The sequence below is a fragment of the Chiroxiphia lanceolata genome, assembly GCF_009829145.1.
Source record: "Chiroxiphia lanceolata isolate bChiLan1 chromosome W unlocalized genomic scaffold, bChiLan1.pri scaffold_60_arrow_ctg1, whole genome shotgun sequence".
NCBI classification, from domain to species: Eukaryota; Metazoa; Chordata; class Aves; order Passeriformes; family Pipridae; genus Chiroxiphia; species Chiroxiphia lanceolata.
Window position 1 is genome coordinate 1 of NW_022476506.1, and position 115,316 is coordinate 115,316.

General features: G+C 53.0%; 5 protein-coding genes and 3 long non-coding RNA genes across 11 annotated transcripts; 2 read left to right on the forward strand and 6 right to left on the reverse strand.

Annotated features, from left to right (window-relative positions):
• Positions 1 to 551: 551 nt before the first annotated feature.
• Positions 552 to 9,340, reverse strand: EMC10 (ER membrane protein complex subunit 10; the record flags this gene model as incomplete). Its single annotated transcript, XM_032677226.1, has 5 exons — positions 9,216 to 9,340; positions 5,701 to 5,758; positions 4,032 to 4,144; positions 2,669 to 2,773; positions 552 to 790 (listed from the first exon to the last, which is right to left on the reverse strand). Coding segments are annotated over exons 1-5 (626 nt in total), but the record flags the coding sequence as incomplete, so codon positions are not given.
• A 6,256-nt stretch (positions 9,341 to 15,596) lies between these two features.
• LOC116781578 (fas-binding factor 1 homolog) lies at positions 15,597 to 32,848 on the reverse strand. The gene is made up of 20 exons (XM_032677232.1): positions 32,548 to 32,848; positions 32,028 to 32,111; positions 31,792 to 31,833; positions 31,400 to 31,460; positions 31,034 to 31,094; positions 30,467 to 30,581; positions 29,569 to 29,656; positions 28,576 to 28,694; positions 28,149 to 28,236; positions 25,719 to 27,501; positions 24,568 to 24,683; positions 23,649 to 23,875; positions 22,108 to 22,214; positions 21,906 to 22,028; positions 20,537 to 20,689; positions 18,417 to 18,593; positions 17,112 to 17,249; positions 16,612 to 16,777; positions 16,297 to 16,439; positions 15,597 to 15,758 (listed from the first exon to the last, which is right to left on the reverse strand). The coding sequence occupies exons 1-20, from the start codon at positions 32,555 to 32,557 to the stop codon at positions 15,699 to 15,701; spliced, it is 3,861 nt and encodes a 1,286-aa protein (XP_032533123.1). The 5' UTR covers positions 32,558 to 32,848; the 3' UTR covers positions 15,597 to 15,698.
• Positions 32,849 to 34,101: 1,253 nt separating this feature from the next.
• On the reverse strand, positions 34,102 to 37,509 carry UBL5 (ubiquitin like 5). 2 transcript variants are annotated; one of them, XR_004354907.1, is made up of 6 exons: positions 37,438 to 37,508; positions 35,971 to 36,036; positions 35,762 to 35,845; positions 34,954 to 34,991; positions 34,316 to 34,440; positions 34,102 to 34,237 (listed from the first exon to the last, which is right to left on the reverse strand). XR_004354907.1 is itself a non-coding variant. In XM_032677224.1 (5 exons), the coding sequence occupies exons 2-5, from the start codon at positions 36,024 to 36,026 to the stop codon at positions 34,397 to 34,399; spliced, it is 222 nt and encodes a 73-aa protein (XP_032533115.1). In that variant the 5' UTR covers positions 36,027 to 36,036; positions 37,438 to 37,509; the 3' UTR covers positions 34,340 to 34,396. The 2 variants fall into 2 exon arrangements, 1 of the variants encoding a protein (XP_032533115.1); XM_032677224.1 differs by lacking the exon at positions 34,102 to 34,237 and having other exon boundaries at positions 34,340 to 34,440; positions 37,438 to 37,509.
• A 60-nt stretch (positions 37,510 to 37,569) lies between these two features.
• On the forward strand, positions 37,570 to 47,670 carry LOC116781575. Of its 3 annotated transcripts, XR_004354910.1 has the most exons (3): positions 37,709 to 37,741; positions 40,972 to 41,101; positions 47,454 to 47,670. It is a non-coding gene; the product is annotated as an uncharacterized LOC116781575 (long non-coding RNA). The 3 variants fall into 3 exon arrangements; XR_004354909.1 differs by lacking the exon at positions 40,972 to 41,101 and having other exon boundaries at positions 37,570 to 37,741; XR_004354908.1 differs by lacking the exon at positions 37,709 to 37,741 and having other exon boundaries at positions 40,873 to 41,101.
• LOC116781574 (spermatogenesis-associated protein 16-like) lies at positions 41,658 to 60,200 on the reverse strand. The gene is made up of 13 exons (XM_032677230.1): positions 59,928 to 60,200; positions 58,958 to 59,038; positions 57,472 to 57,885; positions 55,597 to 55,742; positions 52,693 to 52,782; positions 52,210 to 52,294; positions 51,306 to 51,453; positions 50,809 to 50,951; positions 50,468 to 50,578; positions 47,638 to 47,802; positions 45,296 to 45,373; positions 42,904 to 43,087; positions 41,658 to 41,794 (listed from the first exon to the last, which is right to left on the reverse strand). The coding sequence occupies exons 1-13, from the start codon at positions 59,940 to 59,942 to the stop codon at positions 41,673 to 41,675; spliced, it is 1,782 nt and encodes a 593-aa protein (XP_032533121.1). The 5' UTR covers positions 59,943 to 60,200; the 3' UTR covers positions 41,658 to 41,672.
• On the forward strand, positions 59,986 to 62,837 carry LOC116781576. Its single transcript, XR_004354911.1, has 3 exons — positions 59,986 to 60,151; positions 60,348 to 60,437; positions 62,518 to 62,837. It is a non-coding gene; the product is annotated as an uncharacterized LOC116781576 (long non-coding RNA).
• LOC116781577 lies at positions 61,589 to 77,591 on the reverse strand. The gene is made up of 3 exons (XR_004354912.1): positions 77,357 to 77,591; positions 62,502 to 62,718; positions 61,589 to 61,751 (listed from the first exon to the last, which is right to left on the reverse strand). It is a non-coding gene; the product is annotated as an uncharacterized LOC116781577 (long non-coding RNA).
• An 18,960-nt stretch (positions 77,592 to 96,551) lies between these two features.
• LOC116781573 (olfactory receptor 14J1-like) lies at positions 96,552 to 97,562 on the reverse strand. Its single transcript, XM_032677229.1, has one exon. It carries the CDS (start codon positions 97,545 to 97,547, stop codon positions 96,714 to 96,716), a length of 834 nt encoding a protein of 277 aa, XP_032533120.1. The 5' UTR covers positions 97,548 to 97,562; the 3' UTR covers positions 96,552 to 96,713.
• Between the last annotated feature and the right edge of the window lie 17,754 nt (positions 97,563 to 115,316).

Genomic DNA, 115,316 nt, shown 5'->3' on the forward strand with positions numbered 1-115,316 from the left:
TCCACTGTCCCCGTGTCACCCACGTGGTCACAGGCAGGGGCTGTCTCAGGGTCACCAAGGTGTTGAAGAGCTCCAGGTCCCTGTGTCCCCCCCTGTCCCCCTGTCCCTGTGTCCCCCCCATGTCCCCCCGTGTCCCCCTGTCCCTGTGTCCCCCCATGTCCTCCTGTCCCTGTGTCCCCCCATGTTCCCGTGCCCCCCCCGTGTCCCCCCATGTCCCCCCCTGTCCCCGTGTCACCCCCGTGGCCACAGGCAGGGGTTGTCTCAGGGCCACCGAGGTGTTGAAGAGCTCCATGTCCCTGTGTCACCCTGTGTCCCCTCATGTCCTCTCATGTCCCCATGTCCCCCCATATCCCCCTATGTCCCCGTGTCCCTGTGTCCCCCCCATGTCCCCCCACGTCCCCGTGTCCCCCCATGTCCCCCTGTGTCCCCCCCCGTCCCCCTGTCCCCCCGTCCCTGTGTCCCCCCATGTCCCCCTGTCCCTGTGTCCCCCCATGTCCCCCCGTGTCCCCCCCATCCCTGTGTCCCCCCATGTCCCCCTGTCCCCCTGTCCCCGTGTCCCCCCCATGTCCCCCTGTCCCCATGTCCCCCCCCGTCCCCGTGTCACCCACGTGGCCGCGGGCAGGGGCTGTCTCAGGGCCACCGAGGTGTTGAAGAGCTCCAGCTCCGCGTCCTCCACCTCTGTCCCCCGGCAGGTCCCCGGCAGTGCCACCACCCCCAGGGCCACCACGTTCCCGGCCACGTCCACGTGCAGGGTCAGCTGGTCCGACAGGCGCGACTCCAGCAGGGCACACTGGGGACAGGGACACAGTGACATGGTGACACTGGGGACAGGGACACGGTGACACGGGGGACATGGGGACACTGGGGACAGGGACACGGTGACATGGAGACACTGGGGACACTGGGGACAGGGACACAGTGACATGGAGACACTGGGGACAGGGACACGGTGACATGGTGACACTGGGGACACTGGGGACAGGGACACGGTGACACGGGGGACATGGGGACACTGGGGACAGGGACACGGTGACATGGTGACACTGGGGACACTGGGGACAGGGACACAGTGACACGGGGGACATGGGCACACTGGGGACAGGGACATGGTGACATGGAGACATGGGGACACAGGGCACACTGGGGACAGGGACACGGTGACATGAGGGACATGGGAACACAGGGCACACTGGGGACAGGGACACGGTGACACAGGGTACACTGGGGACAGGGACATGGTGACATGGGGGACACGGGACACAGGGCACACTGGGGACAGGGACACGGTGACACGGGGGACACAGGGCACAGTGGGGACAGGGACACGGTGACACAGGGACACAGGGCACACTGGGGACAGGTACATGGGGACACAGGGCACATTGGGGACAGGGACATGGTGACACAGGGTACACTGGGGACAGGGACACGGTGACACAGGGACACAGGGCACACTGGGGACAGGTACATGGGGACACAGGGCACATTGGGGACAGGGACATGGTGACACAGGGTACACTGGGGACAGGGACATGGTGACATGGGGACACAGTGACACAGGGGACATGGGGACACAGGGCACAATGGGGACAGGGACACGGTGACACGGGGACACAGGGACAGGGGACACAGGGACAGGGGACACAGGGGACACCGGGACAGGGGACACGGTGACATGGGGGACATGGGGACAGGGGACACAGGGACATGGGGACAGGGGACACAGGGCACACTGAGGACAGGGACACAGTGACACGGGGGACATGGGGACACTGGGGACAGGGACATGGTGACATGGGGGACATGGGGACAGTGGGGACAGGGACACGGTGACATGGTGACACAGGGCACACTGGGGACAGGGACATGGTGACACAGGGCACACTGGGGACAGGGACATGGTGACACAGGGCACACAGGGACATGGTGACACAGGGGACATGGGGACACAGGGCACAATGGGGACAGGGACACGGTGACACGGGGACACAGGGGACACCGGGACAGGGGACACGGTGACATGGGGGACATGGGGACAGGGGACACAGGGACATGGGGACAGGGGACACAGGGCACACTGAGGACAGGGACATGGTGACATGGGGGACAGGGGACACAGGGACACGGTGACATGGGGGACAGGGACACAGGGACACAGTGACATGGTGACACAGGGCACACTGGGGACAGGGGACACGGTGACACGGGGGACACGGGGACAGGAGACACAGGGACATGGGGGACACCGGGACAGGGGACACAGGGGATACTGGGGACAGGGACACGGTGACACGAGGGACATGGGGGGACATGAGGGGACATGGGATGATGGGCACAAAGGCCACAGGGACATGGGGGGGGCATGGGATGATGGGGGGACACAGAGGGACGGGGGGGACACAGGGTGACAGGGGGCACTGAGGGGACACAGGGGGGGATATGGGGGTGACAGGGGGCACTGAGGGGACACAGGGCGGACACGGGGTGACAGGGGGCACTGAGGGGACACAGGGGGGGACACGGGGTGACAGGGGGCACTGAGGGGACACAGGGCGGACACGGGGTGACAGGGGGCACTGAGGGGACACAGGGGGGGACACGGGGTGACAGGGGGCACTGAGGGGACTCAGGGGGCCCGGGGGGGGTCCCGGGTGTCCCCCCCACTCACCGCCCGCACGAAGGACGTGACGAAGCCAGGCCCCTCCTCCTCGCCGGGGGCCGGGGGCCTGCGGGGCACTCGCACACGGTACAGCCCATCCCGGGCTGCCACCTCCTGGGGACAGGGACAGTGTCACAGTGTCACCCCAAACCCACACACAGTACAGCCCGTCCCGGGCTGCCACCTCCTGGGGACAGGGACAGTGTCACAGTGTCACAGTGTCAGGCACAGGGACACCCCAAACCCGCACATGGTACAGCCCGTCCCGGGCTGCCACCTCCTGGGGACAGGCATAGTGTCACAATGTCACCCACAGTGTCACCCACAGGGACACACACAGTGTCACAGTGTCACATACAGTGTCACAGAGTCACCCACAGGGACACACACAGTGTCACAGTGTCACACACAGTGTCACCCACAGGGACACCCCAAACCCGCACGTGGTACAGCCCATCCCGGGTCGTCACCTCCTGGGGACAGGGACAGTGTCACCCACAGTGTCACACCTGGTGTCACCCTCACTGTCACACAGTGTCACACACAGTGTCACCCCCGATGTCACACACAGTGTCACACACACAGTGTCACCCCCAGTGCCACACCCAGTGTCACACCCAGTGTCACACCCAGTGCCACACCCGGTGTCACCCCCAGTGTCATCCCCAGTGTCACACCCAGTGTCACACCCAGTGTCACACCCGGTGTCACCCCCAGTGTCATCCCCAGTGTCACACCCAGTGCCACATCTGGTGTCACACCCAGTGCCACACCCGGTGTCACCCCCAGTGTCACCCCCAGTGTCACACACAGTGTCACACACAGTGTCACACCCAGTGCCACACCCGGTGTCACCCCCAGTGTCACACACAGTGCCACACAGTGTCACACACAGTGTCACACACAGTGCCACACAGTGTCACACACAGTGTCACCCTCAGTGTCACCCCCAGTGCCACCCCCAGTGCCACCCTTGGTGTCACATACAGTGCCACCCTCACTGTCACCCCCAGTGTCACCCAGCATCACACACAGTTTCACCCCCAGTGTCACCCCCAGTGGCACCCAGCATCACACATATGACACAGTGTCACCCCCAGTGCCACCCCCAGTGTCACACACAGTGTCAGCCCCGGTGTCACACACAGTGTCACCCCCAGTGTCACCCCCAGCATCACACACAGCGTCACACACAGTGTCACACACACAGTGTCACCCCCAGCATCACACACAGTGTCACCCCCAGTGTCACCCCTGGCATCACACACAGTGTCACACACACAGCGTCACCCCTGGCATCACACACAGTGCCACCCCCAGTGTCACCCGGTGTCACCCCAGTGTCACCCCAGTGCCCCCCCATCCCCCTCACCCTGAGCCGGGCTCTGTCCTCGTCCCCGAGGGGTTTCTGTGCCAGGGCCAGCGCGGGCTCGGGGCCGGGGCTCAGTGACAGGGTCCCCCTGCGCCGGAACCGCGGGGTGTCATCTGTGGGGACACGGCATTGGGGACAGCCCTGTCACCACGGCCCCACTGCCACCCCTGTCCCAGTGTCACCCAGGGACCCCCTGCCGGGGCATCATCTGTGGGGACACGGCATTGGGGACACCCCTGTCACCACAGTCACACTGCCACTTCTGTCCCAGTGTCACCCAGGGTCCCCCTGTGCCGGAACCGCGGGGCGTCATCTGTGGGGACACGGCATTGGGGACACCCCTGTCACCACGGCCCCACTGCCACCCCTGTCCCAGTGTCACCCAGTGTCCCCCTGCACCGGAACCGTGGGGTGTCATCTGTGGGGACATGGCACTGGGGACACCCCTGTCACCCCATCCCACTGCCACCCCCAGACCAGTGCCCTCAGTGCCACCCCCATGTCCCCAGTGTCGCCCCCCCCATCCCCAGTGTCCCCTCACCCAGCCTGAAGGAGTGCTCAGTGTCCCCCCCATGTCCCCCATGTCCCCAGTGTCCCCAATGTCCCCTCACCCAGCTCAAAGGAGTGCTCAGTGTCCCCCCCAGTGTCCCCAGTGTCCCCCCATGTCCCCAATGTCCCCAATGTCCCCCTGTCCCCTCACCCAGCTCGAAGGAGTGCACAGTGTCCCTCCCATGTCCCCAATGTCCCCCTGTCCCCTCACCCAGCTTGGAGTGCTCAGTGTCCCCCCCAGTGTCCCCAGTGTCTCCCCATGTCCCCAATGTCCCCAGTGTCCCCCTGTCCCCTCACCCAGCTCGAAGGAGTGCACAGTGTCCCTCCCATGTCCCCAATGTCCCCAGTGTCCCCAATGTCCCCTCACCCAGCTTGAAGGAGTGCTCCAGTGTCCCCCCATGTCCCCAATGTCCCCAGTGTCCCTCTCATGTCCTCAGTGTCCCCAGTGTCCCCTGTCCCCTCACCCAGCTGAAAGGAGTGCTCAGTGTCCCCCCATGTCCCCAGTATCCCCAGTGTCCCCTGTCCCCTCACCCAGCTCAAAGGAGTGCTCCAGTGTCCCCCCAATGTCCCCAGTGTCCCCCTGTCCCCTCACCCAGCTCGAAGGAGTGCTCAGTGTCCCTCCATGTCCCCAATGTCCCCAGTGTCCCCAATGTCCCCAGTGTCCCCCGATGTCCCCAGTGTCCCCTCACCCAGTTCGAAGGAGTGCTCCAGTGTCCCCCCATGTCCCCAGTGTCCCTCCCATGTCCCCAATGTCCCCCCATGTCCCCAGTGTCCCTCCATGTCCCCAGTGTCCCTCCATGTCCCCAATGTCCCTCCCATGTCCCCAATGTCCCTCCCATGTCCCCAATGTCCCCCCATGTCCCCAGTGTCCCCAGTGTCCCTCCACGTCCCCAGTGTCCCTCCCATGTCCCCAGTGTCTCCAGTGTCCCCAATGTCCCCTCACCCAGCTCGAAGGAGTGCTCCAGTGTCCCTCCATGTCCCCAATGTCCCTCCCATGTACCCAATGTCCCCAATGTCCCCAGTGTCCCCAGTGTCCCCCTGTCCCCTCACCCAGCTCAAAGGAGTGCTCAGTGTCCCTCCCATGTCCCCAGTGGCCCCAATGTCCCCAGTGTCCCCTCACCCAGCTCGAAGGAGTGCTCCAGGCTCAGGCTCACCCGGCAGCTCTCGCTGTCACCAGGCTGGGGGGACACAAGGAGGGGACACAAGGGGGTGACACCGGGATGGGGACATCGTCCCCTCATTAATATTAATGAGCCGGTGACCACACCCATGAATATTAACGTAGACCCAGGGCAGCGACACCGACCCTCCCTCATCAATATTAATGAGATAGTGATTATCATCACCTAATAAACAGGCTTTTGAATATTAATGAGATGCAACAGATTCTGCCCCATCTGTGATGACCCAGTTGTGAATATTAATGAGTTGGCACTAATTAATACACCTGTAGGGTGTGCATCTCATTAATATTAATGAGCACAACAGAACAGTACTCAGTCCTCATGAATATTAATGACAGCATGGCAGGTAGGACCGCCTCTCATTAATATTAATGAGTCATTGCTCCAATCCCTTCTGCCTATTAAGGACCTAAAGCATTCATTAATATTAATGTACTAATCAATGCAATAATTAATAACAGTAATAACGCCTCATTAATATTAATGAGTCATTGCTCCAACCCCTTTTGCCTATGAAGGACAAGAAGTATTCATTAATATTTATATAATAATCAAAGTAATAATTATTAACAGCAATAATCTCTCATTAATATTAATGAGTTACTGCTCCAACCCCCCCTTATGGCTATTAAGGCAGTAAAGCATTCATTAATATTGCTATAATAATAATAATAATAATAATAATAATAATAATAATAATAATAATAATCCCTCATTAATATTAATGAGGCACCACTGCAGAGCCCCAGCTCCCAAATGAATATTAACAATCTGACATTAGTTTAAACCACCCCTCATCAATAATAATGTATAAACGATTAATATTAATAATAATTAATAATATTATTAACAACTAAAAAGACTATCAACAATTGATAAGGACGGATCCTCATTAATAATAATGAGATCACTGCACTGACTGCCCCGCCCCCTCATGAATATTGATGAGAACAAACGAGTCACCTCCCCCCCCCCCCCCGGGGGTCCCAAGGGGTGACTGGGGGGTCTCAGAGGGTCTTGGGGATGATTGGGGGGGTCCCAGGAGGGACAGGGGGGGCCCTGGCGGTGACTGAGGGGGTCTCCAGGGTTTACTGGGGGGTCCCAGGGGTGACTGAGGGGGTACTGGGATGACAAGGAGGAGTTCTGGGGGTGACTGGGGGGGTCCCGAGGGATGACTGGGGGGTCTCAGAGGGTCTTGAGGATGATTGGGGGGGGTCCAGAGGGGACTGGGGGAGCCCAGGGGGGCCCTGAGGGTGACTGGGGGGGCCCTGGGGGTGACTGAGGGAGTCTCCAGGGTTTACTGGGGGGTCCCAGGGGGGACTGGGGGGTCCCTGGGATGACAAGGAGGAGTTCTGGGGGTGACTGGGGGGGTCTCAGGGGTGACTGGGGGTACTGGGATGACCAGGAGGAGTTCTGGGGGTGACTGGGGGGGTCTCAGGGGTGACTGGGGGTTCTGGGATGACCAGGAGGAGTTCTGGGGGGGACTGGGGGGTCCCGAGGGGTGACTGGGGGGTCCTGGGATGACCAGGAGTTCTGGGGGTGACTGGGGGGTCTCAGGTGTGACTGGGGGGTCCTGGGATGACCAGGAGGAGTTCTGGGAGGGACTGGGGGGTCTCAGGGGTGACTGGGGGGTCCCTGGGATGACAAGGAGGAGTTCTGGGGGGACTGGAGGGTCCCAAGGGGTGACTGGGGGTCCCTGGGACGACCGGGAGGAGTTCTGGGAGGGACTGGGGGGCCCTGGGGATGACAGGGAGGGGTTCCAGGGGTGACTGGGGGTACTGGGATGACCAGGAGGAGTTGCAGGGGGGGACTGGGGGGTCTCAGGGGTGACTGGGGGGTCCCTGGGATGACAAGGAGGAGTTCTGGGAGGGACTGGGGGGTCTCAGGGGTGACTGGGGGGGGGTTCCCTGGGATGACCGGAAGGAGTTCCAGAGGTGACTGGGGGTACTGGGATGACCAGGAGGAGTTGCAGGGGGGGACTGGGGGGGTCCCAGGGGTGACTGGGGGGCCCTGGGGATGACAGGGAGGAGTTCCAGAGGGGAAGTGGGGGGGGTCTCAGGGGTGACTGGGGGGTCCCTGGGATGACCGGGAGGAGTTCCAGGGGGGACTGGGGGGGGGTCCCGGGGATGACTGAGAGGAGTTCCAGGGGATACTGGGGGGGTCTCAGGGGTGACTGGCAGGTACTGGGATGACAAGGAGGAGTTCTGGGGGTGACTGGAGGGTCCCAGGGGTGATTGGAGGGGGTCCCTGGGACGACAGGGAGGAGTTCTGGGGGTGACTGGGGGGTCTCAGAGGTGACTGGGGGCTCCCGGGGATGACTGAGAGGAGTTCCAGGGGATACTGGGGGGTCCCAAGGGGTGACTGGGGGGGTCCCTGGGATGACCGGGAGGAGTTCCAGGGGGGACTGGGGGGGGGTCTCAGGGGTGACTGGGGGTACTGGGATGACCAGGAGGAGTTGCAGTGGGGGACTGGGGGGTCCCGAGGGGTGACTGGGGGGTCCTGGGACGACTGGGAGGAGTTCTGGGAGGGACTGGGGGGTCCCAGGGGTGACTGGGGGGCCCTGAGGATGACAAGGAGGAGTTCCAGGGGGACTGGGGGGTCCCAGGGGTGACTGGGGGGTCCTGGGATGACAAGGAGGAGTTCTGGGAGGGAATGGGGGGTCCCAGGGGTGACTGGGGGGGTTCCAGGGATGACCGGGAGGAGTTCTGGGGGTGACTGGGGGGGTCTCGGGGGTGACTGGGGGGCCCTGGGGATGACTGGGAGGAGTTCCGGGGGTGACTGGGGGGTCCCAGGGGTGACTAGAGGGGTACTGGGATGACCAGGAAGAGTTCCAGGGGGGACTGGGGGGGGTCTCAGAGGTGACTGGGGGTACTGGGATGACCGGGAGGAGTTCTGGGGGTGACTGGAGGGTCTCAGTGGTGACTGGGGGGGTACTGGGATGACCAGGAGTTCTGGGGGTGACTGGAGGGGGTCTCAGGGGTGACTGGGGGGTCCTGGGGATGACAGGGAGGAGTTCCAGGGGGGACTGGGGGGGTCTCGGGGGTGACTGGGGGGTCCTGGGGATGACCGGGAGGAGTTCCGAGAGGGACTGGAGGGTCCCAGGGGGGACTGGTGGTACTGGGATGACAAGGAGGAGTTCCGGGGATACTGGGGGGTCCTGAGGGGTGACTGGGGGGTCTCGGAGGGTCTTGAGGATGATGGAGGGGGAGTCCCGGGGGTGACCGGGGGCGTCCCGGGGGTTACTGGGGAGGTCCAGGAGGTGACTTGGGGGGTCCTGGCGGTGCCGGGGGGGGCCGCAGGGGTGACTGAGGGGGGGTCCCGGGTGGTCCAGGGGGAGACTGGGGGGGGAGAGGGGGCACTGTCCGGCCTGGGGGTCCCTGGGCTGGGGGAGACCCGCACTGGCCCCTCCCCTGGCAGCCCCCCCGGTCCCAGAACCCCCCCCCGTGCTCACCCTGCTCCCGGGGCCGGTGCCGGGGCCTCCCCGGCAGGTCCCGCCGCCCCCTCCCAGCGCCGCCCCCGCCACGAGCAGCGTCAGCAGCGGGACCCTCAGCGCGGCCGCCATCTTGGGCCGCGGGGCACGGCGGGAACGGGGCGGGGCCACCGCGGGAACGAGGCGAGAATGGGGCGGGGCAGTGAGGGGAATGGGGCGGGGTCAACGGGGGGCGGGGCCACGGGGTAATGGAGCTGTCTTGCATGGAATGGGGCGGGGCCAGGGCCGGGGGGCGGAGCTACGGCGAAATGGGGAGGGAGGGGGCGTGGCTACACAAAGGGTAGGGGCGGGCTGGGAAGGGGCGGGGCCACGGGAAAGGTCGGGGGAGGGGCCAGAGCGAAGGGGCGGGGCTACCCGCTGAATAGGCGTGGCTACGCGAAGAGGGCGTGGCCATCGCGGGTCTCCCCGCTCTCCCCCCGCCTCTCCCCCTCCTCCCATCGCAGGGACCCCCAGGACGGAGCCCCGAGGGCTGTGTGACACCGCAAACACGAGGGGCTGTGCAGCCCCGAGGGCTGTGTGACACCGCAAACACGAGGGGCTGTGCAGCACCGAGGGCTGTGTGACACCGCAAACACGAGGGGCTGTGCAGCACCGAGGGCTGTGTGACACCGCAAACACGAGGGGCTGTGCAGCACCGAGGGCTGTGTGACACCGCAAACACGAGGGGCTGTGCAGCACCGAGGGCTGTGCACTGAGGGTTGTGCACCGAGGGTTGTGCAGCACTGGGGGTTGTGCACCGAGGGCTGTGCACCGAGGGTTGTGCACTGAGGGTTCTGCACTGAGGTTGTGCACTGAGGGCTGTGTGACACCGCAAGCACGAGGGGCTGTGCAGCACCGAGGGTTGTGCACTGAGGGTTGTGCAGCACCAAGGGCTGTGTGACGCCGAGGGTTGTGCACTGAGGGCTGTGCACCGAGGGTTGTGCAGCACCGAGGGTTGTGCACTGAGGGCTGTGTGACACCGCAAGCACGAGGGGCTGTGCAGCACCGAGGGCTGTGCACTGAGGGTTGCGCACTGAGGGTTGTGCAGCACTGGGGGTTGTGCAGCACTGAGGGCTGTGCACCGAGGGTTGTACAGCACCGAGGGCTGTGCACCAAGGGTTGTGCACTGAGGGTTGTGTGACACCGCAAGCACGAGGGGCTGTGCAGCACTGAGGGTTGTACACTGAGGGTTGTGCACCGAGGGTTGTGCAGCACCGAGGGCTGTGCACTGAGGGTTGTGCACTAAGGGCTGTGCACTGAGGGCTGTGCACTGAGGACTGTGCACTGAGGGTTGTGCAGCACCCAGGAAGCACCGACTGTGCACCGCAGGTGGTTTGTGCGGCGGGAGGAGGATGCGCAGCCCCATCCTGCCCCTGCACCAGATCCGAGCAGCCCCGAGCACCCCGGGCTGTGCCCTCGGGATGTGCTGACTGTGCCCCACAGGTTGTACCCTCGGGATGAGCTGACTGTGCCCCACAGGTTGTGCCCTCGGGATGTGCTGACTGTGCCCCACAGGTTGTGCCCTCGGGATGTGCTGACTGTGCCCCACAGGTTGTGCCCTGGGATGTTCTGACTGTGCCCCACAGGTTGTGCCCCAGGGATGTGCTGACTGTGCCCCACAGGTTGTGCCCCCATGGGTGTGCTGACTGTGCCCCACAGGTTGTGCCCTGGGATGTTCTGACTGTGTCCCACAGGTTGTGCCCTTGGGATGTTCTGACTGTGCCCCACAGGTTGTGCCCTTGGGATGTTCTGACTGTGTCCCACAGGTTGTGCCCTTGGGATGTTCTGACTGTGTCCCACAGGTTGTGCCCCCAGGGGTGTGCTGACTGTGCCCCACAGGTTGTGCCCTTGGGATGTTCTGACTGTGCCCCACAGGTTGTGCCCCCGGGATGTGCAGACTGTGCCCCACAGGTTGTGCCCCTGGGATGAGCTGACTGTGCCCCACAGGTTGTGCCCCCAGGGGTGTGCTGACTGTGCCCCACAGGTTGTGCCCCCGGGATGAGCTGACTGTGCCCCACAGGTTGTGCCCCCGGGATGTGCAGCCCCATCCACCCCCATCAACCCCTACAGAGCCCCCACTGCCCCCTCGTCCCCTACAAAGTCCCCTTGTCCCCCATGATGTCCCCATGGCCCCATCAGCCCCTATGGAGGCCCCCACTACCCCTCTGTCCCCTAAAAAGTCCCCTTGTCCCCTATGGTGTCCCCATGACCTCTATGGTGCCCCCATGACCTCTATGATGCCCCCATGTCCCCTGTGGTGTCCCCGTGTCCCCATCATCCCTTATGGAGCCCCCCATTACCCCTCTGTCCCCTAAAAAGTCCCCTTGTCCCCTGGGGTGTCCCCATGACCTCTATGATGCCCCCATGTCCCCTGTGGTGTCCCCGTGTCCCCATCATCCCTTATGGAGCCCCCCATTACCCCTCTGTCCCCTAAAAAGTCCCCTTGTCCCCTGGGGTGTCCCCATGACCTCTATGGTGTCCCCATGTCCCCTATGGTGTCCCCTTGTCCCCTATGGTGTCCCCATGACCACTATGGTGTCCCATGTTCTCTATGGTGTCCCCCTGTCCTCTGTGGTGTCCCTATGTCCCCTACGGTGTCCCCATGACCTCTATGGTGTCCCCATGACCCCATCATCCCTTATGGAGCCCCCCACTACCCCTCTGTCCCCTACAAAGTCCCGATGTCCTCTAGGATGTCCCCTTGTCCTCCCTGGTGTTCCCATGTTCCCTATGGTGTCCCCATGACCTCTATGGTGTTCCCATGTCCCCTGGGATGTCCCCATGTCCCCTATGGTGTGCCCTTGTCCTCTATGGTGTCCCCTTGTCCTCCCTGGTGTCCCCATGTCCCCTATGGTGTCCCCTTGTCCTCTATGGTGTTCCCTTGTCCTCCCTGGTGTCCCCATGTCCCCTATGGTGTGCCCTTGTCCTCTATGGTGTCCCCATGTCCTCTGTGGTGTCCCCATGTCCCCTATGGTGTCCCCATGACCTCTGTGGTATCCCCATGACCTCTATGGTGTTCCCATGTCCCCTGGGGTGTCCCCATGTCCCCTTGTGGGGTGTGCCCTTGTCCTCTATGGTGTCCCCTTGTCCTCCCTGGTGTCCCCATGTCCCCTATGGTGTTCCCTTGTCCTCTATGGTGTCCCCACGACCTCCACAGTGTCCCCACATCCCCTGGGGTGTCCCCATGACCCCATCATCCCTTATGGAGCCCCCCACTACCCCTCTGTCCCCTACAAAGTCCCGATGTCCTCTAGGATGTCCCCTTGTCCTCCCTGGTGTCCCCATGTCCCCCCTGGTGTCCCCATGTCCCCTATGGTGTCCCCATGATCTCTGTGGTGTCCCCATGACCTCTATGGTGTTCCCATATCCCCTGGGGTGTCCCCATGACCTCTATGGTGTCCCCATGTCCCCTATGGTGTGCCCTTGTCCTCTATGGTGTCCCCTTGTCCTCCCTGGTGTCCCCATGTCCCCTATGGTGTTCCCTTGTCCTCTATGGTGCCCCCATGACCTCTATGGTGTCCCTATGTCCCCTATGGTGTCCCCTTGTCCCCTATGGTGTCCCTATGACCACTATGGTGTCCCATGTCCCCTGGGGTGTCCCCATGTCCCCTGTGGTGTCCCCATGACCTCTATGGTGTCCCATGTCCCCTGGGGTGTCCCCATGCCCCCTATGGTGTCCCCTTGTCCTCCCTGGTGTCCCCATGTCCCCTATGGTGTCCTCCTGTCCCCTATGGTGTCCCCATGACCTCTATGGTGTCCCCATGTCCCCTGTGGTGTCCCCGTGTCCCCATCATCCCTTATGGAGCCCCCCACTACCCCTCTGTCCCCTAAAAAGTCCCCTTGTCCCCTGCGGTGTCCCCATGACCTCTACAGTGTCCCCATGACCACTATGGTGTCCCATGTCCTCTATGGTGTCCCCCTGTCCTCTGTGGTGTCCCCATGACCTCTGTGTTGTCCCCATGTCCCCATCATCCCTTATGGAGCCCCCCACTACCCCTCTGTCCCCTAAAAAGTCCCCTTGACCCCTGGGGTGTCCCCATGACCTCTACAGTGTCCCCATGCCCCCTATGGTGTCCCCATGACCACTATGGTGTCCCATGTCCCCTGGGGTGTCCCCATGTCCCCTGTGGTGTCCCCATGTCCCCTGTGGTGTCCCCTTGTCCTCTATGGTGTCCCCATGTCCCCTATGGTGTTCCCTTGTCCTCCCTGGTGTCCCCTTGTCCTCCCTGGTGTCCCCATGTCCCCTATGGTGTTCCCTTGTCCTCTATGGTGTCCCCACGACCTCCACAGTGTCCCCACATCCCCTGGGGTGTCCCCATGACCCCATCATCCCTTATGGAGCCCCCCCCCAACCCCCTTGTCCCCTACAAAGTCCCCCCAACCCCGACGATGACCCCACCCCACCGGTGTCCCCTCCTGTGTCCCCTAGAATGTCCCCACAACCCCCCCCCCCACGTGTCCCCCTCCCCCCCCTCCGGGGAAATCCCGAGCCGGGCTCTCAGAAAGGACTTTTTTAACCAAAAAAAGAGGGAGGAGGGGGCAGGGGGTGGTCCGGGGGGCACCCCTGGGCGGGGGGCGGGCGCTCAGGTGGGGCACCCGAACAGGGTCATGGCCTCGGAGAACTGGACGAAGTCCTGGCAGAGGGGCTGGAGCTCGGGGTCCTGGCACTGCCCCTCCGAGGGCCAGCGCTCCAGCCATGTGTCCTTCCCGATGAGGTACGAGAAGCTGGGACACGGGGGGGACACGGGGGGGACACGGGGGGGACACAGGGACAATGGGGACAATGGGGACAATGGGGACATGGTCACTGGGGGTGGCACGCAGGGACACTGGCGAGGTTCCCGTGTCCCCACGAGCCCCAGCTGTGTCCCCACGCGTGTGCCCACAATCCCCTGTCCCCACTGTCCTCACATCCCCACGTCCCCTGTCCCCCCATCCCCGGTGTCCCCCTGTGTCCCTGTGTCCCATGTCCCCGTGTCCACTGTTCCCATATCCCCATGATCCCGAGGGTCTCCAGTTGTCCCTGGGGGTCCCAAGTGTCCCAGGAGTCCCTGAGTGTCCCAGGTGTCTCCGAGGGTCCCAGATATCCAGCTCCTGGGGGCTCCCAGGGGTCCCTGAGGGTCCCAGATGTCCCTGGGGGTCCCTGAGGGTCTGGCTCGTGTCCCCCCAGCCCTTCCCGTCCGAGGAGTGCGTTGGGGACGAGGACATTCACAGCGGCCTCCCCGACCTCAGCGAGTGAGGAGGGATTGGGGGGGCTTGGGGGGGCACTGGGTGGCACTGGGGGTTTTCAGGGGGTTGTTGGGAGGTACTGGGAGGTATTGAAGGGGAATTTGGGGTGTTTAAGGGGTACTGTGGGGTCCTGAGGGGGAATTTGGGGTGTTTAAGGGGCACTGGGGGTATTTAAGGGCACTGGGAGAGCACTGGGGGTATTAAGGGGTCTTGGGGCTGTTGGGATATCAGGACATCCCTGGGGGGTGGGGGTGTATTTGAGGGGCATCGGGGGGGCATCTGCTGCTGGTGCCCACGCAGAGGGTGCTCAGGTACCACCTCCTGCTCCAGGTGGGCTGGGGGGCACCTGGGACACACCTGGGGACACCTGGGACACATCTGAGACAGCTGGGAACAGCTGGAATACACCTGGGACACACCTGGGACACACCTAGGGATACCTGGGACACACCTGGGACAGCTGGAATACACCTGGGGACAGCTGGGACACACTTGGGGGCACCTGGGAAACACCTGGGACACACAGAGGGATACCTGGGACATGCCTGGGACACACCTGGGGACACACCTGGGACAGCTGGGACACACCTGAGGACACCTGAGGACATCTGAGGACATCTGGATGACACCTGGGTCACACTTGGGACAGCTGGGGACAGCTGGGCATATCTGGGACACGCCTGGGCACACCTGGACACACCTGGGGACAGCTGGGACACACCTGGACACACCTGGACACACCTGGGGACAGCTGGGACACACCTGGGTACACCTGGACACACCTGGGGACAGTTGGGACACCCCAGATGCCCCCAGAGTGTCTCCAATGTGTCCCCAGGTGTCCCAAGGACGGGACAAGGAGGGACAGAGGCCGGAGCAGCCGTGGCTCCCACAGCCCAGGGGGGTTGTGTGTAATTCCATGTTCTGAGCCCTCCGGGAATGCTCGGAATTGAGGGAAAACTCCTCAGCCAAGAATTTATTACTAAAAAAATACATTTATTAGTTTGTAAACACACAAAAAACAGGGGGTGGGGCCACCTTTGGGGCTTGGGGGGGCACAGTTCCAGCTCCAACTCCAGCTCCGGCTCCAGCTCCAGCTCCAACTCTGGTTCCGGCTCCAGTTCCCATTCCAGCTCCCATTCCAGCTCCCGCTCCCATTCCAACTCCAGCTCCCATTCCAGCTCCCATTCCAGCTGCAGCTCCCCCGAAGCTCCAGGCTGGTCCGGGGGGGAGGTTTCAGAGCCCTTTCCTCAAGTTCTCCAGGAAGAAGCTCTCGCTCTCCAGGAAATCGTGGTCCTGGGGATGGGAGGAGGGATGGGATGATCCCCCCAGGATGGGATGATCCCCCCAGGATGGTTCCCAGCCCCTTCCAGCCCCAATCCCACCTGGATGGGTCTGAGCCCCTTCCAGCTCCCACCCAGCTGGTTCCAAACCCTTTCCCAGCCCCTTCCAGCTCCCACCCAGCTGGTTTTGAGCCCCTTTCCCAACCCCTCCCCACGCCCCCTCAGGTTGGTTCCAATCCCATTTCCCAGCCCTTTCCAGCTCCCACCCAGCTGCTTCCAAGCCCCTTTCCAAGCCCCTTTCCCATCCCTGTACCCACCCAGCTGGTTCTGAGTCCCTTCCCAATCCCCCCTAGTTGGTTCCAAGCCCCTTTCCCACCTTGATCCCACCCAGATCATTCCAAGCCCCTTTCCCACCTTGATCCCACCCAGATCATTCCAAGCCCCTTTCCCACCTTGATCCCACCCAGGTGTTTCCAAGCCCCTTCCAGTCCCCCCCAGCGGGTTCCAATCCCTTTCCCAGCCCATTCCCAGGCCTTTCCCGTCCCGCTCACCATCCGTGCCCGGTGTTTCAGCAGCAGGAGGTGCCCCTGGAGCGCGGCCGATCCCGACAGGGTGTCCCTGGTGCCCCCCAGGATCATCCCCAGGGGAGGCAGGAATCCCGGGAGCAATCCGGGAGTGCCCGGGGCCGCTGGAGCTGCGGGCGGAGACAGCGGAGCATCCCTGGACCTGCCTCCTTCCCTCCCTCCCTCCGGCACTTCCCGGGCTCCCGGAGCTCCTCCGGGGCATCAGGAGCCCAAATCCCACCGGAGGGACCCCCAGGGGGTAAAACCAGCGCCGGGAACACCCCGGGAATGCGGGAGCCTCACCCAGGGGGATGTGGAGCCGGTCCCCCGGGATCACATCCCTCGGGATCGGCCGCTCCCGGGCTGTGCCCAGCAGGGTCCCGGCGCCGGGCACTGACAATTCCTGCGGGGACAATTCCTGCCGGAGCCGCTGGAGCTGCCGCCGCTGCTGCGCCAGGCTCAGCCGGTCCTGCCCATTCCCGGGAAAAGGGACAGGACCAGCCCTTGGCAAGGGGCCGGGAACAGGGGGGAGGGCTGGGAAAGGGGTTTGGAACCAGGGAACAGGGCTGGGAATGGGGCTGGGAATGGGCTGGGAGGGAACAGGGCTGGGAAAGGGGCTGGGAATCAGCAGGGTGGGAACTGGAAGGGGCTTGGAACCATCCAGGTGGGAGCAGGGCTGGGAAAGGGGCTTGGAACCAGGGAACAGGGCTGGGAAATGGGATCGGACCCAGCTGGGTGGGAGCAGGGCTGGGAAGCAAAGCAGCTCCATTCCCGCTGGGAAGAGCAGCCGAGCTGGGAATCACCTGCTCCAAACGCTGCTCCTGCTCCCGGAGCTGCTCCAGCTGCTCCCGCCCTGCCCGGAGCCGCTCCCGCTGCTCCGCCTCCACATTCCGGGCTTCCCGAAGAGCCCGCTCCCCATCCCGGGACTGCCGCTCCGAGAGCTGCCGGACACGGGAACGGGCGGGAATGGGGTGGGAATGGGGTGGGAATGAGGGGGAATGGGGTGGGAATGGGGATGGGAATGGGGTGGGAATGAGGGGGAATGGGAATGGGGATGGGGGGGGAATGAGGGGGGAATGGGAATAGGAATGGGGATGGGAATAGGGATGGGGATGGGAATAGGGATGGGAATGGAAATGCGGTGGGAATGGGGATGGGAATGGGGTGGGAATGGGGATTGGGATGGGGTGGGAATGAGGGGGGAATGGAGTGGGAATGGGGATGGGAATGGGGGGGAATGGGGGGGGAATGGGAATGGGGTGGGAATGGGGATTGGGATGGGAATGGGGATTGGGATGGGGATGGGAATGGGGATTGGGATGGGAATGGGGTGGGAATGGGGGGGGAATGGGAATGGGGTGGGAATGGGGATGGGAATGGGGATTGGGATGGGGATGGGAATGGGGATTGGGATGGGGATGGGAATAGGGTGGGAATGGGGATGGGAATGGGGTGTGGATTGGGATGGGGTGGGGATGGGAATGGAGATGGGAATGAGGATGGGGATGGGAATGGGGTGGGAATGGGGATGGGAATGGGGTGGGAATGGGAATGGGGTGGGAATGGGGGGGGATGAGGTGGGGATGGGGGGGGATGAGGTGGGGATGGGGGGGGAAGGAGGATGGGAACAGGGATGGGAATGGGGTAGGAATGGGGATGGGAATAGGGGGAATATGAATGGAGTGGGAATGGGGATGGGAATGGGGTGGGAATGGGGATGGGAATGGGGTGGGAATGGAGATGGGGATGAGGATGGGAATGGGGTGGGAATGGGGGAGGGAATGGGAATGGAGATGGGGATGGATACGGGGATGGGAATGTGTATGGGGATTGGGATGGGGTGGGAATGGGGATAGGATTGGGGTGGGAATGGGGGAGGGAATGGGAATGGAGATGGGGATGGGAATGGGGATTGGAATGAGGATGGGGATGGGGTGGGGATGGGAATGGGGACTGGGATGGGAATGAGGATGGGGATGGGATCCTTCCCTGCCCTGGGGGGTCCTGGGCAGCCCCCCCGTCCCTGGACAGCATTCCCACTCCAGAGGGAGCCCCAGCTCCGCTCCCAGCTGGAATTGCAGCACAGATTCCCAGCTGGAATCACCAACCTCGGCCAGGGCCTGGACCTCCTGCTCCCGCTGCCGGAGCCGCTCCGTGTCCCGGAGAACCTTCTCCCTGTCCAGCCGCAGCTCCCGCCGGGAATCCTCCAGCGCCTCCCGCTCCCGCTCCAGCTGCTCCTCCTGGGAACGCAGCTCCCGAGCCCGGAACCGCAGTGCTGCCTGCTCCTGGAGAACAGCTGGAGTCAGGGAATGTTCCCAGGGATGGACACGAGCTCCTGGAAAACAGCTGGAGTGTTCCCAGGGATGGACACAAGCCCCTGGAAAACAGCCAGAGTCAGGGAATGTTCCCAGGGATGGACACGAGCTCCTGCTAAAACAGCTGGAGTCAGGGAATGTTCCCAGGGATGGACACGAGCCCCTGCTCCTGGAGAACAGCCGGAGTCAGGGAATGTTCCCAGGGAAGGACACGAGCCCCTGCTCCTGGAGAACAGTCGGAGTCAGGGAATGTTCCCAGGGATGGACACGAGCCTCTGGAAAACAGCCAGAGTCAGGGAATGTTCCCAGGGATGGACACGAGCTCCTGCTAAAACAGCTGGAGTCAGGGAATGTTCCCAGGGATGGACACGAGCCCCTGCTCCTGGAGAACAGCCGGAGTCAGGGAATGTTCCCAGGGAAGGACATGAGCCCCTGCTCCTGGAGAACAGTCGGAGTCAGGGAATGTTCCCAGGGATGGACACGAGCCTCTGGAAAACAGCCAGAGTCAGGGAATGTTCCCAGGGATGGACACGAGCTCCTGCTCCTGGAAAACAGCCGGAGTCAGGGAATGTTCCCAGGGATGGACACGAGCTCCTGCTCCTGGAGAACAGCTGGAGTCAGGGAATGTTCCCAGGGATGGACACGAGCCCCTGCTCCTGGAGAACAGCTGGAGTCAGGGAATGTTCCCAGGGATGGACACGAGCCTCTGGAAAACAGCCAGAGTCAGGGAATGTTCCCAGGGATGGACACGAGCTCCTGCTCCTGGAAAACAGCCGGAGTCAGGGAATGTTCCCAGGGATGGACACGAGCCCCTGCTCCTGGAGAACAGCTGGAGTCAGGGAATGTTCCCAGGGATGGACACGAGCCCCGGCACTGCCGGAGCCTTGGGAATAACGGGCAGGATTTGCCCAATTCACCCTTTTGGGGGTTCAGGGAAATATTTGTGCTCAGGGTGAACATTCCGGGAATGAAGGTCATGATTCCTGAAATATGTTATATATAGATATATATATAAAAGATATAATAATATACATCATATATACACTATATAACATATAGAATATATGTTATTATAAAATATATATCACTATAATATATATATATGTAATTATAATATATACCTATCATATCAATAATATATTTATAATACCTATAATATCTATTATTTGATAAGAATATATAATAATATTATGTATTACAATATACAATAATATTGTCTATTATTATCTATTATACTGTAATATTATTATATATTGTTATATAGCATTAAAAATTACATATTATATATCACATATTACATACTGTATATTGCCATCTATTATATAATTAAATATTATTAAATAACGATATCATTAAATATTATTTAGATATTATTAACTATTAATATCACAAATACATTAAAATGTTATATTGCTATATATTTCATTATTATATTATTTAGATCCTTAATATTACAATAATATAATTATTATAATTATATTTATATAGTTATAAGATAAAATATTATTATGTTATAGTATTATAATATTGTATATTATTACAATATTATAATACTATACATCATACTATATTTTATTATAGCATTATACTATATTTTATTATAATATACTATATTTTATTATAATATTATAATACATAATATAAGATTATTAATATTGTAATATTAAATTATTACAAGATTTATTATATATTCACTATACACTTACTACTTATTGTGTATAATATAATGTAATTGATTATATACTTATGTTTATTATTACATTATAATATATAATAACTATATTATATCATCACTATCGGGGGTTTCGGTGCTTTTCCGACCCCTCGGGATCCCCCTTCCCTCCCCAAACCCGCTCTTTTTCCGCCCCCGTCTTTCCCCAACGCCAAGAAAACGGGATTTTCCCGCCCCTCACCTTGTCCAGGTTCCTCAGGGCCGACTCCAGGTGCTCCGAGCGCTCCTGGCTCAGCCTCTCCCGGCTCCGGAATTCCGCCCAGGCCTTTTCCAGCCTCCTGCGCTCCTCGGAGCATTCCCGGAGCAGCGCCCGCTGCTCCTCCAGCCACGCGCCCTGCGAGGAGCCAGGGCAGGTCCCCATCCCAATCCCACTTCCCACTGGGGATTCCCGCCTTCCATCCCTCCCCGCAGCTTCCAGAGGCTGCTCCCAGCCCTGGGGGGCATCCCGGGATATTCCCCATACACCGACCTGGACGGATCCCAGCCCCTTCCCCAGCTCCCACCCAGCTGCTTCCAAGCCCCTTTCCCAGCCCCACTCCTACCTGGCTGCTTCCAATCCCATTTCCCAGCTCCTTCCAGCTCCCACCCAGATGGTTCCAATCCCATTTCCCAGCCCCATCCAGCTCCCACCCACATGGTTCCAATCCCATTTTCCAGCCCCATCCAGCTCCCACCCAGATGGTTCCAATCCCATTTTCCAGCCCCAGCCAGCTCCCACTCACTGATTCCAAGCCCCTTTCCCAGCCCTGTTCCCTAGTTCCCAGCCCTTTCCAGTGCCCATCCAGCTGTTTCCAAGCCCCTTTCCCAGCCCCAATCCCACCTGGCTGTTCCAATTCCATTTCCCAGCCCCATCCAGCTCCCACCCAGATGGTTCCAATCCCATTTTCCAGCCCTGTTTCCACACAGCTGGTTTTGAGCCCCTTTCCCAGCCCTGTTCCCACTCAAGTCATTCCAAGCCCCATTCCCAACCCTATTTCCACCCAGCTGCTTCCAAGCCCCTTTCCCAGCCCTGTTCCCTGGTTCCACACTCCTTCCAAGCCCTTTTCCCAGTTGGTTCCAAGTCCCTTTCCCAGTTGGTTCCAAGTCCCTTTCCCAGTTGGTTCCAAGCCCCTTTCCCAGTTGGTTCCAAGCCCCTTTCCCAGTTGGTTCCAAGCCCTTTCCCAGCCCTGTTCCCACCCAGCTGGTTCCAACCCCCTTTTCCCAGCCCTGCTCCCACTTGGTCCGTTCCAAGCCCCTTCCAGCTCCCACCCGGTTGGTTCCAAGCCCTTTTCCCAGGCCTGTTCCCACCCAGGCAGTTCCAAGCCCCCGCCTGCTGATTCCAAGCCCTCTTCCCACCTGAATGGTTCCCAGCACCTTCCAGCTCCCACCCAGATGATTCAATCCCATTTCCCAGCTGGTTCCAATCCCATTTCCCAGCTGGTTCCAATCCCCTTTCCCAGCTGGTTCCAATCCCATCTCCCAGCCCTGCTCCCACCCCCCTGGAGCTGCAGGAGGCTGAGAGGGTGGGTGTGGGAAGCTGGGAAAGCCCCTGGAATCGTGTCCCAGCCCACCTTGGCCTCGTCCAGCGCCGCCCTTTCCATGGAGAGCAGCTGAGCCGAGAGCTGCCGCTGCTCCTCCAGCGCCTTCCGCAGGGATTCCGCCTTGGAATGCTCGGCCTCGGCCCTGCGGCGCTCCTGGGGGGGCAGGGGCAGCTCCAGGGATCGCCCCCATCCCGCCGGGAGGGCTCGGGGATGGGGACACTTCGGGAATCACCTGTTCCAGGAGCTGCTCCTGCTCTCCCAGCCGGGATTCCAGGGCAGCCAAGGCCTCCTGGAGCTGGCTCTGCTCCTGCTGCTGCCGGCACAGCCGGGCCTGGAGCGCTGGGAGAGGGAAAATCGGGATCCGGGGGGAGCCTGGGCACCAGGAACTGGATCCTGGGCAGTGGGAATTAGATCCTGGGCAGCAGGAATTGGATCCTGGACAGTGGGAATTGGATCTTGGGCAGCAGGAATTGGATCCTGGGCAGCAGGAGGTAAATCCTGGGCAGCAGGAATTGGATCTTGGGCAGCAGGAGGGGAATCCTGGACAGTGGGAATTGGATCTTGGGCAGCAGGAGGGGGATCCTGGGCAGTGGGAATTGGATCCTGGGCAGTGGGAATTGGATCTTGGGCAGCAGGAATTGGATCCTGGGCAGCAGGAATTGGATCCTGGGCAGCGGGAATTGGATCCCGGGTAGCGGGAATTGGATCCTGGGCAGTGGGAATTGGATCCTGGGCAGTGGGAATTGGATCCTGGGCAGCAGGAATTGGATCTTGGCCACCAGGAGGGAAATCCTGGGCAGCAGGAATTGGATCTTGGGCAGCAGGAGGGGGATCCTGGGCAGTGGGAATTGGATCCTGGGCAGTGGGAATTGGATCCTGGGCAGCAGGAATTGGATCCTGGGCAGCAGGAATTGGATCCCGGGCAGCGGGAATTGGATCCCGGGTAGCGGGAATTGGATCCCTGGCAGTGGGAATTGGATCCTGGGTAGTGGGAATTGGATCCTGGGCAGCAGGAATTGGATCTTGGCCACCAGGAGGGAAATCCTGGGCAGCAGGAATTGGATCTTGGGCAGCAGGAGGGGGATCCTGGGCAGTGGGAATTGGATCCTGGGCAGTGGGAATTGGATCTTGGGCAGCAGGAATTGGATCCTGGGCAGCAGGAATTGGATCCCGGGCAGCGGGAATTGGATCCCGGGTAGCGGGAATTGGATCCCTGGCAGTGGGAATTGGATCCTGGGTAGTGGGAATTGGATCCTGGGCAGCAGGAATTGGATCTTGGCCACCAGGAGGGAAATCCTGGGCAGCAGGAATTGGATCTTGGGCAGCAGGAGGGGGATCCTGGGCAGCAGGATTTGGATCCTGGGCAGCAGGAGGTAGGATTCTCCCTCCTGTGGAAAACCCACCTGTGTTTGTGCCCTGCACCCCCAGCACAGGGAAGATCCCATTCCCAGGGCTTTGCCAGCCCTGGCTCCCAGCCTTTGGAACACTGGGAGCAACTCATCCCAGTTTTCTGGGGGTCCCTAAGCCTGAGGGGGATCCCAGAGGGGGAGGAGGAGCAGCCGTGGCCCCTCTGGAGCCGAGCTGGACACGGAGCCTGCAGAGCTCAGGGAATTCCCCCCGCAGCCCCCCGTGGAACCGGGATCTCGGGGCTCCTGGGGGACAGCACAGGGCTGGATCTGTCCCAGGAGTGCCTGGATTCCGTGGGATCAGCACTGGTGTCGTTGGGATGGAGCAGAGGAATCCTTGGAATGATGCACTTGGAGGGAACGTTACCTGTGAGCTGCTCATCCCGCTCCTGGGAAGGGGGGTGATCCTGGGATCTGGGATGATCCTGGGCCGTGGAGGGATCCTGGCAGTGATCCTGGGCCGTGGGGTGATCCTTGGAGAGGGGCAGATCCCGGGATGGGGGGTGATCCTGGCACGGGGGGGGGCTCCTGTCCTGGCTCCGTGTCAGAACCCGTGGCCTCTCCTGCTGCTCCTCCCCCACCTTCCCTCGGCTCCTGAGCAGGGATTGGGATCGGGATAGGGATGGGAGGGACTGGGAAGCCCCCTGGCATTCCCAGCCCCAGCGGGGGGAGCACAGGGGGGACCCCGGTACCTGTGGGGGCTCTCCAGGATATCCCGGTACCTGTGGGATCCCAGCAGATCCCGGTACCTGCAGGAGCTCTCCAGGAGATCCTGGTACCTGTGGGATCCCAGGAGATCCCGGTACCTGCAGGAGCTCTCCAGGAGATCCTGGTACCTGTGGGATCCCAGGAGATCCCGGTACCTGCAGGAGCTCTCCAGGAGATCCTGGTACCCGTGGGATCCCAGGAGATCCTGGTACCTGTGGGATCCCAGCAGATCCCGGTACCTGTGGGGGCTCTCCAGGATATCCTGGTATCCATGGGAGCCCTCCAGGAGATCCCGGTACCTGTGGGATCCCAGCAGATCCTGGTACCTGTGGGATCCTAGGAGCTCCCAGTACCTGTGGGATCCCAGTAGATCCCAGTACCTGTGGGATCCCAGCACATCCTGGTACCTGTGGGATCCCAGGAGATCCCAGTACCTGTGGGGGCTCTCCAGCAGATCCCGGTACCTGTGGGATCCCAGCACATCCTGGTACCTGTGGGGGCTCTCCAGCAGATCCCGGTACCTGTGGGATCCCAGCACATCCTGGTACCTGTGGGGGCTCTCCAGCAGATCCCGGTACCTGTGGGATCCCAGCACATCCCGGTACCTGTGTGGGCTCTCCAGCAGATCCAGGTCCCGGTGCCGCCTCTGGAGACTCTCCAGGAAGAGGCTCCGCTCCAGCTCCAGCGCCCGGACCTGCGGCACCGGGAGAGAGGACACCCCACCCACAGGTGACACCCCACCCACAGGTGACACCCCTACACACAGGTGACACCCCCACCCCCACAGGTGACCCTCACACACACAAGTGACCCCCCCACCCAAAAGTAACCCCCCCTCCACAGGTGACCCTCCCCACACACTCAAGTGACCCCCCCTTCCATAAGTGACCCCCCCACCCACAGGTGACCCCCCTCACACACAGGTGACCCCCCCCTAAAAGTAGCCCCCCCTCCACAGGTGACCCCCCCGTCCACAGGTGACCCCCCAGCCTACAGGTAACTCCCCCCCCCAGGAGACACCCCCAGTACACACAGGTGACCCTCACACACACAGGTGACCCCTCCCCAAAAGTAATCCCCCCCCCACAGGTGATCCCCCCCTCCCACAGGTGACACCCTCACCCACAGGTGACCCCCACCCACAGGTGACCCCCCCCTAAAAGTACCCCTCCCTCCACAGGTGACCCTCCCCTTCCATAGGTGACCCCCCCACCCACAGGTGACCCCCACCCACAGGTGATCCCCACACACCCACAGGTGACCCCCAGCCTACAGGTGACCCCCACATACCCACAGGTGACTCCCCCCCAACAGGTGACTCCCCCTCCACAGGTGACACCCCTCCACAGGTGACACCCCCACTACACACAGGTGACCCTCACACACACAGGTGACACCCCCCCAGAAGTAACCCCCCCTCCACAGGTGACCCTCCCCTTCCACAGGTGACCCCCCCACCCACAAGTGACCCCCCCCACCCACAGGTGACCCCCAGCCTACAGGTGACCCCCCCAGAGGTGACACCACCACTACACACAGGTGATCCCCCCACCCACAGGTGACCCCCCTCACACACAGGTGACCCCCCCCTTCCATAAGTGACCCCCTCACCCACAGGTGACCCCCCCCCCCACAGGTGACCCGTCCCCAAAAGTAATCCCCCCCCACAGGGGATCCTCCCCTCCCACAGGTGACCCCATCCCACAGGTGACCCCCCCCCAGGTCCCACCTGGAGCTCGAGCTCCGCCACCCGCGTCGAGAGAGTGCCCAGGATGGAGCCGGAGCCGGGATTGGCCGGGAATGCCGGGAATGCTCCTGGAGCTGGGAATGGCCAGGATGGGAATGCTCCTGGATCCCTCTGGAATGGCTGGGATGGGAAAGCTCCTGGATCCTGGAGTGGTGGGGCTGGGAGAGCTCCTGGATCCCTCTGGAATGGTTGCGATGGGAATGCTCCTGGATTCACCTGGAATGGTTGAGATGGGAATGCTCCTGGATCCCTCTGGAACGGTTGGGATGGGAATGCTCCTGGATTCACCTGGAATGGTTGGGATGGGAGAGCTCCTGGATCCCTCTGGAATGGTTGCGATGGGAGAGCTCCTGGATCCCTCTGGAATGGTTGCGATGGGAGAGCTCCTGGATCCCTCTGGAATGGTTGCGATGGGAATGCTCCTGGATTCACCTGGAATGGTTGAGATGGGAATGCTCCTGGATCCCTCTGGAACGGTTGGGATGGGAATGCTCCTGGATTCACCTGGAATGGTTGGGATGGGAGAGCTCCTGGATCCCTCTGGAATGGTTGCGATGGGAGAGCTCCTGGATCCCTCTGGAATGGTTGCGATGGGAGAGCTCCTGGATCCCTCTGGAATGATTGCGATGGGAGAGCTCCTGGATCCCTCTGGAATGGTTGGGATGGGAGAGCTCCTGGATCCCTCTGGAATGGTTGCGATGGGAATGCTCCTGGATTCACCTGGAATGGTTGAGATGGGAATGCTCCTGGATCCCTCTGGAATGGTTGAGATGGGAATGCTCCTGGATCCCTCTGGAATGGTTGGGATGGGAGAGCCCCTGGATCCTTCTGGAATGGTTGGGATTGGAGAATGGTGTCCTGGGAAGGGCATCTCCTGCTCTCCCGGGAATGCTGATCCAGCCCCTCCACTCCCTCTGGCTCTCTTCCCGGGCTCCCGGAGGGTTGGGAATGTCTCTCCCGGGCTCTTTTCCGGGCCAAGGCCGAGCTCAGCCAGTTCTGCTCCTGGGCCGGGCCGGGATCGGCTCCTGCCGGCGGCTCCAATCCCAGGAAATCCTCATCCCTGGATCCCAATCCCGGGAAATCCTCATCCTTGGGTTCTGATCTTGGGAGCTTCTTGTCCTTCGATGCCAGTCCCGGGAAATCCTTGTCCTTGGATCCCGATCCCAGGAATTCCTTGTCCTTGGGTCCCAACCTTGGGAAATTCTCATCCTTGGGTCCCAGTCCTGGGAAATCCTCATTCTTGGATCCCAATCCCAGGATATCCTCGTCCTTGGGTCCCAATCTTGGGAAATTCTTGTCCTTCGATCCCAGTCCTGGGAATTCCTTGTCCTTGAGTCCCAATCCTGGTAAATCCTCATTCCTGGATACCAATCCTGAGAGATCCTTGTCCTTGGATCCAAGTCCTGGGAAATCCTTGTCCTTGGGTTCGGATCTTGGGAAATTCTTGTCCTTCGATCCCAGTCCCGGGAATTCCTTGTCCTTGGGCTCCAATCCCAGGAATTCCTTGTCCTTGGGTCCCAATCTTGGAAAATTCTCATCCTTGGGTCCCAGTCCCAGGAAATCCTCATTCCTGGATCCCAGTCCTGGGATATCCTTCTCCTTGGATCCCAGTCCTGGGATATCCTTGTCCTTGGGTCCCAATCCCGGGAATTCCTCGTCCCTGGCTCCGGATCCTGGGAATTCCTCATCCTTCAGGCCCAGCCAGGCGGCCCCGCCCCCGCTGCCCCTCGGGGCCCTCGGGAAGAGGCCGATCCCGCTGGGAATCCTGTGGGAGACAGGGGGCACTGAGGGGGGACATGGGGACACTGGGATAGTGAGACAGTGGGATAGTGGGGATATTGGGATACTGGGATACTGGACATATTTGGGATACTGGGGATATTGGGATACTGGGGATACTGGACATATTTGGGATACTGGGGATATTGGGATACTGGGATACTGGGATAGTGGGATACTGGGATAGTGGGATACTGGGGATACTGGGGATATTGGGATACTGGGATGGTGGGATGCTGGGATACTGGGGATACTGGGGATATTGAGGATACTGAGGATACTGGAGATATTGGGATACTGGGATACTGGGATAATGGGATACTGGGGATATTGGGATACTGGGATACTGGGAACACTGAGGGCACTGGGGACACTGGGGACATCAGCCAGGAAAGAGCCTGGGGACACTGGGGACACTGGAGAGACATTGGGGGAACACTGGGGGGACACTTGAGAACACTGGGGGGACACTGGGGGACACTGGGGGACATTGGGGGACACTTGGGGACACTGGAGGGATGTGGGGGACACTGGGAGGACACTGGGGGACATTGGGGGGACACTGGGGGGACATTGGGGGACATTGGGGACACTGGGAGGACATTGGGGGACACTGGAGGGTCCCCCCCATACCTGCGCCCCCTCCTCCGGCCCGGCTGCCCCTCGGAGGCCACGGAGGGCTCGTAGGATCCCACGGGAAAATCCAGCTCTTCCCACGGCCCTGAACCGGGAAAAGCGCCCGGAACGATCAGCGCCTGGAAAAGCGCCTGGAAAAGCACCTGGAAAAGCACCTGCCTGGGAATTTCCACTGGGATTGGGTCTCGGGAAACACCCCTGCCCTGCTCTTCCTTCCTGGGAATTCCCACTGGGATTGGGCCTCTGGAAAACACCCCTGCCCTGCTCTTCCCAGGGAATTCCCACTGGGATTGTGCCTCTGGAAAACCCCCCTGCCCTGCTCCTCCCAGGGAATACCCACTAGGATTGTTCCTCCCCAGGAATTCCCGCCTGGATCGTGCCTCTGGAACGCCCTTCCCTGTGTCCCCCCCCGCACTGTTCCCACCTGGCTGCTCCGGCTCCTCAGGATCCGTCCTGGATTCCCCCTTTTCGGTCCCGGATTCCCCCTTTTCCGGCTGCTCCAGGATTTTGCCCCCGGAGCCTCTTCCCGTGCGGAGCCGCGGGCTGGGAACACCCCGGGATGATCCCACGGGAATGGGGGGACACGGGGAGGTGGCACAGGGGGGGCACAGGGGTCTGGAGGGACATGAGGGGCACGGGGGGGGACAGGGGAGGACATGGGGGGCGTGGGGAGATGGCACAGGGGGCACGGGGGGGTTTGAGGGGTAGGGGGGACATGGGGGGCACAGGGGGGACATGGGGGGCACAGGGGGCACAGGGGGGAGCAGGGGGGCACAGGGAGACATGGGGAGATGGCACAGGGGGCACGGGGGGTTTTGGGGGGATATGGAGGGACATGGGGGCACAGGGGGGACGAGGGGGCACAGGGGGGCATGGGGAGATGGCACAGGGGGCACGGGGGGGCCTGTGGGGGTAAAGGGGCATGGGGGGCACAGGGGGCACAAAGGGGGGATATGGGGGGCATGGGGGTGTGTGGGGGGCACAGGGGACATGGGGGTGATGGGGGGGGGCACAGAGGGGGTCTGGGGGGGCATGGAGGGCATGGGGGGGCAGCACGGGGGGGGATGGGAGGATATGGGGGGTCATGGGGGAGGATGGGGGCATGGGGGGTATGGGAGGATATGGGGGGCACAGGGAGGGCACAGAGGGAGCACAGGGACATGGGGGGCACAGGGACATGGGGGAGGATATGGGGGGCACAGGGACATGGGGGAGGATATGGGGGGCACAGGGAGGGCACAGGGACATGTGGGGGCACAGGGGGCACAGGGACTTGGGGGAGGATATGGGGGGCACAGGGGGCACAAGGGGGGCACAGAGGGGGCATGGGGGGGCACAGGGACATGGGGGGCACAGGGGGGGCACAGAGGGGGCACAGGCCACCCCCTGTCCCTGTCCTGTCCCACCAGGCCCTCACCTGTCCGACATTCCCGGGGCTTTCCCGGCTCCTCCCGGGGAATCCACGAGGTCACCGAGGCCACCCCTGGGGGGGACACCGGGGGCACCTGTGGGGAGGGGCACCAGTGGCCTTGGGGACAATCCTGGGGTCACCAACGGCCTGGGGGACGTCCCCAGGGTCACCTGGGACAGCTCTGATCCCATGGGAATCACTGCCCTGGGAATGGGGGCTGATCCCATGGAATCACTGCCCTGGGAACAGGGAATGGGCTCTGATCCCATGGAATCACTGCTCTGGGAACAGGGAATGGGGGCTGATCCCATGGGAATCACTACCCTGGGAAAGGGGGCTGATCCCTTGGGAATCACTGCCCCGGGAATGGGGGCTGATCCCATGGAATCACTGCCCTGGGAATGGGGGCTGATCCCATGGAATCACTGCCCTGGGAATGGGGGCTGATCCCATGGGAATCACTGCCCTGGGAACAGGGAATGGGCTCTGATCCCATGGGAATCACTGCCCTGGAAACAGGGAATGGGGGCTGATCCCATGGGAATCACTACCCTGGGAACAGGGAATGGGGGCTGATCCCATGGGAATCACTGCCCTGGGAACAGGGAATGGGGGCTGATCCCATGGGAATCACTGCCCTGGGAACAGGGAATGGGGGCTGATCCCATGGGAATCACTACCCTGGGAAAGGGGGCTGATCCCTTGGGAATCACTGCCCCGGGAATGGGGGCTGATCCCATGGAATCACTGCCCTGGGAATGGGGGCTGATCCCTTGGGAATCACTGCCCTGGGAACAGGGAAAGGGCTCTGATCCAATGGGAATCACTGCCCTGGGAACAGGGAAAGGGCTCTGATCCCACGGGAGTTGCTCCAAGGGGAAAAGCCCAGCGGAATTCCCAGTACCTTCCTCGGGATCCAGCTGCTTCCCAAGGCTTTTCCCTGCCCCTGTCCCAGCTCCCGCCAGCCTGGGCCTGGATCTGGAGATTCCCAGGATTTCTGCATCCAGGTCATCCAGGTCCTGGGGATAGAGAGCCCAAGGGAAGGAATTCTGCCCCAAAGGTCGGGAATTTTGCCCCAAAGGTCAGGAATTCTGCCTTGGCCTGTCCGTGAGAGCTTGGGAATTCTGTCTTCACCTGTCCCCAGAAAATTGGGAATTCTGCCTTTACCCATCCCCAAAAGGTTTAGGAATTCTGCCCCAAAAAGTGGGGAATTCTGCTCCAAAAGTTCAGGAATTCTACCCAGAAAGGTTGGGAATTCTGCCCTCACCTGTCTCCAAAAAGTTTAGGAATTCTGCCCCAGACAGTTTGGGAATTCTGTCCCAAAAGGTCGGAACTCCTGCCTTTACCTGTTCATAAAAGGTTGGGAATCCTGCCCCCACCTGTCCCTCAAAAAGTTGGGAATTCTCCCTTTACCTGTCCACAAAAAGCTGGGAATTCTGTCCCAAAGTTTGGGAATTCTGCCCTCACTCACCTGTGTCTCTCCCACATCATCTTCAGGGAATTTCCCGACGGGATCCTCCTCCAGGGCCCCCCTGTGACAGGGATCAGGGATTGGGATCAGAGATTTGGGATCAGGGGTTTGAGATCAGAGGGATTTGGGATCACGGGGTTGGGATCAAGGGTTTGGGATCAGGGATTTGGGATCAGGGGGATTTGGGATCATGGGTTTGGGATCAGGGATTGGGATCAGGGGTTTGGGATCACAGGAGTGGGATCAGGGATTGGGATCAGGGGTTTGAGATCATGGGGCTGGGATTAGGGGTTTGGGATCAGGGATTAGGATCAGGGGTTTGGGATCAGGGAGTGGGAAGGGGGGTGAGAGGAGCTGAGCACTCACCTGGAGCTCACCTGGGCGCAGGTGAGTCGGGATCCACGGGAAGGGGGAACGGGAGGATCCTCTGGGAACAAGGAAGGGTCAGGGAGGGACTTGGGATCAGGAGAAGGGAGAATTCCCTCCAGGTGATCCCAGGACAGGTGATTCCCCCAAGTGATCCCAGTACAGGTGATCCCAGGACAGGTGATCCCCCCCAAGTGATCCCAGCACAGGTGATTCCAGGACAGGTGAACCCCCCCCCCGGTGATCCCCCCAGGTGATCCCAGCACAGGTGATCCCCCCAAGTGATCCCAGGACAGGTGATCCCAGCACAGCTGATCCCCCCCAGGTGATCCCCAGCTCAGGTGTTTCCCCCCCAGGTGATCCTGGGACACATCCAGAGGGTCCCGTTTTACCATCGAATCCCAGGAGATCCGCGAGCACGTCCTCCACGGAATCTGGGACACGACACGGTCCAGGTGAGCTCAGGTGGGACCAGGTGATCCCAGGTGAGCTCAGGTGGGACCAGGTGATCCCAGGTGAGCTCAGGTGATCCCAGATGGCCTCCCCAGGCAGGTGGCAAAAGCTGCCACCTGTCCCCGTGTCCCCCCCTCCCTCCTGGCACTCCCGGGGATCCAGGTGAGGGACTCACCTGCCATCCTGCTCCGGGCTGGGGCCACCTGTGGAGACACAAATTCTCTCAGGATACAGGGAAGCACCAGAGCTTCCCCAACACCTGGGCAGGCAGGGGTTTGTCTAGAGTATCACACCTGGAGCCCACTTGGATCTCACCTGGATCCCACCTGGAGCCCCCAGACCTTTCACACCCACCTGCATCCCACTTGGATTCCCAACATGTCCCACCTAGATCCCACCTGGATCCCCACCCGCAAATCCCACTGGATTCCCACCCCTGGATCCCCCCCGGATCTCACCCTGTCCCATCTGGATCCCCAGGCCTCTTCCATCCACCTGAATCCCACCCCTGGATCCCACCTGGATCCTCAGCCATGTCCCACTCACCTGAATTCCACCTCGATCCCACTTGGATACCCAGACCTTTCACATCCCCCTGGATCCCACCTGGATCCTCAACATGCCCCACCCACGTGAATCCCACCTGGATCGCAGCCTCTCCCACCTGGATCCCCCTGGCTCCCCCCCCTCCTTACCGTGGCTCATCCCAGTCGATCCCAGGTCATTCCCAAGTCATTCCCAGCCCCACCGCTGCCTCCTCCGGGTCAGGACCCCCGGCCTGAGGGGAGAGGAGAGGAGGGGGCGGCTCTCTGGAGGCCCGGGGGGACCTCGGGGGTCCCAGAAGGTGCTGGGGGGGTCTCAGGGGGTCCCGGGACTCACCCCTCCCACCGTCCCTCCCAGGGGTCCCAGGACGTCCCGGAGGATACTCTCCTGTCTCCCCCGGGGGTTCTGGGCCCATCAATCCCGCTCGGGGGGTCCCAGGAGGTTCTGGGGGGTCCCGGATCCCCCCGTGTCTCACCCAGCTCCGCGCTCGCCATGGGCGCCGCCATATTGCGCGCCACCGGCAGGAAAGGCCCCCGTTGCCATAGCGACGGCAGGGCCGCCTCATGCAGCGCCCTCGTGGAAGGCCCCTCCCGTTGCCATAGCGACGGGGCTGCCCCGCGCAGCGCCCGATTGGAGCCGCGCCCAGAGCCCCTCCCCGGCCTTTATCCCAGAGAGTCCCAGAAATCGGGGGGTTTATCCCGATAAACAGCTCCGGGCTGGACAAAGCCGTGGCCGGGCTCAGTTACACCTGTGCAGGTCAGACACGAACACCCCGATATCCCGACAGAAACACTGAGATATCCCGATAACCCCCCCCCTCCCCCCCGAATGCCAATAAAAACATCCCGGTACCCACATCCCAATATCCCGACATCACATCCCACTATCTCCACAGAAACATCCCGATGTTCTGATAAAAACATCTGATGCCTCCATTAAAATATCCCAATATCCCCAAACGCTCCAATATCTCCACAGAAACACCTCGATATCCCAATAAAATCATCCCGATTAAAAAAAAAAACAATATCCCAACATAAAATCCCGATATCCCGACAGAAACACCCCAATATCCCAATAAAAAGAATCCCAATCTCCCGCCACCAAGGCCCCGTGTTCCTGAGGGGATTTTCCCCCTCACCGTGGGAATTTCTTTTGGGAATATCTCTGGGAACTCGGTTCATTATTAACGGAATAAAACCCCCCTTTAAACCTTCCCTGTCCCTCCTGGAATCCTGGAATGGCTGGACTTGGGAAGAGATCTCCAAGCTCCTCCTGCAGGGATGGATTCCAGAGTGTTTTCCTGCCACATTCCCAATTTGTTTTCCTGCCCCATTCCATTTATTTTCTTGCCCCATTCCCAGTTTTCCCGTCCCATCCCGTTTTCCCACCCCATTCCCAGTTTTCCCACGCCATCCCCAGTTTTTGTGCTCTGTTCCCTGCTTTCCTACTCCCAGTTTTCCTGCCCCATTCCCTGTTTTCCCACTCCATCTCCCAGTTTTTCTGCCCCATCCCAGTTTTCCTGAGGTCCCCCCAACACGCGGAGACCCCAAAAACACCTTTATTGGTACAAACGGTGGGAACGGGAACGGCGGCGTCGGCGGGAATGGGACTGGGAGGCACTGGGAGAGAACTGGGAGGGACTGGGAGGGCACTGGGAGGTGCCGCAGCTGTGACTGGTTGTAGAGCCTCAGGTTCATCCAGGGTGAACTGGGAGGGACTGGGAGAGAACTGGGCAGTGCCAGAGCTCCAGATTCATCCCACTGTGGACTGGGAGGCACTGGGAGAGAACTGGGAGGCACTGGGAGGGCACTGGGAGGTGCCAGAGCTCCAGGTTCATCCAGTATTGGACTGGGAGGGACTGGGGGGTACTGGGAGAGACTGGGAGCTGCTACTGGTAGTAGAACTCCAGGATCATCCCATCGTGGACTGGGAGGGACTGGGAGGGCACTGGGAAGGACTGGGAGGGACTGGGAGGGAACTGGGAGGAACTGGGAGCTGCTACTGGTAGTAGAGCTCCAGGTTCATCCCGTCATGGATCTCATCTGGAGCCGCCGTCAAGGAAAAGGGGATTGGGAGACCTGGGGGGGGAAGGTCGGTGGATTTTGGGGTGTCAGGAGGTTTTGGGGGGCTGGGGAGGGTCAGTAGATTTTGGGGGGTTGTGGGGTTTTGGGGGCAGTCAGAGGGGTTTGGGGGGTCAGTGGAATTGGGGGGTCAGTGAATTCTGGAAGGTTGTGGGGTTTTGGAGGGATTGGGGGGTTTTCAGGGGGTTTGGGGGGGTCAGTGGATTTGGGGGGTTGTGGGGTTTTGGGGGTGGTCAGTGGATTTTGGGGGGTTTTCAGGGATTTTGGAGGGGTCAGGGGCCTTTGGGGGGTGGGTGAATTCTGGGGGGGGTGGAGGGGTTTGGGGGGGGGTCAGTGGGATTTCGGGAGGGGGTCTGTTGGGTTTGGGGGGTTCAATGGATTTTGGGGGGAGGTTGGGGGGCTCAGGAGGTTTAGGGGGGTGGGTGGATTTTGGGGGGGTGTGTTTTGGGGCCACCCCACCCCTAGTGAGGATACAGTCCCCGAGGGTCACGTGGTCCTTGAAGATGGTGTACCTGAGGGGGGGAGGGGTACAGGGCAGGTCATCCACTCCCCAAAATCCTGGGATCATGCCACCCCCATCCCAACCCCCCCTAATCCCCCTGTGCCCCCCCACCCCAAAAGCCCTTGGGGTGTCCCTGTAACCCTCCCCCCAAAACTCTGGGGGTGCCCCTGTGCCCCCCCCAAAACTCTGGGGGTGCCCCTGTGCCCCCCCCCAAAACTCTGGGGGTGCCCATGTTCCCCCCCCAAACTCTGGGGGGGCCCCTGTGCCCCCCTCAGACCCCCCCAAGCCCTGAGGTGTCCCCCTGCCCCACCCCAACCACCCGCGGTGCCCCCTGTGCCCACCCTGCCCCCCAAAATTGCCCCCCCCCCAACACAGGGGTGCCCCCCCCCCCTCAGCCCCCCTGGGTGCCCCCCCAGCCCCAGGAGCCCCCCGACTGTCCCCCATTCCCCCCTAAACCCCTGTGAACCCCTCACCCCCCTGAATCCCAGGGTACCCCCCCATGTGCCCCCCTATCCCAGGTGCCACCTCCAGCCCTCTCTGTGCCCCCCCCAGCCCCCCCATCCCAGGGGCCCCCCCCAGCCCCCCTGGGTGCCCCCCATCCCCCCCTAAACCCCTGTGAACCCCTCACCCCCCTGAATCCCAGGGTAACCCCCTGTGTGCCCCCCCAGCCCCAGGTGCCCCCCCTGTGCCCCCCCATCCCAGGGTGCCCCCCCCAGCCCCCCTGGGTGCCCCCCCACAGCCCCAGGAGCCCCCCGGGTGCCCCCCCCGTGCCCCCCTCACCATTTCTTGAGCACGATCTTGTCCCAGCGGGTGCCCGTCTGCGCCGCGATCAACTTCTTCAGGTCCCGGATGGAATCCTCGGGGCTGGGGGGGGTCAAGGAAAGAAAGGGGGCACAGGGAGCACCCCCCGAACCCCCCCAAACCCCCCTGAGCCCCCCAGAGCCCCCTGAGCCCCCCAGACCCCCCAACCCCCCCCCAGAGTGGGATACTTGCACTTGACCCGAACCTTCTTCCCCAGCCGGTCGTTACAGACAACCTCGATCATCCTGGGAAAACTGGGAAGGAAGGGGGGGAAATTGGGAAAAGGGGAGGAAAAGGGGACAGAAAAGGGGAAAAAAAAAAGGGGGAGGGAAATGGGAGAAAAAAAGGGAAAGAAAAAAAGTGGAAAAGGAGGTGAAAAAAAGGAAAAATGAAGGGAAAAGGGGGAGGAAAAAAGAGAAAGGAAAGAGCAAAAAAGAAGGAAAAGAGAAGAAAAATAAGGAAAAATTAAGGAAAAAAGTGCAAGGAAAAAAAAGGGGAAACAAAGAGAAGAGAAAGGTAAAAAAACAAGGAAGAGAAATGGAAAACAAAGGGGAAAAAGGGGAAGAAAAAAAGGAAAAAAGGAGGAAAAGAGAAGAAAAAAGAAGGAAAAATGAAGGAAAAAAGGGGAGAAAAAGAGGGAGAAAAAGAGAAAGAAAAAAGGGAAAAACAAGGGGAAAAGGGGAGAAAAAGAGGGAGAAAAAGAGAAAGAAAAAAGGGAAAAACAAGGGAAAACGGAGAAAAAAAGAAGGAAAAATGAAGGAAAAAAAGGGGAGGAAAAGGGGGAGAAAAAGAGGGAGAAAAAGGGGGAGAAAAAAGAGAAAGAAAAAAGGGAAAGAAAAAAGGGAATAACAAGGGGAAAAGAAGGAAAAATAAAGGAAAAAAGGAAGAGAAAAAGGGAAAGGAAAAAGCAAAAAAGGAGGAAAAAAAGAAGAAAAAAAGGGGAAAATGAAGGGGGAAAAGCACGAGAAAAAAAGGGAAAACGAAGAGAAGAGAAAGGTAAAAAAACACGGAAGAGAAATGGAAAAGAAAGACGAAAAATGGAGGAAAAGAAGGAAAAAGAAAGAGAAAAGAGGAAAGAAAGCAGAAGAAAGGGAAAAGAAAAGGGAAAGATGGGGAGAAGACGAGAAAAGAAAGGGGAAAGAAGAAAAAAGAAGAAAAAAGGAAAAAAGAAGGAAAAAAAGAAGAGGGAAAGAACGGGGAAAAGAGAAAAGAAAGAAAAAGAAAGGGGAAAAGACAGACAGAAGAAATAGAAAAGAAGGGGAAAAAAGGGGAAAATGGGAGAAAAAGGGGAGAAAAAGGAAAAACAGGGAAAGAAAAAGAAATAAAAGGAAGAGGAAAAGGGAGAAAAAAGGGAGAAAGGGAAAATAAGGGGGGGAAGGGGGAAAAAGAACCCTCAGAACCCTCCGGGACCCCCCAAAGACCCCCAACACCCCCCCCCCCGGACTCCTCGGACCCCTCAGAACCCTCCAGGACCCCCCAAACACCTTCCCGGGACCCCGAGCCCCTCCGGTGCCTCCTGACCCTTCCCGAGCTCCCCAACCCCACTCCGGGACCCCTCAAAGCCCCTCTCGGGACCCCCCAGCCCCCCTCCGGTACCTCCTGAACCCCCCGGACCCCTCAGAACCTCCCGGGACCCCCCAAACTCCCCCCGGTACCTCCCGAGCGCCCTCAGCGCCGCCGCCGGAACCGGAAGTGACGCAAGGCAGCGACGCCGGAAGTGGCGCCCTAGGGACGGCCAAGATGGCGGCGGGGCCTGAGAGGTAGACGGGGGGGGGGGAAGGGGAGGGAGGAGGAGAAATAGGGAGAAAATGGGGATAAGCGGGGGGAAATAATGGGATCAGTCGGGTTGGAAGGGACCTCCGAGATCATCAAGTCCAACCCTGGATCCAACCCCGCTGTGCTTCGCAGACCATGGCACTGATGCCACATCCAGTCTCACCTTCAACACCTCCAGGGACGGTGACTCCATCCCCTCCCTGGCCAGCCCATTCCAATGGCTGATTACTCTCTCGGGAAAGAATTCCTTCCTAATATCCAATCTAAACCTCCCCTGGCACAGCTCAAGACCCAGCCCTCTTGTCCTGCTGCTGCTTCCTGGGGGAAGAGACCAATTCCACCCGGCTCCCCCCTCCTGGCAGGGAGTTGCAGAGAGTCAGGAGGTCTCCCCTGAGCCTCCTCTTCTCCAGCCTCAACACCCCCAGCTCCCTCAGCCTCTCCTCACACCACTTGTGCTCCACTCCCTTCCCCAGCCTCGCTGCTCTTCTCTGCTCCTGCTCCAGCCCCTCCAGGGCCTTCCTCAACTCAGGGGCCCAGAGCTGGACACAGCACTCCAGGGGTGGCCTCACCAGCGCTCAGTCCAGGACAACAATCACTTCCCTGCTCCTGCTGCCACACTCTTCCTCAGCCAGGCCACCATCCATTGGCCCTCTGGGCCACCTGGCCACACTCTGCCTCCTGTTCAGCTACCTGTCCATCCACACTCCCAGCTCCCTTTCTGCCTGCCTGCTCTCCAGACACTCTGGCCCCAGCCCGGGGGGCTGCTGGGGCTTCTTGTGGCCAAAGGGCAGGACCCGGCCCTTGGCCTGCTTGAACCTCATCCCCTTGCAATCAGCCCATGGATCCAGCTTGGCCAGGTCCCTCTGCAAAGCCCTCCTGCCTTCCAGCACATCAACACACCCCCCAGCTTGGTGTCACCTGCACATTTGCTGATGGTTGACTCCATCCCCTCATCCAGATCATCAATAAAATATTAAACAGGTGTGGGCCCAGCACTGATCCCTGGGGACACCACTGGTGACCAGATCCCAACTGGATGCAGCTCCATCCCCACCACCCTCTGGGCACAGCAGAGTTCCTAACCCAGCACAGGGTGACCCTGTCCAAGCCTTTTCCAGGAGTGTGCCATGGGAGACAGTGTCCCAGGCTGTGCTGAAGTCCAGGCAGACACATCCACACCTTCCCCTCATCCACCAGGAGGGTCACCTGGTCATAAAGGGAGATCAGGTTGGTCAGACAGGACCTGCCCCTCCTAAACCCGTGCTGGCTGGGTCTGACCCCTTGTCCATCCCGTGGGTGCTGTGGGATTGCACCCAGGATGATCTGATCCCTTGTCCATCCCGTGGGTGCTGTGGGATTGCACCCAGGATGATCTGATCCCTTGTCCATCCCGTGGGTGCTGTGGGATTGCACTCAGGATGATCTGATCCCCTGGGCCATGCTGGTCCAACCAGGAAGGGAGGTTTTCTTTGTCCCTCCTTTTGCTGTTGATGCAAATGGGGATAAAGGGGGATAAATAGGGATAAAGAGGGAAATGGGGGATAAATGGGGGGAGTTGAGAGTAAAATGGGGGGAAATAATGGGGAAAGGGGAGGAAATTGAGGGGAAGGGGGGGTTGAGGGGAGAAATGGAGTGAAACGGGAAGAAATGGGGAGAAATGGGGCAATTTGAGAGAATGGAGGGAACTGAGGGGGGTCAATGAGGGGGAATTGGAGGAATTGGGGGATAAATGGGAGGGAATTGAGGGGGAATGGGGGGAACTGAGAGGCAATGGGGGGCACTCACACCCCAGAGCTGCTCCAGGGACTGGAGCTCTGGGAGCTCCTGATATTCCAAGATCCTCCTGCTTTGGGGGTCCTGAATTCCAGGATCCCTCTGCTCTGGGGGTCCTGAATTCCAGAATCCCCCTGTTCTGGGGGTCTCAAAGCTCCAGGGTCCTGCTCTGGGGGTCCCTCTCCTTCAGAATCCCCCCACTCCCGGGGTCCCCCTGCTCCAGGGGGGGTCCCACTCTGGCCTGCAGGATCCCCCTGGGATGTTGGGAATGGGGGGGTGCAGCTGGATGGTCCCAGAGCTGCAGGAATTCCTTGGCACTGGGGGGGGGGTCCCGCTGCTGCCTCCAGTCCTGACCCATCCCAGGGGGGGTGGAGGCCTGTGACCCACCGGGGCAGGGACCCCACAGGGTGTGGGACCGTGGAATCCTTTATCCCGTTCTCTCCCGGTTCATCCAGCCCCTCACGGCAGCGGGAAGTTCCTGTTGGTAACTTTTCCCTTCATCTGCATCTCAGTTCAGTGTCCCCTGCCCGGGACAAAGGGACCCTGCAGCAGTTCCCACCCCCAGGGACACCTCACACATCTCACACATCTCACATCTCACATCTCACACCTCTCACTCCTCTCACACCTCTCACACTTCTCACACCTCTCACACATCTCCCACCTCACACATCTCACATTTCACACCTCTCACACATCTCATCTCACACCTCTCACACCTCTCACACATCTCACACTTCTCACACATCTCACACATCTCACATCTCTCACACCTCTCACACCTCTCACACATCTCATCTCACACCTCTCACCTCTCACTCCTCTCACACCTCTCACATCTCTCACACCTCTCATTATCTCACACCTCTCACACCTCTCACACCTCTCACACCTCTCACACATCTCACACCTCTCACACCTCTCATCTCACACCTCTCACACCTCTCACATCTCACATATCTCATCTCACACTTCTCACACTTCTCACACCTCTCCCATCTCTCACACATCTCATACCTCTCACACCTCTCACATCTCACACCTCTCACATCTCACATCTCACACCTCTCACACCTCTCTCACATCTCACTGTGGCTGCTTGGATCTCACCAAGTTCCCCTGCCCAGTGTCCCCCAGGGTCAGAGAATCTCAGTTCCTGCATCTCCCCCTTCTTCATTTTGAGACATTTAAAGTCAGAGCTGAATGGACTTGTGCCACCAAGGCCTTTTGTGTCGTACAATCCCAACCAAGCAAACAGAGAATCATCCCCAACAGACCCAACACTAAAACCAAGCCACACATTAGAATCTTCTTCACCCGTGACCCCAATCCCAAAGTCCAGTCCCACCCTTCAGAGGGGTTCCACCCGTCCTTCACCCTCAGCTCCTTCGTCAGGTCCTGTGACTGTTGGAACCTTTTGGGACTGGAGGTTGATTTGTCACTCGAATTCACGCAGCACATTCCATCAAATCCTTTGCACCCCTGTCCCTGTGCTAAAAGCAGACAGTCTCCAGCAGCTCTGTTTTGCAAAGCAGGAATTCTCACTGACTGAACATCAGTCAATAAATCTGCAGTAGCCTGACTAATGGCATTTGTCTCTTTTGCTAACCAACATCCTAATCTATTTAATGTGGCTAAAGCCTTTGCAGCTGCCACTCCGGGTACTAGGAAAGAGGCAACAGTTCTTGTCCCCTGATTCCAAAATTCTGTGTTGTCCCTTGATGCCTGTCCAGCTGATGATAAGGGAAAAAACCTCAGGAGGAGTTGAGGGTGAGATAAGGAAAGGGTTTAATTTGTGCCGAGGCACAGATGGTACAGGAGGCACCCAGGCTGTGCCTGAGATGTTACATTTTATGACACCATCTGTCCAATCCCAAGTGTTTCCACCCTGTAGCCTTTGCTCTGGTCCTCCCCCGGCCCAACCCCCTGGGAATTGGGTCTGGGGACCTTTTGGGACCACCTGCTTCATCACCATCACCATCCTCAGAGCACAAAGGGCACACGGTCACCCGGTTCTTGGCTGTGTTCTGTTGTTCAGGCCCAGATATGAGTGTTCTCCAGGCAGCACAGGCCTTGCCTTGACAAGAGACTAAACATTTCTACGGAATTCGGGGGTGGGATTGACACGGGGGGCGTGGAATGGGGTAAGAGGGTTGAGGAACGTGTAAACCACTTGTGCTGCAGGGTGAGGGAACGAGGGCTGCTGCTTCTGAAATCTACTTCTTATAAAACTCATAAAGCTTACAAAAGTAGAAAAATAAGAAACTAAAAGGGTCTTGAGGCATCACCCTACACTCACTAGTGAAGGTGTGTACGTGTCTCCTGTGTCTGTTACAGTGTTTTAGGATCTTTGGTGTGTTAGGAGTGAACAAGGTTCTTCCTCCACCTCCTCTGGTCTCACAGTGATCTGATAATTTAGGATTTTTAGGTTCTTCCTTCTCCTTAAGAAAGGGTCATCAAAGTCTGTCATAAACATGGGAATTAAATGACTTTTGAGGTCCTGGATTTTTCACTAAACCTTAGGACTCGGGCTGGATTTTTCTTTTTTTTTTTTTCTTTTTTCTTTCTTTTTTTTTTTAAATCCCCCTTGAATCAGAAAATACAGGCCTTTTGTTGTTGCTCACAACACTTAATACAATTAAATTTAATACAGTTTAATAAAATTGAAATTTAACAAAACAGAATAAAATCCAAATTTCAGTTGATATAACTCACATTTAATACCAGTGCATACCACTTAATACAACTGAAATTTAAACAAATACAGCTTAATGCAAGCAAATCTTATTATACAGCAATATATATTATTGTATATTATTATACAACTTAAAATTAAATACAATTGAAATTTAAATTCATCCAACTTAATGCAAGTAAATATTATTTAATACCATTTAAATGTAAACTAATACAACTAGAATGTATACATTTGAATACAATTTTACACAATCTGAATATTTAATACAAATTAATACAAATAAATACAATTTGATGCAATTTAATAAATACAATTTAATACAATTAATTAAAAATTTAAATTAATACAACTTTGAGTTATTGCAAGTAAATACTATTTAATGCCATTTAAATTTAAATGAACACAAAGTTAATACAAATCAATACAATTTAATGGAATTTAAATTTAAATTCATACAACTTAATACAAATAAATACAATTTAATGTTATTTAGATTTCAATTCATACAACTTAAAGTTAATGCAAGTAAATACTATTTATTGCCATTTAAATTTAAGCTAATAGAACTAGAATTTATACATTAAATCCAATTTAATACAATTTAAATATAAATGAATACAACTTAAAATTAGTACAAATACAATTTAATGCAATTTAGATTTAAAGTAATACAACCTAAATGCAAGCAAATGATATTTAATGCCATTTAAATTAAGGTGATACAACTAGAGTTTATACTATTAAATATAATTTAATTCAGTTTAAATATAAACGAATGCAACGAAGTCGATACAATTTAAAATAAGATTATCTGTTGAATAGGTACCAATAGCTACAAAACATGTACAGAATCAACTGTTTACAAAATCTGTACATCTTTTCTTTGGCTCTGTGGCCAAGCTGCGTGGGTTGGGGATGAACATGTTTGTATTTTCCAGCCTCAGATATTCCTGTCCCGTCGGGGTCCGGGTCACGTTTTCCACCCCGGGCGTTTGCACCCCCCGGTTCCTTAAGAAATCCTCTTCTCCTTCCCTCAGCTCCTCTTCTATTCGTGCCACCTGCAGTCACAGACAAGGGATGTCACGGGCAAGTTAAGATTTTAAAAGCTTTTCCATTAGTTGATGGATTTCAAAACTCATCGTCATCGGAAACGAAACCGCGCGAAGGCGCCTCTCGTGCCACCGGCTGGGGGAGTGGTGCCCGACTTTGTGATTGGTTTTTTTCCCTCTGTTTCTGTTTGAACTCAGTTACTTCACTGCCGTGGATCAGACCCTTCCACTGGAATCTGCACATTGAGGCAGGAATTTCTCACGACTCTTGTCTGCAAATGGTGTTGAAAAACAGCCACTTGACAAGGAAGGGACGAGGAGGAAATTATTGTCTGGAGAGTTTCTCTTGATGAGGAAAGAGAAGTGAAGCTTCTGCCATTTACCTGCCAAAAATCGACACCTGGAGAAAAATCAGTGTCCCATGTTGCCGTGGCAAGATTTTTTTCCCTAGTAAATCAAAATGAAGCTCCAAATCAAGAGGTTTTCCCAAGAATATAATCCACTGGAGGGCAGAGCAGAAAAAGCAATGACCTCAGTCTTTGCCCAGAGTAAAAGGGAATTATTCTGATTAAGAGTACGTTGAGACAGACACATTTGCATTGCCAGGGGGATTTCAAACACCCACAAACTCACAGCAGCATTTGCAGGTGTTCTGTCAGCCCCAGGCATTCATCATTTCCTGGCTCTCTCCCCATAGCTGACCTTTATTCCAGGCCTTTGTCAGCTGTTACAGCATTTCTGACAGGGGAAGGTGGGAATCACCCTCCTTCACACGGAGCTACACCCAAGATCCACACCCTGGGCAATGGGAGCATCTAAAGAATCAATCTGCCAAGTGCATTTTAAGGTGAAATAATTAAAAAAGAGAAAAAAAAAGTGCTGCTCTGCCCCGCTGACATTCAGTGGAGCTTCTTCCTTCACAGCACAGAAGAACTGGCTGGGAATGAGTCCAAACGTGGCTTCCTCTTGTGTTTATCCCTGTCTTGAGCTGTCCTGAAGTGCTTTTCAGCCCTGCCCTTGGAGCTGTGCTGCACGCTGATTGTGTTGGTGAGGGGTGTGTGCTTGTGAGAGAGGCAAGCAGGAGAGTTTCTGGACAATTCCATCTGCTGCCCCGGGGTGCCAAGGGCACGAGGAGTCTGGGAGAGGGGCTCTGCCTCCTGGTCGTGCCCGCAGAGCTGGCATTTCCAGGAGGTCGAGTGTACATGGCACTGTGCATTATGCCATGGAAAAGAGTTTTCTGTGGGGGTGAAGCTTGATGGGCACTTGCACCTGGGCTTTTGCTCCTTTGCTGCCGAGAAATCCGTTGCCACAGGAGCAGGGGGAGGTTGGGGCTCTCCGAGGAGCCTCGGGTTGGCTCTGCAGGGACGTGCTCGGCACAGAAACACGCAGAGGGTTAGAGGAATCCTGGTGCCAGCCTCATTTCTAAGAAGCTGAAATAAAAGCTTAGGAAACGATGGACTGGCCAAGAGCACACGGGAAGTCCCAAAAGGACCGATTCCACTGTGTTTGTCTTGGAAAGACGGCTGCCAGAGAGGTCCAGTCCAGGGCTTGGCCACATTAACCAGAGCCACTCAGCCCCCAGGACCCCTCTGCAACAAACCAAATTAAAATGTCTGCATGACTTTCCTCTGTGGTTAAAATTATATTTTGGGGAGATAGTGCTTGGCTTTGGGCGAGCACAAAGGGTTGTAAGAGCGGGGAAAAACAAGTCCCAGATGATGGGTAAGGGACACCAGAACAGCAGCAGGATTTACAGCAGCTCTTTTAGGAACATCCAGCAGTGTCTGCACTGCTCGGGATGTCACCAGGAATCCCCAGTGTGAGGATGTTCCCACCCGGAGCCGTGGTTTGGCTGTTGGTTGTGCTTTTCATATTTACAGAACATCTGTCAGCTCCAGCCTCCAAACTGAGCACTCTTATGGCATATTGGGAGTGGAAATAACAATTGCTGACATCCCTGCACTGTTCCTGATGCAGCTGATGAGCTGTGATGGTATTTGCAGAGCAGGGATGGCTTTCAGTCCCTTCCCTACTCACAGCAAATCCCAGATATGTCCCTGTGGTTGGTACCTGAGCAGGGACAGAATTCGAGGCCTGTGGCCAGGTTTCCTGTGACACCTCCTTTTTTTCCCCTGCCTTTTGAACAGACAGGACTCAGTGGGATATTTCCTTCCCAAGGAACAATCTGCTCTCCTGCCCTTTGCTGCAGGTTTTTACCTTCTGTATTTTAGTCCACACACGATCTCTGGTTCTTCCCGCGAGGACGTCCATGGCATCTGCTGTCAGTGACTGCAGCTGTGGCACCGAGACACAAATGATCAGGGTGGAATCCATGGAGAAAGGACTTATCTGAATATACAGAGTAAAACCTCACTAAAAATAATTTGCACTCTGATGATTTTGTGACTCATCTTTCATAGTGAGCGTGGGCAACTCTGCTTCAGCCACTGCCCTGCATTATAGCAGATCTAAAATACTGTGGTATGGCCTCCTCCCAGTCCCCTTCCAGGTTAGTCCTGGCATTGTCTCACTTCCCAAACCCTGGGAAATGGTCCAGTGACTCTTAATTCAGTGACAGAGAGACAAGGGTTGGATCCAGGGTGTCCTGCCTGGAGCAGCCCTTAGTATCATTGGTTAGGAACAAACTGGGGGAAACTGGTACTTGATACCTGTGGTAATTGTTGCACACTAGTAGGTCTCTTCCAAAACGTTGAGTTGGTTGAAGTGAACCCAAACAATACTTTTTGGAGCCTCTTCCCCAGTTTGTTACTCATTACAAGTAATTAAGATCTATTAGCTCCATGTCTGTGCATATAAATATTCCCGGCTCTACTTCAATGAAATTGGAGGCACAAAGTTTACCCAAAGGCTCCTCCTCCCTTCAGGGAGAGGCACTGGCTGCAGACTGAGCCCAAGTGTCACCTGAAAAGTGGGAGTTTAGAATTTTACTCATTGGTCCCCCAGGAACTTTCAGACCTTGGTGTCCGACAGCCTCTCAGTGTCTCGTAAGGAGACCCTTCACCAACAGATTCCAAATTTCAGAGGGTACCTCAACTACCCTTGTTAGGGGGAACTCAACAGAGCCAGGACCCCTCAGCGGGTCCTGCCAACGTGTTTTCTGCTGCCGGCAGAATACACTTATTTGCAGAATAACACTTTTTATTAAAACGAATTGTGACAGATTAATAAGGTTGGAAGGTTGTTGGTGACAGTGTCTACTGCAAAAATATTTTTTAAAGCAATCTACTGATGCATATATTGAGCAAGTACAAGCTCTAGTATGAAGCAATCTAACCAATATGCCATGGGGTGAGCACAAGCAAAAATTCTAGTAGTAAAAGCAGCATTTAACATGCACAGAGTGTATTTCTCACCCAAGGCAACCCTCTCGTGGGAGAGAAGATGGGCTCAGCCAGTTGACTGATCCCAGCAGTTTTGGTGGAGGTCTTCTCCCCTTTTCCCCCTACTCCCAACTTTTATAACGTTTTTTTTTATGTTAGGGTGGAGTTTGAGTGGCTCTAGTCATAAATACCTTTTATTTCTGATGGTGTATTTAATGGGAGGGGGGTGGTGGTCGTGGTTTGGCTCCTGAAGAGGGGGTTCCACATGGTTGTGGCTTCAGCATCAGAACATCTGGTTGTCCCTTGTCAGAGGGGTCCTGTAGCATCTCAGTGCCACAGTGTTCTCCCCCTCTGCTGGGACTGGAATGGAGGGGGGGGCCATGTAGTCTCCACCTCGTTCCACACTCTGTTCTGTTTCTCTGAGCAGATATTTATCATTTTACTGGGGAGCTCAGTAACATGTCGACCTCAGTCTGTCCAGGGAGTGGCAGCTGCTTTTTACCTTAAAATTCTGAGTCCCCTCTAGATTTAACTCTATCCATCATCCCACACTGAGCAAGAAGGAGATGTTTCCCCCTACTCTTTTTTCCCCAACCCCACTTTAGCACCATATTTTTTGGCCTCGTTTGCTCCAGCCATCATCCCACCATTGGCCCTTGCTGGTTTGCTCAGCCAAGGGGCCACTCCACGTGTTTCTCAACAGCCTCTGATCCTTCACCAGTTTATGGCACCTCTGCAGCAAGTCTGAGAACTTACCACGAGCAGGCAGACGGGTTTATTCTGAGACAGGGAGCATGTTGTGGATGGACCCAGCAGAGAAAATCAATTCTCCCTCTTTTCCCCCCTCTCCTCCTCAGTTATAACTGGATTTGGGCTGGTTTTGCTGCAGGTGCCTTTTGAGGTCGGAAATGTCAAGGGAGCATGATCTGAATGATTGCAATCATTTCCCCAGACTGATCTGGGGAGGTCTGGGGGGGGTGGAAAAGGGGTTTTAAACAGATGCTGACAAGTGACTCCTGGTGGTTCTATCAAAGTTACCCTTGCAGGTGATCAGCACCTCCTCTGACAAAGCACCGAAGGAGGATTTAAAAATTCCTTCAGGTCCCCACATTGGACAAATTACTTGCAGAGAGAGAACGTGGCAGCACAGAACTCTTCCCCGGCCCTTCCCTCCCTGGCTCCCAGCCTGCAAAGGGAGTGTCAGAAGTCAAAACCTACCAGCTTGTCATCCTCCTGAGAGACTCTCTGCAGGTAGGGAATGGTGGCCAGCTCAGCCATCACCTGGGCCATCACCTGGGCCTGCTCCTCCCCTCTCTGCAGGCGGCCCAGCAGGCTGGCGCGGTGGAAGTGCTCGATGGCGCGGGCGCACGGGCTGCGCTTGTCCTGTTTGCCCAGGGACAGCCAAGAGGTTAGAGGAGAAGCTCAGGGAACAAACACCCTGATCCTTGGAGTCCTGTGCCTCCGGGCTTCTCGTCGTGGTTGTGCTGGCAAGACTCTCTTGCCACAACCTCTGTGGTAGTATTAGAAACACAAAGATGTCGTCACAGCAAATGTAACAAACACAAATGCAGTTTTCTCCTCTGTTAAAGGCTTTTTCCATGATCCCCTGCATTAAACATCACCTGAATTCCTGGATGGCTTTTCCAGTCCTGGGGAGCAGGCTGAGGAGGGCATGCAGGGTGTCAGCTCACTGTTTGGGTGCAGACAGGCAAATCCATGGTTTTCAAATACAGACCCCGGAGGGACTAAAACCTGCAGAGGAATTCTCTGACCCCCACGCAGCCAGGAACGTGGTAGATTTTACGCATGTTAAACCTTTACTTTCACATCTTACCCACAGCACTGTGTGTAAAAATCACGTCATTAACTCCAGGTTGTGTGGCTGCAAAACCAAGGGGCAGAATTTATTTCTCTTAGGTGTTGCCATGGCTCAGTGAGCTCGGCTTTGGCACTGAGATGGTTTTGTCAAAACCGGTCTGATCAGAACAAGAAGTTGGATTGTACATCTGCAAATGAGGAAGAGGGCAGGAAGAACTATTTGTTCTATTAAACCCTAAATACATTATTTTATTGTCTTACAGTAAGTTGTAAGGCTCGACTCTGTAGCTGAAGTTTGTCTGGCAGAAGTTTTTAATTTAGCTTCTGTTGATGCAAATAAAATGAAATCGTATCTCTAGCTTGAAGACAATTGTGGAATACTTTGAAGGAAGCAGAAGTGGTCCAATCTCTGTCAGAGATGTTGGTCCCCAGCAGCAGAGCAGCTCTGGCTCTGTGCTCATCTCTGTTCCCAGGTAAAACCAGCATTGCCACCTGATCTTAGGATCAGAGGTTTGGTCTTGCTGGGATCATTCAGTGCTCTGAAAACTGAAGTGAAAGGGAGGATGTTTCCCCTGATAGTGGATGTGGAACTGGCAGCTGTTTGTTCCAACTTAGTGACCATCTCCTCTCTTGGGGCTTTCTTCCTCCCCAGTAAAGCTCCTGCACTGACCCTCAGGGTTGGTTATGGATCTGTAGGCCCAGGGCTCAGCCCCGTTCCCCCATCCTTGCTGCCCTGGAGGTGGCACTGGGGTGACCCTTGCCTGAGCCATGGGGATGCTGTGCCAACCTGCTTGGAAAACAGGTCAGTTTGCTGCTGCTGCTTTTAGTGGTGGTGGGGTTTCACCCTGTTGTTTTGGGGACCACCCTTCTGTTTCAGCCAGAATATTGAAATGGCTGAGGGGAGGTCTAAAGCTGGTAGAAAATACAGGTGTGTAGGGGCAGTGTAAATTCCTACAGTGAGTGGGGACTGGCTTCAGCACTCCCAGCCCAGCACTCTGCTCTCATCTCTGACAGGATGGGTTTCTTGTCCCTGTGCCCTGGAAACCAGATCCCACATCTCTCTGCTTGAACTGTGTGGTCCCGTTCCTACAAATTAATTGACAAAACAGGGCAGTCACGAGGAATCCCAAAGATGCCTGATTTCAAAATTTTTTCTCTTTCTGTTACTCTTCAGAAACTGAAGAGCTGCAATAGAGGGATCTCACCTCCAAAAGCAAAGGCAGAATGGTGGGGTCAGAAAATTGCAGTCTTTCTGGGGCTTTCAGAAAGATCAGGGTTTTATTGTGTACCCAGTATCCAACCCACCCTCTGTTTGTGGGCTGGAAGCTACAACTAGAGCTTCTTTAAGTGCACTGAAGTGGATGCCCACAGCAGGAACAGACCCTCTACTTTCCCAACTTGTATCAGCCTGCAGATCAGGTCACCCAAAAGCAAGAGCAAAAGGCTTCAGGAAAGCACTGGAAAGAAGCAGCTGTGTTTTCCTGGGGGTGTCTGCCCTTCATCTGCTCCACCTGCCTCACACCAGTGGGGATGCTTTGCAAGCACCCACTTTGGCCAAGCTCTGAGCACCTTTCCCTCTGCTGAGTGGGTGAGTTCAGGCACTTACTGTTGTTTCACCAGCTGTTCTCTGGAAGGAAAGAAGTCACAGTTCCCCTAAGTCTCTAGCTCATGTTTCTTTTATCAGGAGGAGCATTTAATAATTGCATGAGAAGAGTCTCATCCATGTACAACATTGATTTTTGACCTCTGTGCTGATTGTCAGCCACAGTGCTAAAAAGCTGTGTCCATTCTGGCACAAAGGATGGAGCAGAGGTAATTATGATCACTTTGCTTATGGTTGTAACAGATGTGAAAGCTGTTTCACATCCTCCACTCCGTAGGGGTCACAATCTCAATCCCTAGAAATGCCTCAAGTAGCAATTATTCACTCTTGAAGGAGATCCTGCTGGTATGTGCAGTCTGCTCTGGGTATTAAATATAGTGAGCACCTGTCTTGGTGGTTACATGAAGTAGGGATATAATATTACAGGCCATAAAGATTGGAGAAAATTGCATGGGATAAACTGTAAAGTGTCTCAACCCACTGGAACTCTGTTCCTAAAGCAATTCCTGGAGCCTTTCTGGATGCTGGCAGAGCATGTGCAGCAGGAAATACACCCCAAAAGCACATGTCCTTCCCACACACAGAGGCTTGTGTCACCACACACCCAAAAGACAGTGGAATACTCACCTTTATTTTGGTGCTTCCTATAAAATCTATGACTTCCATGATCTTTTTCCCAGTGTTTTCCCAAAATGTTTCTGTTTCTTCCTCCGTGCTGGGACTGAAAGCTGTTTTCTGGTCTAGGAAGTGAAATCACAGAACCACAGAGGCTGTGTTTATTCACCTCCCTTTTTCCTAGAGGATCTGGCAGGATGTTGGGTAAACTGGAGGAGGAATGAAGGGGATGGGGAGAGCTCTGAGCAGTCAGGGCTGCTGGCACAGAGAAATGGCTCCTGGGACAACCCCACAGCCCTCATTTAGCAAGGGGATCACCCCTGAGCCAGCTCAGTTACTAAGCAAGTTGGCACACCTGGACAGATTGGCAGTTTTCGAATTACAGACTTTTCCACAGTTTTTCCAATCTCTCTGTTTCTGAAGCCCAAAGTCAGTAAGTACTCTTGGTCAGGCAGAGACTCAGCTCTCTCTGGCAACAGGTGAATTCCATGAGGATCTGTGATAGGGAAAGGAAAATCATTTCCACTGTCACATTTCACTTGTAAGTGAAGTTACTTTTTTGAGGAAAAATTAGGAAGTCTAAGAAGGAGAAATGTTCTCCAGAAACCTTGCCAGAACCAGGTGACCAAACCAACCCATCCAGCTCTCCTAAATTTGAAATTTAGGACTTTTACAAGCCTTTTGCATCAACAGCTTCAATTTTGCTGATGCCTGAGATGAACCAGTGTCCAATTCCCTGCAACAGTGGAACACTGTTGTGTCTGGAGCTCAAGCAGCACAAACTCTCAAACTGTCTCAAGCTCTTTTGGACTCAGCCCCACACACAGTCCACAGTGAAACCTGCTGTTACCTGTGAATATGTGCTGCACATAATCAGGGTGCTTTTCAGCAAAGCTTTTATTGGCCTCCTTTATTTTGTCAGCCTCGTCCTCTTTCTCAAAAGGTGTGTACAGAACAGAAAAAGATACTTCTCCACAGAGGGCTTCTTGAATCAGAGCCTAAAAAAGGCAAAGAAATGATAACTTTTCATGTTGGGTAATGGCTAGTTAAAAAAACCCAAGCAAAACAATCAGGTGGGTTGGATAGAGACTCCACAAACCTCTGTCTTCAATGAGGGGACAATTACTAGATTAATTGTCTTTTAGATGAAAAGAAAAAGTGATTCCATGCTCTCTGAAGGTCACATCGGGAAGACTTTAGAAAAAATAGCTTAGGTGACAGTATCCAAAATTAAATTTTGTAGCAGTCCATAAAATTGAAGCATGATCCAAGGGTTAACAACCTTGAATTTATCCCTTTAAATTAGTCCAAACAAATCTACTCCATTATAAGTCCAAAAGTGTGGGGAATGTGCAGGCTGAAGGCCTGGAAAGAACCAGAGCTTAGCAGCAGGTTTCAGGCTGAGCAGAGTACAGAGCAACTCATCACAGGAATGAGCTGTGCCCCTAAAAGCCTGCCCTGTCCCCCTGTGGCAGCAGCCAAGCAGCTGCTGCAGTTACAGTTTTTGCCTCATAAGGAATCCTTCCATGTCTGTGTGGGTTACAAAAGACTGTGCCCTTTGAATAAAGTCGCCTCAGTTCCTCTCCCCACTGAGTCCACGCCTCCAATGAGCCACACAGAAGGACTGGGCAGTGTCCTGCTGACTGACGTGCCCCAGAGCTCCCTTTGTGGGCAGTTTGTTTAGCAGGAATCCCCCCTGTTGATCCCACTACTGAGATAGGCACCCAGTTTCTCCTTTGGCTCTCAGTTTTCACCTGCCAGTAGAGCTGGATGAGGTCACTTGTCTCCAGGGCCGTGCCCCCTGTCAGGATGTACAGACAGTCAGCAATCATGGCACTTCTGAGAACAAAAGCAGCAGAAATGAGCTCACAGGCAGAGAAGGGTGTCTGTGGCCAGACTGAAGTCATATTAAAAGAGTGTAACGTGAGGTTTGTACCAAAAAGTTGCACAGAACTCTCAGTCCTTGTCCCACTTTCAGAGGAACATCAGGAAACACACTTTTAGCTTGGTTAACTCTCTGCCAGCAAACAGCCTGTGGTGTCATTTAGGACCATTTAGCACCACAGCTGGGGTTATTCACGTCACACCAACTGGGAGGACTGGAGCTCTGCTGCTCCTGAGATCACCCACCCCCAAAGCCAGTGCAAAGCTCCCAGTGGTTTGGTAAAAGCCTGGCTATGAGAGGATGTCCTCATCCCGAGGGCTGGGCTGACAGAGCCCTGCAGCAGCCCCAGTACCTGGCAGCCTCTGAGTATCTCTGCAGGCACCGAAAGCAAGCGGCTTGGCGGAGGTGATTGCGGAAGAAAGAGGGGTTCTGAATGATGCTCCTGGGAGGGAGAAGAGGGATAAATAAATAATTGTGGTTCGTGAAACAAATGGGTGATTACATCAAAATAAAACAAACGGATTGTAAAACTTAATTACACCCCCATGAAGAAATAAAACAGACCCTTACAAGGTCAAGAGGCCTAATACCTCCTTACTATCTGTAGTGGTTTGGACTTTGTTTTCCCCCAGAGGATAAGAAAAGTGGTAGACCCCAAGGGGTGGAAACCCCTGGAAGTTTTGAATTTCTGTCCAATGAGCGCTCCTGCAAAAAATGTAAACATACCACAACCAGACCGGAAGAGAAGAGTTGTAGTTTTTAGGGGTTAGAAGAAGGTGGCCATGTTGTGAGCCACGAGGAAGGGGCTCTGAGCCCCACAGGGGGGCTTCGGCCCCCAGCCCCAGCTGGGGCCTGTGGGGACCTGGAACAGCACAATGCTGGGCTAGGTGCCTATAGTTATACTGGAAGATGTTTTCTCCATCGTGGGCAGTGGCCGTGGCAGTGGCCGGAGAAAGCAGCAGCCAGAACTGAACCGAAGAAGCAACAAAGACATGCAGCACCAGAGAAGGGACTCCTGGAAGGAGACCTGAGGGCAGGAGAGTCAGCAGCTGAGTTCTACAGAGTTCTTGGGGGTAAGAACTGATACCAGACCCCCCAAAAACTCCTTTGAGACCTCCTGGAAGGAGGAAGTTGATAGACTCTTACTTGAAAGAGCCTTGGAGTGCAACATGCACTGCAGAGAGGAGCCGAGAAGCTCGGACGTCCTGAGAGCTCAGCCAGGACGGAGTGTGGGAGGTTGGCCTTGAGGCCCTCCCTTGCTGCAAGCTACAAAGAAGCTCGCAGCCTGAGACAGGGCACAGAGGCCCTGCAAGGAGCTTGAATCTCCTGAAGATACCAGACCGTCACGAAGACCCCCTGTGCTTCGTGATATGACGTGGTGATACGACCTTGTCTGGGGTGACGAAGCCCACGGAAGACCACTCGTTTGGAGAGACGAGTGGCCGAGGGGGATACCCCCCCTCGTGTGTGCTGGCAGAGATCCAGCTATCAGCTGCTACAAGAAACAGAAGAGACAGAGAGAGCCTGCTGCCTTAGAAGATGCTGCTGCTTAGTGACTGCTACTCTGAAGAAGCTGCTGCCCTAAGAGACTGGAAGGGATCTGTCCTTCTTTCCCTCCTGGACTTTTATTTGGAGGGGAGAAGAGATCTGATCCATTGTAAATACTTATGTCATGGTAGAGATAGTTGTAGTCGTGTGTATAATGTATTGTAGTATTTATTTGTATAGTCATTGTAATATATTCCCTTTCCCCATTCTGAGTCTGGTTGTGTTTTGTCTGGAAAAAAACCCATCTCACATTGAGTTGAGATGTGGGGGGGGGGGGGATGGAGCTAGGGAATTGGAATTTGGGCTATCTCAAACCATGACACTATCCTAAGAATAAAATACAGTAGAACTTTAAATCTTTAGGCCCCTGTTCGTCCAAGAATGCATGAATTATGACTGGTTGTAGAGATAACCCTTTTAGCTTTAGCTGTAAGAAACCCCATATATTAAATACTTAGCAAAAACCTGTAGAATGTAGATGTGTATGATATAATTAATATGCATGAAGTAGCTAAGATAAATACTAAATGTACCTGGTAGTGTGTGTGCAGATTTGGGAAATTGGTCCCCATTTCTGTCACCCAGCCAGCTGCTTGCTTTTTCCATATAATAAACTATTATTCAAAAACTTATAGAAACTCGAGACTTTGTTTACCACAGAAGGATGGACAAGGTTAGATTGTTATTCACTAAAGCTCATGGGAATCAAACTGTGACTAAGGCACAAACCACATGCACTTATTCTCTACAACTTAGTGCTATGTCTCAAATATCAGTGAGCTCTTTCTCTCTGTCTCCCTCCCCTTCTCTCTCCAGATGTGGTCTATGAACAAGCATTACTAAAATTTTCGTTGTGATTTTATCATAAATGCTATTTCATTAGAGTTCTGTGTATTCTAGGAAAGAAGTTCCAGGGATAACATTCCCTCTTGCCTTTAGTATGTAGGTAACATAAGCAAAACTGCTACAGCACAAGTTCTTTTAACCCTCAGCTCCCCAAACAGGAGTGGCAGGTGTCTGACCCACCTCCCTGGTAACACTGTGCCTCTGGAATATATCATAGTGTTAACTTGAGAGATTTTGAAATACTTCCTGTACAAGGGATAGGTTCTATGTGGGTGAACCTTGGCATGTGTGTTAGACCCTTAGTTCAACAGGTGAAGTTCCAGGTGCAACAGATTTCAGGCTTTAAGGTAATATGATAAAACTGGCAGCAGCTCAGCAGTGAGACTGGCAGAGAGGGCAGCTCCTGATGGGAGGGCTCACTGCTCCCACTCCTCTGGCTCACCTGACAGAATACTCCAGCTGGCAGAAATACAGGTTGTGTCCCTGCCAGCTGTGCCCTGGGAGTGCCCTTGATGTTCTCTGACCACTCCTGGGCACTCAGGCTCTCAGCCCAGAACTGGTGCTTGGAACCAGTCTGAAGGATGCCCCCCCTCCATGTGTCTGGGCCTGGGGAGGCTGCACACACAGGCTCCTTCCCTTCTATATGACCAAAGCACTGAATGTGTGCAGGGCTGTTACAGCTGAGATCTCCAGTTTGGAGAATTAGTCCAATCTAAACATCAGTGCAACATGTCAGGTGTATTTTATTGATTCCTCTTTTCTCATTATTAGACTGGTTCTTCCTGCACAGCACTTATTTCTAGTCTTTGTTCAATTTTGGATTTCAGTCCTAGTAGTGAATCTAATCAATACTTTTTCCTACCTGTGTGAATGACTCAGGGCAATGTCAGGCTGCCCCAGTTTTAAGTAACAGATGACAAGTTTTGACTCAATAAAACTGGCAACTCTGGAAATATCATCTGGAGAGGACTTCAAGGGATCCTCTGTAGCAAAGCCTCTACTGCAAAGCTGCATGTGAAATAAAACCATTATTTGCAAATGTTATAACACACCATTTGCTAGGTGGAAATGCTTTTTGTGACTGATCAGCGGAGAAAAGTGAAGTACAATAGACTCTGGCTTTAACTAAAGTCAGCATTACAAAAATCAGCACAGGGTACAGAATTGTCTTTCAGGGATGTTCTGGCTTTTGCTTCTGAGGAGAGCTGGATTAGGAGACTGCTGAGAAGCCCCAGCCCTACAATTCTGGGATGTCCCAATCACTCTGTCCACAATCCCAGGAAAGAATTCCTTAATCTCTAGTTACTCTTTCCCCAGTATGTCTATTTGCCAGCCTTTCCATTTCCTCTTAGAATGGGGCAAGTCCTCCTTTCTTCTTAAGCAGCCAGTGGTTCTGGCCCCTCCTTTCTGAATATAGGGAGCAAAAAAGCACCTGAAAAGGATGACACTTGCTAATTTTACTCATTGACTGCTATAATATTTCTTGCTTAAAAAAATGGCTTCAGTATTGTAGTAAAAAGAAGAAGGAATAGGATATTTGCTTGTGAACTGGAAAGCTCTAAGCTTTTACAAATGCTTTTGAATAAGGTTTGGCAGAACAGAGCTAAAACAAGTGCAGTTGGCTCCTTTTTCAGGGTGTCAGGTACCCAGCTGAAGGGATTGGGGCCAGAGTGGAGAGGAATTTTTAGAGACAGTGAAGAGTCCAGCTTGCAAGTCCTCTATTCTCATCACCAACCATGTTCCTGTGAAGCAGAAAATGGCTCTCGTTTTTCCTTTTCTCTTTGATTTGAGAGCTCCCAGGAGTGCTTTTGGCATCCTGTCTCATGGAAAAAGGGAAGCCCTTGTCTGCATGGTGAGTGTCAGCAGTCAGGTTAGTTGTGTGGCATCTTTCATAGTTTATGAGAGAGCTGTTCTCTGGTGGATGGAAGGTAGACCCACCTGCTGGGCTCTCCTACACCTCCTTTCTCTCCTCTCTCCCCTGTAAAATTCGTTGCAACCTTGCCAGAGGACATCCCTCTTTTCTCATCTTACACTGATAAAACTCAAGGCTGGCCGAGATTTGTAAAACTGTCCAAGGTCTGTAAATTTTGGGGGGTTCACCCTGAAACTGGAAATCATAGAAATAACCACTGATGGAAGAACATGTCCACTTCAGACAGCTCAGAAGTGAGTCCATTGTACTTCTTTAGTACCTCAGGAAGTGTTCCCACAAAACTCAGTGTGTGGACTCTGAGCTGCTGAAGAGAACACTCCCAAAGTTCTGAGGGGTTGATCCCAATGGGACCTGTCCTGTCTCATGCAGAAAGAAAAGGATTACTGCCTAGCTCTGGTGGCATCCTCTGTCTTCAGAGGAAAAGAAAGAAACAGAGGACATGATGGGAATGCCATAAAGGGAAAAAAGGGACTCAAAGGGACCTGTTGTTCAAGCAAAATATTAAACATTTGACCCAGGTAGTGCAGGGGCAGCTGGGGAAGAGTGGGAACTCCCCTGATTATTGAGAGGTCATTTGTTGCTGATAGAGCTGGGATTAAAGAGGGGAGAAGTTTTTCCCCTTTATGGGACTTCAATTTCTTCCACACATAAACACAGTCAAGGACTTGGAGAAAAACACAAAAGCACCTGAGATTCTTTGGTTTAAGTTGAGCCCCCACCTTCCTTCGTTGTTGGTTTTTTTTTTATAGCTCTTAATTTTCAGATTTCACACGAAATCACACCGATCCCTCCCCGTTCCCGTACCTCCAGAGCCGTGGAGAATTTGGCTGCCGCTGCCGCGAACTGCTCCTGCCTGTACCGAGCGCTGCCCTCCTGCAGGGGCAGCTGAAGCCGCGCGTCCACGCAGTGCCAGGGGCTGCCCTCGGGGGGTTCGGCCGGAGCCCGATGTGCTGGTGGGGTCACTCCAGGCAACGCCAACTCGCCGAACCCAAACTCGGTGTCTGCCTCGTCGGCGCAGACCAACTCAGCTTCTATTTCCCTGAGTTTGCACGGAGGGATGTGAAGTGGAGGGCTCGGGAATATCCCCGCACCAGGCTCCAGTTGTGCTTCTGCTTTTGTCCCAGTCAGATTTTCGTGGCTGTCTCCTTTAGTTTTGCAGTTTCCTCTGCCTGTGCCAGCCCTGTGTTGTTCTTTGTGTTCCTCTGCCTCCTGCCACACCTGCCAGAGAAGGAGCAGGAGGTGAGGAGAGAACTGTGGGATTTTAAGTAATTTTATAGAATCAAAGAATGGTTTGGGTTGGAAGGGACCTCAAAGATCATCTCGTTTCAACCCCCTGCCATGGGCAGGGACACCTTCAACTAGCCCAGGTTGCTCCAAGCCCCGTCCAGCTGTCCTTGAACATCTCCAGGGCTGGGGCAGACAAAGCTGCTCTGAGCAACCACCCTCACAAGGAGGAATTTCTTCCCAATACCCAACCTAAATCTCTTCCAGCTGAAAGCCACTCCCCCTTGTCCTTGTCACTGCTTGCCTTTGCAAAATGTCCCAGGAGAGCTCTGGTTTGTTTCAAAAAGTGATTTCTGAAAATGCTTTGCATTTAAAATCCTTTGCCGTGGATTTTAGCACCAAACAAGATGACATTAAGGGGCAATATGGTAAAATTAGTTGCCTTCCATTCTTTTAACTTTACTGAATGTATTTGGATAAATAGATTTGGAACATGTTAAATTAAATTAAATGAAAAAAAAAGGAAACAGAAAGAAATAAAATCCAAATAACTGCAAAAAAGTCTTTTCACAGTCATGAAATGGAGATCTAATGCTCCTTCTTTACTTTAGCCTGGTGTGAGGAGGACAGGTGTTCTGTCCTGTTCCAAAGCACCATCTGAAACACCTCTTCTGATCCGAACGAGAATGGTGTCCATTCATGGAGAACCAACTGCAAAATCCACTTATATGTATTAAATCTATTTGTACACTAAGCACATTGCTTGTGCTTGGTACATTTATTAGTGTGATTGCAATAAAGTTATACAGAGCCACCTGAAATCAGGTTCCTGTTTTAGTTGTACATGTTCCCTGTCAAAGACGTTAAGCCGACCGAGCAGAGGAAAGGAGTCTCCTTTGGGGTAAAATGGCAACACAGAAATCAAGCCCACAGAAATGAATCCCACCCAGGGACAGACAGGAAATCCATGGCAGAGCAGCTTCAGCCTTCCAGGGTTCCTGCAGTTCTCTTCCCCCTAAACCCCATTTAAAAACGGTCCTAAGTCATTCAGCACAGTTGTACTCACCTCAGGGGCTCTTGAGGAAGATCCCTCTTGAGGAAACATGTGTGAAGGGAACCACTGGCTCAGTCCAAGCCCCTGAGACACCTGGAAGAGCACAAGTATGAATACACTCAGATTGCATGGCTGTCCCTGAGGCAGGGAGGGACAGCTTTCCCCCTTGCCCCACCTCAGGAATTCCAGCTCAGCTCTTTCTTCACTCCTTGAGAATACTTTCAGTCCAGTAGTTTAAAAACAGAACAAACAGAGCCTGCTGGAAGGTGTCTTGCTAGTATAGAACACCAGAAAGGAAGCTGTTCAGAGCCCCATTCAGCCTGGCCTCGAACAGTTCCAGAGATGGGGCAACCTGTGCCAGGGGCTCACCACCCTCACAGGGAAGAGTTTCTTCCCCATATCCAATCTATGCCCACCCTCTGTCAGTTTGAAGCCATTCCCCCTAAACCTGTCCCTGCAAGTCCTTGTCCCAAGTCCTTCTCCAGCTCTCCCTGTGCCTCTTCAAGATGCTGGAAGGGGCTCTAAGGTCTCCCTGGAGCCTTCTTCAGGCAGAGCAGTCCCAACTCTCTCAGCCTTCCCCACAGCAGAAGTGCATCAGAAGAGCATCTTCTGATCATTCCTGTGGCCTTGTCTGGGCTACCGAGAATCACCTGGGAGATGACTGGAAGAAACCCACTGAGGTCTCTGGCAGTTGCTGAGGCTGGGCTGTAAATTGGGGTGAAGGGAATGTGATGAAAAGCTGCTCTCTCATCAGTGCCCAGTGCCTCCAGCGAGGCAGTGACAGAGGAGGAGGTGTGGGTGTCCTCAGGGAGGAGCCCTCCATCCCTCCCAGCCCTGTCCCCATGGCCAGCACCAAAGCTGCTGCCAGCTCTGGAACAGCAGACTGTTGTTCCCAAAGGGAACCATTCCCCACGGGACAGCCCAGGCCCGCCTGTGCCCCCTCTGGGCCTGGCACAGGGAGAGCTGCACCTTTCCCCCTCACCTGCTGGGTCTCCATCAGCCGTTCTGGCAGTTGCCGGGTTCAAACGCCGCATCTGGGGCGGTTGGGGAGGCCCAACTGCCTCTGGCCCCACACCTGCCCTGCCACCCCTGTCCCCGCAGCCCTGGGGGTCCCCACAAACATCGGTGGTGCACACTGGGCACTGTTCGTGCTCCAGAAATGCTGCTCGGCAACGCTTTGGTGGCTCCAGGCCCAATTCCAGTGGGGTCAATTAGAAACTGCCAAGTCAGCCCTTCCTCCCCCTCCTGGTGTTTGTGTGCAGCTTGTCAGGGGCTGACACCGGGCTGGGCTTTCACCTTAAAGTGATTCCAAGCGGGATTTTCCTGTGGGAACAGCTATCAGGATGGTGCTGGTGGGTGGCACTGAAAGGGTTGTGACTCAGGTCCGAACATGTCATTTCAGGCCCAGTTTTCACAGCTTCTGAACACAATTCTGCTGAAGTTAAACACAGATTTTGATGGTCGATCGCTCTGAAAACCAAACTCAGAACTGGTAACAGCTTTCATTATGTCTCAGGCTGGTGTTGTCCAGAATTAGGTTTAAAGTCAGCTGGAAGGGCATTTCAATGTGTTTTTTCTGCAAATACTGCAGCAAAATGAAGTGGTACATTATGATAAAGTAGGTTCTGTTTTATTTATGTCTTACCTTCATGCCTGGGAGTATCTGACTTGAATAAAATTCATTTTTAAATGGACCTCAAAGTTTAAATAATTCAAAGTAATTTTCTTCCTAAACAAGAATGTCTTTGTGTGTTCTGCCATAAAAAAAAAGGAGGATGAGCTGTAAAATACCTTGGGAAATATGGACTTGCTTGTTTGTTCCTATTCTGAATGGCCAACTGGATAAATCCTGCTATGGTTTGGTGCAGAAACCCAAGTCCATATTTCTTTTGTACCTCAGAACTTGCAGAATGGTTTGATTTTTTTTTTCAGAAACCTTCTGACAGTAAAGAAAAATGTGGTTTGTCTTTTTGGTATAGCAGAGTTTTGTGGGTTTTTGTCTTTTAATGTATTTATGTATTTATTTTTATTTTTAATGACTCTTAAATCTTGCACTTTATTAATAGTGGCTACAGTAGAATTAAAATAAATCCTTAGCTGCAATGTGGAAGCTATAAATTTAGCAGCCACTTGCCCTGCCCTGTTGTGTCATTGCTCTGTGTGAAGCCACTGCTGCCAGGGGTCCCTATTTCCCTGTTTGTGAAAATTCAGTGGCATTGTGCAAATGTCAGAAAGGGAGGGTTCATTACAATTAAATTTATTGCCTGAGCTGTTCTAGTCTGAGTGTTTGAAGCTTGTTTCCTAACATTGCTGTTTTTCTCAGCTTCTGTTATTATTTGTGATTTTATAATGAAATGTCCTCAGATATAATTTTGCAAGGTTCTGTAATCAGCTTGCTATTTTCCTCTTGGATTTCTTCGTGCAGGGACAGAAATGAATGCAGTGTTTTGAGTGGGAACCCTTTAGATAGGATTCCCTCAGCAGCAGCTGATTTTTGCACATCTAAATAGAGGTAACAAGGAGGAGTAAGGTAGTGAGTGAGCACAGGAGAAAGACTTGGGAATCTAAGTGGAGGTTTCCTGCAGGCAGCAACGCTGAACAATGTTGTCAAATTGAAAATGTACAAAATACACCAGTAGCCAATAAGAAAGGATATAGAATTGTTACAGTGACACTTAAATGCTGTTTATTTCTTTCATCCAAAGAAATTAAGTAATGCTGTGGTTGCTGTACTTGGGAGGAGTGGAAGGTCTGTGTTCACCAGGCTGAACAGCTTTATTCTGGAGTGAAAGCTGAGTGCTGGATGCTGAAATAATTTCATAGAATCACAGAGTATGCTGAGCTGGAAGGGACCCATCAGGATCATCATGTCCTGGCCCTGCACAGGACTCCCCAACAATCCCACTATGTGCCTGAGAGCACTGTCCAAACATTTCTTGAACTCTGTCAGGCTTGGTGCCGTGACCACTTCCTTCAGGAGCCTGTTCCAGTGCCCAAGCACCCTTTGGGTGAAAAACCTTTCCCTGATATCCAGCCTAGACCTCCACCAACTCAGCTCCAACCATTTCCTTCAGTCCTGTCACTGGTCAGCACAGAAAAGGGATCGGTAGCTGCCCCTCCACTGCCCCTTGTGACAATGTTGAAGACCCCAATGAGGTCTAACCTCAGTCTCCTCTTCTCCAGGCTGAACAGACCAAGTGACCTCAGCCACTCTTCTTAAGGCTTCCCCTCCAGACCCTTCAGCATCCTTGTGGCCTTCCTTTGGATGCTCTCTAATAGCTTAATGTCTTTTTCATATTGTGGTGCCCAAAACTCATGTTCAGCTTGCCATTGACCAGGACCCCCAGGCCTCTTTCTGCAGCTGCTCTCCAGCCTCTCATTCCCCAGTCTATCCACACAACAGGGTTGCCCTGCCCCAGGTGCAGAATCTTGCTGTTGCCTTCATAATGTTGGTGGTGATTGCCCATCTCTCAAATTTGTCCACATCTCTGCAGGGCCTCTCTGCCCTTGGTGGGGTGAACAGCTTCTTCCAATTTATTGTCATTGGCAAACTTACTCACTATTCCTTCCAGTCCTGTGTCCAAGTCATTTATGAAGATGTTGAAGAGAACTGGGCTGAGGATGGAGCCCTGCAGAACCCCACCAGTGACTGGTGCCAGCCTGATGTCACCTCATTCACTGTAACTCTTTGTGCCCAACCTGGGAGCCAGTTGCCCACTCACCACGTGATGTGTTTATCCAGCTGTGGTCTGGACAGTTTGTCCAGAAGGAAACTGCAAGACACAGAATTGAAAACTTTGCCAAAATCCAAAAAGATTACATCAACTGGCTTCCCCTGATTAACCCCGTGAGTTGCCCTGTTGCAGGAGGCAATCCGGTTCAACAAGAAGGACTTTCCCCTCATGAAGCTGTGCTGGCTGTGACCAATGACTGCATTGTCCTCCAGGTGTTTTTCAGTGCTTCCCAGAATATTTTTTTCCCATGATTTTACCAGGCACTGAAGTGAGACTGACATGCCTGTAGTTTCCAGGGTCCTCCTTCTTGCTCTTCTTGAAAACTGGGACAATGTTTGGCAGCTTCCAGTCAGCTGGGACCTCTCAAATCCCAGACCTGACCTTTGAGGGCAGTAATGGTTAAAAGAATAACTAAAAATCTCCTGATTACAAGTGCTACCTTTAAGGTAACAGAGTACTGGATATTTCCCAAATATTTTGGAGAAGAGCCTGAGGTTGGTGGCTGCAGTAAGTAGCCCCTTGTTTATTTTGAATGAGTCTTGGAGCAACCTGGTCTAGTGGAAGGTGTCTCTGCCCATGGTAGTGAGTGGAATGAGATGGTTTGTAAAGTCCTTTCCAACCCAAACCATTCCATGACTCCATGATCTAGGTGACTATGGCAATGCACGGAATTCAACTGGAATTGCAGAGCCTTGGCTCTTGGGTGAAGGACAGGGTCACTTGCAGGGGATAAAGTTGTCTGCTGCAGTAATTAGGTACAATTAATAATGTTTGTTCAGAAGCAATTCACACACAAGGGTTCGCAGCAATGACTAGTCTGAGCTATAACTTTGGAATTAAACAAAGTCATTGTAGGTAAAACAATCCCTTCAAAGCCTTTGTAAGGTGGGACTCTGTAACCTCACAGTGCACAAGTGAACTGCCAGTGAAAGTCAGGTTTGAAAAAAAATTCTTAATCACGTGAATTTGTCATGGTTTACAGAAAGAAAAGTGTAGAAGCCTTGCTCAAGTGAGGGCTCATCAGTGGCATGGTTTGAAGCAGTCTCCTTTTTCTTTGAAGGAAATGTTTTTCTGGGCCAACATTCTCCAGCTTCCAGTCAGCTGGAGCCTCTCCAGATTCCCAAGATGGCTCAAAAATCATCGAGACAGGTTTTGCAAGGACATCAGCAGCTCTTTGAGTATTCTGGGATGAATCCCACCAGGTCCCATAGATTTGTAGAGATCCAGTTGGAGCAGGAGTGAAGCCAGGTAAAACCTGGAAAGCGAATTTAGTCGAGCAATGTAAGGATTAGGGAGAGTTAAACACAAAGGCTTTAAGCAAGGCATAGAGAACTTAGTATTAAGAAATAGCGGAGGCAATAAATTCACTAGAATACAGGACACTCTGACATAAGAGAACACAAGCATGAACAGAAAGAACTAAAAATGCTAGCACACACGAAAAAGGATATATGGAGGAATAACAAAAGGAGATAAGGAAAGAGACAAGCCAAGTAATCAGGTACCCTTGCCAGATACTGAAAATCCTTGCCAAATGCACGAGGAAACTACCCAAATTAGGGAAGGTTCAAAAGTTTATGAAGATGATGATGAAAAGGACACGAGTTCATGATGAAGGACAACAGGAACTCCCACCAAAGTTCTCCCCAAATTAGAGACCACGCCTCAAGCTCCGCCTCGACTCCGCCTGTTATGAATATTAAAAGTAGATGTTGCAAGATAATGAATATTCATAATATGTGATGTAATTGCTTGGCAAAAAGTGTATAAAAAGCTCAGTTGTAAGTTTCTTGAGCGGAGCAGTGTGTCCAGGGCGACCTGGCTGCTCCCCGGCCGTAAAATAAATACCTCCTGCTTATTGACTGAAAATTCTGTCTCTGAGCAGTTCTTCTGCGCCTTTTGGGGCATAAAATTGGCATCAGGAGCTCCTGCATAATGTCAGGGTCAACTGGGAGTTGATCATTCAGTCACATCCTCCTTCCTGCATCCACCTGCTCCAGCATGGGCTCCCCCATGGGCTGCAGGGGGGTCTCTGCACCCCAATGCTCCCCCATGGGCTGCAGGGGGGGTCTCTGCACCCCAATGCTCCCCTGTGGGCTGCAGGGGGGTCTCTGCACCCCAATGCTCCCCCATGGGCTGCAGGGGCACAGCTGCCCACCCTACTCTGCCCCACGGGCTGCAGGGCCTCAGCTCCAGTGCCTGGAGCACCTCCTGCCCCTCCTTCTGCACTGACCTTGGGGTCTGCCTTGTTCCCATGTTCTCACTCCGCTCTTCCCTGGTTGGAATTCTTCTGCGCAACAACCTTCTGTTCTTAAATATGTTATCACATCAGTGTTACTATTACTCCTAATTGGCTTGGCCTTGGCCAGTGGCAGGAAGTCCCTCCTGGAGCCAGCTGCCATTGGCTCCACAGGACAGGGGAAGCTTCTGGCAGCTTCTAACAGAAGCCACTCCTGTAGCCCCCCCCGGCCCCCCCGCTACCAAAACCCAGCCACAGAAACCCACTACAGTCCCCCATGTTTCTGGCAGCTTCAACTCCAGTTGAGCTTTGGCTGCATGAATTTTCTCCCTGCAGCAGCGAGCAGCATCTCTGTATTCTTCCCATGCCACTTGACCTTGCTTCCACTGGGCACACACCTTCCTTTATTGCCTTATCTCCAAGAGGAGATCCTTGCTCAGCCAAGCTGTCCTTCTACCTTCCCTGCTTTACCTAATTCCCTGAGCAGCCTGAAGTCTCCTCTCCTCATGTCCGGAGCTGAGGTCTCACTGGCACTTTTCCTCCTGCCAACAGAAATTTTAAACTTGATCACTTCATGGTCACTGTGGCCAAGACAGCCACCAAGCTCCACTTTGCTCACAAGATCCCCTCTGTTGACAAGCAGCAGATCAAGCAGGGCATTCTTCTGAGTTGGCTCCCCTAGGGGCTGTTCCATAAAGTTGTCATCCAGGTTTTTTAGGAATCTTCTGGTCCGGGTTTTACCAACCCCCAATTAATTTCAGGCAAATTGAAGTCCCCCATGAGGACTTGTTCAGGGTCTGGTTCCCAGGACATCACCAGCTCATGTGCAGCTCCTCTCCCGGGGGTCCTCTGCCCCGCAGGGAGTTGGGACTTGAGCACAAGTTCTGTGAGGAGAGGCTGAGGGAGCTGGGGTTGTTTAGTCTGGAGAAGAGAAGGCTTAGAGGCGACCTCATCACTCTCTTCAACTACCTGAAGGGAGGTTATAGCCAGGTGGGGGTTGGTCTCTTCTCCCAGGCAACCAACAATAGGACAAGGGGACATGGGCTCAAGCTCTGCCAGGGGAGGTTTAGGTTAGATGTTAGGAAGAAATTCTTTACAGAGAGGGTTATCAGGCATTGGAACGGCCTACCCAGAGAGGTGGTGGATTCACCATCCCTGGAGGTTTTTAAAAAGAGATTGGACGTGGCCCTTAGTGCCATGATATAGTAATTGGAGTTGGATCAGGGGTTGGACTTGATGATCTTGGAGGTCTTTTCCAACCCAATCTATTCTATGATTCTATGATTCTATGAGTGGCTGTGGAAGAGGATTTCATGGCTCAGGGCCGGGACTGCCCCGAACTGGTCGCGACCGTGCGGGTGGGGGCAGTGGGAGAACGCGAGGGAACGGCCTCGGTGGGGCTGATCCTGGACCCTCCAGAGCAGTTCCCGCTCCCCTGCTGACCCCAGCATGATAAAATCACTCACTGCCCAGAAGCAAAATCCATTTAAAAATTCGTAATGAAAAGTGTCTCTGAAAACGGGATAAATGAAACTCTCTAACACTATTTTTTAGTATCAGAGAGCACACAGGGTGTGTAGCAGATAATTTCAACCCCCCTACACATACCCCCTTTCAGAACTTTTCTCTTATTTATACAGATTTAGCAAACAAAAAAGTTAATGTTCATTGGTTCTAAATCACATAATTCTCTTCATTAATTAGTATTTTCTCCTCTATTGATTATTGATTTCTCACTTCTCGTGCTAATTAGTCCACAGTTTTTGTCCTTTTATTCTCTTTTTCCCAGGTAGAGAGTTTCCAGCACGTTCTGAATTGTCTTTGTTAGTCTCTCCTTTATTTTTTGCTCTCTGCAGCGTCCTTGGAGGGCTATAAATTCTGCATTCTAGATGTCCATTTTTCAGCCCCCCCCGGCTTTTTTCATTGAAACTTAGTTAGTTTAGCAAAACTTAAAGTTTCAGTGATTTTCCAATCAAACTGTTACTATAAAATGGCAAATATAAATATATAGTTAAGCTGTTGTGAGAAATGTCTTGCTATTTAATTTAGAAAGATTCAATTACCTGTGAAACAAGGGAACTGTAACGACAAGGAAAGTTTTATTTGCAGCGTGCACTGGGTCCACCTCACACCGATCTCCCGGGGAGGAAAGACCCTTTGTGTTTAAATTTCACGCATTTTATAGTTTTACAAAATCCCACCCCTTCAGGTCAGTTTAATATATTCATTTTTGCCTCAAAAGGTTTTTTCTCTGAAAAGTGAAATGTTCCTATTGGCTGCAAGGCATCCCCTGTCAAAATGACGGATCCTCCTTTGTTCTCAGCCCATGGAGAGAGGCCCCTGTGCTCAAAAATGGCCAAATGGCCAAAAAGGTTTTCATTTTCAGGAGCTTTATATTTACCTAAAGGCAAAAATTCCCTTTATATTTGCCTAAAGGCCCAACTTCACGATATGCCTATAAGTTTTCTGCAAAATTTGTTTGTAATAAAAACCGTATTTTTATTTCTCACACTATACATTCACTTATGAACAAACTTTTCTGAACCAAAAAAATCCGCTTCAATTCTGAATAAACTTCCGTTGTTTTTTAGAGATGGAGAGTCCCAGTGTTGTAGTTTTAGTTAACAAGAACTCCAGTAATGAATATTCATTTCCATTGTGTCATCCGAAGCAGCTGGGGCTGCTCTCTCCAGTGCTTGCAGAACAGTTCTCCACCCCGGGAACAGAAAAAAAAAAAATAAAAATAAAGGAAAACTGGAAAGGGGAAGTGGGGGGGGGAACGGGGGCTTATTTAAAGTCTCTGCTGGGAGCAGGACTGCGTGGTGCTGGGGGCTGTGGGAGCCTCCCGGCCTCAGCCACTGCTGCCTCAGCCCGGGGGCTGCCCCATCTCAGCTGTAGCTGTGTTTTCCTCAGCCCTGTGATATATAAATAATTGTGATTTGTGAAACAAATGGGTGATTACATCAAAATAAAACAAACGGATTGTAAAACTCTATTACACCCCCATAAAGAAATAAAACAGACCCTTACAAGGTCAAGAGGCCTAAAACCTCCTTACTATCCTAAGAATAAAATACAGTAGAACTTTAAATCTTTAGGCGCCTGTTCGTCCAAGAATGCATGAATTATGACTGGTTGTAGAGATAACCCTTTTAGCTTTAGCTGTAAGAAACCCCATATATTAAATACTTAGCAAAAACCTGTAGAATGTAGATGTGTATGATATAATTAATATGCATGAAGTAGCTAAGATAAATACTAAATGTATCCTGTAGTAGGGGTGTGCAGATTTGGGAAATTGGTCCCCATTTCTGTCACCCAGCCGGCTGCTTGCTTTTTCCATATAATAAACTATTATTCAAAAACTTATAGAAACTCAAGACTTTGTTTATCACAGCCCGGAGGTTTTTTTTTACCTCAGCCCGAAGCCATTTTCTTTTCCACCCCGACCAATTTTCCCCTCGGCCCGCAGTCGTTTTTGCCTCAGCCTGGAAGGATTTTTGTCTCAGCCTGGAGCCATTTTCATCTCAACCCTTGTGCCCTGCTGTTTCGCCTCAACCTGGAGCTGTTTTCACCTCAACCTGGAGCTGTTTTCACCTCAGCCAGGAGCTGTTTTCACCTCAACCTGGAGCTGTTTTCACCTCAGCCTGGAGCTGTTTTCACCTCAACCTGGAGCTGTTTTCACCTCAACCAGGAGCTGTTTTCACCTCAGCCTGGAGCTGTTTTCACCTCAGCCTGGAGCTGTTTTCACCTCAACCTGGAGCTGTTTTCACCTCAGCCTGGAGCTGTTTTCACCTCAACCTGGAGCTGTTTTCCCCTCAACCTGGAGCTGTTTTCACCTCAGCCTGGAGCTGTTTTCACCTCAACCTGGAGCTGTTTTCACCTCAGCCTGGAGCTGTTTTCACCTCAACCTGGAGCTGTTTTCCCCTCAACCTGGAGCTGTTTTCACCTCAGCCAGGAGCTGTTTTCACCTCAGCCTGGAGCTGCTTTCGCCTCAGCCAGGAGCTGTTTTCACCTCAACCTGGAGCTGTTTTCACCTCAACCTGGAGCTGTTTTCACCTCAGCCAGGAGCTGTTTTCACCTCAACCTGGAGTTGTTTTCACCTGAGCCTGGAGCTGTTTTCACCTCAGCCAGGAGCTGTTTTCACCTCAGCCAGGAACTGTTTTCACCTCAGCCAGGAGCTGTTTTCACCTCAGCCTGGAGCGTTTTCACCTCAGCCAGGAGCTGTTTTCACCTCAGACAGGAGCTGTTTTCACCTCAGCCTGGACCTGTTTTCACCTCAGCCAGGAGCTGTTTTCACCTCAGACAGGAGCTGTTTTCACCTCAGACAGGAGCTGTTTTCATCTCAGCCAGGAGCTGTTTTCACCTCAGACAGGAGCTGTTTTCACCGAGGGCCGAGGGCCGCACCACCTCAGTTGCAGCCATTTTTGCCTCACCCCAGGGGCCACCTTACCTCCAAAATCATCGGCATAACAGTGTAATAGATTAGTAGTAGTAACGTAATTTACTCATCAAATTAGTAGTAGTAAAGTAATTTACTCATTCAATGGTATTGCATGTTATATTTCTATATATATATATATTATTGTAATCAATGTTCTGTTTCGCCCCCCCTGTGCATGTCTGCTGAGAAAAGAAACACAACAGCTTTTTATACATTTGGAAGGAGTGAGTTTCAAAAGTTATCTGTCATATACACTCTTTGAGAATTGGTACGAAGTCTGCCTTATCTAAATAGACATTTGGTTACCTATCCCCTATTTTTATTACTATAGAGTAGTTACATGAAGCTTTATCATTTCAATCAGTTGTTTTCCCCACTCTCTCCTGTCTCCCTTGCAATGCTACGAGCTAACAGCTTTTCTTTTCCCGATTTCCTTGTCAGTCCTTTATCTTATTTGTTTACATAAGCCAATTCCCCTTTATCTTAATGGCCCAAAATTGGGCAGGTTTCTATTTGCAAGCAGTTACAATTTGCAAAGTCATATTTCATGCTAACTTTCAACTAATATGGCTAAATTTTTATTTTATTTTGTCTTGTCTTTATTTCAGGCCATGCCTCAGGAGTCCTTTGTCTGAAGGATTGGTTTTTCCACTGACAGACAGAGTGGGAGCTGCTTTTGTGGTTTTTTTTTCAGCTGTCCCCTTTTTCCCCCCCCCCACCTAGGGAATTGGGACTTTGTTTTGTTTCTTTTGAAAGTTTTGATTGCACCATTTGTTGTTTATTCACATTTGTTAATAAAAAGCTGTCCTCTTCCTTTTCCACGCTTTTCACTTGCAGAATCTTAATTTCAAAGTGGTAATCTTGTTAAACTTAGACATTTAGTGGTGCCCAAATTGTGGGGCTTGACTAGAGGAAAGGTGGAAAAGGAATAAACTCACTTGTCTAATTACCTGTGTATTGCATATAGAGACACCATCAGCCATCACATGGTCCATCTTCTCTTGGCATTTGGTTGTGTACATGGTTTTTCCATTTACAGATCACTGCTTAAAGATGGATACCACGGCTACAATAGTTGTGGCTGCTATTAAGTTTGTAAATTGGTACCAGTGGCTGAAAAATTCTGGTCCCGTAGTTCTCTTTTGGAATATATATAAATGGATGCATTACTACCATAACCCAGGTTTCTATTTTTGGGGTTTTACTGATAATAGTACCTATTTTGGGGGAGAAACGCAGGCAAATACTTTTTCCCAACCCTTCACCCACTTCTCACGTGGCCCTACCACAGTAGCTTCTGAAGGGCTGAATTTTCCCCTGGACATTAAAGATATTCTGTTCTTGATGATGTTTTTGCGGTGTTTGTTCAGTGTGGCCTACCCAGCATTTAGAGATAGGGTGAGGTTGTCTTTGGTAACTGCCCCAAGATCTACCCCAGACAAAAGGGACCCTACTCAGGCACCTGTCCAACAGCCTGCCACTGTGCTACAGCCTACCACTGTGTTACAGCCTGCCACTGTGCTACAGCCTGCCACTGTGTTACAGCCTGCCACTGAGCTACAGTCTGACACTGTGCTACAGTCTGACACTGTGCTACAACCTGCCAGTGTTACAGCCTGCCACTGTGCTACAGCCTGCCACTGTGTTACAGCCTGCCACTGTCCAACAGCCTGCCACTGTCCAACAGCCTGCCACTGTGCTACAGCCTGCCGGTGTTACAGCCTGCCACTGTGTTACAGTCTGCCACTGTGCTACAGCCTGCCACTGTCCAACAGCCTGCCACTGTGTTACAGCCTGCCACTGTACTACAGTCTGCCACTGTGCTACAGCCTGACACTGTCCTACAGCCTGACACTGTGTTACAGCCTGCCGGTGTCCAACAGCCTGCCACTGTGCTACAGCCTGCCACTGTGTTACAGCCTGCCACTATCCAACAGTCTGCCACTGTGCTACAGCCTGACACTGTCCTACAACCTGCCACTGTGTTACAACCTGCCACTGTCCAACAATCTGCCACTGTGCTACAGCCTGCCACTGTGTTACAGCCTGCCACTGTCCAACCAGTTGCCACTGTCCAATCACCTGCCATGGCCCAACAGCCTGCCATAGACATAAATCACCCTAATTGGATGGGAGTATGGGAGGAGATAGGCCAGGTGCTGAAGGAATAGTCTCCCCCAATTGTTTGGAAGCTCTCCCCTGATCAAACACAGATCCCCTGTAAGGTTGCTGAGTGCCTGAAAGAACATTAGTCCATAAATTCCAGAGATGGACAGCTTATAGCAGTGAGCTGGACCTTAGCCCATGCTTACTGCACCATGGTATGGACTGTGCATCACCAGCTGCAGTCAGAATGGAAAGACAGTGGAGCAGAGAAACCAATAGACATCACAAGTGCTCAGTCCCCAGTCACCCCAGAAGGGAAGTCACAGCCAGCAGAAGTGGCCCCAATGCAGAGGAAGAAGTATAAAGCCAAGTCAATACGCCCAGTTAACGAGGACGGGGAATCAGGACCTTCACAACCAGTGGAGGAACCAGAGCCTGAGATCATTCCCGAATCCCTGTCATGTGACCAGCTCTGCAGTATGTGGAACGACGTTATTTGACACCAAAACGAGCCCATTTTGACCTGGCTGATTCAAGTGTGGAACCATATGCATGAAGGATTGCCACTCGATTGTGGCATATTGAGGGATGGACCCACGTGGTGTAATGGAATCATTTATTACAGTTCTTTCACGGTTTATATACCTCGTTACATCACCAGTAAATTCCTGTTAGTAATTTTTCTCTATATCTACTTTTCAGTAAAGCATTCACTGTCCATGAGAAAATTACTCCCAGTTAGTTTTCCACACACAAGGATATATTGCCACGGTCCGAGGGTAGGTGTAGGACCGAGACAGCAATAAGGGTCACAACACAAGGTAGAAGGTCAAAGCTCTCTCTCTTTATTGAGGGTGAACATGGGTTTATATAGGGTTTGGGTAGAAGGTTCTAGAAAACTGGGTGGAGCGTGGGATAGACAGCCAGGGGAACAAATGAGGGAGAGAACTTGGGAGAAGAGGGAGGAACTTGGGATGAGCCGGGGAAAACCGAGGACCAATGGGAGCTCACTCCACACTGCAGCACATTCCAGCCAATCAGAGGGAGGAGCAGGAAAGCAGGGAGCAAACAACTCAGGACAAGTCTGGACATGTACAGGTAATACATATAAATGGGGTGTTATATTAACAGTTTTTAAACCACATCAAAACTTCAAAAGTCCATTCAATAAATTCTTCTTAATTGTGGTATACTTGTCTCCACGCTTTGAATCTTTCCCAGTCCGAATCTGGGTCCTCCACAATACATCTCACCACGTCCACATTTATCTTGCCAAGTTCCCCTTCTAAGTTTCTCCCAGGGTCATATAATCTTGGTTCCCTACACTTGATGGCAACGAAGCAAGATATTTGGGATCCCTGGCCCAGGATGTGGGTATTGAGCAAGCATTCATGAGGGAGTCAAAGCCCTTTTCTCTCTGGGAGCGACTTCTAACAAGTGTGAGAGAGAAGTTTGTGTACAGAGACTTCCTGCAGAAGCATCTTCATAACACGGCCTGGAAGACCACGGAGGAAGGTATCTAACGCCTGAGGGAAATGGCGACTGACTGGGGACTGTTAGAGATACTTTTTGAAAAGGATGGGCAACCCAGCCACAACCCCGACGACGTCAGCTGTACGTCACAGATGTGGTGGAGCCTTTCACAGCAGGGGCCACCTGTATACACCAGTTTCCTGGCATCATTGCACTTTGAAGAAAACAGAGAGACAGTGGGCTCTGTAATGAATAAACTCAGGATGTTCGACAGCACGGTCCACAGCCCGTTATGGACCCATATCTCCACTATAGAGACATTGGCTGAGGGCCTCAAGGCACTGACTACAGAAGTAAAAGATATGAACAGAACAAACTTAGAGAGGAGATGAAGGAAAACAGCTTCCACATGACACCAGTGTGAACCAGAGCCTCTGAGGTCAGAGCCAGACGTTCCCCAGTTAGAGACGGCAGACAGACTCCGCGAACCGAGCTGTCAGTCATGTCCTAGTCAATCATGGAGAAGATGTGAGACGGTGGGACAGGAAACCTACCCGTGCCCTAGAAGCCCAAGTACAAGAGCTGAAGGAGAGAGAAAAAGGGAAGTCAATGAGACAAAGTGCAGTACTGGTACCCCATGGGCAAGGATCTGACCCGCTAGAAGGTACCTCCCGAATGTATCCACAGCTGTGATGGCCCCAACCAAGACCAGTGTTAGAGGGGCCCTGCCTCCAGCCAGGTAGAGGCATGGGACAACCGTGTCTATTGGACTGTGTGGATCTGATGGTCTGGCATGTCAGAGCCACAAGAATACCAGGCTTTAGTTGACACTGGTGCTCAATGCATGTTAATGCCCTCAGGACATGTGGGACTGGGGACTATTTCCATTTCTGGGGTGACAGGAGGGTCTCAAGAGTTGACTCTGCTGGAAGCTGAGATGAACTTGACTGGGAAGGACTGGCAGACACACCTCATTGTGACTGGTCCAGACACCCCATGTATCCTGGGCATTGACTACCTCTGGAATGGATATTTCAAAGACCCAAAAGGACATAAATGGGCCTTTAGAGTAGCTGCTGTGGAGACAGAAATGGCTAAGCAGATGAATTCATTAGTGGGCCTGAGAAGGGAACCCTTCTGCTGTGGGACTGTTGAAGGTTGAGGAACAGCGAGTGCCAACTGCCACCACAATAGTGCATGGTCGGCAGTACCGAATGAACCGAGACTCTGTGATCCCCATCCATAAGATGATCCGTGAGCTGGAGAGCCAAGGGGTGATCAGCAAGACCCATTCACCCTTCAACAGCCCCATCTGGCCTGTACGTAAGTCTGATGGGGAACGGAGATTGACTGTGGACTATTGTGGCCTGAATGAAGCCACCCTGCCGCTGAGTGCCACCGTTCCAGACATGCTGGAGTCCAAGGCAGCAAGGTGGTACGTCACTACTGCCATTGCAAATGCATTCTTCTCCATTCCCTTAGCAGCAGAGTGTAGGCCACAGTTTGCTTTCACCTGGAGGGGTGTGCAGTACACCTGGAACTGACTGCCCCAGGGGTGGAAACACAGTCCCACCATCTGCCATGGACTGATCCCAGCCACACTAGAGAAGGGTGAGGCTCCAGAACACCTGCAGTACATTGATGACATCGTCGTATGGGGGGACACAGCAGAGGAGGTTTCTGAGAAAGGAAAGAAAATCATCCAGATCCTCCTGGGAGCTGGGTTTGCCCTCAAAAAGAGTAAGGTCAAGGGACCTGCCCGAGAGATCCATTTCCTGGGGGTGAAGTGGCAAGATGGGTGTTGTCAGATCCCAACAAAAGTCATCGACAAGATCACAGCAATGGCCCCACCGACCAGCAAGAAGGAAATGCAAGCCTTCCTGGATGCCACAGGTTTCTGGAGGAGGCACATCGCCGAGTACAGCCAAATCGTAAGCTCTCTCTACTTAGTAACCCATAAGAAGATGATTTCCAGTGGGGTCCCAAACAGCAGTGAGTTTTTGAACGAATCAATCAGGAAATTGCCCATGCTGTAGCCCTTGGGCCAGTCAGGACAGGACCAGATGTGAAGAATGTACTTTACTCTGCAGCTGAGGATAATGGTCCTTCCTGGAGCCTCTGGCAAAAGCTGCCTGGAGAGGCCCAAGGCCGCCCACTTGGATTCTGGAGCCGAAGCTACAGAGGATCTGAAGCCAACTACACCCCAACAGAGAAGGAGATCCTAGCGGCTTATGAAGGAGTGCAAGCTGCCTCGGCAGTGATTGGCACAGAAGAACAGCTCCTCCTGGCACCTTGATTACCGGTGCTGAGCTGGATGTTCAAGGGAAAGGCACTCTGTATGCGTCATGCCAGCGATGCCACATGGAGTAAGTAGATTGCCCTGATCATGCAGTGCACCCATATTGGAAATCCGAATCACCCTGGGATCCTAGAAATCATCACAAACTGGTTGGAAGGTGAGAATTTTGGTCTAGCAGATGAAGAAGGAGAGCAGGTAGTATGGGCTGAGGAAGCTCTGCCATACAGTCAACTGCCAGAGGGAGAAACATGCCACACACTTTTCTCTGATGGTTCCTGTCACATTGTAGGGATGAACCAAAAATGGAAAGTAACCATATGGAGCCCCACATGACACGTTGCAGAAGCCACTGAAGGAGAAGGGGGATCGAGTCAATTCGCAGAGCTCAAAGCCATCCATTGGACATTGTTGAATGAGAGAAGTGGCCAAAGCTTTACCTCTACACTTGCTCGTGGATGGTGGCCAACACTGTGGGGATGGTTGGATAGATGGAAGAAGGCCAGTTGGAAATGCAGAGGGAAACCCATCTGGGCTGCCAATATGCGGCAAGACATTGCTGCCCAGGTAGAGAAGCTGATTTTGAGAGTCCACCACATAGGTGCCCATGTGCCCAGAAATCAAGCCAGTGAGGAGCATCGCAACAATGAACAGGCAGACCGAGCTGCACAAGTCAAGGTGTCACAGGTAGACCTGGATTGGCAGCACAAGGGAGAGTTGTTCCTGGCATGATGGGCCCATGATGCCTCAGGCCATCAGGGCAGAGATGCCACTTACAGATGGGTATGGGACCAAGGGGTGAATCTAACCATGGACACTATCTCCCACGTTATCCATGATTGTGAGACATGTCCTGCCATTAAACAGGCCAAGAGACTGAAGCCCCTATGGCATGGTGGACGTTGGAGTAAGTACAGGTACAGGGAGGCCTGGCAGGTTGATTACATCACACTGCCACAAACCCGCCAAGGTAAGCGCTACGTGCTCACCATGGTGGAAGCCACCACTGGATGGTTGGAGACACATCCAGTGCCCCATGTCACTGCCTGAAATACCATCCTGGGCCTTGAAAAGCAAGTCCTGTGGTGACACGGCATCCTAGAGCAAACTGAGTCAGATAATGGGACCCATTTCAAGAACAGCTTAGTTACCACCTAGGCAAAGAAGCACGGCATCGAGTGGGTGTATCACATCCCACACCATGCAGCAGCTGCAGGGAAGGTTGAACGGTGTAATGGACAGTTGAAAACCACTCTGAAGGCATTGGCTGGAAGGACTGTCAAGCACTGGGATCAGCACCTAGCAAAGGCTACGTGGTTGGTCAACACTAGAGGCTCCATCAGTCGAGCCAACCCTGCCCAATCAGAGTCCCTTCACACTGTAGATGGAGATAAAGTTCCCGTAACACACCTGAGAGGTATGTTAGGTAAAACAGTTTGGATTAATCCTGTCTCAAGCAAAGGCAAGCCTATTCAGGGGTACGTTTTTGCTCAAGGACCCGGGTGCACCTGGTGGGTGATGCAGGAAGATGGAGAGACCTGATGTATACCTCAAGGGGATCTTATCTTCGGGTGAACTGTCCATATCTCCATGCCTGTATCTGTATTTGTATCTACACATTTGTAAACATATATATAACTAGAATAATGCATGCACGTATATAGTTAAAAGGTTTAATTTGAAATAGTGGTAGTATGAAAAAATTTGGGGTGGATATTGTCATAGTTCTATACCTTTTTTGTTTTTTCCTAGTGAATTTTTTCCATACCGAAAGCTTCTTGCTAGCAAGCTAAGACACTGTTGTTATGCAAGGCCAGGGCTTAATGACTGCTTCATTGAAATGCTAAGTGACCTCAGCACATCAGCTAGACAGAAAAGAGAGAAACCATTTCCCCCCCTCCCCCCCCATAGCTACAGCTGGAGGAGGGAGAGCTCAGGTTTGTTTTCTTTTTTTTTTTCTTCTTTTTTCTCTGTCCCTTGGTGGGGGGGAGGCGACTTTGTTTTTTTTGGTGGGATCTCAGGAGTGGTGTGGGGAAGCGAGCTTTGAGTTTTTTCGCTTCCGACTCCCTCGTGTCCTGTTTTGCCTACGGGACTGTTGCTTGCTTGTTTGTTGTGTTACCTATATAAATATATATACATATTCTTTAGTAAACAGTGGTTATTTTTCTTTTCCAAAACTTTCAGCTGGAGCTTCTTAATTTCAAAGTTGTAATTGTTCGGAGGGAGGAGCTTGGTTGTTTTTCCCATATCCTGCTCTCCTGGAGGAACGTTTCTATATCATTAAACTAGAAAATACGATAGGCCATGACATCAAAAAGGGGTCCATGGAACACAGGTGGGGCTGCACTGTGATGGTGTGGGGCATTGGTTCTTAGATTGTCAGGGCCCATTCTGGAATGGAGTGGATGGATCGTGACATCACAAAGGGGTCCATGGCCCACAGGAGGGCTGAACTCTGACGTTGTTGGGCGTTGGTTCTTTGGTCTCCAGGGGCCATTCCGGAATGGAGAGGATAGGCCATGACATCAGAAAGGGGCCCATGGAACACTGGTGTGGATGCACTGTGATGGTTTGGGGCCTTTGTTCTTTGGTTACCATGGCCATTGCAGAATGGAGAGGATGGGCTGTGACATCACAAAGGGGTCCATGGCACACAGGTGGGGTTGCACTGTGGGGGTGTGCTGCAATGGTTCTTTGGTTGCCAGGGGCTATTCTGGAATGGAGAGGATAGGTCATGACATCACAAAGGGGTCCATGGCACACAGGTGAGGCTGCAATGTGCAGGTCTGGTGCTTGGTTCTTTGGTTACCATGGTCATACCAGAACAGAGAGGATAGGAAGTGACATAACAAAGGGACCCATTGAACATGGGTGTGGTTTCATTGCAGGGGTGTATGGTGTTGGTTCTTTGGTTGCCATGGGTGACTCCAGAATGGGAGGATAGGCCTAGATATCACAAAGGGGCCCATGGCACATGGGTGGGGCTGCAATGTGGGGGTGTGAGGTGATGGTTCATTGGTTGCCAGGGACCATTCCGGAATGGTAGAAGACAGGCTGTGAGGTCACAAAGGGGCCCATGGCACACGGGTGGGGTTACAATGTGGGGGTGTGGGCCATGTGCTCTTTGGTTTCCATGGGCTATTCTGGAATGGAGAGGATAGGCCGTGACATCACAAAGAGGCCCAAGGATTGCGCTGCACTGTTACATTGTGGAGCTTTGGTTCCTTGGTTGCCAGGGTCTAATGGAGAGGATAGGCCGTGGCATCACATATGGAACACGGGTGAGGCTGCAATGTGCAGATCTAGTGCTTTGGATGTTTGGTTTCCAGGGTGTCATAGTTTGAGACCCCCAAAAATCCAATTTCTGAGTCCAAGCCCCCCTCTCACAATTCATCCCAGTGTGAGAGAGGTTTTCTAGACACAACACAAGACTCAATATGGGGGGGAGGGAATTTTATTACAATCAATACACAAATAAATATTATAATACATTATATACACAATCTTAACTATCTCTCCTATGATAAAGCAGTATTTACATTGGATCAAATCTTTTTTTCCTCCAGTAAAAGTCCAGAAGGGAAGAAGGAAAGATCCTTTCCACATTTAGGGCAGCAGTCTCTCTCTTCTTCCATGCAGCAATCGTAGCTGAAGCTGTAGCTGGATCTCTTTCCATTACACACGAGGGGGGTCTCCTCTTACCCCTCTCGGCCCTTCGACTCCAATCGAAGGTCTCTCCAATCGAAGGTCTCTCTCTCTCTTGTGGACTGCAATAACCGGGACAAAGGTTCACTTCACAACGTCATATCACGAAGTGCAGGGATCTTCGTGACAGTCCCTTTCCTCGGGGGATTCAAACTCCCCTGAGTCAGAACGTTAGGGCAGCTTTCAGTTGAAAGTCTTTGCCTCAAGTGTTCTATCAGAGCTCCCTTGCTCTGTCTCAAAACTGCCAGCCTGGCAGCAGCAGCGGGGGCGCGAGGCCACTTCCCTCGCATTCCTTCTGGACATCCCGGTCCAGCTTCCAGGATGTCTTGAGCTTCCCAGTTCCTTTCTCCGGTGCTGCTGCACTCCAAGACTCCCCTCAAGTAGGAGTCCATCCCCTCCTCCCAGGAGGGGTCTCAGAGGTTTTGGGGGATTGATTCAGTTCTTACCCCAAAACTGTCTTTGTTGAGCTTTCTCTGCTCTGTTGCCGGCCCTCTCTCTCTCTCCTTGCAGGATATCTCTCTGCATTGCTACATGCTGTCTTTGCTGCTTCCCTCTTATCTCTTTTGGCCTTCGGCCACAATTCTCTGCTCAGTGCTGCCTCTGCCGCTGCTCCTGCTGCCCACTCACACTGGAGAAAGACTCTCTGCTTTTTTAGTCACAGAACTCGGTCCAGTTTAACACTGTTTCCGAGTTTCTGCAACCCTCCAGCTGGGGCTGGGGGGGGCCTAGCCCCCAACGGGGCTCCTGGCCTCTCAGCTCTTCACAACATGGCCACTTCTCCTTCAACTACCTCATCACCTTCTTTTCCGGTCTGGTGTGATATATTTAAATTTTGCAGGGGCGCTGATTGGATCAACATCAAGACACCACCCCCTCGGGGGTTACCATTTTTTTAACTCCAGGGGGAAAACCAACTTTTTTCCCCACCACACAGGGCCCATTCCAGAATGGAAAGGATTGGCTGTGATATCACAAATGGGCCCATGGCACAGGGGTGGGGCTGCACTGTGCTGTTGTGGGTTTGATTGTCAGGGGCTATTCCGGAATGGAGACAATAGGCCATTATGGCACTGAGACACAGACCAACCAGACTGTTTGCAGTATGGTAAATCAGTTTATTCAAGGGCAAACATGCCTTTATATACCCTCCGTGACATCATGTGGTATCTCCTCAGGGTTCTTAGCGAGTCCTTCCAGTGGGCATGCTTTGTGGAGTCCTTCTCTGGGGGCTTGATGCAGACTACATTTCTCATGCTTCCTTGTGACATCTTCCTGCACAACGTGAACCCTTTCCCCTACAGGCCATTACATCACAAAGGGGGCCATGGCACATAGGTAAGGCTGGATTTGTGGGGTGGTGGGGTGTGTGTGCTGCGGTCCAGGATTTGTGATTAGTTGGGAAACTGTAGATTTCACGTCTAATTTATTGTATTATATCATGCTTTCTTCCTAATGCATGTAAATTCTGTTTTCTCATTGGTTGATGCTTGATGCAGTACCATATATGGTTATGTTCCGCCCCCATTTCTACTGATTGGATGTAATTTGCATGCTCCGCCCTTGCTCCTCCCCAGTTACTCCCCTTGTTCCAGCAAGTTCTGCTCCTGCCCTATAAAAGGCAGGAGCCATGTTAATAAAGACTTCCATTTTGCACCCTACATCGAAGTGTCCAAACCCTCATTCCTATTGGGCCATTGGGGACGCTGAGGCTCCCGCATGTGTGTTCTTCGGTTTCCAGGGACAATTGTGGAATAGAGAGGATATGCTGTGACATCACAAAGGGCCCCATGGCACACAGGGGTGGCTTTACTGCAGGGGTGTATGGCGTTGGTTCCTTGGTGTCCAGGGGCGATGTCGGAATGGACCGGACAGGCCGTGACATCACCAAGGGGCACATGGCACACAGGAAAGGCTACAGTGTGGATAAGTGGGGCGTGGGTTCCTTGGTTTCCAGGGGCTATTCCGGAATGGAGAGGACAAGCCGTGACATCACAAAGGGGCCCAAGGCAAATGGGTTGTACTGCACTGCGTGGTGTGAGGTGTTGTTTTTTTGATTTCCAGGTGCTATTCTGGAATGGAGAGGATAGGCCGTGACATCACAAAGGGGACAAAGGCACATTGGTGGGGCTGCACTGTGGGGTTTTGAGGCTTTGCTTCCTTCGTTGCCAGGGGCTATTCCGCAGCGGTCATGACAGGCCATGACATCACAAAGAGTCCCATGGCAGACACGTGGGGCTTCACTGTGGGGGAGTGCAGTGATGGTTCTTTGGTTCCCAGGGGCTATTCTGGAATGAAGAGGATAGGCCATGACATGACAATGAGACCCATGGGAGACACTTGGGCCTGCACTGTGGGGGTGTGCTGCGATGGTTCCTTGGTTCCAGGGTCAATTCCAGAATGGAGAGGATGGGCCGTGACATCACAAAGGGGCCCATGGCACATGGGTTGGGCTGCACTTTGGCATTGTGGATCACTGGTTCTTTGGTTGCCAGGGTGCATTCCAGAATTCAGATGATAGGCTGTGACTTCACAAATGGGCTCAAGGCACAAGGGTGGGGCTGTGTATTAGTTCGTTTGGATACATGTCCGTAATAAAGACAAGTACAACAGGCATTCAAACACCACAAAACCAAAAATCTTTTATTGCAATGAGAATAATAAAAAAAACTACTAGCAAAGAGAATAAAAAGCTAAAAAAGAATACAAAACCCCCTACTTTATTGGTTGGCATTCATACAATACTACAAACAGCTTTTATTACAGTATTAACTAGTAAAAAGGGAATTAAAGGGATACCAGAAAAGGATATAAAACATTTGGTTTCTCGGTTGGTTCCTATCAATAAACTGTGGTTACCCACACAGACAGGCCAGGGCTGCCAGGACTTGCTAAAAAGCACAATGAACCTTACAGTTAACTTGTGTAATGAAGTTACATTGTACAATACTCTGGCTGGTTTCACATCCTAATATAATTTCTTTCTCACACCTCTATGCTCCATTGATCATCTAATTCAAAAGTACCCCCCTTACACCGATGAGGCCTGGAATCTGTCCAGAGAGTGGAAACTTTCTGTGGGAGCAGCTGGTGAGACCAGGATGTTGTCTGGTGTTGCATCAAACTCCAGACATACATTGCCTGTGGTGGCTCCTAATAGGCCCATAAATTTGTGACTGGTGGTCAACCAGTTCATACCATAAAACCTGGATCCAAATCACAAAAATTCTGAAATTCGAAGTTCTTTTGTAAAAATTGTCTAATAGTCTAGACTCTGCTTTGCAGAAATTCCAGGGATATACGGACCCATAAGATTGGACACTCCTGTTCATCTGCTCCAACTTGGAGATTAAGTCTGTGTTCGAAGGTAGTACACTGACCCCCTGCATGCCAACTCGAAAAAGATTATCTCAAGTACTGTTGACTACCCACAATCTCAGCAGAGCGTGTGGGTGACCCTGGCTGACCCAACGAGGCAGGACATACTTTGTCTAAACATCCTTGTTATTTTAGTTGTATCACAGATCAAAATGTACCTACCCTCCATTTATCAATAATTCCCATGGGCAGAAGAGCCAAACTGTGGCTCCCAGTGAACCTAAGCAGAAGCTAGGAGGATGATGCAGGATACAGTGAATTAAGGAAACTGTGAAATCCAGAAATCCTCAGTGGAGGGCTGATTGCTTGGATCATCTCTGCAGCAATCCCGGCAGCTACCGCAGCCACGGCTCCTGCTGCACTGGTCATTCAGTGCCTGCAGTGCCAGTGTATGGGCACTGTGGCAGCATCAGGTGTTTCAGAATCTGTCTGGTTTCAATATTCCAAGTCCTCTGGGAGCGCATGGGACAAGCCCTAAGACAAGAAGCCCAGGTCCTGGCCCTCTTGGCCGTGAACTCTGCGTGTCCAAACAAAACAGGGGCAGAGGTGGGACCAAGTGGAGTCACTCTGCACCTGCACTGAGGTCATGGGAATGCAAAGGGAGGATGGACCTTGGCTGAATGCTTGGAGAGAGAGAAGGTTGTTTCTCCAAGTGGAAATGCACTTTAACCAGCCTGCATGACCAGCCTGTGTTTTCCTCTCATGGTTGAACGCAACCAGCACAGGAGGAGAGGGGAATGTGTGGGATCAGGGCACTGCTTTGGGACAATGCTGGGAATCCTGGTGGACTAAATGACAAACACTGGGTGCCACTCACGAGAGAAGAGGAATAAAAGGGGACACCGAAAAGTGTCAGTGGACAAGTCCCGCAGTGGAACTCTGTGTGTGCAGCCTCATTTTCTCCTTCAGCACCTACAGGAGAGGGGGCAAAAAGTGGGTGTTGGGACCCCAGAGCTGACTGGGGGGGAAATTGGAGACTGAGGAGACAATGGGAAAGTGGAAGGGACAGGAAGAAGCGTAGAAAAGGGGAGTAGTCTGCCAGGTCCGATGGTCCCGTGGGGGTCTTTGGGCACAGGGGGGTTGGGAAAGGGGGGTGGCCCCACTGAGCTCCCAGCTTACTGTGGGGTGCTGGGGGCTGCTGGATCCAATCTCAGCCTTGGATCATGCCAACAGCTTCAATTTAGAGGAATTACAGAGGTGTGACTTGAAGCACTTTTGTCCCCCAGGTTTTAATGATGGCAAAACAGATCTATTGATAGAAATGAATTATTTAGGGTTACAAATGATCAGACAAAAGATCTTCATCAGAATTATTTACTGCACAATATACACACTAAATCTACCAGTAGAACAGGATAAGACAGGACAGTGCTCTACACTAAAGCAGTTGTTGAAGCAATTCTACTTAAGCTGGCACAAAAGCAATAATTGTTAATTAGAGATGGATGGAACTCCCTCAGACCAACACTGGTGGGGAGATCTCTGCTCTCAGCCTCCAGGAGTGACCTTGGGGGTCCCCAGCCAAGGCAGAAATTTCCACACCCCCCCTCAGGAAGGGTTCTGTCGGCAGAACCTGCCCCTGTGAAAGGGGACTGGCCCTTTCTGGTAGAAACCTCAGTCCGCTCAAAAGCAAAGGGCCGCTATGACCCCCCGCAAAGACTGCAACTCCCATGGTGCCCCGCGCGGCGGGTGGGCGGGCGGAGGGCGCGGCCGCGCGCTGATTGGCTGCGGGGAGGGTCAGTAAAGGCGTTGCGCGCGCAGAGCGCCGTGTTGGCTGCCGGGAAACGATGGCGGCGGTGGGGCCTGCGGTTCGTGTGAGAGCTGGCGGGGCCTGCGGGAGAGCGGGGCTCTGGGGATCTCCTCGAGGGCTGCGGGGAGCGCGGCTGTGGGTGGAAAGGCCGGAGGGCTCGAGAGGGTTTAGCGCGGGGTTCGGGCGTTCCCGAGGGTCAGAGCGCGGGGCCTGGAACCCGCGGAGGGGGGGAAGGATGTGGCACCGCCTTGGCTGCACTGCGCATGCACGCGGGCGGAGTACTTATGAGGGAACTACAACTCCCATGAGGCCCCGCGCGATCCACCATTGCCCGTCTTGCCACAGCGCCCCTGCCGGCCCGGCGGACCGACCCCAGGGAAGGGGATCCTTAAACCCTCCCCGGACCCCAGAGACCCAACACGCAGCACACAGAGACCCCACAGGGAGGGGGGCCTGGGGGTCCCCTAAAGCCCAGCAATGGGGTTCAGGGGATCTCCCAGCTCTCAGGGAAGGGGTCCTGGGGGTGCCCCCCCCCAAAGTCTGAGGGGGGAGATGTACCACATCCGGGTAAGGGGATCCCAGTGCCCCCAGTATAGCCCAGTGACCTCCCAGTGACCCTCAATAAGGCCCAGTAACCCCCTCAGTGACTACCCAGTGTGTCCAGGTGATCCTCCAGTGAGCACCCAGTAACCCCCAGTATGGCCCAGTAACCTCCCAGTGTCCCCCCGTGTGTCCTGGTAATCCCCCAGTAACTCCCCAGTCCCTCCCAGTGCCCCTGGTTCCCCCCAGTGTGTCCCAGTATCCCCCAGTAATCACCCAGTGCCCTGCAAAGCCCCCCAACTGTCCCCAGTGTGTCCCCAGATGCCCTTGACTTTTCTGTGAGCGTGGGGGGGAGGGGGGCGTTTTGGTGTCAGAGGGTCCAGGGGGGCTCCTGGGGTGAGATGGAGGGTTGGGGACATCAGGGATGGGGTTTGGGGACAGTGGGGACAGTGGGGAGGGGTTTGGGGACAGTGGAATTGGGGGTGTCAAGGGGGAAATTAGGGCCATGGGGAGGCCCTGGGGACATGGGAGACACCAGGGGGGTCTCGAGGTGTCAAGGGGGGAACTGGGGACACCAAGAGGGTCTTGGGAACACCAGGGGGATCTTAGGACTCAGCTGCCCATGGTGGAGCTCATCCTCTTCCCTTGGGCCCCTTTAACCCCCCCCAAATGTCGCTTAGCCCCCATTTTCCCTTTAATCCCCTCCCCCCACAGATCCTTTTGATCCCCCAAAACCCCTTTTAACTCCCCTAAATGCACCCAAAATCCCCCTAATCCCCACCCAATCCCCCCCAGACCACCCCCGAATCTCCCCCAGCCCCCCCTTCAAATCCCTTCCAACCCCCCCCCCCAAAGAGGGATCACCCAGCACCCTGGGACAGGAACACAGTGGGCTGTACTGGGAGGGCACTGGGGGGGGCTCAGGTGTCCCAGGACAACGTGGCCCAGCTCCAGGAGAGATCTGGGGAGCAGTGAGGAGGTACTGGTCTGTACTGGTCTGTCCTGGTCTGTCCTGGTTTGTACCCCCAATCCCCAAAGCTCCTCCCCAGCTCCCCCAGGACACTCCCGGACCCCAAAGCCCCCCAGGCCCCCCCAGCCCCCTGACTTGGTCCTGCTACCCCTTGAGCATCTGCAGCTGCTGCAGAACCAGGCATTTGATCACCAAATGTGCAGGTGACACCAAGCTGGGGGGTGTGTTGATGTGCTGGAAGGCAGGAGGGCTTTGCAGAGGGACCTGGCCAAGCTGGATCCATGGGCTGATTGCAAGAGGATGAGGTTCAAGCAGGCCAAGGGTCGAGTCCTGCCCTTTGGCCACAAGAAGCCCCAGCAGCCCCCCAGGCTGGGGCCAGAGTGTCTGGAGAGCAGGCAGGCAGAAAGGGAGCTGGGAGTGGGGATGGACAGGAAGCTGAAGAGGAGGCAGAGTGTGGCCAGGTGGCCCAGAGGGCCAATGGATGGTGGCCTGGCTGAGGAAGAGTGTGGCAGCAGGAGCAGGGAAGGGATTGTTGTCCTGGACTGAGTGCTGGTGAGGCCACCCCTGGAGTGCTGTGTCCAGCTCTGGGCCCCTGAGTTGAGGAAGACCCTGGAGGGGCTGGAGCAGGAGCAGAGAAGAGCAGCGAGGCTGGGGAAGGGAGTGGAGCACAGGTGGTGTGAGGAGAGGCTGAGGGAACTGGGGCTGTTGAGGCTGGAGAAGAGGAGGCTCAGGGGAGACCTGACTCTCTGCAACTCCCTGCCAGGAGGGGGGAGCCAGGTGGGGGTGAGGCTCTTGTACCAGGAAGCAGCAGTAGGACAAGAGGGCTGGGTCTTGAGCTGTGCCAGGGGAGGTTTAGGTTGGATATTAGGAAGGAATTCTTTCCCGAGAGAGTAATCAGCCGTTGGAATGGGCTGGGCAGGGAGGGGATGGAAGTGTATAAGGTGAGACTGGATGTGGCATCAGTGCCATGGTCTGGGAAGCACAGCGGGGTTGGATCCAGGGTTGGACTTGATGATCTCGGAGGTCTTTTCCAACCCGGCTGATTCTCTGATTCCCATTCCTGTGGCAGCACATGCTTGAGGCTCTATCCACGGGGTGACAGAGGTGTCTGTCCATATCTATCTCCAAGGTTAGTCTGTAAATGTGTGGTGTTAGAAAAGTAGGATAAGTTCTGGGATGGTTCTAGAAGGAGAAAGAAGGTCACAGCCCAGTGCAAGCAGGCAGCCCTCAGCTGCCTCATCATGTTCTCTCTCTGCAGGTTCCTGTCCTTGAGCCCAGGCCCTGAGATGAGCCTGAGAACTGGCCCAGAGGTGAGCCCAGAGCTGGCCCTGAGATGAGGCTGAGAATAAGTACAAGACAGAGGTGCTGCTGAGGAAGGAGAGCCCCGTGGTGGGGAAGGAACAAAGCTGTGAGTGCCCAGCCCTGAGAAGGTGCTGTGTCCATCCCCTGTGTGCCAGGTGAGCTGGGGCTTTGCTGCAGAGCTGCGGGCGCTGATTTGAGCGGCTCCAAGTGCTGAGATGGTGGGCACCCAGGAACACAAACTGTGCCTGGCCACAGAACCTGCAAGGAGGAGCAGAGACAGCCCTGGCAGTGTGGGGGGCCAGGTTGTCCCTGTGCCTTCCCCTGCAGGCCCTGGCTGTCCCTGCTGGGCCCTTGTCCATCCCCATCAGGTCCCTGCCCGTCCGCCCCCGGGCTGAGCTCCCCCCAGGAAGTGCCGTGGAGCTGAAGCTGCTGCCATCCCCCCCCTGCAGCTACTCCCACAGCCAAGGGAGCAGCAAAGGCAGGGCCAGGAGCAGAGGCAGCAGCAGGGGAGCCCTGGGGGGGCCGGGAAGCTCTTGGCTGGGACAGGAAAGAGGCGCTGGGCAGGAGGCTGGGGCTGTGCTGAGCAGGCCCAGCCCTCACATCCCCCCAGCCAATGCCGGCTGCCCGGGGGGCTTGGGAGGGACCCCCAGCCCGTGTGCCCCACAGTGAGCTGGCAGAGAGAGAGCCAAGGGACAGGGCCACAGGCAGGGCCATGGGTGAGGGACAGCCAGGGTCATTGCAGGGACACAGTGAGGGCACAGCCTGTGGCAGCAGAGCTGTCCAGGGGCAGCCAGGGGTGTTGGTACCAGCCAGTGGTGGCGCCGAGCAGAGCACGAGGCCTCTTGCAGACCCCTGGAGCAGCCTCCCACTTGCCAGCCCCACCCTGGTGGGGTGACACTGTCCCCTCCTTACAGAACACTGCCCCCGAAATCTTCACAGGGGCCTTTTGTATCTATCTGGTTGCTGATTGCAGGGCTGTGCCCTTGGGGGCTCTTGAGGGTGGGTGGGAGGTGTTTTTTGGGGGTGTCAGGCTGGGTTGGGGGCAGAGCCCCGGTGGTGGGTATGGGGATGTGGGTCCCCCCCCATGGTGGGGCTTGGTGTTGCTGGGTCAGGCCCCGCCGACTCCATTGTCATCCCGGTGCTGGCAGGGGGGACACAGCGGTTTTGGGGCCCCCTTGGGAGAGCTGGGGGTGGGTGTGGAGCCCGGGAGCTGCCGAGTGTGGAGGGCGGAGCGGGGCGATGGCGGAGCTGGGGGACCCCTGGCAGCCTGGAGGGGGGAGCATGGAAAGGAAGGAGCCCTGGGACCTCCGGGAACCTAAAATGGAGGGCGTGGAGAAGGGGAAGCCTGGACAGTGGGGACCCCTGGGATCCTTGGGACAACAGAGTGGAGAACCTGGAGAGGGGGGATGTCTGGGAATGTGGCACTCAAAGGCGAGAGTCAGAGGAGAAGTGACCCTTGGGACCCCGAACACTCCCAGCATCCCTAAGTGGGACCCCCAGCATCCCAGACAAGGGAGACCCTCCAACCCCAGAGGGGAGAGACCAGAGAGGGGGAACTTCTGGGAGAGATATTTTGAGCTAATCTTCATATTTTGGAGTATTTTTTAGCTGAATCTCAAATTTTTGCACTTTGGAAGGACAGGGGTCTTTTTGCTGTTTCTGAGGGATTTTTTTTCCTGAATCTCAGTGGTTTGGATTTTTTTGGGCTGAATCTTGGTGTTTTGGAGGTTTTTATGGACACAGGGTGCCCAGTGAGTTCTAAAGGTGGACTTGGGCAGGAGGAACCCCCAAGCCAATGTGCTCAGCCCTTGTTTTCCCCCCCAGCAGGATTTCTCTTTCCCAAAGTTTGGGTGGATGGAGGAGGAGGCTGCGAGGAAGAAGAAGATGCCGTGGGCCCCCCAGGCAGGTGAGGAGGAAGTCAGTGCCACTTTGTCCCGGTCTTGTGCTGCCTCTGGCACCCAAACATCGCCCCCAACTGCAGGACAACCCCGCTGCCATCCTGCCAGGGTGGAGTTGGGGGGATGTCCTTGGCCTTCCCTCTGGGCCGGAGGCAAATCCCCTCCCTGTCCTTCTTCCTTCCTGCCCCAGGCCCCGAGCTGAGGATGGAGAACACAGAGGACAAATCCCCCCGACAGAACCTGGTGGGAGAGACCATTTTGAACGGCTCCACGGTGCAGGAAGGCAGCAGGGAGGAAAAGGGTCGGAGATCTCCCCAGAGGAGGGGCTCCAAAGCCAGCCCAGGGTGCTCCCAGGAGGAAAGAGCCAGCGTGTGCCGGGAAGGCGGCCAGAGCTTGAACCAGATCTCTAACCTGGTGGTCCTTGAACAGCCTCCCACCAAGGAAAAGCCCTTCAAGTGCTTGGAATGTGGGAAGAGCTTCAGGAAGAGCTCTGACCTCCTCACCCACCAGCATATCCACACTGGGGAACGGCCCTACACATGTGGGGAATGTGGGAAGAGCTTCACGCAGAGCTCCAGCCTGCTCCGACACCAGCACATCCACACTGGGGAACGGCCCTACCCGTGTGGGGAATGTGGGAAGAGGTTCAGGGACAGCTCCAGCCTCCTCACCCACCATCACATCCACACTGGGGAACGGCCCTACACTTGTGGGGAATGTGGGAAGAGTTTCAAGTGCAGCTCTAACCTCCTCATCCACCGTCGTATCCACACTGGGGAACGACCCTACCCGTGTGGGGAATGTGGGAAGAGGTTTCAGACCAGCTCACATCTCCTCGACCACCAGCGGACACACACGGATGAGAGGCCCTTCTGCTGCACTGACTGTGGGAAGGGCTTCAACCAGAACTCTCACCTCATCATCCACCAGCGCATCCACACTGGGGAGAGGCCCTACAAGTGTGGGGAGTGTGGGAAGAGCTTCACCCACAGCTCTGCCTTGACCAAACACCAACGGACCCACTGGTAAGGAAAGCCCTGTGAGTGCCCCAACTGCGGGAAGAGTTTCAGCCACTGCTTCCACCCTGATTGAACCCCCTGATGGTGAGGCAACCCCTGGAGTCCAGTGACTGTCAGTCCATCCCTTTCTACCCCTTTCGCAGGGACAGGTTCTTCCAACAGAACCTATGGCGTATTAATATAATACAAACCACATAGACCTGGCTAGTTTGGGGGTTCTCAGCCAATTCCTCTTTATTCAAATGAGACAACAGTTTATATATGGGTTAACACATCACACCAGCATGGTGTGCCTGGCTCGGCTCCGGGTGCGCACGCTTGGCGTGGCCTGGCCCCGGGCACTTGAGCCCGGCCCCGGGCGCAGAAAGGAGAGAGAGGGGGAGCCTCACTGGTGCGGACTGTGCCATCATGGGAGATGAGAGGGGGAGCCCAGAACACACAAAGAGAAGGACAGCTCGAAACCCAGGCAGATGGAGCTTGTTCAGCCCTGTAAGGCCATCCATCTAAGAGAAGGTCACTCTAATTAAACCTGCATCCTGAGGACCTTACTGTCACCGTCCAAGCTCGCTCGGCCCTGGCAGATGAACCTTAGGATTAAAGGGTGGGTTCAGTTCAGCGTATACTGTGTCTCACCTAAAAAATCCATTGCGCAGGCTTGAAGGCTTTACCCACTTTTGCAAAGCCCTGTATCGACATCTTCTACAAATGCGGTCACACAAAGATCAAAAGACAAAGGCATGCACCTGCCTCCAAAGGTGTACCTAAATTAACTCTAGCATGTTGGAATATCAGAACCACGCTTGATTCTGCAGAGAGTGGACATCCTGAACGCCAGTCTGCCCTGATTGCCCATGAACTGTCACGTCTCAACATCGACACTGCTGCTCTCAGCGAAGTTCACCTTCACGAGGAAGGCAGCCTCAGAGAACATGGTGCCGGTTACGCACTCTTTTGGTCAGGTAAGCCCAGAACCGAAAAGCATCTCTCAGGAGTCGGCTTCATGATCAAAAACTCTGTTGTTCCTAAACTCGAAAATCTGCCAACAGGTCACTCTGACCACATTATCTCCCTATGCTTTCCTCTACACAACAAGCAGCACGTTGTCCTCTTTAGTATATATGCCCCAACTCTCCAAGCTGACCCTGCTGAAAAAGATAAATTTTACACCGACCTGCGCCGCCTTACCCAAAGGGTGCCTGCAGATGATAAGATCATTATCCTTGGTGATTTCAACGCCAGAGTAGGAAAGAATTTTGAAGCCTGGAAAGGAATATTAGGCAAGCATGGTGTTGGAAGGTGCAACGATAATGGGTCGACTTCTACTAGAATTCTGTGCGGAGCAACAGCTCACCATTACTAACACTATCTTTCAGCAGAAAAATAGTCTGAAGACAACATGGATGCATCCCAGATCCAAACATTGGCACCTCATCGATTATGTCTTGGTGCGACGGAGAGATGTCTGCGATGTCCACCACACCCGTATGATGCCCAGCACAGAATGCCAAACAGACCATCGACTGGTGCACTGTAAACTTAACCTCATTCTTAAATTCAGACCTAAAAGGGGCAGCATCCCAAGGAGGAGACTCCAAGTTAACGATCTCTAATCAGCCACAGTGAGAAACAAATTCCAGGCTAATCTTCAAACTAGGCTTGATGACCATTCCAGAGATTCTGCAGATACCTCTCCTGTAACACTCTGGCACCATATTAAAAACAGCATCCAGCAGTCCTCTGTAGAATCCTTAGGGTTCTCCCTCAAGAAGAACAAGGACTGGTTCGATGAAAACAATCAAGAGATCCAGGAATTGTTGAGGAAGAAGAGAACTGCTCACCAAGCACACCTTGCACTGCCATCCTGTCACATAAGAAAAACAGCTTTTCGCATCACATGCAACAAACTACAACATAAACTCCGTGACATCCAGAACAAGTGGTGGATCAGTCTAACTGAAAAAACACAATTATGCACAGACACAGGTGATCACAGAGGGTTTTGTGAAGCCCTGAAAACAGCACATGGGCCTACCTACCAAACTCAAAGTCCTCTACTCAGCGCTGATGGTCAAACACTTCTTACAGATAAAACCTCCATTCTGAATCGATGGTCTGAACACTTTCAGACCCTTTTCAGTACCAACCGTGTAGTCCAAGACACAGTCATTCAGTACGTCACACAGCAACCGGTAAAGTATGAACTGGATACTGCCCCCACTTTAGGAGAGACCCTTAAGGCTATACAACAGGTGAAAATTGGCAAGGCAGCTGGGGTTGATGAAATTCCACCTGAAGTCTGGAAACATGGAGGCCTTGCACTCCATGCTAAATTTCACGAGTTCTTACTATGCTGGGCCTGCCAGCATAGTAAGAGCCTTTGTCTGCCTGCACTCCTGGCCTCCAAGGATCTGCTCTAAGGAGTCCCTGGGGAGGCTTTGTCAGTGCCTGCCCTCAGTGGGGCCCACCAATGCTTCAAGGGACTTGGAGTTTAGCTTCTGACTTCTTGAGCAGCTGCTTCAATCTTCTCTCATTACGTGAGGATGATGGACTCGTCGCTAAACACACTGTGGGGCTCATTAAAATCCAGAAAAACAATTTCTTTCTCTTCCTTTAATTGTCTTCACGTCTTCAAGACATCAACAACTTTAATTAGAGTTGTTTTGTAGTTTAGCTAAGCAGGAAGATTTCAAAGTGGATGTCACGAAAAATATATTTTTTGATGAAAGGCAATGATTGGCACAGAGCCTTGGGATGCAAGAGGGTCAGGGTGCAAAGAATTTGGATCCAAAGACAAGGGGACAAAAGAGATTAGTAGCATTTAATCATTGACCAGTTGAACAGTTATCAAATGATTCAATAGCATTTGGTAATAATTTACCAGTGACAATTTAGAGATTCACAATAACAACATTCACACCACAGTCAATTCACACCCACACCCAGGCAGAGATGTGTGGACACATGAATATCTGGGTATGTAAAGGTCCTTCTCCAAAATTCTCCTTGTTGTCAGGGAAACACTGCCACAAATCCCTTTGCGCTTCCCAGCAGGCAAGGTTCCACGAGGCCCTGCAGTGTCACAATGACCCCTTTATTCCCTGGTTTTCCACAGTGTCACAATGACCCCTTGATGCCACAAGTTTCTCTGCTTTTCACGTTGCTTTTGGTTCATTGAGAACCTGCATTGTTTCAATGGGCCCTTGATTCTGCAAGGTTTGACAGTGTTACAATGGCCCTTTCAGCTCCATGTGACCCTGCAGTGCCACAATGGCCCTTTGATTCCATGGGATTCAGCAGTGTAATAGTGGTTCCTTCATTCCATGAGTTTCCACAGTGTCACAGTGGCCCTTTGACTCCATATGGCCCTGCAGAGTCACGATGGCCCTTTGATTCCAGGAGATTCCTCAGGACAACACCTGGGCGGTCACTATGGAGCCCTGGGACATCCCGTGACCTCCCGGCTCTTTAGGAGCCCTGAGAACTTCAACGGGGGAAGTGCCGGATTCTGCCCTGGGATGGGGCAACCCCGCATGGACGGACAGACTGGGAAGGAGAGGCTGGAAAGCAGTGCCAGGAAAGGGCCCTGGGGGTGCTGGTGGGTGGCCAGTTGGCCCTGAGTCAGCAGTGCCCTGGCAGCCAGGAGGGCCAAGCCTGTCCTGGGGGCATCAGGCCCAGCATGGCCGGCCGGGCCAGGGAGGGGATTGTCCCGCTCTGCTCTGCCCTGGGGCGGCCTCACCTGCACCATTGGGGCAGTTTGGGGGGACACAATGGAAGGGAGAGATTGAGCCATTAGAGAGTGTCCAAAGGAGGGCAAGGAAGATGGGGAAGGGCCTTGGGGGGAAGCCGTGTGAGGACACTGAGGGCACTTGGTGTGTTCAGCTGGAGGAGACTGAGAGGAGACCTCACTGCAGGTACAACTTCCTGGGGAGGGGCAGAGGAGGGGCAGGCCCTGAGCTCTGCTCTGTGGGAAGCAAAGACAGGACTGAGGGAATGGTCTGGAGTTGTGTCAGGCGAGGTTTAGATTGGATTTTAGAAAAAGGTTCTTCCCCCAGAGGGTGGTTGGGCACTGAACAGGCTCCCCAGGGCAGTGGGCACAGCACCAAGGCTGACAGAGTTAATTAAGCTTTTGGATAGTACCCTCAGGCTCATTGGTGTGACCCTTGGGGATGGTCCTGTGCAGGTCTGAGGGTTGGACTGGATGATCCTTGTGGGTCCCTTCCAATTCAGCATATTCTGTGATTCCGTGTTTGTGTTTGGTTGGGTTGTGTTTGGTCTTTTTGCTCCTCTTTTGAATTGCCTTTCCTCTGACCCATGAGTTTTTTCTTCATTGTCTTGGGTCTTGGTGGGCACCTGATGGCAACACAAGTTTATCCAACTCACTTATCTTGACCAAAGTTTTGGTACAAGTCACCATTAACTAGATGAGCTTTCTCACAGACTTCCTGCAGCTTGGCATCATCCACAAAGGAGTGGGAAGTTCATTTCATCCCATCATCCAGAGACATAATAAAAATGGTCAAGGGCTGGTCCCTGATGGATGTCACCTGGGAGTTGCTGCCAAGAGAAATTTGTGCCATCACTTTTAACCCTCATCAGTCGTTCAACTTCCCACCCACCACATGTTTCACTTGTCCAGTCCAACTGTCACCAGTCTGGCTCTAAGGAGACCACAGGAGACCATGTCAAGGGCCTTGATAAAGTCTGGGCACACAACATCCTCTTCTTTTCCCTCCCACAGGGGTTCTGCAATCCCTGCCTTGTCCTTCCCATGCCTGGCAATGGCTGCAGGAGGACTTGCCCTATCTCCTCCTCTGCTGAGCCTGAGCAGTCTGGAACTCTGCCAACCCTCCTTGCTGCCCTGTTTGCAGACTGCTTCCATGTCTGCCTTTGCCAAGGCCCCAGGAAGCTCTGGGATGGCTCTGGCCTTTCCAAGGGTTTGGGAGAGGTCTCCCAGTGACACTGCCTATCCTTCTCAGTATCCCTGACACCAAAACCTTTTCAATATCCCACACTTCCAGTTTAGTGCTCAGGACACAACACGTATTCACATGGTTCTTCAGGAGAATATTAGAAGGGATTTCATTAGAGAGGTCATCTGGTGGAGCAGCCCAGTCTGCTCTGGCCCCACAGCAGTGCCCAGCCCAGGGGGCTGCAGAGCTCTGGGCACTCTCCCCACAGCCCCAGCCCCTCTGAAGGGCACAGCAGCTCCTGGGGCACAGAGAGCAGTCTCAGCATCCCCATCAGCTCAGGGGCTGGACACTCAGCATGGCAGGAGGAAATGGAGGTCAGGGAAACTGCAGGAGCCCTGGTGTCACCTGCAGGAGATGCCCAGCACAGCCTGACTGTGCCCCTCAGTGCCAGCCCCTCTGCCCAGCCCAGCCCAGAGTCCTGGCCCAGGGACAGAGCAGCCTGTCCCCAGGGGGGCTGCAGAAAGAGGTTTCTCTGTGTCAGGGATTCCTCTCTGCAGGCCCAGAAATGCTCCCTTGCTCTTCTGCAGGGACATCCCTTTGCCCAGGTCAGTGTGTCCAGGCTGCCTTGGCCACTTGCAGAACCCTGAGCTGGAGGTGCTGCTCTGCACAGGGAGGGGCTGTGGCACCCTGGGCTGACCCTGCACTGGCCATGCTGGTCAGGGTGGGAAGCAGACCCAGCAGGATGGGGATCACTCCTCTCCTCCCTCTGCCATAGTCCTGGAAGGCTCAGGAACCAAGAACAAGGCTGGGCAGGACCATGGGCACAAAGGGCAGGGCAGGGCTCCACTCCATGCAGCCTGTGGGCTGCAGAGTTCTTCAGGACACCCTCCTGGAAAGCCCACCCCTGGCTCTGGAACAGCCCTCCCTGAGCTGGGGAGGCACAAGGGGAGTTCACTGTGAGTGAGACGAGTCACTGGCCAGAGTCCTTTCTCTGTTCCTGCTGCGGCCCCTGGGGTTGCAGAACTCTCCTTTACCAGTTCACAGGCAGATTTAGGACTTGATCCCTGGTAACTCCACCCTGGGCAGGATTCTGCTCCAGGATTCTGCTGACTGGATGGGACGGGCTGTCCCTGCAGATCCTCTGTGCTCTCCTGCACTTCCTGAGTTCCTACAGACAAGTCCTCACCTGCCATCAGAGCCCTCACAAGCTGCAGAGCCCCAGGCAGGTGACTTGGAGACCATTTGCCACTGGCCACCAACACAGAACATCTGAGCCAGCCCTCAGTCCCTCAAGTACCCCAGTGAGTCACTGATCTCACTGCAGGGACTGAATGGGGAAACAAGGACAGCAAGGAGACTTTGCAGAGTCTATTCCTTGGCCTTGTTCTTTACACCAACCTTGCAAAAAGAACAAAGTCTTCAGGAACTGCCCAGGGGGATCCCCTTTCCTGATGGAAATGATGTTAAGGAGCCCAGCTCTGTGCCAGCAGTGCCCAGGGCCTGTCCCTGCCCATGGTCACAGGACTGACACACAGCAGGGACTGAGCTGCCAGAGCACTCAGGCCTTGGGCAAGGAGCAGGAAGGAGAGGGAGGCAATGGAAAAAGAGCATCTCTGAAAAGGCCAAGAGCTGCTGCTCCCTGGCAGTGCTCCTGTACCGGGACTCTTTACCCCTTCTCCTCTGCACACAGGCACTGCCCTCCAGCTTCAGGGAAGTTCTTGGAGGGAGAATCAGGAAAAAAGAATTCAAGTCCTTTATTCTACTCAGAGATTGTGATTCCTCATGCACAGAATAACAAAGGCAGGATGTTTGACAAAGAAGTTACTGCAGGAACTTTTATTTTGCTTAAATGCACACAGAGAATGATTCCTCATTTACACAACTGAGGGTCAAAACAAAGAGTTAGAGAGTGAATTAGGTATGAGATGAAGAATAAATTTCTGTGTTAATGACATTAAAAGAGGAAAAAACTACAGGAAACGATCCCTACCACCACTCTCAAAAGATTTAGAAAGCAGACCGGGCTAGAAAAGGGTTACACAGTGAGTATTCTGCAGAAGAAAAAAGGCAGGTTATTGCTCTTGAGAAGCATCCAGTCATCATTTTCCATATGGCATCCTTGAGCTCCTGGTTCCTGAGGCTGTAGATGAAGGGGTTCAGTGCTGGAGGCAGCACTGAGTACAGAACTGACAGAGCCAGGTCCAGGGATGGGGAGGAGATGGAGGGGGGCTTCAGGTCGGAAAATGCGGCGGTACTGACAAACAGGGAGAGCACGGCCAGGTGAGGGAGGCACATGGAAAAGGCTTTGTGCTGTCCCTGCTGAGAGGGGATCCTCAGCACAGCCCTGAAGATCTGCACATAGGAGAAAACAATGAAAACAAAGCAACCGAACACTAAACAGACACTAACCATAAGAAGCCCAATTTCCCTGAGGTAGCCTGAGTGTGAGCAGGAGAGCTTGAGGATGTGTGGGATTTCACAGAAGAACTGGCCCAGGGCATTGCCCTGGCACAGGGGCAGGGAAAATGTATTGGCTGTGTGCAGCAGAGAATAGAGAAAGCCAGTGGCCCAGGCAGCTGCTGCCATGTGGGCACAAGCTCTGCTGCCCAGGAGGGTCCCGTAGTGCAGGGGTTTGCAGATGGCAACGTAGCGGTCGTAGCACATGATGGTGAGGAGGGAAAACTCTGCTGACATGAAGAAGACAAAGAAAAAGGCCTGTGCAACACATGCTGTGTAGGAGATGGTTGTGGTGTCCCAGAGGGAATTGTGCATGGCTTTGGGGACAGTGGTGCAGATGCAGCCCAGGTCTGTGAGGGAGAGGTTGAGCAGGAAGAAGCCCATGGGGGTGTGCAGGTGGTGGTCACAGGCTACAGCGCTGAGGATGAGGCCGTTGGCCAGGAGGGCAGCCAGGGAGATGCCCAGGAAGAGCCAGAAGTGCAGGAGCTGCAGCTCCCTCCTGTCTGCAAATGCCAGCAGGAGGAACTGGGTGAGGGAGCTGTTGTTGGGTATTTGTTGTTTCATGGTATGGGTCCCTATTCAGAAAAGGAAAGACATAGAACAATAAAGACAGACCTCTCTGAGCAAAGCTACTCCAGTTTTGAATAGAAAACCTGCTAAATTTTTTTTTTTTCCTTTTCCTGGTTTATGTTGGCTGAGGGTGGTGTGAGGAGCGGGAGCTCTGCCCATGTGCTGCCAAGGACTTTGCTCTGCTGCAGTACAGACATGGAGCTGGTTTTGGACAGCTCTCATGATCACAGGGGATGTCACATGGAAACCAGCTTTGATGGAAAACTTAAATTCCTATATTGTTGTCTTAGAGGAATTTGGGCTGCAGAAGAGAGGCACAGTGTACCCTTAAAATAATTTTGCCTGAGTTGTTTGTTTACAAAAATCTGAGAGCTGCCCCTGGCAGGCAGCAGAGTCCCTGCCTAGCACAGTGCCCTGGGCTGCAGGACCCTGCTCTGCCCCACAGCCCTGGCTGCACCCCTGGCTTCACAGCTCTTCCAAAGTGCCCCAAAACAGCCCCCTGCTCACCCATCCCATCAACTGGAGCTGGACCAGCTTTAGGAGATGCCTCCAGGAGCTGTCCCTGCACTGCCCTGCAGCCACAGACTCACCGTGTGCAACTCTGCCACGGTTCCTCCTGCAGGGAGCTCTCAGCCATCCTGCCAGTGCTGAGCCCCTTGAAGCTCTGTGTGTGCCCTGCTGGTGTCCCTGAGCTGCCCTGGCAGTGCCCTCAGCCCTGCTGGGCTGTGCAGAGGAGCTGCTCACCAGCAGAGCTGTCTCTTTGAAGCTCTCCTTGCTTGCCAGGAGCTCCCTGTGTGCCAGGAGCCCGGCCCAGCTCAGCAGCACAGCAACAGCCCCAGGCATTTCATGACCCTCGGGGGGTTGATGTTGTTTACATGAGACTCAGTCCCTGAGAGTAAGTTCAAACAACTTTTCAAGAAGTCAAAGTGAGATTGAAACACTGAAGTTTCTTGTAGTGAGTCTCACTGAGGGACACAACTGAAAACGTGTCCCCAGGTTCCAGCTGGAACAGAAATCTGCAGACAGTGATGCCAAGGATGGACAAGCAAGGGAAAGGTGGTTCTGATGCTGAATAAACCTTGACTTGTTTCCTTCATCCAATGGGCCAAGGCCTGACCCCCAGCCCCTGGGAAGGCAGATCCTGTCCCTGCCTCATTCCTCAGGGCTCTTCCTGGGACACTGGGATGTGGGATGTGCAATGCCAAGGGCAGGACCATGGGGTGGCACCTGCCAGGCTGTTGAGCAGGGACCATGAGCCCGTGAGGCCCCAGGGCTGCAAGGGCCACTTGTCTCCTCCTGGCATCAGGGGCACAGACAGCAGCCATGGCCAAAGGCCTGCAGAAGGTGGCTGTGTCAGGGCCTTTCAGCTTCTCCCCATCCCTGTCTCCTCTCCAGCCCAGGCTGTCCTACGGTGTCCATGCCCTGCCCCTTTCCCTGCAGGCTGTCATCATCCCCCAGCTGCCCCACCTGACTGGCACCTTCCTGCACTGACATCTCTGCGTCCTCCCTGGCTCTTCCTGCACACACAAAGCCTTGGGCTCATCCAGACTCCTTCTGGGTGATGTGTTGCACCACAGCACTGCCCTTGGAGTGAAATTCCTTTCTCCTCATGCCAGTCTGAACCTCCCCAGCTGCACTTGGCATTAATTCTTTCTTTCTCAGGCTCTTTTCTGCTATGACAAAAGGATCCACCAGCTCTAAATCTTCCCTTCAAGCCCTCTCAGGGCTGTCCTGTACTGTCCTCACTCTCCACACCATTGAGGCCACAGCTCCTTAGCCCCTCTCTAGTGGTCATGGGCTTGAGACCTTTAAAGCCCATCTTGGGAGATCTCTGGGCACTCACCAATGTTTTTGCAGATGAAAATGTCGTGCTCAGAATCTAAGTAAATTTCAGTGTTACTTTTTACCAAGGCCTGTAGTGGCAGAACATGGGGCAGTGGCTTTGAACTGAAAGAGTTTTATACTGGATCATAGTAGGAAAGATTTGACAATCAGGGAGGTAAGAACTGGAAGAGGTTTCCAGAGAAGTGGATGTCCCATCCCTGCATTTCTCCAAGGTCAGAGACTGTGAGTAACCTGAATTAGTAAAAGATGTCACTGTCCACGTCCAGGGACTTGGACCACATGACCTTTTAGCTCCCTTCCAGGCTGTGATCGATGAAACGAGGCTATCAATTTGGGTTGCAAGGTAATAAAAGATTTATTAATGCCAACAAGCAAAAACGGCCAGCCGGGCGACCGGAGGAAACCTCAGTTCCTGCCGCGTCCACGAAAAGGGGAACAGAAACAGCACCAGTTATACCCTTCGAAATCACCTCCCCCCAAAGTCACGTCATCAGTTCATTGGTGGAGGTTTCGCGGGCTGCATCCTGCTTGGTTCCCTCTTCGCGGGCTAACGTGGGGTTGGTTCCTCCTTTCGCGGGCTATTGCTGTTGCCGAGGGGTGCCCACCAATGATTTTAAAGTCATTAGTCTCTATGGGTCCGGGGTCCTGGAATTTTCCATCAGGATAACCGTTGATCAGCCGGATTCCTCGTGGTCAACCCCTCCATCTTGGCCCCTATTAATATGCTTGGAACAAACCGCTTCTAGATCGTAAAGTGCTAAATCATTATTGCGTTGTGTTAGTCATCCGCAGCATACAGAACTTTTGTGGTTAAGCATTGCACAACAATTAAACTTGTGATTTTAACTGAGCAGTTAACACAATATAGCAACTTTATTAATTCCCTTAATTGAACAGCAAATTTCTTTAGTTTTACTTATCACAATCCCCCCTCCTAATTTCCTCATAAATTTGCTGGTCGAATTCAATCACAGCTTCTTTAGCTATTTCCAATAGGGAGGCTTGATCTTCCCCAGAAGATCCCCCACTCATATCCTCGTATTGTTGCTTTACTGTTAATAACTGCACAGTTTCAATCCTGTTCCTAATAAAATTCATAACTCTATTCAGAATACAAGGTCCAAAAATCAGTGTTGCAAACAGCGTTATCACAGGTCCTGCTAGGGTTGAAATTAGTGTTGTCAGCCAAGGGAACTGATTATGCCAACTGTCTAACCAATTATAGGAAGTGTCTCTTTCCCTTTTTCTCTGTATTATTCCCTCCCGCGATTTGGTCATAGACTCCTTAATAATCCCTGAGTGATTGGCATAAAAACAACATTCTTCCCCTAGGGCCACACATAAACCTCCTTGTTGCAGGAATAGCAAGTCCAATCCTCGTCTGTTCTGCAAAACTACTTCGGATAAAGAGTTAAGAGATGTCTCCAAATAGGAAATTGATTTTTCAATCCTATCCAGGTCTTCATCTACTGCTGCCCTTAAGGCAGTCAGCCCATGACCATGTTGGACTAAGGAGGCGATTCCAGTGCCCGTGGCTCCCAACCCTAGGATCATTGCTATAGTTACACTTATAGGTTCCCTTTTTTTTTATCCTGTGCTTATCTGTTTCCCACGATTCTAAAACTGATTCTTCAGAACGATGTAACGTATGGGGTAAAACTGTTATCTGAATACAAAATTCATCATTCTTTTCAAACACGAGTAGGGACACACACGGAATTAAACCAGATTTGGAACATATCCACCATCCACCCTGATATGGTATAGCCCATTTGTTTTCTCCTCTTTTTAATTCATTTATTTTAGTGCTACACAATTCATCACTACCTGGAGGAACACGTCCAATGCATGTCCCTTGCCCACTGACTTGTGACATTGTGAGACCTATATTTCTCTCTCCCCATCTGCATTGGCTTGGGTCATCTTCTGTGCTCAAGCTGAAAGTATGATTCAGCCCTATCCCTTCATAGAAGGGAGGTCTCACATCATAGCATAACCAGCAGGATTCGGTTATGTCTGGGTCAGTGTAATTTATAGCTCGATAAGAGGCTTCTACCATATTTAGTAAGGTTTCAGTTCCTCCTGGTATGACTTTTTCTTTCTCATTTAATTTAGTAGGAGGAACTCGGGTGACTTTGGATTCTTGTGGCACTAGATCGGCAGAGATTACCTTTACCTTTTCTTTCTCTTTTTCTCGAGTTGTGTCTCGGGGTGTCTTCATTTCTAAATTAGGTCCTAAAGGCTGAGAATAAACAGTTAGTGGCTGTTTCTTTATAGTTATATATTCTCCTGGCTCTGCATAAAGTCTGTCCAATCTTACTCCCCATGTTCGTCCCGTCAACCATCCTCTGTCCTCATGATTTAGGACCTGCACCTGTAGGTACTCACAGTTAGAAGGATCATTGGGGAGTGCAAGTCCCCCAAATTGAGGCGGCTGGCAATGTGGGGGTCCCCACTGTACTCTGAGATATTTGTCAGGTCTCTCAGGTCTCCAAGCTAAAGCTATGGTTTCACAGCCCCAATACCCACAGTAGTAGTGTCCCGGGTAATTACAGTATGACTTCCCTGGGTTGGAAGTCGGACACCAATAGGTAGCTCCCTTAATCACCGTAATAGAGGGCTTACCTCCCCCTTTGCCGCATCCCTGAGGTATACTTGCAATCAGTAGATCACACATTGAACCGTGGACTTGTAACTGTTATTACCTTTCTGACCACTTCTGCACCCTTGGACCTAGTTAAGGTCCGCTCGAATGGCTGGTGGGCGCTTCCCAGAGAACCTGCTAATACAATTGCAATGACAATTATCCAATTTGGTCCCATTTTATTTGAGTCTCTTCCTTCACCCTTTTCAGTGGCTTTTTCGAGTCACCTTTTCCCCACACGCTTTTATCCCTCTGCCTCCCTTCGTCTGTTCCTTTGCAGGGAACAACGAGGACTCAGTTTCTTCTTGGCAGCAGTGATATTCTTCAGGGGATAGACTCGTTTCACCTAATTATTTTCTACTGATTCGGAATGAGACTCATCCACATCCAAATTTTGAATTCTGTCAATTAACCCCAATAATTCAATATGTCTTCTTCGATTTGGTCTTGCCAATTTCCAGGAAAATCTAGTTTGGCACAACTCTATCAGTGCCCTAGTCCAATTAGTTTCATAGACCTCCCAGGTCTCTGGGACTAACCACTCCCAACCACAGAATACTCTTAATACCTCTGCGTCTGCTATTTGTTCTCTTATAGATTCTGTAGTTCTTGTCCTACACTTAATGCAATAAGCCTGTCCCTTTATCGAGACGCAACACCACTTTTTACCACACTTTTTACACTTACACACGACCCAACCAAAATGAGTAGACTCTGGATGTTTTATACAGGGTATACCGTGTGGATTTTGTTCCTCTGGTATATTTGTCTCTACTTCGCAACAAAAGGGTAAGACAACTTGGGTCTCAGCTATTTTATATAGTCCCGAGCCTCCGGTTTGTTCAGGCAGTCTCTCTAGGCTCCAAGAGGCAAAGTTCACTTTCCTTAAAATTTGTCCCTGGGGTATCTGGAAGAAACTATATAGGCTAGATCTTACGCCTTCTCCATCAAGATTCATTAGTCGACTCTACTCTCCTGATCCTCATTCGCAGGTCTCCAGGCTTTGATGTGACTTTTCCACTCGCAGTCTGTGACTGGTCCCTTTACTCTTGAAGCATGGGTCCACCCTCGCTCATCTGTCCGGACTGCAGTGTCTGTAGTGAGGAGAACAACAAAAGGCCCCTCCCACCGTGGAGTTAAAGATGTTTCTTTCCAGGTTTTGATTAACACTTTATCTCCTGGTTGGAATGTATGTATGCACATATCTAAAGATGGTCTCTGAGTCACCAATCCCTTTTTCCTTAACTCCTGCCTTCTTTTCATTAACTCAATGATGTACTCCCGAAGGAGTGTGTCCTCTACCTTTGGGTTATCTATGGGAGCCCCAAAATCATATGACATACCGTACATCATCTCAAACGGTGAAATACCTGTGTCCATCCGGGGTTGGGTTCTGATGTATAACAATGCCAAAGGGAGACACTTGACCCAGTTCATTTTGGTTTCTAACATTAACTTTGTCAAATGCTTTTTAATTTCACCATTCATCCTCTCTACCCTTCCCGAGCTCTGTGGATGCCATGGAGTGTGGTATTCCCACTTAGTCCCCAGTAATTCCGTCACTTCTCTGATCACCTTTGAAGTAAAGTGGGTCCCTCTATCTGAGTCTATAACATTAACCACCCCGTACCTAGGGATAATTTCTTCCGGTAATATTTTAGGTACCACTTTGGCAGTGCATCGTGCCGTGGGAAAAACCTCTACAAAGTGAGTTAGATGATCCACCAACACTAACAGATACCGGTACTTTCCTACTTTTGGCAATGCAGTAAAATCAGTTTGAATCTTCTCAAAGGGCCTTTTTGCTAGTTCCCTACCCCCTTTAACTTTCTCTCTCAACTGTCCTCTATTCACTTTCTTGCACGTCAAACATCCTTCTAAAACTTTCTTGGCAATATCATATACTCCAACACATACATATCTATTTTCAAAGTGGTCTACCAGGGCCTGAGTGCTCCAGTGTGTCTGCTCATGTAACCTTCCCATTATTTTACGAGCCAGGCCTTTAGGTATCACCTCTCGTCCATCTGACAACAGCCACTTTCCCTGCTCTTCTCTTGCTCCGACTTGCAACAACTTTTCTTTTTCCTGATCACTAAAGCACTTGGGAACCTGTTCACTTTCTGTCCCTTTTTCATTCATTACCAGTAAGGCTGCTCTCTTTGCCTCAGCATCGGCTAAGTTATTTCCCCTTGCTGTAGCTTTTAATCCTTTCTGGTGCCCTTGCACATGCACCACAGCAATCTGTGTTGGACCTCTTAAAGCTTTTAAGATTTCCCTGATCAGGTTCTCATGCACTAACCCTCAGCCTTTAGCATTAATCAAACCACGTTCCTCCCATATCTTCCCAAAAGTATGGACGATTCCAAAGGCATATTTGAAATCTGTATATATAGTTCCCACCTTGCCATTTAACAGTTGTAGAGCTCTCAGCAAGGCATACAACTCACAGACTTGAGCAGACCAGGTATTAGACAACGGTCCAGATTCTCTAACCTGGAAAGTAGTTCCATCCACTATAGCGTAGCCGGACTTTCTTTTCCCATCTACAATCCTGGATGACCCATCAATGTATAGTTTCTCGCCTACATTCAACTCCTCTTCTTCCAGATCCTCCCTAATCTTGGTCTGGAGGCTGATAACTTGTATGCAATCATGCACTATGCTTCCTTCAGGCTCTCCGTACAAAAACTGTGCTGGGTTCTGCAAATGGGTTACTTCTAATTCCAGCTTAGGGGTGTTCAACAAGATGCTTTCATATTTCAGCAGTCTACTATCAGTCAGCCACTTTTCAGCTCTTTGTCTGAGCACCCCCCTGATATCATGGGGAGTATATACTTTCAGTTCTCCTCCGAGAGTGACCTTTACTGCTTCTTCCACTAACAATGCAGTAGCCACTATTGCTTGTAAGCATGTAGGCCACCCTCTGCTGACTGGGTCTAAGATCTTAGAATAATAGCCTACTGGCTTCTTATGTTCAGCCCACTTTTGAGTGAGTACCCCATAAGCTGTTCCATTTTCAACATTTACAAATAAGTAAAAAGGTTTTCTGGTATCTGGTAAACTAAGCACAGGAGCATTTATTAGGTCCTCTTTTAATTTCTCTAGTCGTTCTTCATCTTCTATATTCCATTTTACTAATCCATCTCTGACCAATTTCTCATAGAGGAATTTCACCTTGTTACTGTAGTTCTCCACCCATTGTCTACAGTACCCCAAAAGACCTAAAATTTGTCTGATCTGTCTCTTGTTCTTAGGTGCTTGTGTAGACAATATTCCTTTCACTCTATCAGGGTCCAATCCTTTACACCCTTTACTCAGCCAGTGCCCTAGGTATTTTACTTTCTCTTCTGTAAACTGCAGCTTAGACTTGGACACCTTCAGTCCTTTGCCTCCTAGGAAATTCAGGAGCCTGATGCTTTCGTCCCTTACAGTTTCAGCATCTGTCCCTGCTATCAACAAGTCATCAACATATTGCACCAGGACTGCTCCTTTACAGGGCTTGAAAGACTCTAAGAGCTGTTCTAAAGCTTGTCCAAAAAAATTCGGTGATTCGGTGAACCCTTGAGGTAAGACAGTCCATCTCAGCTGCTGTTTTCTATGAGTGTCTGGGTCCTCCCACTCAAAGGCAAAGAAATTCCTGCTTTCTACTTGTAAGGGGCAGGCCCAAAATGCGTCCTTCAGGTCTATGACGCTATACCACTGGTGTTCCGGGGAAATCTGACTCAATAGAGTGTAGGGATTTGCCACTACTGGAAACCTTGTCACTGTTCGCTTATTTATCTCCCTTAAGTCTTGTACTAACCGATAAGTCCCATCTGACTTTTTCACAGGCAAAATAGGTGCATTATGGGGAGACATACAAGGCTCCAGCAATCCCTTGGCTAGTAATCTCTCCACAACTGGCTTAAGGCCAATTCTTCCCTCATTCAGGATAGGATATTGTTTCACCCTGATAGGTTTGTCTGGTTCCTTTATGGATATCTCAAAAGGTTTTATGTCCAATTTTCCTATTGTGTCTGAGGTACACCATACCTCTGGATTGATTTTTGCCTCATCCTCCGCTGTTAATGCATGAATTTTTACTTTCAGCTCCTGCTCAGATACCTCTAAATCAATCCCTAACTCAATCATTAAATCCCTCCCTAACAGATTGTATTCTGCCTCTGGGACTAGTAGAAAAGTTCCCAAGGCAAATTTGTGGGAAACCTCTATTTCAACATTTTCAATTATCGGAACTTTAAAAGGTTCCCCTTTTGCTCCAATAACTTGAGCTTTGTCTGCTGATATTGCACAACCCTGAGGTAGTTGCTGTAAGGTAGATCTTTCTGCTCCCAAATCCACAAGGAATGCGACAACTTGTTGCTGAGGACCCACTTTCAATTTTATCAAGGGCTCTGTGCTTTTCCGGGTCCCCAGCAGATAGAGCCCCTGACTCCCTCAGTCCTCTAAAAAGACTCGCTCCTCCTGCAACCGCTTCTTGCAATCCCTCTTTATGTGCCCTCTCTGACCACAATGATGACACTCGATTTTCCTGAAATTCGACCTCCTATACCTCGACGGCTGCTCATCATCTCCAGATCTAAAAGACTCTCTCCTACTCTGTCCTCTGCTATCTCTCTGTTCTCCCTTAATAGCTGCTAATAACACTCTTGTTTGCTTTCTCTGTATGTCCTCTTTTCTCTTTTGTTTTTCTTCCTCTTTTACCTCCTCTCTTCTAACATACACTTCCTGAGCTTCTCTCAGTAGCAGATCTAAACCCTTTGCTTGCCAGTCTCTGTTCTTTTCTAGTTTTCCTCTAATATCCTCCCACGATCCTTGTACAAATCTGAGCTTCAGTACTGCCTGTCCCATAACGTCATCCTCGGGATCCATACCTGAGTACAACTGGAAGCTATTTCTCAACCTCTCTAACCATTCTGTGGGAGACTCATCTTTCTTCTGGTATTCCTTGAATGCTCTGTCTATATTTTGTCCTCTAGGGACAGACTCTCTTATGCCCTGCACTATTATACTCCTCAAGTCGTCCATCTGAGCCCTATCAGCAGCCCTCTGGTTGTCCCAGTTAGGTTTCTCAACCGACCACTTTGTATCAGCAGCTGGTCCCTGCTGGTGCCTTCTGTCCCAGTTCTTCATGCCGGCTCCCCTGATCATTCCCCTTTCCTCCACAGTGAATAAAATTCCCAAAATGGCCTGCATTTCGTCCCAGGTGTATGTATTGGGCCCTAGGAATTGATCGAATCTTTCGGAGACTCCGATAGGGTCTTCTAATAGGTTTCCCATTTCCTTTTTAAAAGCCCGTACATCTCCGGAACTTAAAGGTACGGACACAAACCCTATCCCACCTTGTCTACCTGTTAATGCTGTCTCCTGGAGGGGGTATAATTGGGAATGAGGAAAAGGATCTTTAAGATCTTCAGGCTCATTTGTATTTAAAACCATTTCATTAGACTTTTCTATAGTTGTATGTATAGGGGCAGGAGATAAGATGGCCGCTCCTCGTCCCTGTGCAGGTAAGATGGCGGACTCCCGCCCTTGAGCAGGTAAGATGGCGGACTCCCGCCCTTGAGCAGGTGAAATGGTGGATTCCCACCCTTGAGCAGGTGAAATGGTGGATTCCCGCCCTAACTCCACCGGGGCACTTGGTATAGTCACATTCCCTCCATTACAAGGGGGTATATAAGGTGGAGGAGAGTTCCAGGACTCTGAGTTCTTAATTGAGTCTACCTGCTCCCTTTTCTCCCTTAAGGGGAATAAATAATTCTTTTCACTGGCCTCCAACCATATGACAGCATAAAAACTTTCCTCTGGACAAAAGGGTCTTTTATCACTAACGTACCAATTTAAAAGTTCGCAGACCCAGTTCTCAAGTGTACCGTACGTTGGCCAGTAAGTGCTGTCTCCAATTTTTCTACCTCCCCACACTTCAATACAATAATAAACCATTTTCTCTCTCGATCTTCTGAAAGTGCAGGAGTAGCAACTCCAATTTCTCAGGAGTTTACCAAGGGGGCTATCAGGTGGAATCCCCTGCGACCTAACCTCAAAGCCGCTCTTTATTAATCTCTTTTCCTCCAGAGAACTATTTCCAATCTCTCTCTGAGGTTCCTCTTTTTCATTATTTTTAACCTCACTCAGAGGTTCCTCTTTTTCTGCGGTAGATATGTCCCTAACAAGATTCCTTCTGCCCTGAGAGCCGCAGCTGCCTAGCGCAGACTGTCTTTCTCCCAGGGGGTTCCACTTCGAGTTCCTAGACTTAATCTTGGGCCCTTCCCCCAAGAACCTTCCTCCAGTGCCTCCACTGGAGGGAACACCTGGCTGCTCTACCGTACAGTCACCCATGGGACGGGAAACCTTGCTCTTCCCGGATCCCATCTTCTGGGGTGCCTTCTTTCTCACACTCACACACTCAACACAAATGCTTCCCCCCGTTCGTGGCCCGCTTCCTCGTGGAATACGGAAACCGCACTAATAAGGGGTCCTCACTCGCCTCGTTCTTAGAGAACATCTCACACAGGCACACCCCAGGAACCCCTCCCCACCACCGAGGGTCTCTACTCACCTCTCCCTAGATGAGTCTTCGCTCTTTACAGCAGCACCCCCGCGGAGCACTGGAGCAGACCGTCCCCAACCAGACGACCACCTGCCCGCAAACCGAGCCTACCAATTACCTGTCCGAGCTCCCCACTGAGCTGGACGTCGTCTGGACCCGCATGCAGAGATTACAGAGACCTGCGCAGAACACCCTTCTTTTTGCTGGTATGGTCTTAATAAATAAGGTCGGTATGGAGATGCTGAATAATAAGATCTCTCCAGGGCCGTCCAAAAATGGGACGGGGGCGCCCTCCCCAGAAAGTAGTCTTACCACTCAGGGGTCTCCATCCGAGTCACGGCACCAATTGTGATCGATGAAACGAGGCTATCAATTTGGGTTGCAAGGTAATAAAAGATTTATTAACGCCAACAAACAAAAACGGCCAGCCGGGCGACCGGAGGAAACCTCAGTTCCTGCCGCGTCCACGAAAAGGGGAACAGAAACAGCACCAGTTATACCCTTCGAAATCACCTCCCCCCAAAGTCACGTCATCAGTTCATTGGTGGAGGTTTCACGGGCTGCATCCTGCTTGGTTCCCTCTTCGCGGGCTAACGTGGGGTTGGTTCCTCCTTTCGCGGGCAATTGCTGTTGCCGAGGGGTGCCCACCAATGATTTTAAAGTCATTAGTCTCTATGGGTCCTGGAATTCTCCATCAGGATAACCGTTGATCAGCCGGATTCCTCGTGGTCGACCCCTCCATCTTGGCCCCTATTAATATGCTTGGAACAAACCGCTTCTAGATCGTAAAGTGCTAAATCATTATTGCCTTGTGTTAGTCATCCGCAGCATACAGACCTTTTGTGGTCAAGCATTGCACAACAATTAAACTTGTGATTTTAACTGAGCAGTTAACACAATATAGCAACTTTATTAATTCCCTTAATTGAACAGCAAATTTCTTTAGTTTTACTTATCACACAGGCCAAATCATTCTGGCATTCTTTTGAGTCTAAAGTCCCAAACTTCTTCTCCAAAGAATTCCCACATTGAGGACATGAATTGCCATGGTTTTGGAGAAACCCTTCTAAGCCTGAAAGGTAAAAATTAATTCAAAGACAGTTAAAAAATATCTATGTGAAGGCTTCACCAAGTGGGTCAATGGCAGAGCTTCCCAGGATGACTTCACAAATGCAGATGGGGTTTTCATGCTCAGGAGCTGAGACGTATGATGGGTAACAAGAAAGCACATTTGGGGACTGAGGAAGACTAATCATGGGATGTCTGGGAAAGAACCAAAGCAAGGGGAGGATCCCAGTGGTCACTGGAGGAACAAGCATGAAAAAACAGAGAGAGAAGAGGATGAAGGAGCTGGTCATGTTAAACAGGAGGTTGGTCAAGATACGTCCCTGGCTGTGCCCTGCAAATGATCCCCACAGCCTGTCCCGTTTTCTTAAGAACTCCATTGCCAAGAAGTTTCTGTGGGGAGGGACCTCTCTGCTCCTGGCACAGATTGTGGCCCAAGTTGCAGCCACATCAGCGGGAGCCACGAACAATCAGGTCTTGTGTTCTTTGGGGGGCCAGACTCTGCCGAGATTGCTCTGTGTGTGTGTTGGAAGCACAAAAGAGTGAAGCAAATGCAAAGCTAAACACCCATTGTATCCTAACTTTGTCCCTAAGTGGGGGATGAGAATTGGACACGACATCTGCAGGGACAGATGGAGGGGTTTGTCCCCCTGACCCTCCCCAGAAGGGACACCTTTCAGGAAGGGTTGTGGCCTTGGCTGTGCTGAGTGTTGACCCAGGCAATGCAGCTTGGGATTGCAGTGGCACTATCAGGGCTCTGCAGAGCTACTCGGAGTTCATGCATTTGTCCCCAGCAATGCCAGAGAACTGCAGGGGTTGCAGTCAATCACTTGTGCTCTTTGTGACCCCGACTGGCTCTGCTGAATGGGAGCAGGCCTGGAGTTCCCAGACTGTTCCTGCATCCAGGGTCGGGCCTGCAGTGATGTTTCTGCAGCATTAAATTGGTGCAGTGGATGGATGACAATGGATCCATTCCTGCAGAAACACAATGGTGCTCCATCCCAGGCAGGGATAGAATGGGCCCAAAAATTTTGGAAGGATAAGAACAGGGAGTTTTGGCACTGTGGAACCCCATGGAACCAAAGGAACCCTGGGACATGGCAGAACCTCATGGAATAAAGGAGACATTTTGACCCTTCAGAACCTCATGGAACCAAAGGGAGTCTGGGACATGGCAGGGCCTGATGGAAACAAAGGAACCTCCTGGGAACAAAGGGATCCTGGGACACTGCCAAAACTCAGGGAATCAAAGGAACACTGGGATATGGTAGAATCTCATGGAATCAAGGAGCTGTTTTCACACTCTGGAACCTCAAGGAATAAAGGAGCCACTGTTACACTTCAGAGCCTCGTGGAACCAAAGGAACCCAGGGACACTCTGCAATCTCACTGAACTGAGGGGCCACTGTGACACTGTGGTACTTCATGGAACCAAGGCGACCCTGTGACACTGTGGAACCTCATGGAATCAAGGGGCCATTGTGAGAGTGTAGGGCTACATGGGACCCAGGGGATCCTGGGACACTGTGGAACCTCATGGAATGATGGGTCATTTGTGACTCTGCAAAACCCCATGCAACTTTAACTTTGTTTAAAGACAAACACTGGGGCAGGAACTCCAATCAAATGAACTCCTTCCGTTTTTACTCCCATCAATACAAAGATATAAAATGACAGGAGGCGTAAGTTGAAAAATAAGTTTAGTGACAAGGAAATAGCAGCAACCATAAAGATACAAAGGGAAGGACTTACCCACAAGGAGGGAAATTCCCTGTCCACGTGGCACCCCTGGAATAAAGGGGAAACATGGTGGAGGGTCCTCCCCTCCAGTCACTGCCCTTCACCCAACAAAACCAAAGAAACAGTGGGAAACAGAGGCCAAAGCAAAAAGCTGGGCAAACTGTGCTGTTCGCAGGGAGTTGCCCAATGAAAGTGCCCCCTCTGTGTCAGCCGGTCGGGCTGAGGCCTTGAGTGCAGCAGGGCTGTGGGTGCAGAGCCTCTTTGCTCCCTGCCCGTGCTGCCTCCAGCACTGGGGTTGCCCCGCTGGGCTGGGCTGGGCTGTGGAGCGGGGGCGGCGCTGCCGTTGTGGTCCAAGGGTGGGCGAGCGGCGGGGGCAGCGCTGCGGGGGCGGGGTCACTGCACAGGGTCCAGGGTCACTGCACAGGGTCTGGTGTCACTGCACAGGGTCCAGGGTCACTGCACAGGGTCTGGTGTCTCTGCACAGGGTCCGTGTCATTGCACAGGGTCCGGTGTCACTGCACAGGGTCCGGGGTCACTGCACATGGTCCGGTGTCACTGCACAGGGTCTGGTGTCACTGCACAGGGTCCGTGTCTCTGCACAGGGTCCGTGTCACTGCACAGGGTCCAGGGTCACTGCACAGGGTCTGGTGTCACTGCACAGGGTCTGTTGTCACTGCACAGGGTCCATGTCACTGCCAGGGTCCGGGGTCACTGCACAGGGTCCAGGGTCACTGCACAGGGTCTGGTGTCACTGCACAGGGTCTGTTGTCACTGCACAGGGTCCATGTCACTGCCAGGGTCCGGGGTCACTGCACAGGGTCCAGGGTCACTGCACAGGGTCCGTGTCACTGCACAGGGTCTGGTGTCACTGCACAGGGTCCATGTCACTGCACAGGGTCCAGTGTCACTGCACAGGGTCTGGTGTCACTGCACAGGGTCCGGGGTCACTGCAGCAGAGTCCGGGCCGGTGTCACTGCAGAAGGGTCCAGGGTCACTGCAGAAGGGTCCTGTGTAACTGCACCAGGGTCCAGACCAGTGTCACTGCACAGAGTCTGGTGTCACTGCACAGAGTCTGGTGTCACTGCAGCAGGGTCCAGGGCCGGTGTCACTGCACCAGGGTCCAGACCGGTGTCACTGCACAGAGTCTGGGGTCACTGCAGCAGGGTCCATGTGGCTCTTGCGGTGTCCGGGCAGCGGCAGCGATCCCGGGTCACTCCTGGGCTCAGGGTCACTCTCGGGCTCTCCCCGGCCGTGGTGCTGAGCCAGCTCAGCAGGGCCCCGGGGCAGGACGGCACCGCGGGGACTCTCCAGGCAGCAGCCCCCGGGGTCCAGGCAAGAGAAAAAGAGGTCCATTTTCCACCAGACCTTTTTTTTTTCCTCCTTCTTCCCCTCCCTGCCTGGCCCTGGCAGAAAAGGGGGGGGAATTCGTCTTTAAAGAGACAATCCATCTGTAGTGGTTTGGATCTTGTTTTCCCCCAGAGGCTAAGAAAAGTGGTAACCCCCAAGGGGTGGAAACCCCTGGAAGTTTTGAAGTTCTGTCCAATGGGCGCTCAAGCGAAAATGTAAACATACCACAAGCAAACGGAAGAGAAGAGTTGTAGTTTAGGTTGTTAGGGAGAGGTGGCCATGTTGTAGAGCCACGAGGAAGGGGCTCTGAGCCCCTCGGGGCCTCTGGGGCCTCCAACCCCCGGCTGGGGGGACTGCAGAGACTTGGAACAGTGTTAGACTGGACTAAGTGTCTGTAGTTTGCTGGGAGATGTTTTCTCCACCCTGGGCAGCGGAGACAGAGCAGAAAGCAGAGATGCAGCGTCCAGAGGCTCTGGCTAAGAGCCAGGACAGATAAGAGCTGAACCGGAGAAGCAGCAGAAGCTAGCAGCAGAGCTACAGAGTTCTGGGGGTAAGAACTGTACCAGACCCCCCCAAACTCCTTTGAGACCTCCGAGAAAGGAGGCACATGGACTCCTATTAAGGAGAAGAGTTTTGGACATGTAGCACCGGAGAGAGAGAGGAGCTGAGAAGCTCAGTTGTCCTGAGAGCTGAGCCAGGACGGTGTGGGAGGTTGGCCTTGGGGGCCCTCCCTTGCTGCAAGCTACAAAGAAGCTCGCAGCCTGAGACAGAGCACAGAGGCCCTGCAAGGAACTTGAGTCTCCTGGAGATACCAGACCGTCACGAAGAACCCCCCGTGTCTTCGTGATATGACCGTGGTGGAACGACCTTTGTCTGGGGTGACGTAGCCCACGGAGGAAGACCCCTTTGCCTGCGTCAAGGGGCCGAGGGAGCTTGGATACCTCCCTCGTGAGTGCTGGCAGAATCCAGCTATCAGCTGCTGCATGCATGTGGAGAGGACAGATGACTGCTGCTGTAGAAGAGACTCCTGCTTTGAGACTGGAAGGGATCTGTCCTTCTTTCCCTCCTGGACTTTTATTTGGAGGGGAGAAGAGATCTGATCCATTGTAAATATTATATGTCATGGTAGAGATAGTTGTGATCGTGTGTATAATGTGTTATAATATTTATTTGTACAGTCATTGTAATATATTCCCTTTGCCCCATTCTGAGTCTGGTTGTGTTTTGTCTGGAAAAACCCATCTCACATTAGGTTGAGATGTGGGAGGGGGCTTAGACTAGGGAATTGGATTTTGGGGCTATCTCAAACCATGACACCATCCAAAAGAGTGTTGGAAAAGGGAGTAAAATTCAAAACCTGACATTATCCATGCCTGTATTCTATTCCTTTTTTCATCATGCCCAAATTTACAATTATCATCTATATACATATTTCCACTACATACATACAAGCACATATATATATGTATTATATATAGATACACAGAACTGCACAAGCAAAGGTGTTGTTTCAGTCGTCACTGACCATCCCTTTAAAAAATGCTTTTTGAGTTAGTTCAGTCCATGGTGTGTACAGTGTACAATGGCAGTGTCATTCACCAACCAATATATACATATATATATGTTCTTTGCAATATTACAGATGGTTCTCACCTGAAATCCAATCCCCCTGAGGTACATATTGTGTCTCCCCATCTTTCTGCATCACCCATCAAGTACAACCAGGTCCCACAGCTGGGTTTGCCTTTGCTTGAGGCAGGGCTAATGCAAACCATCTTTCCCAGCACTCTTCTGAAATGCACGACAGGAACTTTGTCTCCATCGACAACACGCAGGGGTTATGGTTGGGTGGAACCAACTCAGGTGGTGAAGCCTCGGGTGCTGACTGGCCAGGTGCCACAGCTCGTGGGTTGTGAGGAAGGGGATAGGGCACTGCAAATGAGGCTAGGACACAGTTGAGGGTGAGGGAGCAATGCCAATTTATTAAGGGGAAACACGGACTTATATAGGGTAGTCTGAGGGGTTGGACTCAAGCGAGGGGAGGAGGGAAGGATTGGCAGGTCAGGAGGGATTGGGATTGGATATTATAATGAGGAGAGGTGGAGACTTCGGGTATCCAGGGGAAAGGACCAATGGGAGCTACCTCTGCACTGCGGCAACCTGCAACCAATCGCAGGCAGAGGAGCGGGAAAGCAGGGGAGAACAACAGGTTCTGGCGGGAAAACTGTGAGGGGAGGAAGAAGACAACATGGAGGATTTGATTTAAAAACAACAACTAGGGGTACAAACATATAGATAACCACATAACAATAAACTGGGGGAAACTGTGAGCATCCGGGGGTAACATGGGATAACTGTCCAGTCCGGCAGCAGCCCTTAATGGCCGCAA

Excerpts from the sequence above, each read along its gene's own strand:
- LOC116781578 (XM_032677232.1), bottom strand. Across the intron at positions 28,695-29,568 it reads GCCCCGGGAATGTCGGACAG|CCCGCGGCTCCGCACGGGAA; the intron begins GTGAGGGCCTGG and ends GGGTGTTCCCAG. Across the intron at positions 27,502-28,148 it reads GGCCGGAGGAGGGGGCGCAG|GATTCCCAGCGGGATCGGCC; the intron begins GTATGGGGGGGA and ends TGTCTCCCACAG.
- UBL5 (XM_032677224.1), bottom strand. The coding sequence starts at position 36,026 with ATGATCGAGGTTGTCTGTAACGACCGGCTGGGGAAGAAGGTTCGGGTC. Across the intron at positions 35,846-35,970 it reads AAGGTTCGGGTCAAGTGCAA|CCCCGAGGATTCCATCCGGG; the intron begins GTATCCCACTCT and ends GACCCCCCCCAG. Across the intron at positions 34,441-34,953 it reads CCACGTGACCCTCGGGGACT|ATGAGATCCATGACGGGATG; the intron begins GTATCCTCACTA and ends CGGCGGCTCCAG.
- LOC116781574 (XM_032677230.1), bottom strand. Across the intron at positions 52,295-52,692 it reads AGATACTCAGAGGCTGCCAG|AAGTGCCATGATTGCTGACT; the intron begins GTACTGGGGCTG and ends TTTTGTTCTCAG. Across the intron at positions 50,952-51,305 it reads TGTGCAGCACATATTCACAG|ATCCTCATGGAATTCACCTG; the intron begins GTAACAGCAGGT and ends TCCCTATCACAG.
- LOC116781573 (XM_032677229.1), bottom strand. The coding sequence starts at position 97,547 with ATGGGCTTCTTCCTGCTCAACCTCTCCCTCACAGACCTGGGCTGCATC.